The sequence below is a fragment of the Gambusia affinis genome, linkage group LG12 (genome assembly GCF_019740435.1).
Source record: "Gambusia affinis linkage group LG12, SWU_Gaff_1.0, whole genome shotgun sequence".
Lineage (NCBI taxonomy): Eukaryota > Metazoa > Chordata > Actinopteri > Cyprinodontiformes > Poeciliidae > Gambusia > Gambusia affinis.
Window position 1 is genome coordinate 17,877,326 of NC_057879.1, and position 144,179 is coordinate 18,021,504.

A 144,179-nucleotide genomic window follows, 5' to 3' on the forward strand; every position below is an offset into this window, starting at 1 on the left:
ACAAAAGGCTCGAGGAGCCAGCTCGTTATCCTCTTAGCAGCTCTGATCCTGGGAAATACTATGTGCTCTTTATGAGACTGAGGAGATTACTGACCACAAAAGCATGCAGTGCTGATGTAATAGATGGTAGACATGACAGTTTGTGTATTAATCAACTGTCATAGTTGATGTCAGAGCGTTAAGTCAAAACTATGACTTTTTAACAAAGATCTCTCTCTACTAATATAGAAAACAATTAAAGGCAAATAGCCTGGTTAAAGTTCTACCTGAAACTGATCATGAATTCAGTAATATGGACTTTGCTTTGTTTTTAGTTTAATTTTTTACAATATGTCTAAATGTAACTTTTATCTAAACATCCGTTTTGCTGTCATTTCATATTTACTATCATTTGGTAATAATTGGCTTGTCTTTCTTTAATGCAGAAACTTGATGCTTAGATTCTGTCAACAAAAATGCTTCTGCTCATAAAGACTGATGGAGAAAATATTGTAATTTATTAAATGTATGTTTTCAGATGTCCCCATGTTTTGGTTTTTGTTGGAAAAATGAAAAGAAATGTAAAGACTCATATCTGAGTTTGAGATGCATGATATATAATATGCAATTATTTGGTGAATGTTATGTAAACAACATAACTTTAATTAATAAACAAATATTTGAACATTGTGACAGTTTTTCTTCTTTGGTTTCAGAGCACACATAGGTCCCAGATTGTGAGTTGAAAATCTAGCTACTGAAAAATAAAAGTATTATTTCTAGCTCAACAAGGTTTTCTTGAAAAGGTTGCTACTTGCCGACAACTGATGTTTTGGGAATGTTTGTGTTTACTGCTCCTTACTGCTTCTTTAGCTTCTAAAACATTTTATGGTGCATTTGACATTGTTTGACCTTCAGTTAAGTTTCTTTGCTGTGTCATATTTGTAGTCATTTTGCTGGAACTATTCCACAAAATAAAATTTTATTCTGTTAATGCGATGGGGGAAATTTAATTCACATCCTCTTAAGTTTAAGGTTGCGTTCTTCTGCCTGTTTTCACAGGAGGAGACTCATCTCTCAGCGCTCTTCACTAGAAACTCTAGAAGACATTGAGGAAAATGCTCCTTTACGCAGGTACAAGCAAAAATTCCCCACATTAACTGGAGGAATGTCTTCTGCTTTTTCTTTTCCTTTCCGACTGCTATGTTTGTTTTGTATTTTAGATGTCGAACCCTATCGGGTTCACCCCGACCAAAGAGCTTCAAGAAGATCCACTTCATAAAGAACATGCGGCAACACGATATGCACAATGGAAGGTATGAAGTCAAACAGAGCCGTCCTCCAGTCAAAGCAGAGTTCTCACTGAATGATGGCAGGCTGCCCCAGTCAATGAAGTGCAGCTTGGTTTTTATTCTCACATTACAGGCCCGGTCCATTCACAGCATAGTGCTCTGACTCTTAAACAAACAAAACTGGAAATCCCATCTGGTTGTTCATTTATGTAATCCAATGAACTTTCTTTTTTTTTTTTTATCTTTTTTCGATCACTGTTGAGTTTTCTTTTAAATCACACAATCTGTCTCACTGCTGAATGCTGAATCTCATATTGGCATCACATGTTCTCTTAAGCATGTTTGCAGCACAGAAATCATTCACGTCAAACAAATTCTGCTGATCTTCAAACGATTATTGAACACACACTCAGTCATACTTTTTCAGAGACTCAGTATTTTATTGCTGGTCAGGTCGTCTCATGAAGATTTGAGATCTAGTTGAATGCTGGTCTTTCATCTAAATAGGTATAAGTTTATGTTCTATTTTAGAGCATTATTGAACATTTGGCTTATACAAAGGAAGCAATTTTGTCCACAGCTTGTTAGAAAAGATGGTGACTGATCGTATTTTTAAAGAGGAACTCATTCTTGCCCTCATATGCTTAGTATTAATTAATGTGCTAAAGAAGTTGGCAACTTGGTACTGGTGTTGTTTACGAACTGGATTTTATTTGATAGAGTGACCTTATGTCTATGAGAAGTAATTCTTGAAGTAAGTATTTAACATGTTTTTAAAATTTTTGGTCAGCTTTAATGGGAACAATAAGTCATTGGAAAAATGCATCATGTTTCTTTCTAATTACTGACTTACTATATAAAGTCTTTAAGCAACAATTTTGCTTTTCGGAAGATTTTTTCTCATTTATTTTTGTTACAGTCCTGATGTCTGACAATTTTCAGGGGAAATGCTGTTTGTTTAAACCATCTAATACTTGCATACAAAATAGTTAAAAAGCATTTTCTTCCATTTATAGGTGTTTGCTTTTACTTTTTTCTCACTTATATGTTTCGGTTTTTAATATCAGAAGAAGATAACTTGAGTAAACATAAAGCTGTTTTAAAACATTGATTTTATTTACTTATTTATATAAAAAGTTGTCCAATTCGGCTTGGATCGGGACATTTGGAAATGTCCAGATCTGAACACTGTTTCAATACTTAGGATTGGATTGAACCAATAGGCATCAAATTCTTCATGACGGCGCTTAAAGACACCCATTGTATAAAGTATATTTTGGAAGAGATTTCCAGAGATTTTCATGCTGTTAAAAGCCCAGTGTTGGAGTAGGAATAGTGTTATTTATTCCAAAATAGCATCATCTTTGTTTTTGATTCTCTAGCATTTTCAGGTATAGTCATAAAAGAGCTAGGTAAAAAAATGTCTTTGACATTTTCTAGAGTGCATACACTCAGCAGCAGCTTACTTTTTCATTTTATGAACCTTTTGTTCTTAAATTATGTTTCAAGAAACCTAGTAACAGCATTTCTCTGACTATGTCAGGTATGGGGACTTACTTTCAACAAACCATTTTTTTTGCATCTGGCTCACTGGGTCTGAAGATTTGTTGATTACTGTAAAACAGTAAAGTATTCTGTATTATTTCTCATTAGAAGTGAAATATTGAGAACTAGTAGTGATGCAAAGCTTTTGCACACACCACATATCAAAGTTTCACAGTGAAGGTTTTCAGTCTTCTCTTTACTCTGATGTTTTACCTGCCATCTTTCTCCAACTTCAACCAGTGGATCTTCACCAGATAGATGCTCATTAGCTTGTTCACCATTTTCTTTTTCATAGGATAGTCCTTATCAGTGGCAGAAGATCCTTCTATAGTGTATTTTCTATCCTGCCCTATCAAGATTGTAGCCAAGCAGGGTATGTATCAGACGGCATGCCGTACTTTTATGACTCCGCCCATCCTGTACTCCCTCTGTCCTTTATTCCGCCCATATTTCTCCTTTGTCGACGCGCTCTCCCTTCAAAGCTTGATTTTGGCTGATGCATTTTTTTATTATGATGGTATCATAAATACAAAGTGGGCTGAAAAATGGCTTCAAGGGCTTAATTGTGTGCATACATGTGTAAGTATTAATAGACTAGATAGCTTTTCTGCTTGTTGCCTCTATTGCTTTTTGTCATAATTGCTCTGGTGGCTTGTGGGCTCTCATCCTTCCCCCCCCCCACACATTAATTTTGACCATAGCTGGCTTTGCTGTCCATCCTGTTTACCATTCCTGGGGTTATTGCTCTTCTTAGATGTAGTCTTTTAAAGCCTGAAACTATAATACTGCATTATTATTTGGCTTAATTCTAAGCCATGCTTTTTTTGTTTCTTCTCTACCACTCTTACAGTTCTCCACTGTATAGAAGAGCTGATTTCCAGCTAACACATTTCTGTTTTTAGAATTCAATATAAAAGGGTTCTACCTGGTTTGCATATAGATGAGCTGTATTGAAAACTGGTTCTGACCCCTAACTGATGACACAGTTTAGAGGAAGCGGAAAGGGAAACAGGCCAGGTAAACAACTGAGAATACAATGCACAGAAAGAAAAGCTTCATGTTGAGGTTTAGTGCAGAGCACAGCAGGCTCAGAGTATTTGTGGAATGCCCTAAGCCAACCAGTCAGTGCAGGGTCAAAGGTTAATAAGCCCCTTCTGCTCTGTCAGTGTACACATTTGCCTGCTTTTTGAGGCATATTGGCAGTTTTCAGTTAGATGTCTGCTGCTTGTTTTATGCTGAACAGAATTGCACCAGACGACTCAGTTGAAACTGTTGATTGATATTTAACACTAACACATCTTTTCTGAATAGTTGCTTACATGTTGCAGTATAAGTGAACTCCAAAAAGAGCTCTACTGAAGATCAGCATGTCCTTCTCACATTTTGTAATTAAGTTCTTACCCTAAATTGGATTATTTTATTCACCATTTCCGTTTAAGCTTCTATCTATGTGTCATAGAAAATCATTGATTTATGCACTAAGTTTAGGGGTTTGAAAAGTCTGTTGTACTGTACTTGTTTTTGCTAGTTTAGAAAAATATTTATGCTAACTGGACTTGTATCTTCCTCCCTGCCTGAGTCAAAAAAAAATAATATTTTAGCTATTAAACAGTTTAAATTATTGGCTCTTAAAAGGATATCTTTAAATATAGTTATTTAGGCTTTCACAGGTAAACTTCATCATGGTACATTAGAGTTCTAAAGTTCTGGTTACAAAAATCTATTGTTCTTGTGGTCGAAAGGCAGACGGTGTTGGAAGAACAAGAACTTTCTCTGGCTGCATGTGCATAGTAACATGAACTGCCCCTCCCAACACTTTGCTGCACACTGTTGATCAGCTGGCTATTAAAGAGCTTCTAAACTTCTTCTCTTACACCAACAAAGCCGTTTCAAAATCAACTGTTTACATGAACAGTCAATTAAATTAATATAGATATAATTACATCAGTAAGACTACTTTGCTATATAATTTTAGTATTGTCTTTCTGCTAGTAGATCATGTTATACATTTTGATTACATTTTTTATGTCAATTCTATGAAAGGTAGTTTTAAAAAAATTTCTTTCTATCTAAGGAAGTCCAGACTATTTCACCAAGTCATTGACTTGGCCACAACCCCATACTGACAGAATTTACAAGTCCCTGCTTAGATGAGATAGGTTGCTTGTAACCGTCTGCATTTGGGGGAAATGATGGCAGAGCGACAAACAAAACTGAACAGAGCACCTTAGATCAGGAGTCCATCTGTTATAAGAAAATGACAAGTAAATAAACATCAAGTTTCAGGTTGAGCTGAGGGAAATCAAATATTTATGTTTAACAGCAGTATGAAACCACATATTCTGCTCTGGGTCGTTGGGCTGTACTGTTGGTTGTGGGCTGTGGTGGAAATGTAATCCTATGTAAAAGCCTTAAACCTTTTCAGATGTTGGCAATAAATGCTCTTACACGTAAAGTTGAAGAAGCTCAAACCTCCTGTACTTGGCGTTGAGACTCTATATGATAGTTTATAAAGTGTTTATTGAAATATCTAATAGCTTGAGATTTTTATTACCTTTCTTGTGATTTCACTTATTTTAAAGCTTGCTTTGACATGATAAGAACCGAAACACTAACAAACAGATTACATAAAACCTGAGATTCATGCATGTTGCTGAATAACTTTTCCTTCTCATTAATTCATTGTTCATTTTCAGGATAACAAAGGAGAAACTTTTCTATGTTTTGTCTTTGTCCTTTAAATGTTCTTGCTTGAATCCATTCATCTTTTTCCACTTTTTTTTTCCATTATTTGGTTAAAGCTGCCATGCTGCATTGGGGTCTCTTTTCCTGCGACGTGTCAACACCGTGCCTTGCACTGCTTGTCTGTCTGATAACACAGTTTTTATTGCAACTGATTAGATGCCATGTGTCGCCAAACCACAGGATTTATGTGTGTGCATATGGATACAGAGTTAAACAGAAAGCAAGACTGTAACAGGGACGATAAGGGGTCAGAAGACAAACAGTTACGGTGTTAGCACATGTCTCTGGCTGTCAGAGTGCATTTGTGCTTAATATTAGAGAAAAAATAATTTGGCTATAGGCATGGGTTGTTTGTTTGCTTTGGATACTAAAAGTAAGAATGATTCATTACCTAGTTACGGAGCTGTTTATTATTAGTATGTAATCGAACAACTTACTTGGAAATAACAAAAAATATATTCATTGAAAAAACTGCAGTTGCTTTTCTATATATAGTTAGTCATTTTTAGCCCAGCAAAAAATATGTTTGTTCCATTGGTGTGTGGCTGGAAAACGAGTATTTTCAGACATCAGTATGGGTATTGTGTGTTGTGCACAATCTTTTCACAGAAATATTTAGCTTATTCAGCATGTGTATAGTCTCAACCTGCCCACACGTTGCCCCACTGACACACATTTGGCTCTGCAGCCATCTGTTGTAGGACACACTCCCACATCAGTATGGCATCTCGGGCTTGGGTGAGGCAGCAGCTGACAGAGTTTGGCTCAGTTTTCTCCTCCATCCTGCCTCCCCAGGGCACAATTTATTTAAGAGTGCTCCGAGAAGCTCCTGAAAACACGAGCCGTTAACAGAAACCAGGCCAGCCGATGAGCACAGATCGATACTGGGTCTGTATGTGTAAAGTAGAGCATGAGTGTGTAAGGAAGATGAGATGGAGCAGGGCTAAAACAAGAGGGAGGGAGTGTGGGGGTTGGACGAGTTGCAGCATGATTTGTTTGGTGGGAGCTCTAAAACTCTTGTGCTCACTAGGGACATAAGGGCGGAAGGGCGTCAGCGTCACCCGTCAGGAGGCGTAAGTGCCAAGGAAATGGTGATTGGACTGGAGGGAGTGGAGTTGGGAGCAGATGGAAAGGTGAGAAGCCATCAAAGATCTGCGAAGATCAAACTTGTCTTCTTGACTTGGATTAGAAAGTATGCAATATTTTGAAGTATGTGCAAAAGCTTTCATACACCTTACATTTTTTTTTTACATTTTGTCACCTTAAAACCATAAACCTTAATAATTTCAGTGGGATCCTGGGTTACAGACCAACACAAAGTATTTTAAAATTGTGAAGAGGAAGGAAAATGATTCATGGTTTTTAAAAAAATGTTCACTGTAGCTTGCATCTATATTCAGCCTTCTCCTAATAAAATCTACCTGACAGGACAACATTAGCCGCTCACTCCACAAACATGACTTTCAGGACAAAGCTGTTGTTAAAAGATAGACTTATTGGCAGGAACTGGCACAAACCATATAGAAGACACAATGAAAATGTGGAAGAAAGTGCTTTGGTCTGCCTAGACCAGAGTTAAATCTTTTGAGATACATTCCATAAACTATTTGTTGGGAAACTTAAAACTACTCATCACCACCATGTTTCTCTAGAGGGTGGCTGCATTATGGGGTGAAACTTTTCTTCAGAAGGGTGAGGTAAGCTTCTCTGAATTTTTGGGATGATGAGTGGAAGAAAACGTGTCTGAAGCTGTTAAAGACTTGAGACCGAGACAAAAGTTAAACTTTTAGGAAAACTTTGACAGCTGAGGTTTAGATCAAGGACTTCAAAGGGACACCGGTCCTCAAGGACCTTCATGTCCTGCAGGCATTAGATACAACTCAGAATCTATGGCACCACTTAAAAAAATGCTTTTAAGACGATTTCCATTGAATCTGACTGAGCTTGTGCTATTTTACTCAGAAAAATGAGCAGAAATCTTCTTTATCTAGATGAGCAAAAGCCCAGAGCACTTAGAGTTGCAACTGCTGCTCAAGTTAGTTCTTTGAAGTATTGTCTCAGCAGAGCTTATCACAAATAAATGAAATACTTCTTCAGATGTATATTTTACTTAGTTAAAAAAATATTCAAATATAAATCATGTATCCTTCTCTTTGGTCTATCAAGAGTACAAAATAAAAAAGTTATTTCTGTTTGTGGTTGTAAATAAACAAAATGTGAAAAAGTTTAGGTGGTATGGATGCACTTGTGGGATGTTTCATATAGATATTTTAAATGAATAAACTAGCTACCCAGACATACTGACGTAAAGCCAGTTGTAAATGGGATGGATACATTTCAGGACAAACTGTAAATAAACCTGTTATTCTTTTTGATACTGTATCATGTTGCATCATATGCATATGAATGTAAATAACACATTTGTGCACTGTATATCAAAAAGCGATGTGCAAAATATTGCTGAAATATTTTGCATATGTAAGCGATATGCATGTTCAAAAATCCACTGGATTGGATTGTGGGTCATAAATATCTACTGTAGAAATCATTAAATCAGATTTTATCAGGCAGAGCATTTCAGGCACACTGCTGTTAGTCTGAAGAAGGCTTATGGGACCAAAACATTATGCTTAAAGTATCAATATGGGAGCTTAATCTGCTGTGCCTATCGATTTTAATTATCTCTATGTTTATTTATTTTTTCTCTACTGCATTGAAAACAAATTTCTCTGGTATAGAAATAGGCTGGGATGTCTGGAGTTTAGCATTCCACCTCGGAAATCTTTTGGTATTTTAATATTCAGATAAACATTCTTTTGTTTTCAGACTGTTTCGTACACCCAGTTCTTGTATCCCACCAACGCTCTGGGCGGTCGAAGGAACACCATTGACTCTACCTCGTCCTTCTCTCAGTCTCGAAACGCGAGCTACCGCAGCCTCAGTCTGGGCAGAGCCAACAGCAACCAGAGCAGCTTGGACACAGGCGAGTGAACTTAGACTCTTCTTAAAGGAAGCCGTTCACACGCAAACTCCAGGTTTAAGCTCATGTTGTTTTGTTTGTTGGTCCACTCTGCAGGGAACGACTTTGGAGATTTTCGCGAGTATGACCCAAACCTGCTGGATGACCCACAGTGGCCCTGTGGAAAGCACAAGAGAGTGCTCATCTTTCCCTCTTACATGGTGAGACGATACTGCGTCTAACACGGCACTACAAGCAGCAGCAACAACAGCCTCTGAGCGGGTTGGGAAGGTTGTTTTCATTCAAAACAAATAGGAAGAGGCTCTTCTCCGCTTCGACACGTAGCCTCAGTATTCCACTGCAGTTATTTTTTGACCTTTTGTGCTCAGCATCCCCCGTCTTCACCAGGAAGAATAACACCGGAAAGATTTGTCTGCAGTTTATTCCTAAAAAACAGTTTAAAGTATCAGCTTTTTTTGGAATATTTTCAGACAATTTCTAATCATCAAGGCCAGTGATTCTGTTTCTCATCCAATGGAATGCAGTAAATAGAACATTTTATCTCTGCTATTGTTTAGCAGCTTTAAAAACTAGATCATTTTTGTTTTTCCTCATAAAAGAGCGGATGTTTTATTGTGGAAAAGGGATTACAGGACTAAACTCCCTCCTTATATTTTCCTGCTTTGCTTAATTTTTTCCTCTGACTTGCTGAATGAACATCAAGGACGGATATAATTATAATGTTAGTCAAGGACACTCTCTCTTCCTTCAATAGCAAAAGCCAGCATCCAACAACAATGGCTATTGTGTTTACTACTGGAATGGAACAAGAGTGTTCTCTGTGTTTCAAGAACATGGGGTACTTGGTAGACAGCAGAAAGCATGGTTGTGGTTCTTAATAGATGTACAATAAAAAAAAAAAAAGAAGATTAGAGGAAGATGGAATTGTGTGTAAACTAAATGAATGCTGAAGAATTTGTAGTGGTTTATCAATTTTAGGCAACACAAGCTATAGGAACCCAAAATCCTTATTTGTAAAAAAGATATATATATATATATATATATATATATATATATATATATATATATATATATATATATATATATATATATATAAAATGCATATTTTCCATTAACTATATAATTCTGCATTTAATTGTGCTGGTCTGCAACAAAAATTCCCAATACCTAAGTTTGTGACTGTAATGTGACAAAAAGTACAAATAAAAAAAAGGATGGAGGTATTGATACTTTTGCACAGCACTGTTCATTATAACAGAGAATTAGCAGCCATTGTAACCTGTTGTTTCATTGACAAGACTTAGGAAAATCCTGAAAATAAAACAATGTTCTTATCAACAAGCTAAAACAATCAACTGCTCATTGGTTCTCTCACATTACTAAAACATCAGTGTCCCAGATTGTCCTTTAAGTGTCCTGGATAAAGCCAGTGTCCAGATTCTTCATCAGACCTTGAAATCCAACACTCACACGTGAGGATATTAAGTTATCCGCAAAGATCACTGGGTGACACTGTCTCTGTTTCTTTTCTTTGGCCTTCCAGACCACGGTCATCGAATACGTCAAGCCCTTTGACCTGAAAAAGGACATGAATGAGACCTTCAAGGAGAAATTCCCCCACATTCGTCTCACTCTAAGCAAGATACGGAGGTAAACCATCCAGAATGTCAAGAATTAAAATTTTCTTTTCTTTTTGCATTTGAAATTAAATTAGCATGAGCATAGGATGTGTTACTTCTAGTTTGTCTTAGTCAGTATTGGCTATTTTTTTTTTATCCCCTTCTCTTCTTCAAACTTAAACTTTTTCACAGCTTGAAAAGAGAGATAAAAAAACTGGCCCAGGATGAATGCGGGTACGAGGAGCCGACTGTGGCCATGGCTTTCGTCTACTTCGAAAAACTCGTTTTTCAAGGCAAGCTGAACAAACAAAACCGCAAACTCTGCGCTGGAGCCTGCGTCCTCCTGGCAGCCAAGATTGGCGGTGATCTTAAGAAACACGAGGTCAAGCTTCTTATCGATGTAGGTCTTCTCGTCCACACAACCAGAAAACAAATGTTTGCAGTTTGTCATGTAGAGGTCCTTTAATAGGGGACAGGTTCAGTCTTCTCATAATAATCATAGAGTCCGCTGAGGTGGCTTTTTAGTGCATTCAGTTGCATCACCAGTTGTAGGCTGGTTAATGAGAGAAAGCAAGCTAAAGCAGGAGCTAACATGTACGGGCAGATACACCGTACACGTGTATCTGCCTATGTAGAGGAAAGAGCAAAAATTACTCTGATTTATTTGGTGAAATAAGTCTAAAGAGGTAAGTGTAAGGATTTTCCTATGTTTGCTCATAGAGCTCAAGCAAAAAGGGACAGAAAATCTGGTTTTAAAAATACTGGAAGAATACTGACGGATGTATGTCAGCCAAGGTGTTTCTGAACATTCTCCAGCTTAGCAGAAATGACCAGTTTGCCACAAGACGTGCATTTGCAATTTATATCTAGCTAAGTAGTGCATAAACAGAGAGAATTAAAAGTAGAAGTTTTAAGGATGAGTTTTGCATGTGAACATTACATTTTGCCGCCATTACACACCATACATTCATTGGTTAATGTTTCATTGATCGTGTTTCAAAAGCAACTCTAAACAGCTAGGTTTTTAATCTAGATTTAATCTAAGACAGTATATAGGTCCATAATAAAGTTGGAAAAAGCACAGTTGCAAACCTCCCACCTAACCTGACAGACTGGGAAGGACAACAATAATGAGAGAAGCTGCCATAACTGCCATGGTAACGCTGGAGGAGCTGCAGAGATCCACAACTTGAGTGTCCTCTCGTGAATTCTCTCTACAGAAACTGGAGGAGCGATTCCGGGTGAACCGCAGAGAGCTGATAGCGTTCGAGTTTCCCGTTTTGGTAGCACTGGAGTTCAACCTGCACCTGCCCGAACACGAGGTTATGCCTCACTACAGACGCCTGCTGCAAACCTCTTAGCATTGGTAAACCATCAGGAGGACAGCAGCTGGGTTCTCCTGATCCTCCCCCCACAACCCTTTAGGATTCATCCTCCTCCTCCTTGTGACCACTACAGATGAAACCCTTCTATTCTCTCATTTCACTATGATTTGCCAAAAAGACTCTTATTTTTATTTTTTCATATTTACTCTCACTACATGGACTTCTTACCAATTTGTATCTCATCTGCTTTACTTCAAGTAAATTTTCTCTTGTTGATTAGAGAACATTTTTTTATATATACATATATATATATTGTTTTGCTTCTTCATAAATCTTGTCTTACCTCTTCAGCAGCATTAAAATATTTTAAGAAAGCCTTTTTTAAAGCTGCTGTTTCTAGCAGGACTGTTATTCCTCGGGAGTGACTCATCTTTTTGCAAGTGTTTGTAATGAAAGTGCACTTTTTGGCATATCACAAGATTTTTTACCCATCTCGGGAACTAACCCAGAAGAACAATAAGCTAAACGTGTAATTTAATTGGACCTTTGATCCTGTCAGAACACTTTCTAGCCAGAGAAATCTGCATGGACATTTCTTAGTATTTGTACACGGGCAAAGAAGATGCAGCCTCTTTTTTGTTCAGATCGTTTTCTACCACTTAAATGTTTGCTACGGACTCCCTGAGGCCAGACACGCTTTTATCAGTGTCAGATTTCCTGTGCTCTATGTTAGAGTGTATTGCTGGCACATTTATGGTGCTTTGTTGCGGGAGCTGTTAACGCGTGCTAGAAATGCCATTAACCAGCAGACAGGGCTGGCAGTGGTGTGCTCGGACGTCTGGGGGGTGGAGGGAGCGTTACGATGCAAATATATCTTCTCTGCTGAAGTGTCCTTGAACAAGACACCGGGGTTCCTACAGGCAAAAGGAGCTGTTTGTTTTTAGCCCACTGTTGACCTCTGTGAGGAATCCGTTTAAAACGAGGGCCCAGGCAGGGAGCGCGGAAAAATCGGATCAAATATTTGCTTTAACTTGAATGTGTTGCTTTAATCATTTTGTAATCAACTTCAGCTGCTTAACAATTACATTTACTGGTCTGTTCTTAATAAGTCTTTGAAATGTCTCACACACTACCAGAGAGGTCACTGCATTAGAAGTGTAAACTAAAACATGCTATTTGGTGCTGCTATACACATAGATGGTGTCTTACAGTGTAGTGATCATAAAAGCAATTTTCATCAGAGAAAGATTGATTGTGTTGTTTTTAAAGTAAAAGAAAAATGCTTCTTTCTGTCTGCAAGCCCAAAGAAACTGTTGTAAGATGCACTCAGTACTCTGTGAGTAAGGACTCATGGGTGACATGCTTAGCCTGTTTATGTTTGTAAATAAAAACTTCTTTGCTTGTTCAATCTGAACTAGACTTTTTTTTGTGCTCATCACTGAAAAAAACTGAATAAGTTTTAGGATTTTTTTTTTTTTTTGTCAAGAATTATATATCATTGAAACACTGAAATGCTGTCAGAAGCAAGTTGACCATCACTGGCAAGTTGTCAAACTATTTTAGAAATGATGAGATGTTCCATTCATTTCAATATGGCCCAAGATTATTACAAAAAGCTTGATATTTGATGAACTACACCAACTGACCATAGTCAAAATGTCCTGAATGAACAGAATACAAGAAAAGCTGAATGCTTGGAATGGCACAAAGTATGCAGAAATAGATAAGTTGTGAAAAACGCAGAGGAACAGCATTCACACTAGTTATCTTCATTAGTTCCCCATATGAATAAATAGAATATACACTATACACTAATATACACTAAAATTTTGTGTGGCAAAATTTTGTAAGTAGAATCTTTTCAAGTAGTAGAATCTTTTCAAAATAAATTTTGAAAAGATTGCAGAGAGATGACAGTCAGGTTTTCAAAAAGTGTTGGGAGGTGTTGGACATAAGAAACTCATCAATGTTGAAGGCCAGCCAATTTAAAGTTTAGGTAAAGCTTTAGCAAATGCTCAATTCCTTCTTTACAGTTTAATCTTTTCCTTCCAACATCCAGGAGCATCTGCTCCCCCACCCTCAGTGATTTTTTAATAATGTGAAGAGTTCAAATGTGAGGGAGTTAGGAATGTGCTAATCTAATTAGTGAATCAAAAAAAAAAACTTGAAAGATTATATAATTTTATCTGAAATTAGTGGGTAAGACAGTAGAGGGGACTCAGCCTCACTAACGTATCTGTCGAGGTTCGTTGAAGGTGGAAAACAAAGGTTTTGCATAAATACAGGGAGAGAAAAGATTGCAGTGGACAAGTAAAACAAAAAGAACATTACCTGGAAATGAAAACAAAAGAAAAATGCATTCTCCTAGGAGAGAAAGCATTGGGGGAAATTATTTGACCACAAAACTTAACAAATCTCCTGCAGCCAAAGACACGGAAAACAAAACTAAACAAATATATATATTTCATCCCCGCCAGGAGGTATTTTGTGGGCTCTAGTGTCCCTTATATGACAGCAGGCTGACAGGAAAGGAGAGGGGGTAAGACATGTGGCAAACGTCGGCTGGGTCCGGGAATTGAACTCGCGACCGCCATGTTGAGGACTGAAGGCCTCCAAATGTGGGTCGCGCTATCCCCTATGCCACCACAGCACGCCCAACAAAAATATTTTTCAGAACAAAATAAAAAACAATTCTATGTGCCAAAATGTGGATTAACTATTGTTGTAAAACTACATGTACTACAAGTAAAGATGTGGTTTTGCCTTCAGGCAAAACCACATCTTTACTTGTAGTTGCATCCAGGAACCCAGTCAGGGCCATTCACACCCAGAGGCCACTGAGACACACAACCTGAACTTTGTTCATTTAAAGCCTTGAGAGGTGAAGATTCAAAGGAGTTTATCATATGTCTCAAATATTATAAAATAGACACATACATTCATGTTTATCACATCAGTGTAACATCTGACTGGATGTTTCTTCCAAGGAGACTAAGTAACCCAGTCAAACCAGCTTCTGATCAGGTCAGTTTTCAGCTACAATGTTACCTAACTTCAGGCTGAACCGGTCCTAGAAGTCTGTCTGTTTTTCCCACATCTTTCTTATGGTAATCATACCTGTTCCAATGTGGCTCTGAATGAATACTTATCAATCCTATGACAGTGGCATTATTTCTTTTACATGAGCTCCTATTACTTATTAAAAGTCTTGTGAACTGCATTTGACTTTACGCACTACTATGCATTGGTCTATTATCTAATTTTCCAATATAATACATTGAAGTTTGTGGCTGTACAGGTAATGTAACAAATTAGAGGGGAAAAAAACGCTTCAAGGACTACTAATATTAGTATAAGTTTTCAGTATTTTTCTTATACAAATCAAATCAGAAAATTAAACTTGTAGAAAAAAACCATAATTGGAATTTTGGTTTCAAATATTTTCTCAGAAGCTTCTGTGTTCTTGTGAACAGCTGGACACTTGGAACTCATTGCAAAAGAAAACGATGGGATCAGGTGAGAGATCAGGAAGAAAGTGAATAAACAAATGTCAAAATGAGTCTACTGTTTTTATTTAAACAACGAAAGCTTTTTTGTACTTCATGGTCAACTAGCCAATTACAGATTTTTATTTATAGTTCTTCAGAGTTTGCAGGAGTTTTACCATTCACTATTTAGAAAATCTTTAGACATGAATTGGTTTCATCAGACATATTCGTTTGGATTTTACTGGAAATGATTGCACCTGTTGTTCTGATGCAATCTGAGAGGTCAGTTTCTCACCAGGTGGGAGCTGTCCTCAACCTCACACATCCAACGTAAACACCGTAGTCACACCAGTCCCGTGCTGCCTTCAAAACAAACAAGCCTGGCCCAATAGTGGACCAACACCATGCATGGCTTAGTCCCACTCTATTGAGGGCCTAATTCCCTCTCACTATCTCATAAAGGAGGCTATTGACAGCCCTTCCTGAGTCCAGCTCACACATAAGTGACCCTCATTGTGAAAATATTTGCTCCAGGGTTGCGAGAAGTCCATCGCTCTTCATGTTAAATTAACAACACTCAGCTGAAATGGCATTTTTGAACTGTTCTTGTCACAATACAGTGACTCAGGAGGTTTTTTTTTTTTTTTTTTATCTTCAACAGTTTGTAAACATTGCTGCTGTGTCTATTTAGCTGCTGTTCATTTAAAAAACAAAAAACAATTAGTTGATTTCTGGTTAAAATCCACTGCTATCATGCAGAAACTGAATCGATTTTCTGAAGCTGGTCTGAGTTCAGCATAGGGTTAAGCACTGCAGGTGGACCTAAAAATCTGATCCACTCACAAGGCGGCTACCTAATCCCTTTTGTTCCAAACCAAGGTTCAACTGAGCCCAGCGTAACTGAAAACCACTGACGCAAAGCAGTCATTAAACACTTCGAATGCTTATTTATTGATGGATCTTGGAACTTAATAACAAAAATCTGTCTGCCTCCTGTGAAGGTGGAAGTAAAAACAACCCATATGTGAGCCTAGAGCAGATGCTCTATAATGTATTAGAGGGTAAAATATAAAACTAGGGAAAAACCCCCATAAAATCATAAAACTGTGTTTGCTTGTTTTCATTGTGTCTGGGATGTACAGTAATTGTTCAGTGCTTCCTGTATATTGAGCAGATGTCAGTTTTATCAGTCAAACCTCATTAGTTAGGGTTACTATAAAGGTCCATCAGATGTCAACCTCATACTTTTAGCAGCCATCAACAAGCTTAACATCATTCTGTTTGGTTAATTGACCACTAGTATTGGTACAACTAAGTTAAATTGGTCGGTCTCCTGGAAAAGCCCAGCTTTTTAACACAGTCCTCCACCAAAACTGTAGGGACCATAACCCGCTGGACACAGAGACATTTCTTAACAAGGTGTCAAAGTCAAACACTAAAATAAACAAAAAGCTTTTTGATTAAAAAACCAAACAATTTTTGTTTTTATATATTGTTACAATCTTCCAAAAACACAAGTAAAAAACATGTTTGTTTGTGAAATCAGATTCTTCAATTAGCAGACCTCTGTTAACTTTGAGGTTTATGAGGAAACAGGAACTGAAAGTGAATTATTGTGATAGAATAAACCTCATCCCTTGAGATCTGACTTTAGGCACTTCATGCAAATTTCCTCTGGGGGGCGTTATATTCTGCATTTGTCTTCTGGTTTTGCTTTCTAGTCACACAAACGTTTCAGAAGATCAGACAAAGATAATTTAAATACAAATATTGAATATAGACAGAGGAAGACGGAGCACCTTAAGAGCTCACCTATGCACAACATGCCAACTCCATACAGGGACGCCCCCAGGCCAGGGTTCAAACCCACAACCTTCTTACAGCAATGCAACAGTGCTGTTTGTGTCCAAGCAGCACACTGATGTTTCAGTGTCTCCCATTTCTCTGCAAACTTTGGTTGCTACTGGTGTCTTCCTGAATTTCTAAACCAATTTGAACAGATTGTCATAGCTAGTTAAAATGTCGTTGCTCCATTACGACAATAACTGAACTCATATATCAAAACAGGCTTGGAGATTGTCTTCTGTGAGTCCTGATCACTTTAATAACCCATATTACATTGAGCTGCTATTCTTTGCCCTGTAGACTTTACTATTCCTTTTTTGCCTTCATGTCTTGAATTTTATTTTTGTGACTTATTGTTTAAAAATCCTCTATGTATTCATGCAAGTACATAAGTTTAACCAAAAGTGGCACTTTCAAATACTTTCATTTCTCACATCTGCAAAGACTGCACTCCACATGCTGTGTGTTTCTCATAGTGTTTTTCATGCCTCACTGAACTAGAATACCCTCCTCTGTTCAGTGTGTCTGAGCCTTGATGGAAGACAGGGAACAGGTCAGAGTCAAGAGAGAGTGGGGAGCCTCTCCCTTCTTACATAATAGCACTCTGGCAACCTGCACATTTTCTCCTGTAGACAGCACCGCAGACCTGCAGAGGAAATTAATATTTTAATCTCTCAGTCACACTGAAAGGACAGTCCCGCTCCCACGGGGGAGGAGGATAAATAAGTCATGAGTTTGCGGGGTTGTGTGACAACAGGGCTGAGCAGACAGTCACAACAACAAATGGTGAGAGGAAGTGGACAGGTCTCAACTTGGCAGCAACTTTCGGATGGGATGCGAGCGACTCGACGGCCTCTCAAGATTTGGGGAAGCAATAACCGGGGGTGACCAGTTATTATGGAGAACAATGGGATTGCTGTAACTGGTTTATAGAAACATATTTCTGCAGATGAGTGATCTAAAAACACTTGTTGCCCTGCAGAAAATTAAAGCAAAAGCACTGCCAACCTCTCTTACAGTGAGAAAAATGAGGTCACTCCCACTAGCATTACTGGGAGATCATGCAGGCTCTCCTGAGTGAATGGGGTCAGGCGCCACACTGTGGTTAGACTCAACTATGTCAGTCAATTTGTGAAAATGAGCTCCCAACAGGTCAACGTTTGCCAAACTAAAACATTTTAGTGGGGCTATGCATGTAAACCTTTAAAAAACCCAAAGTAATACAAACATAGAAAATATCAGAACAAAAGAGTCCAAAAAAAAAAAAAAAAAACACAAAACAAGCTTTGTTGAGTAGTTTAATAAATGTTAAAATGGTTAAAAACTAAAGTATCCCATGTTTCACTTCATTTGTTTGTTTTTTTCCAATGTCAGGATTCAACAACGCACAACCATACCAAAACTGTTTGTTATTTTTTTGTCTTTTGCACATTCAGATGCAGCCTTTTCTCTTATGCAAATTATTACTCCATCAATACTATGTAGAAAAACAAGGAATGGTTTACTGTTCTAGCTACAATGTCAAGACATGTTGAGGTAAAGGTGGGAAATATAAACAATGTAAAGCTCTGATTGGTCACATTGTGCTTAAATTATCTGAAAACACTCAGTTTAAAGGGACCTCTAACCGTATGCTAGAAGAAGTTCAAAATAATATACAGAAAAGCAACGCTAATAGTTAAGACAATCGTTTAAAAGCAAATCTCGAAACTGCAGTAACTGCAATGACCATAGAACAAATTTTAGTTAGTCCTGTTAGCTTTCTGCAGTTACATATGTATATTTTTATCCTCTTTCATTTATAATGCTACAAATGTTTTGTTCAGTAACCACAAAGCAAATCAGATACACGCCAATCAGAACCGTTCAGTCCTACATAGTCTTCAGAAAAAAAAAAGAAAAAAAGGACACTTCTATGTCGGTACAATTCAAAGTGAAATTTGTTGTTGGATATTGTAAACGCCAGACCATGTTTGAAATAAATAAAAACCGAGGAACACGTGGGAAGGAAGACGTGACGCAGCATGTACGGAACTAGCTGCTTGTACCTGGAAACTGTTTTGGGTTTTTTGTCATCCCGATTTTCTGATTTTTAAATAAATAAAAAAAAAAAAAATCAAGTATGCATTTAAAAGAATTTATCTTCATCAGTGGAGGTATTTTGTGCATCACCAATCTGACATAGATGTCGATGTGTCTAAAAGCGTCACTCTTTGATTGCTACTAGCTGCTGAGGAAAAAGCTGACCTGCGTCACGACAAAGCAAGGAGACAAGTTTTCCAGGTATTGCAGGGAGAGTCACCACTGTAACTAGTTCCATTTGATAAATGTCTTAGAATATCAATCAGTTGTACAAATACTCAACTTTTTTATGGCAAAAAAGAAACATTTCACATATTAATCTGGTTTGAACATCTTTACAAAAACTGACCAGTTTTTCCCCTTTTGTATCTTCTCAAAACAAATCGCTCATCTCAATGTCAGGTCCTCCTGCTCCTCTCCATCAAAGTGTCTGTTCCTTGGTGTTTTGTTCCATCTGCAGATGCTAAAGCCTTAGCCTGTAGTGTGAGAAGGTCGACGATGATGATGACGACGACGACGACAAAGCAGAAGAGGAGGGCAGCTGTTTTTATGTCTTATGTCCTCTAGGTAGAAATCTACTTATCCTACAGCATTCCTCATTTCTGATATCATTCCTGAGTTAGATCCACGCATAGTAGCTGGGATGATGAAGAGTGCGTCAGTGGTTGCAGAAGCAGCTCAAGCTCACACCCTCGAAGAAGTCCCTCACAGGTAGTTAGTTAATTAGTTTGTTGTTCGCCGTCTCAACAAGCCGGCTAATGTTTGATGAGGGGCTCCCTTTCTGTGCTGGCGAAGCGCTGGTTCGCGGCAAACACCTTCGCTTTGTTCGCCGATGGACCTTTAGAGAGGTTCAAAATGATAAATCACCCAGGTCAATACTGCCTAGGTAGGAAATGTACGTAAACCATTCATAATCATTAATGAGTTATTAAATTGGAGCTTTCGATCGTTTTAAGCTGCTCTTTGTAGAGGGTGGAATGATCACTTGATGTACAAATTCAATGAGTTTGGTGCTGATGTTTCTGTATAAAGGGGATTTACTCCAATTCACGCAGGTGGTCAAAATTACACATCAACCCCTCCACTGTTTTTTGGGATTGCTCCTTGACCAAATGCGTTTTTTAATGAACAAACTTCTGAAACACTTTTGTCTACATATTATATAACATTTTCTAGATCCCAATCAGCCGAATAAAATTACAAATTTCAAAAATCTACATAGCATTCACACTAGTGATAAGTGTATGAACACAACACAAAAAAAAATCTTAGCAAGTATCTTTTGTCTAGTTTCTACTAGTGTAAACATCAAAAAAGACAAAGCTAACTCACACCTAACTTTTCAGTAAAATATAAGAGCTTGTTATAGGTTAATAATTTCTTAATATTGATAAAAAAGTATTAATTTCACTGGCAAATTATTTCACTTTTAACATGAGAAAATGTCTTGTTTTTAGAATTAGCACTTTATCAGTATTAAGGAATTGTTTATTTAAAATAAACTGCTACATCTTGCTGAAAAGTTACTTTTAAGTTAATTATTGACTTATTTAAAATATATTAAGATATTTGCACTATAAACTACACTAAAAATACTTGATATAATCTTGTGTTTTTGTTGTGAAGTATATTATATATTGCTTGTTGTGTAACATTACTGACCTATATAGCTTAGAAGAACTGGGAGGAAGATGAGGCCGTGCGTTGCCCCGAGCAACACGATGGCCAAGTACATCCTGAAGTAGAAGACCTGGAAGATCTGCGACTTTGACAACGCCAGGATTAAAATACCTCCAAACTTTGTTAATGTGATCCCACTGAACACCTGTTGAGATTTAATAAAAATACAAAAATAGAATAAATTTAAGATAACACTAAAACACAAGACAAAGACATTTTGACAAAATTAACCTCCTGTTGTGCATTTAAAATGGCGGCGGCGTCAACTTACAGAGCTGCCCATATGAGCCAAGGCTTCCTCCGCCCGCTCCACTCTGTTCGTCTTCATGCTGACGGAAAACGCTCGCACAATGTGACTGCAGAACTCCACAGAGATTCCACAGCTCTGTAAGTCCAGGAAAAAAAAACATACTGTTTAGAACAGAAGAAAGTCACACATCTGCTTTTTACCCCTTTCAAACTGGTTATTGGAGGCGTCAGAAGGTCATCTGTGAACTCTAGTTTCCTTTCAGTCATTCTGACACGACATGGCATCATAATAGTTCATGTGACATTTTCAGAACAAAGTGCATCAAATTAGAGGGTTTCAACTTTATACACATTTACTGTACTGTACTTTTCACAGATTTCCTCTGTTTGTTTTGTCACAGATCAGATGAAACAAATCTTCATATAGGAAAGAAAAAAACTGGCAAAAAACTACAACTTTTGTTCTCCCATTGACGCCCCTTAGAAAGATTGCTGAATTTTTGTTTTCTCTCACCATAACCAGGTTCACTAGAGACACCGCGTTGAGGCTGATGTCCCACAGCCACATGACGCCAAACATGTTGACCAGAATCATGGCGATGGTGATGCTGACCATCAGCGCCGAACACATCTCGAAGCCCAGCAGCACTGTAGTGACCACAAATATGGCCCCCAGCGACACGCACAAATTCAGAGCCGTGTCGTAGGCAATGGTGAGGTACTGCTCATAAAACACGTAGAAGACGCTGTATAGAAGGAAAACATTGATAAGTGAGCACATAGTGATTAAAACAAAAAGATATATTGTAGGATTCATACCGGTCAAGGCACAATTCAGTAGAAAGTTAGTTATATTTTACCACACAACTAAAACATTGTTTCTACATCAGTTTTTTAACTAAACTGATGTAGATGGGGCATTGTGGTAATGTAAATGAACTCCAATGCAGAAGTCCTGGTCAAATATTGGCTTTATCTGGGTTTATCTGTAACCTAAATGTTCTCACTGACTGTCAGAGTTTTCGCTGCCACCATAAACCAGCAAAAACTCTGTCAATATCTAATGTCACTGCAAGAAAAAACATTTCCAAAAGACACTTATGAAACATACAAGCCAGAATTATTGACACCCTCTGAAAATAACCTTGCATTTTATTTCTGTTACAAAGACAAACAAACAAACACAAAAGATGGACATGTAGTTAAGTATGACAGACAAAAACATATTATCCATAAACAGAGCAGCTTGTCAGCAGAACGTACCTGTAGGCAAAGACTTTGTGATGCATGGACTGACTAATATTGTTGGCGAGTATTCGGGCCATTTTCAAAGCATTTATGAAGTCTGGAGACTCCTTTAGGATGGTGTGGTATGTCATGAAGTAAGTTGCTCCGACGCCCGTGTTATTGGGATACCGATCGACTGCTGTGGCATAAGCAGCATGTCCGCTGGAGAAGATTAATGGAGACGGTAAAGAAAAAGTTAAAGTCAAAGGATTTAAGGACACAAGAAGTGTTTTTTTTACAAATACATGTGATCAATTACCCTTTTCCACACTTGGGGTTAGGATTGTCAGACAGGAACATGGGCAGAAAGTGCATGAAGTCTTCGCCTTCAGGTCTCTGCTTTCCACTCTGAGTCATGGGCCGACAGGATACACAGGACGAGTTCACAACTAGTGAATAGATTTAGAAACACGTTAATCTGTATTCAAAGGATTTGAGAAAATATATGACTGGCCTAAAATGAACTCAAGACCAGATATTTCTATTTATACTTAAATGTGGAACCTGGAAAAAACAGAGACAAGAAAGAAGGGAAAGAAGAAGAGATAAAAAGAAAACAACAATAGAAGAAGAACAGAAAAAAATTAAGAAAACAAAGAGTCAAAGAAAAAGCAAAGAAAGGACCGAAAAGTTCGAAATGTATTTTACTGCTTCAAGATATCTGACAAAAAGAATTTTTCCACATAAAAAAACTTGCTAAAATGTTGCATGGTTTTTACATTCTGATCTCTGAATCCACCAGACATTAGTTTGGTGCACGGGCGCCGGACAAAAATGTACCTGAGGCATTGCAGAAAGCTCCAGTGTTGTTGTAGAAGCGGCAGCAGGTCGATTGAGGCTTCACCCAATCAAAGTAATCATCCAGCCAAGACGATGGTGTGTAGGCAATGGTTGTGCTGGGAGTAAATAAAAAGTGAAATTGGTTAGACTACGCAACAATAGGATGAGATAAGCAGCTTGTGAAGTTCTTTAAAGATCAACAGCTGACCTAATTAATCTTACATACAGTATTTAAAGTTTTTACAATCTTGACTTACTAATTGCTGATAAGTGAGGCTGAATAGATCTGCTGCACCAAAGAGTTATTGTTACATCCCACTCCTCCACACACAGAATTTTGGCCCTCTGGGCTACTGTAGTTGAGTCCATCCTCCACTACAAAGTAAACCGGCGCTCCGGTGTGGAGGTACTCGCTCAGGTTTTTGAAGTAATCCAGAACATACGAGTCCTAAATGAAGAGATGAGCTGTCAGAATAAACTGCTTATTTAATAATTAAAGCAGATGAGAGGAAATGGATTTAGACTTGAGGACACTGTAAAATCAATGCAGCTTTAAAACAATATCCCAAGCTTTAAACATCTCACAAAGTTCAGCAAAAACTATAGTGACAGATAAATGATAGTCTGGAGGAGCTGCAGATCCATGGCTTAGGTTAAGATCTTTTGTAAAGAAGATAGTGCAAAATGTTTGGTCTCTAGATGTACACTACAAAACACTTCCAGCTGTAAATGTTCTGCAAAAAATGGTCTCAGCAAGGCACAATGCAAATGGATGAAGATTTTCATTTGATTTTCATTTTGAAAGGCATATTTCATTTTCATTCCACTTTACAATTATGAACTTCTTTGAGATGAAAAATTTAGTTTGCAACGTGACAAGATATTAAGTTCCATGGTTGTGAATATGTTAAATAAAGAGCAAGGCAATATAGCTTTGGCTTAATTGCATAAACTAAAAGTCTGCACTCAGAAATGGTCAGAAAGAAAAATATGACAAAAACTAAAAACTTACATCAGGCATAGATAACTTCTGGTCTAGTCCAATTTCCACTTTATTGACAACTGCAATACTGAAGGACAGCATCCCCACAAACACTGCCACCTGTTGACAGGTACAAGACGGTCACATCCACTCAAAAACAACAAAGTTCCACTTGAACTCATTGGTGGATTAAAAACAGGAAGCCAGGCATGGTTACTGAAGTGTGACTCACAATGATCGGTCGAACCCACTCTTTAAGGATGAAGGGAGCATAGACTTTCTTGAAAAAGCGGAAGAGGAAGCCTTCTGTCTTGGTTTCCGGACGTTCGGGCAGTTTCACGCAGCAGCAGATGTCAAGTCGATTCCCCTTTTTAAACATGACAGACACACTTCAGTGTTTAAAAAGTGTAGTGTAATGAAGACCCTGTTGATAAGTTAAATTATTACTGCACACGCTGAACAGGCCGGGAGATCTGGAATAAGAAAATGTGAAGTCTTTGCAGTTAAATCTGTTCAAATTTAGTGTGATTTGTAGATTATAAAGTTTCAGATAATAAATATATTTGCACATTGCTTCTTCATAGAAAATTTCATAAAAGGAATCACTAAAAAGTACTTTCAAAAAGTAGAATAAAAAATAAAATTTCCTCCTAGTACAAAATTTGTTCCAAATGTGATTAAAAAAATAAAACTATTAAATCACTCATAAAGCCCAAGATGGTTTCTAACTTTATGGTGCATAGTAATATACCATCATTGTTTACTGCTAAAATTGTCTAAAAGGAAAAGAGAAACATGACTCCACAGTTTGGTTATGGAGAACAATTCTTGATAATTGACCTGATAAGAAACACAGTGAGGAAGTAGAGAAAAATCCCACTAAAACCATCAGAGTTTGTGCTTAAACAGTCTTCTGAGTTCTACTCAAATCTAACTGCAAATGTCAAATGAAAAAAAAAAAAAAGAACATGTTATGCTCAGAAGAAATATGGTGACAATCAAAAACAAAAAAAAAGTATTTACAAACCAAAGAATTTGTTCTATTTTTCAAGGAGTTTTAGTCAACTTCATGATTTTGCACAGGTATAATTTACATGACTTCTTCAATATACAGGCCATACAGTAATCAACTCTATGGCTACTAACAGCAAAACACAAATAGAGTTTACTTACAGTTGAAATGGGGATAATTACATTTTCACACACAATCAGGTTGTTTTTAAAGCTTTTGTCCTCATCATTTGAAATATGTTTTTTGTATTATCTTTAAAATTTTCCAAATCAAATACAAAAATGTGATTTCTTTTACAGCAACACAAACTATGGAGGGTATGATTACTTCCTTGGCAGTGTAAATCATTTGGTAGTTAAGTTATTTTTCTTCTAGCAATCTAGTTTTTAACACCAATTAATGTCTTTTTTTTGCATCTAGATTAAAAAGACAACAACAAAAAAATGTTTCCTCTATGCTTACCTCCTGTCTTTTGGCATCCAAGCCAAGCAAGCTGACAAAGCAACTGATCTGCAACAGGAAATCGATGAAAACAGCCAAGCCAGCAAACAAAGAGAAAGTCCTAACAGCCGGCATGTTGGACAGGCCACCTGGAAGATAACCAAAGGAAATAAAAAAAATAAAAAATAGGTCAGTTTGAGGCTCAGCAGAAAAATGAAGCAATCCATCTGTTAAACGTGTCATTCTGGGTCTTAAAATCCAACTTTGTTAGTTTAAGCTTAAATATTTACAGTTTAGTCTTTAAGGATCTTTGCTTAGACAAATAGTTAGAACATGTTTTGTCAAAAATGCGTGGACAGGTTCACCATAGATGGGTTTTTATGTTTATGTTTAAATAGACACATTATAATCCGAATATTGGATCCAACAATCCATAAATCCATCTGCAATGTCACCAAATGCAGCGATAGAACAGTGTAATATGATATAGACACTGATTCACATCAATTTCTTCTGACAAGATCATACAGCCACAATTTTTGACACATCTGGCAAAAATGTGTAAAAAGCCATAAAGCAGTAGCTGATTTTCACTGTGAAAATTTTAGAGATAATTCACATTTAAATTTTTGTTAACAACTCATTTAAAATAAAAATGTTTTGTTTTATTTATGCTTTCTTTTTTATGCTAATTTTTTCTTTTTCTAGGTATTTCCAATTAGTAGCTCTTGGCGATCCAATTTCATTGGAGAGCTGCAGCAACGAAGGAAAATCATAAAATCTCCATAGCAACCACAGCATACTATCTATATGCCAACTGGTTGGAAGTGGTTCCTATGCAAACCTTAACATGGAGATTAGTAAACTCTACTGGAAGTTTAAAATGAAACCATTTGCTTTGGTCAGATGGAACAATGACTGACCTTTTTGCAAAACAAAACCTGAAGTTGGGTTTTGTTTGAAACACTGAATGGATAAGTGGAAAAGCAGTGCATGCTGAATGTTAATTATGGTGGAGGATCTGTAATACTATGGGCTCTCCAGTGAAAGCCCCAACAGTTTAATGAGTGTAACACTCATTAAACAGGAGATTCATCTTACCCAGGAAGAAGGCCACAGTCTCTGAGAAGGAAGAGAGAAACATGCTGGGAGCTATTTCTCCAAGAATACGGCCGATCTGATGGTGAAGCTCTTCCTGTGGCATCCGCTCATCTCTCTGTTCACAAATGCAAACATTTTCAAATTTAACATCTCTTCTTTCAGAAGAAGCCACACACAAACATTATTTCTCAGAAATAAAAGTTACAGATCAAAAGATAACGTTTACCTGGTAAGTCTGCACGATGATGAAGATGTTGTCGACCCCAACAGCCAGAACAAGGAAGGGAATGACCTCGATCACGATGAGTGTAAGTGGGACACCCGCATAGCTGAAGATCCCCAGAGAGGAAGACACAGAGCTGAGCACAATCAGGATGCCAGCTATACCTAGAGATATCTTCGAGTCCACCTGCACCAATAAAAAAAAAACAAGATGAATCATCTCCATCTTTTCAATACATCAGTTTCATGCATGAGTAACAAGAGACGTCACCGTGACTTGTGCTAGTTTCATAGTGAACAGGAAGGACAAACTAAGATGTGTAATGTCTGAAACTATTTTAGCTATGTGTGGCAGCAAGCGGCATGAAAAGCTCTGATTAAAATGTTGACATCATGGTTGGGTTTCTCCTATTACCAGCAGCCTTCTGAAACTGTGGATGTGGCCCAAAGCCAGAGAGATGTAGATGAACATGATGGCGTAGCTGATCACTATGGTGCTGATGTCACTGTTGCTCTCTCTGTCGATCTCGTCTTCAATGCTCCTCTCTGCACTGAAGGCTATGGTCAGATTGGGATTGTTGAAGTTCTTCATAAACTTGATGAACCTGAAAGGCACACACACAGAATAAACAGTTTTTATAAACAACACTATATGGAGAAATATGGTGTTGTTTATGTAGCAACACTATATTTGCACCTAAAGGCAAAAAGGTTTGTTGGATGGATTGTCATCTTACTCTTTTTCCCAGGCAAGAGCTTGGCCCATCTTGACCGAGTCGTTCAGGTAGTTGTTGAGCGGGAAGGTGATCACAAGAGCTGTGGCATTGTTGTAGTTTGTCTCTGTAATTTGAAGAAATACAACCTATATTTACTGTCAAATTAAATTTTTTGACTTCTTTACCATCCATTCAAATAAGCCTCTTTGAAGTCTTTTATTTCAAAAAAAAAATATTATAGAGCTCCTAAAGTGTTACAGTAAAAGAAATACAAAAAATAAATCATGATAAAAAAAAAAGTTTTAAACAAATAAACATTTTATGAAACAAACACAGACTGAAACATACATTTATTTACATAATACACATATATCTCTTTTGGGCTGCACAGTGGCTCAATTGGTAGCACTGTTGCCTTGCAGCCAGAAGGTCCTGGGTTCGATTCCCGGCCCGGGGTCTTTCTGCATGGAGTTTGCATGTTCTCCCTGTGCATGCGTGGGTTCTTTCCGGGTTCTCCGGCCTCCTCCCACAGTCCAAAAACATGACTCTCAAGTTAATTATTGCTCTAGGTGTGTAGGTGTGTGTGTGTGTGCGTGTGCACGCGCATGGTTGTTTGTCCTGTCTGTTTCTGTGTTTCCCTGCGACAGACTGGCGACCTGTCCAGGGTGTACCCCTCCTCTTGCCTGGAACGTTAGCTGGAGATAGGCACCAGCAACCCTCCCGAAAAAATTAAATAAACTTGTTGTTCAGGTCAATCAATCAGCTGATGAGCCCTTTATGTACACCCACATACACATCACAAGAAACAAAACAGGAAATGGACGATTGTGTCTTGACTTTGTTCATTGACAGTTGAGGGGACAGAACTTTACTTACAATGGGCTTTTTTTCCACCAAGCCTAAAGTTTTGCATCTGTGGCCAGAAGGGAGTAAAGTGAAGAACTGGTTCTTCACAGAATGGTTTGTTGGCTACAGTGTATATGAGTCATTTGTTGTAATAAATGGGTTTTTTTTCCATTTCCTGCCAAATGTTTCACATTTTTGAGCATCTTACTCAGGCCATTGATTCTACACGCATCCAATGAAATGCTTTCTAAACAGTTATGGGCGGTGCCTGTTGATCAGCCCACAGAAAGCTGGCCAATCAGAGCAGATCAGGCTTTTACGGTGGAGTCTCCCTCACCTTTGTTTTTATTGGAAAGGTGTGACACAGTGAGCTGTAGCATAGCAGGTAACAGCTGCTCGACAGTTCCATACTTTTTAATCTGGGAAAGAGGTACGATTTGGTTTATAGTGACACAACTATAGGCAAACACTGCAACAAAGTTATGGAAAATGTGTTGAAGGTGAATGACCAGAGGGGCGCTGAAGTTTCCTTTGTTTGTTCTTTCTAAACAAGTACCAACTACAGTTTGTCACAGTTCCTTGTAAAATTACTCCTGAACTTTTCACATTCTGTCACACCTCAACTACACACTGCAGTGTGTGTTATTGGGATTTTGAGTCACTGAGCCAAAATATGCATACCGGTAGTTGTGAAGTAGAAGGAAATGTTCACAAGCAGAAATTAAATCTTAATTTTCTTCAACAGCTTCTTTCTGTCATTATACCATCTGCACTGCATAGGAGGTGTGGGCTGGGTGAAGTGCTAATTTTCCTCCAATACACCCAAGATTGTGGTTGCAGTATGACACAATATGACAAAGAATACTTTTACTGGAGTTAGTCACCCTCTCCTGTATGCAGTTGTTCTGAAAACCGCCTACAAATGTCTGATTTCCATAGGATCCAGTGAGTCCTATTGCCTCAGGTGAATAACTGTGCAAAACAGACTTAAAAAATCCCCAACTTACCATCATAACCTCCGAGTGCCAGCCAAGGGAAGACTGGGCCACCAAAGGTTCCTAAGCAGGGATCATGAAGGACAGTGGTGTCGTTGAGTGATGCTGGAGCACTGCAAGAGGGAAACATGTAGTTCAGTTTAGGAGAAAAAACCTAAACACAACAACAACAACGACAAACTCTGAAGCCCTAATTGCAGAACTGAAAAAAATAAACCCACATGATTGCTAAGGAGGAAGTCTGCAAACACTATTCTAAACAGGAGTAATGTTTAGAATACATTATCTGAAAATGTAACACAGGGTAATACCCTTGAAGGAGCAAGTGGTTCATAAACTTTATCAAGTTAGAGAGCATTAGAGAAGAAACAAAATCATGAAGCACTGGCTCATAAGAAACAAGGATATTTGGGACATGCTCCTTTTTTTAAATCAAATTTTCACTTTCCACACAGAACTTTTTTTTTCTTATTGTCAGCACCAAACACCTAGACAGATGAGGAGTCTTCTCAGTTTGCTGCTCTCTGATCTGATCTGAAACTGAAGGAGCCAGTGTGATTAATGTCTGATATTAGGAGGAAGAATTTTGCATGATCAATATACTGATGATAAGTCAAAGATAAGCTTTAATTTTTAACCTCTGATGTTCAAGTGAACTAACATGTAGACTTTGATTAAGTTGTTATACTCTGTTTTCTAACTCTGCATCAATACCAGTCTTGGCCAGGATGGCCTTTTAACAAATTCTGCTGGTAAAGGAACAGTGAAATATTCTTTAATCCTAAAAATTAAAGGAACAAGAACACAGCAGAAAATCAAGGATAAAATATTGAAAACGCAGTTAAGTTATGAAACAATGTCTAGATTGTTAACATCTCCTGGATAACTGTTCCAACTGTATACCACACTTTTCTGATTTTTATTTGTAATTTCCTTTGAAAATTGAGTAATATTTATAGGTTAATAAAAAAAAAAAAAAAAATCCAATGAGGCAGACTTCTATTGCTGTAACTTGAAAACATACTTCTGTGTATTCTACTTGCAAAACACCAAAATGTGAACTGGAAAATTGCGAAACCAAACTGGATCAGCGGCAGTCTGCAGATTATTTTTTATGTTCGAAGCGTTCCTCTACAATTCTATGAAAAGGTAATGAGGAACAGGTGTTTTTAAAAGACCGCTTCTCCAAAATAAGGACAGTAAAATAAGAGAAGATCACAATAAAAGAGTAAACATAATATAAATTGCCAACTTATATGTATACATATAAAAATAAACAAAAGAAAAAATACCTGACACAGTAGAGGAAGTGGCTGTGATAGTCAGCGTACACAAAAAACTCATCTCCTATGCTGTGGTCCAGAACCGCGTGGCTGTTCTGAAAGTAGTTGAGAACACTCAGGATGGTGCAGTTGTTGTTGTACGGCGCCAGAGGAGCCAAGCAGATGTCCTTCAACGTGACGTTTTTGCCGTCGTATTCAGCTACCAGGTTTTCGATTTCAAGTTGCAGGTCTAGCACCTGGAAAAGTGAGGTTAGAAAAGAAACATGAGCGCAGAAATAGAAAGAAAAGAAGAACTTGAAACCGCAGTTCCAAAACCTTAGTTGCATTTAATCGAAAAAGAAAATAGAAATGCAATTTTAGCTGTTCAAGGTGCAAAATATTAAAACTACCTCTTTGCAAGAGTTGATTTGAGCTGTAGGAATAATTATAGACGCATAGGTGCTTTAATGCTTAGAAATTGCAATTTGACTCTAAACCTGATTTTAAAAAGTTTATTGAAGCTGCCTTAGGTAACTTTTATAAAAACAGATTTTTTTTTTTTTACATAGTTTTTAAAACTGTCATTACGTCCAGACACTCTAATATAAGAAAAATAATTTGTCTCATATTAGACAAATTATTTTGTGTAATATTTTTTTTCTCAAAATATTTGAGAAAAAAATATTTTAAGAAAAAAAAAAAAAAGATTTTCTTCCTCTTAACAGTGGTCCTATTGCTATCTGCAGAAATACACCACTCCCAGTCAAAAACAACCAATCAGAACAGGGGGGACGATGTTAGTTTCAGTCACGCTTTGTATAAACAGCAGAGCAAAGGGGACAAGGATAAAGCTGTGGTTGTTCAAATTTTAAGACTAAGGCCATAGTTTAAGTTTATCTAAAGATTTTAGGTTTTGCTTTGTTTTTTTCTTTGAAAGTTATCTGCTTCATTTTGATGGAAAGGTAGCAGAGAGTCTGACAGTTTAGTTTTCATTTACAGAAAAAAACCCCAGATGTTTTCTCCAAACATCAGAAAGATGTTTCAGTGAATTAGTGTTGCTCACTGTTTCCTAAACCACCAACCTGGTGCAGGATGTCTTTGAACAGGATGGCTTTAAATGGGACATCTGACCCTCCAAAATACGGGGAGTAGATATAAGTATCATTGATGGGAGTAGTTATAATGAGCTGCGCTGTTCTGAAGAATGGTCCAAAGTGCTCATCGAAATAGTTCTTGTCTTGGCGAGCCTGGCTGGCGGGTGATGACCAAAGCTCAACGGGGTCGGTGGTGATGCGCATGTAGACCAAGCCTCCACTGCAAGCGGTCACTAATATGAAGCTTCCCAGCAGGACCACGGATGGATGACGGACACAGAAAGAACCCCAGCAGCTGAAGAAAGTTCGCAAGAGATTCTCAAAGCGTTCGCCCAGCGTTTCACAGCACGATGCATTTTCTGAGAGGAGAAAAACAAAAGTAAGAAGAATAAATCTTGTTATATGTATAACATTTAAAGAATAAGAACGTTATGGGTGCAGGGCCCTCTAATTTGGTTCATTCCATAAAACCACAATAAAGTATTAAGATCTGTGACTGTAACGTGGGAAAATAAAAGAAAGGTTCAAACAGTATAGATAACGTGAAAATAAGGAGACTTTGAGTGTCTTAAAAAATACCTATAAATAAAATGAATAATTATTATTATTAACTTGACCTTACCTTGGTGATGATCATCACTATTGAGGGAAAGCGGGTTGTTGCTGTCCAAAATGGGGCCGTACTCTGATGTGATGGCCCTTTTCCTGCACATCAGTTAGCAACCAGTTCAGAACAAACATATGCATCAAATAATATTCATCACACACAACGCTCCAATGCGCATTACCTGAAATACCAAGCCCCGACTAAAACTCCGGCAAAGATGAGCAGGAAGGCCATGTAGGCGAGCCACATGATGACCGACATGGCATCCATGCCGAGGATGGTCCAGGGAGGGGGCAGTGGAGGGGGGACGGGTTTGGGGCCGCAGGCTGCTGCGCAGTCCTGACAGGAGCATGGACCTGAACCATCCTCTAAGCCTTCTGTACAGGCATACGTTTTGTTGTTCATGGGCTTGTAACCGGAAACTTCCACATCTGGAATAGTAACAGAAGATTTCCCTTAGGAAACAAACCCATGTAATGGTTCTGAATAATGTAAAGACAATCAGTGGTATGAAGAGGAACTTACCAGAGAACACAGGGATGATAGGAAATGGAGCCTGGCCATTGTCCGTACTGAACATGTATTGGATCCAGTTGGTTGCATTGCATTCTTGAGCATCCTTGCCACATAGCAGTGATAAGGCTTTCACATTGCTAGAAGGTGCCTGCACATCCTGACAAGCATTGTACATAGCTGGAAGAAATCATATAGAGAAACCTATTATATAATTCATAAGTTCCCTTCGGTCTTCTCTAGTTTGCCACAAAGCAGAAAGTTATGGCAGGAAGTTTCCAAAGGCATGACTGAGAGCTCAACTTCAGGAAATAATTATGTTAACTCAGCAGATTTCTTATGCAAGCCAAATGCTTCATGTCAACAGTTGAATAACTCACCATTAGCAAATGTCTTTCCGATATAGTACTCCACTTCTACTACATTCTTCCCCTTAAACTTGGTGGCATTCATAAACTGACTCTGATGTGGACTGCATGTCAGCTCACAGAACAGATTCATCAGATTGTAGAAACATGAAGGACACCTGCATGCAGATGGAGAAATCAGAGTAACCAGAGTTCTTTTGGGACCACCTGGATGAGTCATTGCTCATGATCTCCTGGTGCAATTTGGGGAGGCTAGCAACTCCTTGGAGGATTTGCCATTGTTCCATGTTTTCTTCATTTGTAAGTAATGGTTCTTAGTGACTCCCAAAGCCGTAAAAATTGTTTTGTAACTCATTCCAGACTGGATGTTAATGGCTGATCTTTTGTTGAATTTCTTTAGATTGCGCCATGATGTGTTACTTTTTAGGGTCTTTTATCCACTTCATGTAGCCAAACTGCTTGATTTATTTTTTTTTTAAATTCTATAAGTGTAACCTTGAGCAAGTACGGGAGGTGAAACTAATTGAAAATAGGAATTATTTACGCTTAATTCATGATGTAACAAAGTCGGAAAATTGTTTTACACAAGGCCATGTTATTCTGGTTTGTTTAGTTTCAGCTTGTCTTTTTTACCTGATATTAAAATTAGTTTGATGATTTGAAACAATTAAGTCTGATAAAAAAAAAAAGCAACGACTGAATAAATCTCTAAAGTAGTAAACACTTTTTCATAATTTTGTACATAGAAAAGCAGTAAAATGTAAAAAAAAAAAGAAAAAAAAAAAAGAAAATCTGAGGTGAAGCAAACAAGTGGCAAACGACAGAATATGCTAACGTTAGCAGATAACCACGACCCTATCTGAGGAGCCTTGCATACTTAAAAAAACAACATATTGTATTTTTACCAGCAAATACAGTACATTGATGGATTTATCGACAGCATTTCAGGAGGGCAAAGATAATGCTGTAAGAATGTCATGTGCTTCATCAGCTAATCTTCTAACATACCGAGACAAGAACTGAAGGGGCAGCTGGAGACTCTCTTTGAGCGTGTGCAGCTGGTCCTCATTGCAGCAGAGATTTCGCTCTCCATAGTCATACCCAGGACAGAGCTCCTGCACATATAAAACATGGGCTGTGAAAAACACTTTTATACAACACTTTGCAAAGGTATTTGTAACCCTTGAGAACTTTTTATGTTTTGTCACATTACAGCCATTGGGATTTTATGTGATGAACCAACACAAGGCACTGCATGATTGTACAGGGGAAGAAAAATTATACATAATATGGATACATGGTTTCCAACATTAAAAGAACTATATATCTAATCATACTCTGCAAGCCTTTCTGGAAGGATGGCAAGAACAAAGTTGAAGTCTTTTGGAGGGACAGCAAAACATGTGGAAGTAGCTTTTCTGGTCAAATATAACAAGAATGTTATGTTTTGATCTGCATGTAAAACTGAAACATGATGGAGGCCGCATCATGGTATGGGAATGTTTTTTCCTGAGCCTGGACAGGGGAGCAGAGCAAAGTTGATTGGAAGATGGAAGGAGGGCAATGGAAAGGAAATTTATTGGAGTCTGCAAAAGACTTGAGGCTCAAGTGAAGGTTTATGCTCCAGTGGGATGTTGTTGACCCTAAACATGGAGTCAGAGCTACAGCAGCATGGTTTAGCTCAAACCTTCTTCACGTGTCAGAACGGCCCAGTCAAAGTCCAGACCGAAATCCAACAAAGAATCTGTAGCAAAACTAAGAAAAGTGATGATCATGGATGCTCTCTCTCCAGACTAAATGAGGCTGAGAAATTTTGCAAAGAAGAATGGGTAAACATCTTCCTAGATGTACAAAACTGGCAGAGTGAAACTTTAAAAACTAAAGCTTCTCATAAAATCCCAATAAATTGAGGTTGAAATGTAACAAAATGTGAAAAGTAGAAGATGTATGAACACTTACGCCACAGACCATCACCAACAAATGCAAAGCATTACAGTAGTGAACGTACCGTTAGAAGCTCGTAGCCCTCAGGCTTTAATGGACGTGGGGCACCAGTGTAGTTACAGTTGTATTTTTTGCCAGGAACCTTTTCAGACTTGTCACACTCACCATACCAAACACAGTGCTGGGCCTCAACCTGACAGCGAGACAACAAAACAAATAAATTTATGAGGAATGTTGAACAGGATGTTGGCTGGTGGATGAGAAATAACTTTTAATTTAATTTATAAAACTTCATCTATTTTTATCAATGCCATTTTTACTAAGGCTAAAATTAGTCATGTGCCTTAGTTTATTAGGCTTTAAAACTTCTTCAAAGATATAGGTGAAGAAGACCTTAACCTTTCTTATTTTTAACAATTTGTTTCCTGTCTTTCAAATATCATATGCTCTGTATACTTAAAAATAACATTTTCACTTCTGCAAAATATATTTGCAATACAGGACTTAGAAAAAAACTGATGACACCCACCACAGAACATGTTAGACATCGATTTAAAATGTGACATGTGATGACCTACTGTCAACAACAGGGGTTAGAATAAAGCTAAACATGTTCTTTAATATGCCTGTTCAGCTCCAGAGCCATCACGTGCATTTTGTTGCGAAGGTCATCTTGGGGAAGTTAATTCACTTACTCCACAAACTATTTTATGACAAGACTTGGAGTTAAACTTTGTCCTATTTTTGTGGGATTTATCCACAAGCAGATGATATTCAGGTGACATTATTTCTGGAAAACAAACTGTATGAAGCTGTAGACTGCTCCTGTTTCCTGGACTGTGGAACCATTTGCTAAGTCATGTTTATCTAGGTTACCAAACAGGTCTCCATAGTGATCTTTGGGCAGAAATGGAATTTTTGCCTAAATACTCATGCGTTTTCTTCAACTTTTCTGCTTACCCACAGCAGCTTTCAGGTAGTCAATATTTGCGCTGATTCTAGCATTCTTTTCAGTTTTTTTTTTTTTTTTTACCTTATCTTAAAACAGTAATGATTAATGACATTTCAGATGTTTTAGCTCAGTTTCAAAGCAGGTCTGTGTGTTGCAGAGGATTCAACTAACTGCATCATGTAAAGAAGTGCAAATAATATAGTGAGAGGAACGAAGAGGTCACTGAGAACGAGTGAGTATTACCTACAACTGATTAAATTAAAGCGAAGGGATAGAGTTGCCTTCTCTTTAGCAATACCCCTGAACTGGACAGATGTGTTAAAGTTAGTGAAACATGACTGCCAAACAAAGTTGTGCAAAATCTGGCTTTTGCATTTAATTTAATTTTTGTTTATTCTTTTGTGTAACTCTTAGGTGCAGTTGTCGTCTGTAGAATTTAAACTACAAGGATGACCATCCTTGATGTAGTTTCTATTAGAGATGAACCAATTAATATTCCATTGATTTTATCTGCATTTCATATACTGAAAAAATAATAATAATAATAAAAAAAAACATCTGATGCTCATCCGTTAATGTATATAAACAAAGAACTCCCAACATCTTTACTCTATAAATCATTGTATACTTTAAAAAACAGAGAGATGTGTTGCTTTTCACGATGGATTTAATGAATAGATCAAATGTGATTAATGGAATATCTGGCCAATTCCGATCACTGGATCACCAATCGGTGCCTTTTAAATTCACTGAAATAATTTGTTAATTCGGCTTCCAACAAAGACAGGCGATAAGCATTTTATTTGCTTTTTGTTACCAAAAAGTGCTCAGTCTCCAGAAATATACAGGTTATACAACATGGTGTTTTAATATTCGCCTGGTTATTCTATATTTAGCAGTGAACTTGAGCACTGTTCTGTTTCACTCAGCTAGCAGTTAAACTCGTGTTTTGAGGTTTTAATAACTAATTTCTTCTTCCTAAAAAGCAGTTTTGCTTTTCTGATGATTATAGGTTTCGACAGCCGCGAACGACCAGTACAACCAGTCTTCTAAAAAGTAAAACCTGTCTCCCTGAAACGATTAATATCAATCAGCTTTCAATAACGAAAACGCGGCTTGTCTTATACCATTAAAATCCTATTTTCAAACTAGCATAAATCCAGTAAGTTGAAAAAGCTATCTCCAGTCTAGCATTGTTATATGTTCTTTATCCAGTTTCGTTCTCCTCCTCGGATAAACATCACAACAACAGCTGTAGCCAAGGCTGAGTCACGGAAGAGTCACGAGTCCGGGAACGTTCAGTCACACTCACCCATCGATAGCATCCTGACAGCAGTATAATGAAGAAGAGAACAGTGAAACTCAGCCTCCCTGCTGTGGGCCCCATCTCTCTCTCTGAAATCATCGAATGGAACTGACCGTACGGCTAAACTTTTGCATATCTTGTTGATGGTTTCTTCTTCCTCTGACGTTTTCTTTAGGGGCGGAGGCAAGTGCTGCCACCAAGCGGCAGAGAATGTTCAGCACTCACAATCAGTGTTTGATGCGAAGCATGGGATTCTGCAAAGGAAAATATAAAACGACATCTGCCTTTATTTTGGTTGTATAGCCAATATTTCTCTCTTTTAAAAACTTTTGTAGAAAAAATACACCAACAAGCCCATTTTATTTATTCAAACTAAAATTTACAGCATAGAATCAATCTGCAAATTTGAACCCAAGATAATGTAAAGTAATAATACAAAAAACTTTTCAAACTTTATACTTAAGCAGTTGTCTGGGGATAATCCATAGGATTAACATTCAATATTTCTTTCATTTTAATAATTAATTATGCAATTAATTTAGATTAATTAGATTTAAATTTTAACCTATAATTTCCATTTACAGAATATGTTCAAGTGTGTTTGAGCTGACATAGGCAGTATTGTAAATTCCATAGACAATACTGCTTATAGAATTTTTAAGATTTTATGTCCATTTGACAGTAAAACCACTTAAACTCACTTTACATAACTTCACTGAAAACATCATAAAAGGAGTAAATGTATAATCAATTTCGAACCACACATATACAGTCTGTCCTTTTCAAGCTACTGTTCAATTCTGCATTTTGAAAACAGTATTAACTCACTGATTACTGATTAATTTATTGCTCCACAAACACAGATCAGTTTGGTCTGATAGTGAATTGCATTCACTGTATTGAAATAAGACTTGTCCTTAGATAGGAGATGTTTAGTCGATCAGCACCAGAGTCCAACTTTAGATTCTATCAGCTTGTAAAGCATTCCCTGTTGTTATCAGTTTTTCATTGAGAAAAAGGGTCACAGAGGTCTTTACTGACATTTTGAGTGTTTCATACAAACCTTGTTATGCCTCAAGATGATAGTACAAGATGATAGTACATCTACCTACTCATATAAAGTCACATATTGACTAGTTCCTATTCAGTAAATATTTGGTAAGATATTTAATTTTCAGCATTGAGACTTTTTAAAAACAAAATCTTATGTCTTATGAGTCTTATGAGACTTAATAATTTTTGTTATAAATTTATCTTAAGGACCTTCAGGAAGACAGAGACATGTTAATTTCTGTTCAGTTTTTGTTCAATAAGAAAACCTTGACCTTGATTCTTTTACAAATAAGGATAAAACCACCCAACTAAACCATTTTAGTTTAGTGCTATATCCCTTCCAGCCCTTCATTATGAGAAAGACAAAGGGTTGATGTTGTGACATTGATCTTCTAGGAAAAAAGCTGATGTTTGTTTTGAATAAGTCGGTGTGTTGTTATGCATCACAACATGTTATTCTGTTTTCTAGTGTACATCCCCTTATGATATATTGTAACATTTATTTAAGGTTTATTATGAAGAGAAGTAAAAATAAATTTCCCATTATAAAGGAGTGTTTTATACTCTATCTAAATCTAAATCATGTGTCATATGACAATAAAACTATTACTGAGGGTTTCAGGAAGTGTGCACACCCTAGGTGGGTGAATACTCTCAATGTGAAACAAGATTTTCTTCTTCCTAACAATGATTAACTGCGCTTTTGTAACTTCCAAAGATTGTTGCAAAATTTCAGAACGCAACCAGCCATCCAGAAAATTTATTGCTTTTGTGGCATGAGCAGTACAACAGCTGGTATGTTCTGGCATTTATAGAAATATTATGTTTGGCTATCTTACTGATAGTTTTTCTAGACTGTTAAACACAGCAATAAACGCAATACCTTTAAACAAAAATAAACAGGAAAAATGCCATGCCAAGAAGCCATGTGAACTCACTGGAACAGCTTCATTTAGTCACATTCTTCCTTGTTTTGATTCTAGTTTTAGAAATTCAAAAAAATACTTGAAATCATGTATGCATGATAAGAATTTATATTTTACTTTGTAAAAGCTCCTATGTTTCAATCAATATTATTTTTTATTTGTACTATATTAACACAACTAAGGGCTAGTAGTATTTCTGGCCACCACCATGTCCAAAAATCTAAATGTAAGAAAAACAAAAACAAAAACATTTTGTTAACATTTAGTTGCTGCAGCAAGCCTAATTAGCATTTTCAACATAAATAAAAACAATAGCTAAGCATAAATTAAAAATCATCATTACCTTTGATATTGCTATAAGTTTTTATTTTATGGATATTCTTAGTTGCCTTGTAGCCCAAATTTAAAACAGCAAGAAAATGAATAAGGATTTTGAAGCTGACCATAAGATGATTAAAGACCTAAATAGTTGACTGAACATTCTGACATTACCATAAATAACAGGTTCAGTGGATGAGTGAATCAGGTCCTGTGTTCTTGCATTTCAACATTCACATGCAAAGCTGCGAAACAAAAAGCATACCTTTCTTTAGAAAGAAAATTTATTCACGTACTTTGTTGAATTACATGGTCACAATCAGAAACAAGTGCATATTCACATAGATGTATGACAAAAGTGTATGGAGTATTCATGACAGCTAAATTTGAGTATATTTAAGGATATTAAACATTGGCTGTACATGTACCTGTGTAAATTATTTTTAAAAAGATGCTACATTAGTATATTCCTTTAAAACTAGGAACACCATTTGCAGAGGACTGACTATAAAGCAAAGAGGCGGTCTCTCACATATGACGTCAACACCATATGAAACATCTATCTTATAAAACAAATAAAAAACAGACTTTTGTAATCTTTTTTTTTACAGTCACATTATTTAAAATACCGCACAATGAAACCTTACAGCTAAAGATTACACACGCATGGCCTCAGACAGTTCACCCAGCTTTTTATAAACACTATTCAGACAGAAAACAAAATGCCTCTGGGATAAAAAAACAGATGTTTTTGTGCTTGTGTTTGGCAAGCATAAAAATAAAGACGGGCTCTGATTTTAGATAATTGTTGTAGGGAAGCCCACTGTCAAATCTGAAAATAAGAAATATATATATATGTATATATATACTTTTATGTTACAAAGTGCTGTAACAATTATGAGCCACAAACCATCAGTGTGAAAACCACCAAAGTTCCATCAGTTGTATTTGCTCACATATTCAGTGTTTAATGGACGCCAAACTGTTTCAGAACAGAAGCTTTACACTGATTCCACATTTTACACGTAAGGTTTTATTTCTCACTGAATTGGACTTCCATAAGCCTAAAAGTAGTGCTTGCTTCAAAACAAACTCGCTCTCACCTGGTTGAATTCCTCACTGAGAAATTTTTGAGTCCAAATCAAGTCTATAGCAATATGTGTATCACTCATCATTTCAGGTCGAGCTGTTGAGTTTCAAGCAACAAAGGTTCCAATCCATTCTGCAGCTGTCCTTCACAGTTAGAAGCAGCAGTTCAAAGGTTGACTGAGACACATTTAATCCATTTGCTATCCTGTTTTCAGTTGAGAAAAGTCACTTAAGCTTGGTGCTTAGAAAAAAACTCTTGCATATGTTTTCACTGATGGTACAACATATTGAGTTCCCAGCCACATAGAATAACTTTCCCAAAGGAAGAAAAAAACAGACTCTCATTCACAGATTTATTCCATTTTCTCCCTCAGTCTGGACCAAGGTATTCTACGTTCTCTGCTGCTGGTATGTGTCCATTTGTGTGTGTCTTGAAAGTGGGAGTGAAATCCTGTTGGTAGTCTGGATTGTCCATGCTGTTCTGAGGCCGGTAGTTTTGACCGCTGATGGCCGTGTTGTTGGAGTTTAGGGGTAGGAAGGTGGAGGGTGGGAGCTCATTGAGATATTCAGGTCCATTGGCTCCATTCTTAAAGTAGTTCAGGTATTCTGACTCTGTATCGTCTGAAGAGATGGTTGGAAGAAAGGTGCGAGGTGCACCTGAATGTTGGTAGATGGGATTTATCACATTGGAGACTCCGTTCTGGTTCATGTAGTCTGCAGAAAAACAACAACAAAAAAACCTGATTTATAACATTTTATAGTTTTATAGCCTTTTTCAGCTGAAAAGACAATCAGTGGAAAGATATTTTTTGTGACAAACAAAGGGATCTTATTAGATAAAGCATTAAGATGATGCTGTTTGTTGTCAGGGTACTGCACAGGCATGCTATTCAACTTTTGTCTTGTTAAAACAACAAACTTTAAAGTAACATATTTTCTTGAACTATAATGTGATAGATTAACATAAAGTAGTCCATAATTGTGTGCAACTATGGACCCTTTTTCTTTTATTACAAGCACATATCTTTTAGAGTACACCTCTATTGGTACATATCACATACAAATCATACACAAAAGATAATTTTTTTTGCCTATACTTCATTCCATAATATATCGAGTTCACTCAGATTGGATGAAGAGTGAATCTGAACAGCAGTTTTTAAGTCTTGTAAGAGATTCTCCATTGGATTGAGGTTTGAACTTTGAGCCATTCAAAGATGTTCCTTTCTAATCATAAAAATAAAACTGCTAGATTTATTGAAAAATTATTTGCACATTGGTTTGTATTTTTCAATGTCTCTTCAATCAAAGTAAATGCAAAAAACAAAAGAGAGTAAGCATATCATGAAATACATTTTCAGTCCTTTTTCCTCACCACTAGATGTCTCAGTTTTTTACTGTGTCAAACTGAAGGACATGGAGAAAACTCTGGAGAGAATCTACAAACAGGAGGTTCACATTTAAAAGGCAAATACTCGCCTGGAGCTGGCTGGAAGGCCTCGTCCAGGAATTTGTCTGTGGGGTCAGGCATATATCGGAGAACTATACTTCCGTCTCTGCTTGGGATTCCGTTCTGAAACAAAAGACATAGATTTTCAGTAATCTGACACAATTCCAATTGGAAATTAATGCAAAAAGGTTACACAAGGAAGTAAGTACAATTCTAAGGAATTTGAGTTCAGTTTTTGCTTACCATTAAGCCATTTCTGTTTTTGCTCGTCCCTATGCTGCTATTAATGCTCTGAAACAGAAAATAACAAAATATCCAATTAATTTTTCATATAATGTATTCTATGCTTTTTCTTTCACTTTTGAACCCAACAATTTTTTTTATTTTGTATTTTATGTCTCCACTGTATACCATCACTTTGCTGTGAATTGTTTTAAAGTCTCTCAGGGGACAGAAAGGTTAATGACAATTATGTGTCTTTACTGAAATTATAAAAAGGCAAACTAGCATTTTCAGGAGAACACAAAGATCAAACTAAAAATCCACAAAGGAGATTTACATAACTTCATCCGCCAAGCCTTGTTGTATCTGTCTGGACTGTAAACGCTTAAAAGGAAGCAAGAATGAAGACGGGAATGACAGGTGTGACAATGCAATTACTTTCAACAAGAAAAGGAAATTAAACACAGTGAAGCAGAAAAACATTTCTGCCTAACAGTGAGTGACGCAGCAAAAGAAGGCTCACACTGAGGTTTTACTACAGTCCTCCTGACTGTCTGCAAAGGTAATAGAGCTTGAAAGCTCACTTGAACCGACTGGTGGCTGACAACAGTTCCAGGTAGAAGAGTCTGGCCCACTGATGGCCTACACAGAAGGTCCTTCTCAATCAAAAAGCCTTCTGGGAGGAAACGTGGGTGTGGGGCAGCTGGAGGACGCCGCGTGGGTGAGATTCAGGCCAGGACAGCTGTCATGTGAGGGCGGCTGCTGCCAATTTGGGTCAATCCAGGTAACGCTGGGCCACTTTTCCAATTTTACTGGCTCCAGTTCCATGATTAGTTTAGATGCTGATGTGGGTTTTTTTTATTTTTATTATTGCTGACTTGCGGTAAGTAGAAGATATTTTTATGCCCTTGAGATGAAAGATGACTTTTTCATTCTGACTTACAGAGTAATGATTTCTGCAGAAATCCGATTTTTCCAAAAACGGTGAAAATAGCTCTGTTAACTTTTCAATTTTAAACACTTGACCGCATCAAGCCACTACAAGATCATCCTAAACGAACATGTCTCAAGTGTTCATCTACTCTTTATTAAATGTAACAAAAGAAGATCAAAGCTGATAATGTTAGTTGATATGTTTATAGATCAAAAATGTTTTTGTTTTTTTTACTTTTGAAGCATAAACTGAACAGGACAGAAAAAGAGTAAATATTAGACTTCTTAGTGTTGGAACTGTACATCGCCAACCTGAGATGTTAAATAATTGCCCAGTATAAATCTCTGGCTGATTGATTTGCTCATGTCTTATTTTGATTAATCATGCAGATCAAATTAATAAAAAGCTCATTTGAATTACTAACATCCAAATAAATGATCACAAATCATAGCAAATATGCTGACTGAGATGCACCAATCATGCTGGCGATGGAAAACATCTACTTCATGTTTTTCATGGCTGGTACGGAATACTAGTTTTCTTTCTTTGAACCGCACATTCAGATTTCTGCTTATATGCTATTTTTTCTTTCGAGATTTTAAAATATAAGAAAGGAAATGTGTGCTACTTAGGACTTAAGACATTGTAGTTTTGAATCAAAAAAAGAAATGAGGAAAAAAACTAATAATTATAATTATTCCAGGCCCCAGTGTTCATTTGAGTGGTTAATTATGATGAACCAGCTCATTAGACTTCTATTATTTAAATGTATTTAAAGGAAGAGCAGTATTAATGAATATCAGGTACAGAATTGTGCATCAAAATGCACATAAATACGCAGTATATTATGGTCAGATTTTGTATAAAACAGTGCCATCTTGTGGAAGGCAAAGAATATTAAATTGATGTGTAGTGTTTTTTCAAGATCATTTACATTTCTTTAAAAAGTTTCCAGATTGACTTGATGTCCATTTATCATTAGCAGTTAGCTTAAAGAGGCTAAAAATTAACTTTGTACAAAAAATATATATTTTTATTGCATTTTTGCTCTCAAACAAAATAAATATGCCAATTTGTATTTTTTATTTTTATTAAAGCCACATTTAGAACTATTAAAGGGTCCATCAATCTCATCAGGAGACCAATTTATATAAACAATATTTAAATGTGCTTGATTTTATTACCCTTTTATATTAACAGTTGTGTCCAAAAAAGCATGTTCCCAACTTTACTATGCATCAAGAGGGACCCATGTACAAAAAAAAATAAAAAATAAAAAAAATATTTAAAAACGCTGCAACGAAAAGTAAACGTTAAGGAACACCTTCAATTTTATTCACTATCACAAAGTTGAAGGTGAGATCTTCAAAGGAGCTGACCTAACCTATTTCTGAAAGATCTGCCACCAGTGCAGAGCTTGCGCAACATTTGGAGCGGTTTGGTGAATCTGCTTGTAGAATCTGGAAAAGACTTTTGGACCAAAGAGAGCCTGCAAAGAAAACATTTCTGTCCAAAAATAAATATCAAGCACAGCCTGAAACTGTGCAGGAATTACGAGTATGGACATTTGAGAATCTGCAGGGAGTTTGTTCATTTGATGGATCTTACTTCTGATTATTTTTGACACTTGGAAAAACATTTGTAGATAAAACTTCCATGAATGTTGTGTGGTGCCAACAGTAAAAAAAAAATCCATGTGTGCAGCTGATTCTCATCTAATAGACTGGACTTATTCATAATTCAGTTTAAGAGCTCTGCCACAAATAAGTCAGTCTTCTCTTCTCTTTTCTTCGTCTTCTAAGAAACCTAAAACAATGTAACAGTTATCAGGGTATTTTCCAGCACAATGGAGCAAAATTCATAAAAGTGTTGAAGGACTTGTTTGAAGATAAGAACTTTGATATTTTGAACCTGAGAACAGAAAGGCCCCAGTTCTTAATGGTACTAGGAATCAGTTGTCTGTTTTCTAAGAACTTGGAGCTACAATACAGAATTTATGGCACTACTAAATCTTTCATCCATGTCAGTAATTGCTTTGCTTCATATAAGACTAGATGTGCAATAGCATGTTCTTTTTAAAGTAAAAAATAATTGCAAAATTAAGCAGTAATGTGGCCACATATTTCTCAAATATCAGAGCAAATTTGGGAGAAATATTTCAATTGGATTTGCTTTTGAGAAAGTATATCCTTTTAGTAAAATGAATGTTACTTTTATGAAAGAGAAATAGCTTCACAACTTGTCACTGCATTTTGCACATGGAGGAACATACTGTGGAGTGAAGCAGTGGGGTGTAGGAGGTGCTAGGGCTGCTGAAGAAGCTGTGCTGTGGCACCAAGTATTCATCTGCATCTACACCATCATCCAGGTCCCCCCCACTGATCAGGCTGCGGTAAAATTTGGTGTCTGTTGGACTCGGCAGATGCATGCGGTCATCGCCCTGAAAAAGAAACATGCCTTAGTCGCTCTAACAAACCAGTAAAGTCCTTCAGTGGACTTACAGCAAATCTGAGAGGTGAGGTACATTTTTACCTGAATGACAAGATAGCGGGGTGGATCTCGAGCCATCTTTGTGAACTCGGCTATTAGTTCTCGAAAATGAGGCCGGCTGTCTGCATCAATCATCCAACCTGTGCAGACACATTCATAAAGATAATTAATGTTATACTTTTAAGCATAAAGGTTTGAAGTTGGAAAAATTCAAACTTACTGATTACCAGGGTCAACAAAAACGCAAGTATGTAACTGCAATGTTGTAATGTTTCCTTTTTCACTTTACAAACACGAGAATCGATATATTTTAACAGCACCTAACCCCCGTTTCTGATTTTTATTTGTAAAAATATTAGAAAACAATGTGTCATTTTTCATCCTCTTCAAATGTATGCACTATTTGGTGTTGATTCATCATATAGATAAAATGTATGTATTCTTCTACTTGCAATGTAAAAAAGATTACTTTTTTAAAGTTGCGTAAATAAAACCTCAAGAAGAAGTGCTTACATTTCACCATAATCATGTAGACATCTATGGTACAGATTGGTGGTTGAGGGAGGCGCTCTCCTTTCTCCAGGATTCCGGCTATTTCACTGGCTGGAATCCCATCGTATGGTTTGGTCCCGAACGTCATCAGTTCCCAGATGGTTACACCTACGACACAGACGCGAGAAGCAGTTGGTAAATGTTAGAGCAATGAGCTGTCATTCACTTTTGTTTTTGCCCCCAATAAAGGAGAAGAAACAGAAGTTGACAGGATGTACGCTCTTCAAATATCACATGCTATCAAAACATGGACAAATTGGCTCCACATGCAGGAGTGGGAGTTGACAGGATGCATCGCAGGGCTGGAGGAACCAAAAGGGGGAAGAAAGGAGGAAAGGAAGTCGATCACTTCTGCCAGGGTCTGCTGATGTTTTTGCCAGATTGAGCGGGAGGTGCGATCAAACCCTCGGGAAAGGAATTGTTGGAAGCAGGCCTGCTCTAAAAAAAAACATTGCTGTGTTTGGTTTCACTGTGTGTGTGTGGAGGCATTTCTCCATATGTTAAGTCCTGAAGTGAAGGAATGATCTGAGTGGGATGAGATAACGATTTCCTCTGACGTAAAATCATCCATCTGAACCTGCTGCTGTGTGTGCAATACCCGTTTCAGATGCTCGAGATAAATATTCCCTTTATATTGTGTTCTAAAATGTTTAACAGCTTCAAAAGCTCAAAAGTCAACATCCAGTATGAAACAGAATCTGCTTTATGCTTTCCTTGCTGCTAAAACACTTTATTCAACAATGTTTTTCAGTGAGTCTGTCATTAATACTCAGGAGAAGCACACAGGCTCAGCTGTTTTAGCTATTCAAAGCTCAATCTGGGGCACTTGAAGTGTTTGCTTTAAATACAGAGCATTAGTCTTACCGTAGCTCCAGACATCGCTCTGATGAGTGTAAGTTCTGTTCAGGATTGATTCAAGAGCCATCCATTTTATCGGTACCTAAAGAACAAAAATGGGTAAAAAGCATAAGATTATCTAAAAAGCTCTTGAACCTGTTTTATGAGTTAAATCATGAATGCCATGAAATGGGGCTTCATCCAGTAAATTATTACTTAACCAATCGTGTAGCACAAAACTGTGCACAGCATTGAACTTTCAATCAAAGCCGGTCAGTTGATAACTGGGTACACTTCAGTCACTTATCAAACCAATACAAACAAGAACTATAATATGGGAGCATTTGAAATGACACATATTTTGAAGATGTGACAAGATTGGATGTTTGGATTGATTTATTTTCAAAACTAAACCCAAATAAAAAGATTTTCTTAAATATGGCAGGATATCTAGCAAACAAGAAATTAAAGAAAGTAACTAACTTATAAACAGTTTCCACTGTAAGAAAGCTTTTAGAGCCAGTTTGCCAGATATTTAACAATGAATGAAGTGAATGAGGTTATTTATAAGTTTCAGTAAACCTAACTCTGCTCTAGAGGTCAAAAGTCTCAAAAGAAGTTCAACATAGGACAAGTATTGGGCGCAACTTTAACTTTTTGCTTCTCTTAAAAAACCCTAAATGAATTTCACAGATTTTAGGAGATATCATCTGGATAATCGGATTTTGCTTTCAATAATTTACAGGGTTTTTTTTATTTATCTGAAAGTATAATGATGCTACTAGATCTTTTAAAAATACATTTTATAAAAGAAAAATGTGCCAAAAAGATTTTCCCGAGGGACAACTAAAGTGCAAAAGTATGCAGAAAATTACAGTTTTCATTTTAATATGAATGCCATGATGTTCTTCAAGTCAGAGGAGGTTATTAAAAAAGTACAGACAAGAAAAAGAGTCCTTGAAAATGTTAAAAATTGTTCTGAAAACACATTCTAGATTGATAGAATAATCATGTTGATCTTGTTGCAAAATATGCAAATGAATCAATCCTAATTTTGTATTAAATATAATCATGTTTCAAAACTTTTAGTCTGTAGTGTATGAGTTTTTGAAAGTCCTTTGTATTTCTGCATTCCTAATATTGTGAAGATATCTTTTATTATTATTTTTTTTGCATTATCATTTAAATTTTCTCAAAAACATGAACATGAAAAGGTTTAATAACTTTGATCAAATTAAAATGATTAATGTGGTGCCATCGATGGCCCAATCCCATCATAATAAAAAACAACACATTGCGCCTTTAAGACCTAACCGACCTTTCCTCCATCTGCATGGTATTCTTTCTCATCTGCGTTGAGGAGTTTGGCCAGCCCAAAGTCAGTGATCTTGACATGATGAGGAGTCTTGACCAGGACGTTTCTGGCTGCTAAGTCACGGTGCACTAGGTGGCGCTCCTCCAGGTAGTTCATACCCTTTAATAAAACAAGGCGTGAACTAAGGCATGGGAGCAGATCTTTTAACAAAAGTTCAATGTGGTGGGGTGAAGCATTGTTTTATATAAATAGCAGAAAGTAAAATAAAAAGTGGTTCGCTCACCTTGGCTATCTGAACACACCAGTTGAGCAGGTGCTGGGAGCCAATATTGTCCTTTTTTTCTTTGACGTAGTCCAGCAGGCAGCCGTACGGCATCAGCTGGGTTATGAGCTGAACCGTCGAGGTGAGGCAGATACCCAGCAGACGGCACACATGCGGGTGTTCCACACTGGCCATCACATAAGCTTCCTATAATGCACATGAACATATTCCATGTTGTATCTGCTTTTTAGGATTGAAACAACACTGTAAAAACACAGCAAAAAGAATTATGGGTCTTGAAGGCCACTTCGCAGAACCCCTGGTAGAAATGTACATGTTTATCCAAGCAACTGATAGCTTGAGAAACATCTGTGGGATACAGAGTGTTGGGGAATAAGTCTCTTAGCAGCGGTCACACACAGCCTGCTCTATTTTATTGCCTGAGAGTGGAAACTCTCAGTCATCATACCAGAAAAGCTGCTTTAGAAAAAAAATGGATAGCCACCACAAAAAAGAAAAAAATGGCTTCTGCTTCTCGCATGGAGAAGTGAGCAAACAGTACTTTAAACCAAGCTTTACTTGATATGTTCCCTGTCACTGCTGAAATAATTGCAGGCCAAATATTTTCTTCATGCTTATTACTGCGTGTCAGTGCTCTTCAGTAAATAAACCCCTTGCAGGGAGCTTTGTTATTTTGACAGCAAGATAAAAAAGGAGGCTTCAAAGATCTTAATCGTTTTTTTTCTCCATGCCCCAGAGTTAGACTTTGATGTTAATTCATGTACATGGCAGGATTTATGCACAAGGAAAACCCAGCAGCATGACCACACAACACAAGATTTGAGACACTGGTTTTTTCTGGTTGTAAAGGTGAACTAGAACAGCCTGCGGCTTCGAAGCTGCATTTCATTTCCGAGCACCTTGTCTTCTTAATTACACACCAACGCCTACATGTTGCCCTCAAATGAATGAATCCTATTTCACAAAACTCCACAAGAGACTCTGTGTGTAATGTGACACACTTTATTGCAAAGAAAACAAGACCTTGTTAGCTTAAAAAGATCCTCTGGGTTTGCTATTAACTCCCAGATAAATTGAAGTTCTTCTGGCAATCAGCTGACAGCGGCTCACAGCAATAAATAAAAGCCTAACCTCATCCTTTAGTTTTACATGACACAAAAACATTTTGATATTTCCTTTCACTTTCATTTTCAATTAAAAACTCAGGGACAACCAAAGTAGATGAGGAAAATACCACATTTAGTGAATGTCTCTTATCCCAAGCACCTCCTTCAACATGAAAACCACAACCCCCCACCCCTGCAGAACAAATGAGAGAACCTACATCCAAGATTTCTTGATTGGCTTTTGGTGATGTGGCCTCTCTCAGAACCTTGATAGCCACTGGGATCTTCACATCCTCTCCTTCTGGGACCCAAAGACCCTGCAAGAACACAGTGTTTCTGTTGTATCATGTTCAATGGTTGAAATGTCAAGAGACACAGGAATATTATACAATGTACAAAGTGATTATAAAGATTTGTATACACACGTATTTAATAGCTTTCTCATCGACAGTTTTCAGTTTTATTAGCAATATTTTGGAAATTTTAACTTACTTATTTACTTTTTAATCACAACAACCCACAAGCTGTTTAGCAAGACTCATATTATAGAGTCATAACATGCAAACTGATATATACAACCAACAGAAATATTTTGTCATGCCCCACACAATTATGGGAAGACTCTTTTAATGGTTGTCCAGTGGACCATCACTGCAAACTATTAGGAGAGGAGGCCACAAAAGCTCATTGACAAAGAATCAGGCTATACACATAGGGTTGAATTTAGAAAGCTGACTGAAAGAATAAATTGTGGCAGGAAGAAGGTGCTCATTTTGTGATGTTTTAGGGAACTGAGCCACTTGTTGTTGTAGATCCAATGTGTTTTATTAAACAGCACAGCCAATCACTTGAAGCTTTCCTCAACTCTCTTTATAAAAATATCTTCATTGGTCTCTTCAGAAATATTCTAAAATTTTGAATTTTGAATCTTCAGTAGCTGTAGGCCATAATCATCAAAACAATCTGAAATAAAAGCTTGAAATATCCCTTTGTAGATATAAAACACAGATTCTTTCCCAGTTTCCCATTTACAGAGGCATTACGGAAATAAATTAACTCTTCATTGGATATTCTAATCAGTCCTACAAACACCAAAATACACACTGTATTTGACATATCTGTCCTCTGTTAGAAGATTTACCTCTTAATTAAGGATGGAAATAAACAGACAGTCCAAAGCGCAGATTTTTGTGTCTTAAATACAAATCCCCAAATGTGATTAGAGCAACAGCTCTGACAGAAACAATGAAGCCAGTCATGCATGATGTAGCAAGTTAAAAATGTGTTGTAATTGAAAAATTGAAAACACATGTAGATCTGTGAAAAGTCAGCATGACGGAGCAGCAGAGTTTCAAAACTGCTCAGCACTTGAGTTTCTATTTTACAATAAGCCATTATGCAAGCCAAACCTGTAATTACCTTGTAAACTGTACCGAAGGCTCCTGATCCCAGCACTTTAATTTTCTTAAACTCTGGTTCTTTCAGTATCCGCAGCAGAGCTTGGTTTGGTGCCTGTCCACTTGGAGTGAGAGGTTCAACTAGCTGCATGAAGGGAGTGGGACCATAAAAACATGATCAGAACAAAAACTAAAAACTGTGAATTTGTGCTTTGAGCTTAAGCTGTCATTCCTTACCTCTCTCTCCTGGAGCAGTCTGCGCATGGTCCTCTTTCTCTTGATGTGGCGGCGGCGTAGGAGCACAAAGACAAAAAGGCCTGCGATCAGAACTGCCAGCAGCCCGCCAACAACCCCAGCTGCAATTATGGAGAGACCTGAAGGCCTTCCAGAAATATATATAAAAATAGGTAAGTATATAAACATAAAGAATGCTAACATACATGAAGACACAAGAGAGAAGAAAAAGTAGATAAACTGAACCAGAAAAACTGATATAAATATATTTTATACAGATGGGAATAAATTTGTTGGCCTGCTGAAAAAAACAACATTAAAATGAACTATTCTTTTATTACGGTACAATAATTTCATATTGACTTCGTTTGAAAATTTTTTCCAAGCGTATAATTACTAAAGCTCAGCTGAAAATGTGTTTCCAAAAGAACTTTTTCCAAAAAAAAGGAATAGATTAGCTCCAAAAGAAAACACTAAATAAACATTAAAATAATAACCAGACACAAAATCACCCTTCTTCCATAGTTCAGAGGCCTAAATCTAATTGAAAACCTTTGTGGTGAGATGAAGAGACCATTTCAATACCTATTCTTTTGACTCCGGATTGGAAAGAATCCGAACAGACAAAGAAATTGGTCTGTTCTTGTCTCTTTGCAATATTTCTTTTGGCTTGAAATTATAGCATTGACTCAGTCACCACAAAAGCTTAGTTTGTCTTCTATTGCACGAATTCTGTGCTTCTGGTTTTCCTGCTGCTTCTCAAAAGTAGTTCAGTTTAATGTCCAACACTCTGAACACAGTTCCTGTGACAATCTGCACACAGGTAGCAAGGCTTGTATTTTTGGCAGACAACAACTTTTTCCATGCAGCTTCTCCAGGAACACCATTGTTGCTCAGTATTCACAAGATGACGCCCTTAAATCTTAGCCAATGTGGGAAAGGACAGCTCAGTTTCTTAGAAGTTAGACTGGGTTTTTTCATGACGTGACCGATAGTCGTTGGTCAACCAGTTCTGGTCAGAGTAACAATGATCTCGAGTTTCCCCACATTTGTACACAACCTGTCTGACTGCGGATTGTTAGAATCCAAACAGACCCCAGAGATAAATTAGTAAAATTTTCCAGCCTGATGAGGATTGACTACTTCTTTTTTGGTGGTCTTCAGAGATCTGCTTTGTTTGAGTCATAGTACAAAATCAATCAAATTCTTTGTGGAAGTTGAATGTGGTGGATACAATTTTTTTTGTCATTCTATCAAGGTTCCTGAACAAACGTTATATAAAAATTTAATACACTTTACTCAATTTAACTCAGTTCTTTGGAGTTAAACATCCTTTAAGTTAATTTCAAATTATAAAATAATTAAGCTTCCTTCATCATTGCAGATAGGAAGGAAGGAATGAAAGGAGACAGAAATGAAAGAAGGTACAAAGGACAGAAAGAAGGAAAGAAGGTACAAAGGAACACACGAAATGAAATAAGGATAAAAAGAAGAAAGGAAGAAAAGAAGGAAAAAACATCAGAATGTAACAAAGGAACATGAGGAAAAATTAAAATGTGTTGAGAAAGGATAGAAATATATGGGGAAGGTAAATGGAATAAACATTTTGCTACTGGAAAAAAAAGTATTCAGATTGCAGAGTTCTTCCTACTTTTACAGTTTGTTCAAGAATCTTTTCCTATTGATTGAAAACACCTAACTAATCCTGACTAACAGGGTTCAAATTAATCAAGTTATTTTTTTTAAAATGAGTTCATTGCATTTCCATTTGTCGTATGCCACACTTACACAGTAACATTCCAACTGTGAATAGCTCAGACGAGTTCAGTCAAATGTAAGCTCACCTTTCACCTTGGCAACCTTCAAGACCTGGTCCCACACACCTGAAGACACAATAAATCTATTGAAAACATAGTCCATAAACACAACAACATGAAGTAAAACCAGGCTCCGCAGGCGGTAACCATCAAAAACGTATGACTGTTGCTACACGTCCTAGTCTTCTTTACGTCTGCCAGCAAAAATATTTAACACAGACTAAATATTCTGAATGGATTCATAAATCACTAACTTCAGCTGGGAACCATTTATTTCCAAATTTCCAAGCTATTGAAATGTTTTAGAAAAATGTATCAGTTTCCTTAAAAGACACACACAAAAGACCCAGTAACATGACTGCTCTCAGTGGTCTGAAGGTATGTCAGACCCATTTTCCTTCTCACTCATCCATATACCACCAAGGCTCAATGTTGATTGTATATCACAGGGAACATTTGGCTCGCTTTCATTTCAGATTTCTATGGGTATGGTTTTGCTCCACAAAGGACTACAGACCACTAAAATTAAACACTGCAGCTAGAGAATAAATAAATACAATAGAAAAGGGAAACCAATGCAGACTTCATAAGAAGAGGGCAACAATATCTGGAAAAACATACCAACATACTCGTCTGTTTTTTTTATTTAGTCTCCAATAAAATCTGCTGACTTCTGTAAACTTAGCTTAACCCTTTCAGATTCATGTCATTGTTCCACCAAACAAACATTTTCAGAAACTCAGAAACGTAATGTTCAGCTCTCTGGTATCAATCGCGTTTACCCCTTGGTGCAGTTCTTGTGGCACAGCTGGCACACTCGTTTCTCATCTACGTATTTCCACACCAAGGTGTCACCCTCTCCCGGCACGCCTTGGGGACAACGGGGCACGCAGTACAGTCCATCCTGAAAGTTGGCACACTTTGTACAGTTTCCAGGACCCTGGAAGAGAAAACCCCCCAAACAACTTACTTTTCATGTTTACAACTCAAATGACAATTGCTGCAAATATTATACTGTCAAATATCACAATAAAAATTCTTCAAAGGAAGTTGCATTCATCATCCTAATAAATGTGGAAAATGTTTGCAAAATCCATTCCCCTTGGAGAAAAATAAAAAATGGTTTAGAGTGTTTTTTTTATTATTATTTTTTATATCTGATAACCTTATAAAATTAAGCATGCAACATGGTGTTGGCAGGATCATGGTGCAGGTAGGCTTTTTATTATATATTGGCCTGAGTTCATAAGAAGAAGGCTCAAATTAAACACAGAGCAGTCCTGGAGGAAAGTATTGCAGGTGTAGCAAGTAGACACCAGACAGAGACAGTGCTATAAAGGAATAGATTAGATCAAAACAGATTCATATGTTAGAATGGCCCAGTAATGAGGTACTGGGCCAAATAAAAATACATTTGGGTTGTAGTTTATGTTATGGATATATTTACATTAACAAATTGCTTTTTTTGTGTTAAATTAACTTAAAAGTTATATATTTTTAATTTCAAGGAACTTTTTATTTAGATTTTATTTGAAACAATTAAGTTCAATGTCATGTTCGTATCCTACGTCTGACGTCATGACACAAGCTTCACCAGGGACAGATACTGTCCCCACCAGAGTGCTGTGGCGGTGCAGGACAGAGCACAATCCACATAAGGAGACCTTAATCCTCGACATGAGTGTCACAGGTTCGATTCCAGTACTGATGACCTTTTCTGCGTGCCTTCCCGCTCTGTCATTACCCACTTTTCTGTCTAACTACTGTCAAATTAAGGCAACCTAAGCCAAAATACCTTAAAAAAGATCCTTTATTAGTTTACTTATTTATATGAAGTAAACTAAATGATTTGAGTATGACTGACTTAAATTTGTCAAATTAAACCAACTTAATAAATTAAGTTGGATAAACTTAATTTAATTAATTGTTACCAATTGAAGAAATTCGATTAAGTTGGCTGAACTAGTTTCTTTTTTGAAGTATAGAGAAAAAGCCCTCCAAAAAAAAAAAAAAAACAATGTTCACTGATGCTCTCAATACAGACAGAGAGACTGAGAGGAGAAATGAACTTAGGAAAAAAGAAATGGCCAAAAGATCAAGTTTCTCAATGTTCAAAACTAGGAACTTACAGTACTTCAAAAGACTTGCAGCTGGAATTGTAGCAAAATTTCGTTCCACAAGCTACCGGCTCAAATGGATGCCAGTGCCACGTATAATCTTTTTTTCCACTTCACAGTTATATCATACTTTGCTCTGTCAAATAAAATCCAAATAAAACATACTGAAGACTGTGGCTATAATGTGAAAACCTTGAAAAACTTCCAGAGGTGTGGATAATTTTCCAAGGTGCTGTGTTTATCTTCTGCACAGGATTGCAGTATCTTAACATTTTAATACCACAGGTGAGCATCTTTACTCAGTCAGCATTTCTGTTGCTGACAATTATAGCATACATTCCCCCTGTTATATTTTTAAAAAAGTAGAGGCCTAAACTTGTTTTAATCAAAATAGAGGATTATGCGCATAAAAAAGCAAACAGTTAGCCAACTTCATTTCACAGTCACACCCCTCCTTCAAACACAACATGTCTTGCGGCTGCCCTGAAGGATGATCCGCTAAAGCTGCCGCTGATGGAGAAATCGCTGACACTTCTGGAAAGGATTTCATGCAGCATTAATGTTAAGATGTTCATCAATTATGTTCACAAATGTGCTAAGCGTGAGAGTCCTTTCTTTAACTGCACAAAATATATGTACCGGCGCCTGACAGGTTGCTGTCCCGTTCATGCGTAGACACTCAGGGTCACACTCCATGCAGGTTTTATTCATGACCGCCTCCCTTGGCTCGCTGCAAAAAAAGGTAACAAAATTAAGAGAGCTGACAGACTGCTGCTGCAGGGCAGCTTCAATTCAAACAGCTTCATTTGATCGGCTTTTTGGAGGGCCAAGTTAAACTGTAAGCATGTCAAGATTCAATGTTTGACAAATATCTCCAAAGATAAACAGATGTGAGTGCTATGTGCCATTTTTCCAACAATGTTTGTTTTACATCTTCTGGAGATTTAACTTCAGAAATACCCTGGATCTTCAGCTTTCTTTCAATAATCCTCTAATTTATCTAATGACATAGTCTGGAAATACTCATGGCATGACAGCAGACTTTGAAGAAATGAACTATCTCGCACTGAGATCTGATGTTTCAAACTGTTTGTTTTTCTGGAATAGAGGACAGCAGATTTCAATGCTTAAAAAGGAATCAAGGCCAGATTCTTCCCTTACCCCTCCAGGATGTTGCAGAAGTCAACACAACTCCCGCCGCGGCTGTAGTCACGGCAGGCGAAACACATGTCCGGGCCTGGGCCCCAGCAGCCGTCTGCTGTGCACTTTCTGTCACAGGTCTTATTCCTCAGGGCTAAAACCAGATGTAAAATTTTAAACAAAGTTCTTTATAATTGTCTAAGTTTTTAAATTTGTTGGTTCATTGCAAAATAAAATGCCTGAAAAGCAATGGAAATCTCACCACAAATGGTAGCATTTGCATTTTCATTGACTGTTGCAGTTTGGCCTTCTGATTTGAAGAACCTTTTCCAGTGGCTGTCATCGATGTAGCAAAGGTTGTGATTTTTGATAATGACCACGTCTCCGTCGCTGATCTCCTTTAGTGACCGAAAGCCAATGTAGTCGATATCGAGCAGTGTCACAACCAAGCTGCGGCTACCACTACCCAAAATATAAGTGCAAAAAAAAGAGGATGAAATAAAATCCTCTGATAATTTCTTATAGTACAAGAAATTTCATGTGCTAGTTCTTTAAGGTTTTTGTAGAGATGAAGAGTCCACTGGGATAAGAAATTAAATAAAATTTAGCACATAGGAAAGGAGGCAAGGTCTCATAATTCTCCAAATGACTGATAATCTAAAACAACGGCTGTAAGAAACAAATTTCACCATCTTGATAATGTAGCAGGGGATTCATGGGGGTCTTTACAACAAACATACCGCTTTGTTCTTCCTCGAATAATTTCTAGATTTTCAAAAGGCGAGAGTGAGCTCATGCTCTGCGGCCACTGTTGAATCCACAAGAGCCCTGAAGGGACAGATGATTTGTTAATTATGAAGGCGTCCAAGATTCATCAAGTATGTCATGCATTAGTCACATCTTATATAATCTTACCTGTAATTTCCTTAACCGTTTTAAACACATCCAGCTGAGCTGGCTCCATCTTTGGCGTTTTGGTATAGGGATCACTTAAAAAAAAACAACAACACATTAAAATGGTCAGGAGAACAAATGTTGACATCAAATTTCAGAGCAGGGTCAGATCTTACCCATCAATTGATGTTTTAAGAATAGTAATGTCACCAGTGATTTTAGTGCAGTTTTTAAAGGAGCCGATGTTGGTGGCATTGACAGATAGTGCGTGAGTCAGGTCTCCATACCCAAGTCCATTACACACTGTGGAACAATTAAAAAAGTAAATAATGTGCTGAAATTACCATTATTTCCATAAAGAAAAACTAGCAGAGATATTTAAAAGCCCCAAAACACAAATCACATAAGACATTATTTTCCAGCATTTGTTATAACAACTGGATATGAATCTGGTAAACTGAGATGTCAGTTGATGGAGATTCATGTCAGAATGACATTGATGTATGCTCCAGACATATAAAACTTGAAACATGGTCACTTTTGTCATTATTTTCTGTTTTAATAATAACAATAATAATAGATCAAATTTATGTAGTGCTTTGAAGGACACTCAAAGTATTTTGACCATCTATCTAATATAAGAGTATTAAACTTAGTTATACTTAGTCATAAATTACATTATTATACAAGTCAGCTTTAGCTAAAAAAATGAAAATACTAAAGCTATAAAATGTTTAGTAATACATGCAAATATATGTTTTTTAGAAGCATTAGTCACTACACCATAGTCATTGCTGCATTTTTGTCAGAAACATTTCTTCATTTGGATAGTAAAAGCTCACCTTTTGGACACAGTCCGTTACACTTGGCACACTTCCTGATACCTCCTTCTTCCACTTCATATGTGTTACCGCTGCATGTCCGCACACACGCACCATGATCGGTCACAACATAATTATCTGGAACAATTGAAAAATAGAGCTATTCAGGCCAACACTATTTATCAAACACAGTCAGACTACATGTATATATAAAAAAAGACAGAAAATATACAAATTCTGTAGATGATTTTAAGGAGCAGCAATCGCATAGCTGGAGGTACATCTAGTAGGTCACATGGACTGAATCATGCATTAAGTTAAACTTCTAAAAGATGGGATGTTGCATTAACACACTCTGAAGCACAATAGTTTTCTTTCCTTGTTTCTATAGTTCATTATTAAACTTGAACAAACTCATCTTTTAATGTCTAACAAGGACAACCTGAGCAAATGTTTAGTATTGCACAACATGCAAAATATTTCTTATCACATATGATGTGTATTACACATGCAACCCGATAATTCTATTTGCAGTATGTATCCATGTCAGTGGAGATGCAAACTTTTTTGTTAGGGTAAACAGGTGCAAGACTTTATTTCTATTATTTCTTAAGACTGTGGTTTGCTACATTTTTTTTTTCAACTCTGGTCCACAAGGTGCATCACCCTCGCTGTTATAGGGTGTTTTCACATCTGATAGTCCAGTATATGTGGTTTGATTAGGGACCAAAATTCTAAAATGTTACATACTCAGCTGCTGTGGTTCACTTTCACACTGCGCTGTGTCAAATGACCCAAACTAGTTGAAAAACCTGTTGCCACCCTCACCTGTGGGGGCGCTTAACAGAGAACTACTGAAGCAAAAGACAAAAACTTAATTCTTCACAAAATTCTTCACAAAAATGGAGTGCCCTTAGAAATAGATTTTAAAACAAAGATGCTATGATGTGACTTTGCTAAGGCCTGCACAATAATAGGGATTTACTGCTGATTTCACCAGTTGTCCAGCAGACAGTACCGGACACCCTCCACAAGGACAGTAAGCCAGAAAAGGTTGTTGTTAAAGAATATGCTTGTTTACATAGAGTTTTGTCTAAGAAAATTTATGCAAAGTGAAGTGGAAGGAGACAGTGTGGCAAAATAAAATGCAACATCGATAACCACAGCAGCCGTGAACTGGTCCAGGAATCAATAACTTTTGTTGGACTTGTGTAATTTATTAGTCTGGTAAAAGCCATGCCCTTGTTCTATGATTTGCTTCATACAGATAGTCTGCTGAACAACCATTTTCCACTACGAAGAGAGATATCCCAAGCTGAATGAGGCAACACTTAATATTAATTCAATATCTGGAAACATGGCCAACACGGACTTTGTTCACTTGCTCTGCTGCCATTGCGAATAGACTATAATTCTAAAACAGCAGTCATTGTTCACAACTTCTCCTACTTTTGGCCCAGTTGAAATTCCACCAGAGAATCAAGCTCAATGGGAGAAAGTGAAGGTAGATGAAAATTGAGCAGAATTGCAATGGAAGCCAGTGGCCAGCTAGTAATATACACATTTTCTGAAAAAGTTAATTTTGGGTTGCTAAGTGATAATTATCCCCTTTAAACATTTTAATGATACTTTATAGACATGGATGAATGTATTGATGGATGGATGGATGGATGGATGGATGGATGGATGGATGGATGGATGGATGGATGGATGGATTTGCAACAAGAAAACAAACTGAAAACTATATTCTTACGTGGGCAGTTTTTCACACAAGTGGCTCCAAAGTTGTACTTTCCTTGGGGGTTAGGGACCAGCTGGTGTAGGTTGGGATCATAGCGCATAAGGCCTGGGCAGGAGTCCTTACAAACCCCATCATCCTGGAAGTCCCGACAGGCCTGCAGCACAAACAACAGTCATCTAGTGCAGCGGGACCAAAACAGAGCCCCTTCCTAATGATAACACTGCATTCCTCTATCATAGCCTTGGCTTAATTCTCAAAGCTGTACAGAGCGAGTGTGCAGACACTGCTACTCAAGGCCCTGCCAAATAAAAGATTTAATCAGCAGTTATGCGTCTCTCTGGTATTAAAACAAAAACATCATTTCCAATCATAAAAGCAGAGGTTGCTAAGACAGGACTAAGTTTTAAATAGAGTTCTCAGCCAGATTGAATAGAACTTTATGAAATATTGAGTGTATTCATTAGTTGTGTTCTTTATCTCACCAGGCAGTCAGCGGCTGTGGGCCCTGTGCATCCTGCTGCACAATGCTCATTGCAACAGTCGCTTGGTGAAGGTCCTTTGCACCTCTTTGAGCACTGCTGTGCACAGTTCAGTTTGGTCACTGGAGATGACACAGGTACAAACAACAGTGGGTTTATGCTTTATAAGAGGTCCTTTTCTTATTCTGATAAAGAAATATTTCAAAAACACCAAATCCTACAATGCTTAAGATATTTGAAATACTAAAATGATGATGGACTGTGTGTAAACATGAATAATAAAACAATAAATAGACAATTTTACTATTTAGTGGATAGAATAGTTTGGATTCTGACGTGACCAATATTTATTTTTTTTAAATCAACAAGAGCTTACGGGTCTGACAGTTTTCTGCACCAGGCGCCCAACATGAGCCATTGTAACAGCTTGAGTGGCATTTGTTACCTGTAAGAAGAAAAGTAAGTCACATCCCACCTTAAAAAATATCACAAATTAACGGAAAAAAAGGTTTTGCTTGTTTTTCCTTGTGCTATGAATGGAAGCACTTACAGAGTGGGTTGTTTCCGGCCACTGGAAGTTCCATGCTGGGTTTAGTGTTGGCATTGACAATATCAAACCACTGAATTGTTTCTACATTACAAAGCTTGTTGTTCAAAAACTTTACACCTCCTTTGAGAATTTCTGCAAACAAACACGAAAGGCAGTACCAAACTATGATGCTTAACTGTTCAGTGTCAAACATAACGTCATGAAATATATGATCCTTGTAGGGCTTCATCTACCTGTCAGGCTGGTCAGAAGAAGCTCGGTGGTTCCCTGACCTGTATTTTTATCAATATTGGCAAGCACAGAAAGTGCAAACTTTTCCTCATAGAGGGAGTGACCCCGAATGATGCGCAGATTCTCCAGGGGAATCCTAGAAGCTGTGTTGAGGGCAATCAGGACGTAGCCATTCACTTCTTCAATAGACTGTGGAGAGGGGAAAGAAAAAAAGACTCCTAGTTGTTAGCCTCATACAGGTTCTGACAATTCAGGATTTTTTTTTAGCTACGTCAATAAAACTGAAGACATGGTGAGTAATAATATAATTGCAGCTTTTATGGACTTATGATATTTTTATACAGGCACAAATTAGGGCTGCAGCTAATAACTATTTTAGTAGTTGATCGTTGTATCATTTATTTTGATGATTAATCGAAATCTGATTTTTCAGTTAACCACTTACGCTTATGTTATACAATATTCGAAATATATTAAAAACTACAAATAAAGAAATAATTACATTTGTTTTTAAGTAAGAAAATAAGAAAATACTTTTTACAGAATTTGAACCTGGTGAAACTAAAACTATGCCACTTGAGTTTTGTCTCAAAAGGTATAGTTGTTTTTTTATGATAAATATAAGTTGTATATGTATTTTTGAACAATTCCTTTCTGCTCTGAGAATTCTTTCAGCAAATGGCCTTTTTTGAATTTGTACACACCCGTTATCGATTACTAAATTAGTTAACGATTACTTCAAGAATGATTCATCAAGACTATGACCTTTGAGCAGAATTTGCCTCAATTAAATTTCTTCAGTTTTTGATTTTTTTGTTACATTATATGTTTTTGATCATTAAACAATTGTAATTAAGACCCAGAATTACAATTATGAGTCCACAGAATACTTCCAGAAAACAAGCAAGGGGTTTTAGTTGGCAGGACAGTTTGTTTAATGATCTCAAACTTTCAAGAATAACAAAAAAGCAAAAGACGAAGAAATCTTCAAAGGGGTTTTCACAGCAACATATAAGGGTCAATGTATATTTTTTTTTGTTTACCAATTTTAACATTTCAAGAAAAGTTTCAGTAGGAAAATGTTTTGTTTGTCCCATTTAAGCATCTCATAAATGCACATCCTTTTTCATGCTCCCAGAACAAAGCAAAAAAAAACTCAGGAAACCTGTTAAACATGAGTTCAAGGTTTTATATTGTTTGGAAAGAAGGAGAGCATTTCTTATGTTTGACATTTTAAAAATAAATTCCAATTAACATAATATTTCCAATAACTGTTCCTTTCAAAAACATTATTTGTTTTGTGGCTCTGTTATAATAGGCAGATCTTTCTCACTGTCAGCACAAAGTTAAAAGTTAGGTCAACAAGTATGTTAATCCAGGGTTAAAATACCGCTAAGAGAGATATCCATTAACTCTTATGTTTTACTCGGGTTCACACACATTTCGTTTTTGACATCTGCACAGAGAAAAGAGAACAAGGTGCAAATGGGACATTAAAAAGATTCCCCTTAAAACTGCTGTATTGTATCTGGTGACTATTTTACTCTGCGCTTGTGTGGGCTAGCCTGAAGCCCATGAGTGTGTGTGGTCCTAGAACACATCTCCCCAGTGCTCAAAATCTTGCAGTTACAGTTCATCTTTGAACAAAGTTTTAACCAGAGCTGTACAAACACAATGAATCATTATAAGCACTTGTTCTGCGCAGATTTTAGCCAACTACAACTGTGAAGAGTCTGCAAAAATCAGTCTAAACACTGTAAAATATACACTCACATTCAATAAATGAGAAAATGTGTTTGGATGAAGGTAATTTGAAAGATTCAAAGTACCTTTTGAAAGCAACCCTAAGGCAGGTAAAAAAAACACATTTCATTAACCTCTCATTCTGGTTTTCAAAATGTCTTTTGTATTGGTCTGATGTAATATTTTAGTCTTATATGTTGTGATTTTATTAGGTGTAAAACAAAGGAAAAATTGTCATAATTAAGAAATAAAGACTTGAAAACATCAGTCCATATTTTATCAATCATGTGTTTTACTGAGTGAATTTAACTATTAACATAAACAAAATGTTACATAATCTAAAAAATATTTGTATATGACATTTTGTGGATAAAATGCTTTCCAAAGTGGACAGGTTAATTTAAAATGCGCTTTTGTTAAACATAACGAGCTGTTGTTCATAACCACTGAACTGGGGAAGCACTGTCATATATGATCTATGAAGTTGTATCTGTACTGGCAACCACTTATAGCTGGTCACTCTCTAATGCTTCTGGCAGATATTCTTGAAGAAAAAAGTGCATTTTATCTGGAATATGTCCTGTTGAGGAAACGCTGACGTTGAGGGTGGATTTTCTTGTGTGAGAAACACTTTTTGCCTAAGGGTCAGGGGACAACTATCATGTATTTAAGGGAAGGAATAACCAAAAACAGAGAAGAAATTTATTATTTTGGCAGTTTGCAAAATTAATACGGTAATACTTGACCTAAAGCTGGAAACCTTTATTCATTTTTAAGTTATCCATTTTATAGAGCATAGAAACGATTACATCTTGTTTCAAATGTAATAGTAACATAGTGTAGGCTTTTACCTTGAGGAAGGACAGGTCACGGTGCTCATCTATGTGAGTGACCTCCAAGTTTTCCAGGACAATAGTACAGTTGCTGTATGTCTTCACCATGTTCAGGTAGTGGTCCTCTTTATTGTCCATAAGATTGACGCGATTGGTGAAGCCCTGGCAAACTGGAAAGAAATCAAAAATAAATTATTTGATTCTGTGAACACCACAAAAGCACTGTGGTTTTCATAATTACAAACATATTCTTATCATGCAGCAATCTGGCTCAGTTATGACTCTTTGTGTTTATATCATTATTGGTAAAATTCTGTCTGCACAGAAACAACTGTGGGGAATTTGACTCGAAACTGCTAATTGGGGGTTCATCTACAAAAGACTTCAAATCTCAGTGATGCAGCAGGTTCTGGCTCTGGCTTTGTGTTCTCTGGTGCAGATCTGAATATTTCCTGAGAATAGTTGGGGAAAAAACAGAACAAGTGTTTCCAGGCATTTCAATCAACTTTGACTTTCATAAGTATCACTAACAGTATTGCAGTATTACAACTATGGGCAGATAATGTAGGCTTGTTTGCTGATAAACATTACAATATTAAAAAGAAGGCAATAATATTGATAACCACAATAGTCTTGTTCTGAACAAAGCTTTCTAACGTCATTTTCTGAAACTTGTTTCCAGTCATTTTATCAGTCATGAACAGTCACTGTCTGTGATGTTGGAGTTATCTATCCTAAATACTGACATGCAAAACATGCACAGCCATAAGGATAAAAAATATTCTTCCTCGTGCTTAAGTTGTGTCTAAGCAGCTCATTTTTTGGTTCATGTTCTAAGGAGGATGAAAAGAGAAATGGGTTAAAATAGAAAAACAGATGACTTTGTCTTGTTTATTAAAAATGCAGGGGCCACTGTAGTGTCCCAGACACATTCCTCAACATGTCTGCTCTTGAAAGTTAAGAAAGTCTAAGCATGCAATCTGAATACTGGGGCACACCTCACTTCTCATACAAACATGGAGCTCAAGCAATTGTACTGAGATCAAGTCACAAAGAAAGAGATACACTCTCTTCCAGTTAAATTATTTCATAGTACATTGTATCATCATATACTTTCTTTTCCCACACAAACAAAAAACAGTACTGACCAGATCAGTAAGAATTAGGCTGAAACATCTGTCTACTGCCCTCCTTTTTCTTAATCCTCATTAGTTCATCCCCCAGGAATCTCGGTGGCATGAAGTTCAGACCCTAGCAACAAAAGCAGATGAGCCAAGGCAAGCTGACTGCTTTAATTAGGGTAGTCATGTGAGATGTAATTATCCCCATAATTATTAGTCAAACTAGAAACACTAATAAGCGCACGGTTTTTCTGATTATTCAGCTGTGAATATCTGAGCGCCCAAAATGCAAATTTGCAAATACAACTCATCACAATTACTTGTAAACATATTCACATTGCCACATAAAAAAATTTACCATTTTAACAAACTCACAGACTTCCTTAAACAGTCTTTTATTGTGACCGAATTTGAGGTTTGCATAACAATTCTCTAGGTTTTAATTGTTGACTTAAAGGAGCCAACAGATTCTCTGTGCCTCAGTTTATTCCAGAAGTGAGGAGCATAAAAAAAACTAAATGCTGCCTCACGTTGTTTAGTTCTGGTCTTGGGACACTGAGTAAGCACATCTCTGATGACCTGACAGGTCCAGTTATTTCAAGAGTTATAGACGCCTTTGTATCAGCTACAATGAGTTTTAACGGCCAGCTGAAACAGGTGACGTAAGGTGCAGCAAACTTCCTCTTACTGAAGCTCACACTTTGAGCCCAAATCCAGGAAGGAAAGAAGAAAAACTGTTTATTGCTTAAGCTTGCAGGCGTATATCCACAGTAAACATGCAGCTTGCCCAGTTGTTCATTTCATAACCGTGTTGCAGGTGGCGAATAATCTGATGTTCCACAACCATTAACGCACTTTGCCGTTCGACTACAGCACTTTAAACAGAAGTAGGATATTTTTTTTAGATTTGGTGAAATTTCTTCTTGAACAACACAACCTGTACCTTTCTCTAAAGGGAAATGACTCTGATTTTTATGAGATGAATGGACAACAGAAGCTTGTGAAATATGCAAAATACCCTTATAAAAGCCAAGATAAATGAATAAAACAATGTTTACTCTCTTAGAACTATTTTTTCATATAACCTGACTCATCTGTAATAAAATCTTGTGAGCTAAAAGGTGTACGATCCAGGGAAGGGAGGCTTTTCAGTGACGCAACAGATACTGTGACAGCAACTAATTACAGATTGCTTCACTCACTTCCAGCTGTACTGTCGTCACTAAATGTCCAGAATGTAAAAACTGAAGCAAGGAGTGGCAGGTCTGGTGTATCTCTGCCTCAGGGCTTCATGCATGAGTGTGTGCAAGGGTGTGTTTGTGTGCATATCAGTGTGTGCAGCATAAAACGCTCCCTGGACTGAGCTGCACTGATCAGCACTCAGTCAGGGCTCAACAATAGACTCAATAAACCCTGTCATTAGTCATCTAAGCTTCCTGAAATGTGTGGCTGCACATCACGCTTTTGATGTTTACTTGGGGACTAATGCTGGAAGTCAAGGGTGTGGGTAGATATTTGTTTCTTGAGGCTATAAAGTCTGGACAGCTATAGAAACAGAAACTGCTTGTGATTATTACTTAGAATAATTAGTTACTTTTTAAGTCAGTCTGATCCCACACATGTGCTTTTAGCCAGACATATATTGAAGTTCAAGGTATGAACAAGGCCTCAGGCTCACCATGACATAATTAAAAACTTGGAAAGATGAAGTCATGAAAACAGTCAGACATGTAGTTCAGATCAAAATAAAGAATTCATGTGAAGAAATGCATTTTCTGACTCACGGTTTCGAAGTAACTTGTGATTAAAGAAAGGTGTTTTGGTTTCCCACTCTATCCAACTGTTTAATGGTTGTGCAATACTTGCAACAACCTAGAGGTATCTGGATCTATAAACAGTTTACAATGTGAGTGGTCAGGTCTGGGGTAAATTAAAGTTGCACATTATCCAGGAAAATCACAATAGTGTAGGAAAATGTGTAGGAAAACGATTGAAAATAATTTGGATATTTGAGTTGGAACTATTTTGTTCCTTTGCAGTTTGGGTTTTTTGGGGGTATGTTGTGGTTCTTTTCTGGTGCATAGGATAGATATGAAAGTCAAGAGTAATTTAAAATGCTACCACAAGTCCTGATCACAATTTGTAATGTACCATTCAGAGGTTTTACATAGACACATCTGCGAGATTGATAAAAATGATTAAATAACAAAGTACTCTATACTAGCTCACAAAAAGGGCAAGATCTCTTTTCCATATGCTTTAAAAACAGATGTGTGGTGGGAACCCAACAAATTCAATGCTCCAGCATTTCCAACAAGAAGAGAGAGCCAATATCCAGAATTTAGGATTGGCTTGTACTGGGCAATTGGTAATCTATTCCAGAGACAGGAGAAATCATCCTGTCACTTTCACTTCCTCTGATTCACCAAGTCCAATTCAATTAGGCCATTTCCAGAACCAGGTGATTGCTTTACATAAAAGCACACACAGGAAGAAAGAGAGGTAACTATGCTGCTAAATGCTAGCTGATAGGACTTGTTTATTTTTCTCCCCACATCAACAGCACCAAAGAATCTTACATAACCCACTCTGCAGCGATCTTCTGCTGTTAAGAGATTGATGCCAAGATGAATTCCAGTGTTAATTTTAAATTATGGGTAACTCCCTTCTCTATCTTGGAAGTGTAGGCTGAAGTGGAGATGAGCAGAGAAAATAACAAGAGCAATCTGCTTTTATTGATTTAAAGTTTAGGCACCTGTGGGTTGTCTCCTGTTTCCAAATCTCTAGACTTTATGTAGATGTAAATCTTCCAAAGCCAATTTCCTTGATTCTCAGTGCATTCAGCTCAAACTTCCTACTAAAATGTTTTTATATATTAAAGAGGACATGAGAGATTTTATGTCACATAAAGCTAAAACCAGCTGGAAAAACCCCCACTAAGTTTTGAAGTTTAAATGTCCTGATGTTCTGCTCTCTGACCAGTGGAAATGCAGACTTCCTTTGTGTGGGAGATGAAATATTCCCTTAGAAAAAAACGTCCTGTGGCCTTTGAAAAAAAAGACAGATTCCTTCCTAAAGGCTTTAGGATACCTCCTCTCTACCCCATTCTCTGAACGCAACAACAGTAGCCATTCTGGCATCTCAGGAAGTTGGTCTTTGCACAGGGGTCAGTTGAGAAAGTCACCCTACAACACTAAAGGAGAGGTAGCTGATTGTTTTCTCTGTGGGGGCAAGGCAAAAGCATGATCTAAATCATGCTCAGAGAATGACTCGTGAAGCAAAACTTACGGAAAGGAAACGAGAAAAAAAAACCCTTCAACTGGTATTTTAAAAAATAGTCTGCTGTGGTATGTGGTTCGGTTAAGAGTTGTAGATGTGGGAAACAGACAGTGGCTGTGGGTTCAAACAGTGGAGAATGGGATGTAAAGCATCACACTTGACGCATGAAAGTAGATGACCCTTCCTTTAAGGCCAGCAGTGATGCAAACGAAGCGTTATTACGTCACGTGTCTTCTAAACATCTCAAACCTCTGAGATGACACTTGCAGGCTCTGCCTCAGCTTAAGTTCAGTGAAGTTTAGTCTATGGGAAGCTCAGCAAAGTGACCAAATAAAGACCAAAAAGGCTTGTGTTTACTTTCCGCTTGCGATGAGTGCTCTTCACAGTCAGTGAGACACTCCAGATACCTGGAGTTGCAGCCCTCATGGTGTTTACTCTCAGCCACAGAGTGAGCAAACCATGGATTTAGGTTCAGCACAAACACAGGAAAAAACAGAATGTATACTCACTCAAACTCCATATTCCCTGCTGCAGTTTTTAAACACCTGGTGAGATACTCTTTTCAATAGTTATAGAGCTGGTTAGTAGTCAGTAACTAGAGTGGCTTTCAAGTGGATTCATACCCCTTAGATTTTTACCTATGAACAGAAATTGGAATTAGGTTTGGACTTTGACTGGACCATTACGTTACACAGACAAGCACTGAGTTAAAGAGTCCATTGTAGATCTGGCTGCTTGTTTCTGCAATGCCCTTCAATTTTTTTCTTCAAAAGCTTGAGATAATGTTTTAATCCTGATCCAAACTTCTTCACAAATTCAATTGTCTCATGTGTTTTCATGGTCTTCATGAGGTTGTTTATTCCCAACTACCTACACATTGAAGATTTTAGTTGCAACAAGACAAGTTCTTCTTTGCACTGGGGTCAGTTGAGAAAGTTACCCTGCAACACCTGAGTAGAGATACCATAGTTGATTATTTTCTCTGTGAGGGGAAGGCAAAAGAATGATCTAAATGAAGCTCAGAGAATGATTTGTAAAGTAAAACTCATGGAAAGGAAGAGAAAGGATGAAACAAACCCAACACAGGAAACGGTGTGTATGAACAACAGAGCCATTTAGAACACGCACACAAGAAAAATTTAACATTGGGCAACTTCACTGACAGCATCCAGGGTCGCCAAAGATTTGAGAGAAACCCTAAGTGTTGAATATTCATCTTCTTGGGCTACTATTTTCTTGGAAAGTCAGCAAAGCAAAATAGTGACCTTTAATTGTCTAAGCAGTTTCTATGACATCCATATAAAGTGAATCTAGAAGGAATTTACAAAATAGAGCAGACTTTTTTCCCAAGGAAAAAAGTGGACTGGACCTACTTTTCAAAGTTTAACTTGCTCTCACAATAATCCACAAGTGACACATTGTTAAAACACAACTGATCCTACTTTTTACAACTGGAGTAAGGAATACACTGACCAACAGCAACAGGTTTTCTACACTTAGTTTCACAACAAGGTTTTTATGTGAGGTCAGTTGTAAGAAGTGTCACAGATCAAAGATCAACCACTGGGGTTGACCATAATGTGGACTTTACATGTTCAACAACGCCATTCAGAGAAAGTTAAGGAAAGAATGACTAAAACCCAGAGAGACTTTGGAAAATGATATATTAAACAGTGTTTTCAGCAGGATTTAGTTAAGATTTTAAGTGTCCTTCTACATGAATTGCCCGTGTCAAATTTGTATTACACATGAATTGTGCTTGTGGGTTACACATAATCTTTCAGTGTGATGTGAAAGGATCCATGGCCTAAATAATTGAGTTTAAATTGAACAACTCTCCTTCATTCTTTGCTGGAAAGTCCATTATAGTTGTATAAAAATCACCATACAATCTGCCTGCTGGTTCTCTTAACTTACATTGAAAGTACAATAAAGCAGCCACCAACATTCAACCACTTCCTCTTCAACGTCCAGGCATTCTTCTATTTGAAGTCCATCCTAGCCAAGATGCCACACCCCTTCACCAAACACTTGCATTTTTTTTTTCTTTTACTCCTTCCTCTGTTAAAACTTTACTCCTCTTTACTCCCACAGGAAGACTGAAGGGAAGGCTACAAAAGTAGTAGGCGTGCTGCCCCTAACTCAACACTAAGTCTATACACCCCCTCCTTAAAACTCTCATTCCAACAACCACCAGTGAGCCATGCCTGGAAAAGAAGAGCAGAGGAAAGAAACAGAAAAAAAATCCCACCAACCACAAGAGTGCACAGACCCACACATTTCACACATTATTCTGGAAGGAGAATGTAGCTGTAGTTTGGGAATTCCCTGTTGGTTCAAGCATTCCCAGAGTGAACCAATGGGGTGAAGTTGGAGCACTCGAACAAGGAGGAAAGATAACTCTCACTTCAGCTATGAGATAGACACTCTCTGAGGCAGCCTTTCTACTCAAGAGCTTCTTATTTTTAGCCCAATAAGTGACTAGTCCCTTTCTGTGTAGATCTAACCAATGTTTCAGATTGTTGCCTGCCAACCAAACTGCTAATTTATAACTTAGTCATGTTTAAAGCAAGCCAGAGTGATCCCATAAAATGAATATAGGAATATAGATGACGCTTTGGTCTATTAAACCTCACTGCTGGTCAGACGTTACTCACCTCTTAAAGAAAAAACTTTGCACATCATTGGGCAGCAAATCCACTGCTGAGTAAATTCTTCCTCCTTGATCCTGGCAGAGGCCAAGAGTCAGAAACTGATAGAGTTTTATATGGAGAGGGGAACATTACATAATTTCTAATGTCTTAGAACTGTTTTGTGTTAGATGTGCTGTTGTTCTCATCTAAAACATGACCAATTTAATATGAACAGGAAAAGCTTGGAAACAGAATGATGACAAATACAACAAAAATGTCTCAAATGCTACAGAGTACCACTGCCAAGCATGCCTGCCCCTGTGGAGTTCTAGTAAAATTTACAAGTACCTCTAAAACAAACAAACAAACAAAAAATACACACATGCACACATTTGGCTGTAGTGTGAATAGAAAAGAAGGACATAAGGTTGTACTGGCTTTGCAGCTAGCACCTCACCCCTAAGCCGACGGCTCAAATTGCATCCATTGTTAATGTGCGAGTTGATATGCTGTTGACCAAAAGGAGAAAACAAAAGGACACATCACGCATGTTTAGCGCATCCTCACAATGATGTCTAATGCTTGTTTAAGATAATTATGACTGAGGAGGGTTGTTGTTTCAAGGCCACCCTCTTAACTAGAAACACACTCAGGCATTTAACTCAGGCAAAGGCTGGGCTGCTTTTCGTCAGTCATCAAAGAGACTTGGCAGACAAAACTCCTTTTCTCACTATCAGCTACACTGCTGAACACAAGGACCCTGGCCTGGATGAAGTGTCTATGAAATACACAGTGAATCCTTGACAGTCAAAGTACAAGCAAGGATTCGTAACCTCTGCAACACTAAATTTCGGTTAAAGGTTAAACTTCACCAATCTGTCTTAGTTGAGGAAAAACTTTCGGTCTTTTGCCATTTTAATGTGAACAGATTGAATCTCTCATCAGATATGTTACAATACTGTCAAAATTAAAATGATTAGATTGTCATTGTGACTGGCACATCAAATACTATTTCCATTGTCAGGAGTATAACTAAATATTCAGTTTCTCAGGCAAAACATGTCAAAAGTATTTGAAAATAGAAAAAAAAATGTCTCAAATGCAAAGCCTGCTTCCAGAGAAGATGTTTTTATATAACTGGAGCCCTTATGTGAGACTACCCTTACTTTTGTATCAACAGGAAGGAGATGTCAGGGTAAACAGATCCCATCCAACATTTTCAGGTAATCTCTACCTATAAAGTATGATGGTGTGATAAAACCAGCTGTATATTATATCATTAGATCACCCCACCCAAAAAACAAAAAAAGATGGACTGCTCCCTTCAGTGAAAATGCTCACACATTGATTAGTACCTCAGTAAGCTACTTGGCATCAAGAGCCTTGCCAAATGGCACTGTAATGTGGTTATTGAAGTTGGATTTAAATCCTCAACCTGATGAATCTCGGCATTGTCTGCAGGAATGTGTCTGTCTGTTGTTGAGATGAAGGAGCAAGCCAAAAGGCAAAGCTCTTGATTTACAAGCTTATCTATAAACAAGATCTTGGATACAAGCAGCCTCTTTGCTCAGCCTTGGAGATACGGTGAGAAGCTCACTCTTTATAGCAGACCACTGAGGTAAAAGTTACCCTGCTTTATAGCAGATCATTGGTTGTGAAAGCAGGTTTAAAATGTTCTCAAGCCTGGTAAGAAATATGCCACAAAATTCTACTATGTGGGGAGATATGTGGCTTCCCTTATAATTAATCTTTAAAGTACAATAATGACACAAAACCTTCGTTGATATGCTGGTCACTTCAATCCTTTTATTTATTTATTCTCCTCTGAGTACACAATTAACCAAAGCTATAAACCAGTTCACTATCACTTCTCCACTAAAATGTACTTTTCTGAGTACAATGTAGGAGGAATGAAAGTCATTGAAGTACAAAGGATGTAGAGACCTTCAGTCATTCCACATAACTAATAATCTTCTTAAACATCGCTCTAGAGGAGGCCACCTTCGTCATTCTAAAATTGCTTCCTTTTTTTAATCATAGGATTAGGTTGACTGTTAAGAACAACTGGGGCCTTTACTTTAGAGTAAATTACTTTCTAGTGACCTCTCACCCTGGAAAAGGGCATTAGGCAGAACAAAAAACCCCTACAACTTTTCATCATTTAATTTGTCTCCCACCTGTACCTGAACTTTAAAAGCCCAGCCTCAATGGTTAAATCCAATTCACTTAGCTGGTGACGTCTCCATTGACCTGAAAATCCAATATGGTTTTCAGAGTTTTTAATCTTTTGCAAATCTTCTTGGCACCTGCTTATTGCAATAATGTTCAGATATAAATAAATCCAGTGGATACATATTAAAAAATAAAACATCAGGTTGCCAGTTAATCAGCTCTGGAGGAGGTTGTTGATGTAGTGGATATATTGTGGGTCCAAAGGGCTAATCCTCACTTCCTGGCTCAACTCCAAGAATACACTCTAGAGCATTTCAACCCTTCCAGTTTTCCCACTAGTCACGCAGCCATTAAGCTTCAAGTGATTTGTTATGAAATTAAAGTACAGTTGCAGACAATGGCCATCTAATGATGCTTTAAGTGGCACAGAGCTGTAATATGATGAAGTACTTGGTTACACACTAAAAATGTGTGGTCTCAACTAACAACTCAGGCTGCTGCAATAACAGGTTTATTGGTTATGACCCTGCAAATGAGAAAAGGAGAGTACAGTTCTCTGTAGTGTTGTTATTTTGATCATGACTAAAGTTTTATTTGTTTATTTTATGTGTGTCTGGCTTCACTTATGAAAAAAACACAGTGTAATAAAGATGTTCTGCTCAAAGTCCCACTAGGAAATGAATTCAGAGCTCAGTGGAGTTGTTGAAATTCACAGAGCAATTTCAAAAATGTTCAGCCATGGGGATCTGGAGCTTTTTATACGCAAACTATGTGAGTTTAACTAAAAACAGAAACAAAATTAGTTTTGGCAGGTTAAAGGTTCATCGTGGTAAATAGGCTACCAAACTCTGACCGTTGCAAATTCAGTTTACACATTAGGATTTACTAGTCAGAGTGGATAAAGTTTTTTGATACCAATTTAGCACTTCTACAAAAGGAACCCTAATGACTTTAATAAATCCGGGATGTTCCTAGAACTTTAAACTTGAATTTTGAAAAGGGCAGAAACTGTGGTATAAACGTTGAGAACACAATTTAGTATGGTTACAACTCCGTAAGTTATATTACATGCGACAAAATTTAAGATCTTGATTTTAATAGCGGGCTATGAACAAAATAAATAGGGGAATACCAAAATCACCACACAAACTGAGTGTGATTTTAAATATTTGAAAAAATTCCCACAAACAGGTGAAGATTATATGGTTGGTTTAATCCAGCAACCATATAAACCCAAGCATTTATGCTCATTAGCCAAACTAATTAATTTGTTACAAGCAGGTATAAATAATAGTTGTCACTAGCTTTTGTCAACCATTCTTGGTCTTGTTTCTTTGGTGATATATCAACCATCTAAATGTCTTTTTGCCTTCTAACCATTGTAACTTTCAACTAACAGGATTTTTTTCTCCTCTTTGTTTACATGGGGCTGTAAAGTCATGTCTACAAGGCAAGTTAAGGTCAAGGAAGACAGATAAGCTAGTGTCAAAGGAGACAACAAAGACCTAAATAAAAAGCCTTTTGTCCAAAGATTTGGGCTTCTGCAGTCATGTGTGAAACAGATTTTTTTATTTTACTTTTCTTTCTCTTTGACAGATTGTCTGTCTTGCTAGCATGTCATTTTCCAATCTGGAAGTGAGTTTGAAAGCCTGCATTTATGCTGCTTAGTTTTCAGTCTTAGAATTTTATGTAAAAGACACTTCTATTGGAGAAGCTCAACACAATAGCCAGTGTAAGCTGAGAACTTGTTTTGGAGTCTGACTCGAACCATTTAGAGATGGAACAGGGTCTCTGATCTAAAATCCAGAGAGGTACTACAGGCTTTTGATTAACATCTGGGTTTTTGTACAGTATTTGAAAGTTGTCATATTTGTAAAAGCTCATTGCAAAATATTGTCTTATTTTATCTGTTCTCCTGGTATATACCAAAAACCTCCAAGACGTAATGAAGCAAGACATTTCCCTTTTTTTGTATTTGCCTCATTAACTCTCTGATGGGCATCTGGGTGTTAAATGTGATGGGTAGACAAGTCTGATCAGGATTCATTTAAAAGGTACACAAAGTTAAGTGTTTTTATTTTGTTTTTAAATCAAACAGATCTCTGCACTCAGGTTTACAAAATCATGTACTGCCTGAAGAAATTGCAAGTTGAGTCAAGCCATTTCAGCTCAGTGGCAATAACAGTTAAATCTTCATGTTTGTCTTTGATCTTAGGCGTAAGAGAAGAAGTGTTGAAACTTCTTTACAACAGACTATAATTTTGTCACCCTCATGAGTCAAAACCTCCTAAAACTGCTAAACGGGGCTTCTTTATCTGAAGTAGGAAAGTCCTCCAAGCTAATGAGAAGAGCATGCAAATCCCATTTATTTAAAGTCAACTGGAAAAATTAAGTTTAAAATATCCATGGACAAAAATTTAATAGCTAATAAGAAGTAATCAGAAAATATGCTAATCCGCATTAGGCAAGCCAGTTTCAATAATCAGGCACCACCCTTTAAACAATGGTGTCTTCTGAAATACTTTAGGATGGAGGTTTGTTTGTGAATCCATTGTTTTCCTCCCTGCAGGGGATTTCTTCTGCGGGCGGGCGCACATTGTAGCTCTACCCCTCAGAGCGACCTGTGGGTCACAATAGGAGATGACAGACCGACAGGAGGTCCGCGAGATAATGGGGAGAGTCTCTCACCTGCAGTTTGGATGCTTCCATTGAAGCAGCGGTAGCTAAAAGCAGCAGGATATAGGCTCTCTTTGATGGACATTTAAACAATCAAAAATATGAAAAAACTGAAACATTCTGACTGATGTTTTGTGTTTTCATCCCTGCCCCAATTTTCCGGGTTTTCTTCACTTTAATTAGCTCACCACCACTTAATGCAAATAAAACATATTTGTTCATTGGAAAGAAATATGATTCTTTAATTGCCACAAATAATAGAAAATGTGTGTAGTGATTGCAGATTAACATTAAACATTAGAACCCATAAGAACTAGCATGAATCGACTGCAAAGCTTTGTTCTAAATTAAAATATTCCAACATTTATAGCAGTGCAGAGCTCTAAATATCAAGACTTGTCTTTATCTTCTGTTTAGAACTACAACCCATTTCATTTTTATGACTTAATCTCAAAGTAGTAGTTAATTGCATAATATTTAAAAATAGTTTGAAATCAAAATACCAAAAACAGGATGGAATAGTTTTTGGTAAGAAAGTATACTCAAATTTTAAAAGTTATAGCTTCCATGACAACCTTCCTACAGAGGAAAGTGAAGTTCAGTGACCAAGTGCATAAAGTATAGAATAATGCAGTTCCTCCCTTCTTCCACCCGCTACTACATACAAGTTTGAGAAAATCATGTGTTTTCATTTACAATTAGTAGTAAAAGATATTCATAGCTTAGTGGATCTATTTTAATGGTTATTTTGCTGCTGCAAGTCTTAGTCTTTTCATCCCACAGTAAAATAAGTGAAAATGGCTTTTTTTTTTTTGCCTCAAAATTCTGTCCTAATGTAACCTAAATAAGAAATATTTGCATAACAAAATGTTACTTTGGGAACAGACAGAGAGCAATGATGTGGATACAAAAAGATAGCCAAGAGTCATGACTATAACAGTAATGCTATTTTAAAGCCACAATTAGCAAAATGTGTAGAAGATATACTGACAATTTAATATGACACTGCAATGTTGTTCTTGCTATTGTTATTTTATGGATAAAGGCTTTAGACAAGCTTTTTGATTTCATTGATCTCTTCCTGATGAGCTAAATATTTCTTCTTTAATCTTTCAATCTGTGGCAAATAAACAATCATATAATTACCTCATTTAGTAAAGCATTGCTTAAAATCAAAAGCAGTAGATTTTGTATCAGCTTTTCATCAGGAGTTATTCCTACAGTAAAAAGGGAACTTATGTTTTAAAAATATAATTATCTTAACATTACAATGGCATGCAATAAAAATATGACCACAAGTAAAAGAATTTCTTTCTCTAAAGCAAAAACATCCCCCTACACAGAGGGTTATTAATTGAATTAGATGTAGGATGCTTTTCCTGTTAACACAACACTAAAGCTGATGAGAAGATAGCACAGGGCCTTTTTCCAGCCTAGACGGCTGGGTTTCTTTCCACTTGACACAACCAGACGATCATGGAAAGGCCATAAATGCTGTGGATGACTTTGTTACCATGAACAAACAAAGGGAGCAAATCTGTTCAATGAGTAACTACATATTAACTCACTTATTCCATGCTGGAGGTATACAAACTACTGAAGTGCAACAAGATACATAATTAACCGGTGAATAAGAGCAGTGTCACTTGATTTACACTAGACTCACTGTTTTTCAAAATCTCCTAACAGTGAAAAGGAAGCTAAATAATAAAACTGTTGATGCAGAAGACCTGCATACCTGCTTTCAGGTGTGTCTGCATCAGGTTGCGGATCTGTGCTGCTCTGCAAAGTATCACTGATGCCAGATGACCTACTCTCTACAAAGCCACTATTGTCTTGAAATCCTGCACCTTGCCAGCAGTTCTATAAAATTACTACCACTCAGACGTGATACAGGTTCTCAAAGCCATGCTGAAGATGACCAGAAATTACACTCCATCCCCCACAGTTTTAACAAAAAAATCCTTTCTTCCCCAACAATGGCTGCAGCAGATGTAAGTCTGGTTTGTTCGTCAGAGGGACAGGAAACTGAAGTTGCAGTAGCATCAGCAGCAGCAGGACCTCTTGTGGGTCTAAGATTACACTGGATCACAAGCTGCACTTCACTATCGCTCTTAGGAGATTGGCTTTAATGAATGGAAAAAGGCATGGTTTATAGGGAAGAAGGGAAAAAAACAGATGGACCGATGAAAGAAGCTGGTTTCTTAAGACTCTGAACACACCAGGAAAAACACTTAGCTGAAATTTTGAATTGTCCTTCAAGCTGGAAAATTTTGCCATGAATCAGCTCAACATTTAACAAAAGAGAATACATAAAGCTTAATAGAACCTATACCATCTTTAAATTTCATTGTGTCAAGAATCGGAATGAACTAACTAATTTAGACAAAACATACTGGCATCAGCAGGTGATTTTTAGCCAAATCATGCTTCAAGCATTAGGGATTACTGATTTATCTTAGACAAGCTCATATGATTAGTCTGATCTTTCACAGGTAAACTTTTTGGCAGAGGCAGGATAATCACCACTTTAGCAGCTTACTACTGGTAAAACACTTCTTATAGGAACAAAATGCAGCAATCACATCCAGTTCCACTCCAGTCACAAATAGACTAATCAAATAACCTCAATGGACCTCACCACATTTTATAAATTTAATATACCGGAGCCCGAGGTAAGGATTGTTTCTACAAAAAGGCTGAAAACAAAAATACATTGAGCTAATTTCAACTGCTACAATTTTTAATGCACACCAATATTTCTTTGGTTCTCTGTTATGTAACCATACCAAGATTTACAACATGCAACATGAAGAAGGTTTCATATTAAACTGGACAGTGAGGATAGTTGCTACATGGAAACATCTGTCCTGCCCCAGAACAGCAATAAACCAAATAGTACAACATGTCTGTCAGTACAGCTGCTCATTATTCACCTCATCTGGTCTTAATAAAATTCCTAATTTATTATTTGTGGTGGAAGACATGTTACTGCTTGAGATATAAGCTGACTTCTTTTGGGTCACAAATATGCTTACAATGGTTATAGTTAACAAGTATATAAATAAATATGTAAAACATACATTGATTGGAGCAAAGATGCTCATGTGGGCTGCTGGAACTGAAACATGTGGTCATCTACTCATTGGGACAAACAGCACAGACAAGATATGAGTGTTGAACCATTATGATTCATGAGAATAGGAAGTTACAGTCATTAGGGAGTAAAGTGATACAACTGGTCACTTTCTCCCCTCACATCTGGCCTTCATGAACTTTGATTCACTTAGACCAACTAAAATTATATAAAAGATATTTAAAGACAAAACATAAGAAATAGTTAAGTAATAGACAAAACCCTGCTGCTTCAGGGCCACCATAGAACATAACTTCAAGTAAACATGTAAATCAAATTTAACTATTTGGTAGCTATTTGCATGCATTTTATCTAATCAATGTTTCTGAAGAGAAGTTATGTAAGTATAGCAGTTATAATAATTTTTCTCATCTGGTTTGACCTAAATGTTAAGAAGAAATAAAAAGTTAGAATCCATTTGTGATTAAGGCATAAAAGAAGGAGAAGCTAAACATTTAAAAAAATCTATATATTCTAAGCACGTCGTCATGTAAACCATAACTAATAACTAAAGCTAACATGTGGAGTTCTCTTCAACTGAAGGCATCAAGAGTAAAGAATGAAAAGTTTGACTTTAGCAGTTGCAAAGTTGATGACCTTAACTTTCCCTTAAAACCTCTATTTCACCAGGTAAGTTATTTGAGGTTTGTACTGTAGCATAAGAGAATATCACTCTTTAAAAGATGTGGCCTTTTTATTTATTTCAAAACTGGATGAAGTATTTTAAAAAAAATGTATATAGTGCAGTCAACTTTTAAAATATCCGTTTCCTTGTTTATATATATAAAAAAAAATATATATATATATATATATATATATATGTGTGTGTGTGTGTGTGTGTGTGTGTGTGTGTGTGTGTGTGTGTGTGTGTGGGCGTGTGCGTGCGTGTGTGTGTACTTATTCACGATTATCTTCTATGCAACTAATTGTTCAAAATTGTAACTTTTAATCTAGAAAATATGATTTTCTTTAAAACAATATCATACAGAGTGGAAAGAATCCAAAATATTGCTCAACCAACATCATTTCCCATCTTCATCACCACCACCGTCGTCTTCATCAGTCTGGTTCAAAATTTCACACTTGGATCCTAACAGATGTTTACTTCCTCAATCATTCAATTAACCAACTAATTATAACCTCTGGTAATCACACTTTCAATTGTCGTGGCAGTTACTATGTTGTACTCAAATCTAGCTTTACAACAGGTCACAGGGCGAACAGCGGGACTGTGAGAAACTTTTCTCCCATGTAGGATCAAGTTTCCGCGCAGCTCCGTCTCCGTCTCTCTCACATTTAAGAAAAAGCAGGACAGGCAAATAGGGAAACGAAAGCCCCGCTGGCGTTTTGCTTTTTGAGACACATTTCCCAAGCATACCTTTCTTTTCCGCCAGAACACAGGAGCCAACGCAGAACAGAGAGGTGAGACTGATCCACCGCAGAAAAAGGGCTGCCATGGTGTTTTCGAAGCTCCTGTATGGAGAGCGCGGTGTCATTCCATGTCAACAGGACGCGATATCCCGACTGGATATAAACAAACACCTTAATTTAATCTAATTCCCGAGTCGATGTGTGGAATAGTTTTCCTTCTCCGAGAAAGTCAAACTTTGACAGCTCCTCCTCCTCCTTTTCAGATATCTCCAGCAGTCTGACTTCAGCCTACGAGGGAAAACCTCCGACTGCTGCGACGTCAGCAGCAGGAGGAAGGACAGATGCGCCTCTCAGGTACACACTCACACAGAGGAGAAATCCAGGACAAAAATCTGTTCACTGCACTGACGCTGCACGTTTTGCACACCGCAAAGACACTGATAATCGAATGTACATGTATATTTAAGGTGAAAACTTTACGTTTTTTAAATTTAAAAAAACTTCTTGCAATGCACTCAGTACGTTTTTATGACTGATTTTCTCTGGTGGATGAAGGAAAAAGCATAGCAAAGAGAAACAAACTCATTTAACAGTCTTTCAACAAATTTTATAATATTCATTTTAGCTTATGTTGTTAAAAGCAGATGGAAAGACAAAAAACTTTTTTTACTACAGAACTTAAAAAGACATGTTTTATTTTTGAAAATATAAAATTTAATTTGTATCTGTATGTTTAGGGGTTAAAACGTCTTTGTGCAGCGTACTATGTTTGCATACATATTGATCTGAAACATGAAATATAACTTATTTATCAGTAAAAAATTTATTATTTTGGTTGAGCATAGCAAAATTTTGTGCTCAAACACTAAAAGAAAATAAGTCAGACTATCTTCCACATGGGCTGACACTGTGGTCTATCACTTTATACTTTTGTGTTTTTGTAAAGCACTTTAAAATGCGTTGTTGATGAAAGGTGCTATACAAATAAAATTTTATTAATTGATTGGGCTCAATGTGACTGACAGCAAACAGAACTTCTATTCTCATTTGCAAGCAGGGAAATATGGGTGTTTGTCCTCTTATTTATACTGTATAAAAATAACAAAACTGATCAAAAGTAAAAGCCATACACACTAGTACTGAAATTATTAAAAACAGAAACAACAGGGAAGCATTAAAATGTCTACCAAAAGTCAATTTATCAAGAATTCTTAAAAGTGCTGAATACAAATAAAAATGGATTAAATTATTCCTCTAAATTATAAAAACATTTAGGGAAAAAATTCAGACAAAGAGGAAAAATTTGTTTTTTGATGAACTGTCAAGAATTTCTGCTGATTCAGTGCTAAAGAGGAAGAGGAGCTACTGTGATTGCTCTGTCACCTGTTTCTTTAGAGTACTTCTGGGAAGCTTTGGGTCAAACTGGGCTGGTAAAAACTGAACTGATCTGCTAAATGTATAAGCAATATTTCTCCACATAGATGCTCCTGATTGCTGTGACCTCTTTCGGGAGGATAATACATCTTGCTTCAAAGCAAAACAGGACTCAGGTAGGGGTTGAGCAGCACTGAAGTAAAACAAAATTAACCCAATCTCAGTCCAGTTGAGCATCTGTGAGTTGTACTGGACAACTAGGGATCTTCCTGGCAGACACCACAACTTTTTAAGTTAAATGGAGTCCACACATTGATAGGTCAAGACTTTTATGGCTGAAAATGGGGAAACAGCATGATATTAGGCATATTTTATGAGTAATCTGTGTAAATCTTTAAAAAGAATATTTTTTCTAAGAACATAAGATGTGACTTACTTAATGATAAAATAATTTTTTTTAACAAGCCCCTTTATCAAGATTCAATAATGCTCAAAAATGTTTTCCATCCAATCTATTGTTCACATTGTGTTGTTATATCACTGAAATCCAAATAAAATATAACCCAAAGTTTGTAGTTATACATCTGAAAAGGTTCACTGACGTTCTTCAGTGTCTTGGTAATCTTACATTTCATTTTATTTGACAGATGCAATTTATAGCTGATTTCAGTATAAATATCATAGTACGTGTCTTAAAAAAATTGGCATTATTATGGCTGCATGGTCACTACGGTTGTATTGAGTCATTTTAAATAAATAAACACTGATATCCCTGCAGCTTTTTTTTGTTTTTTGGTGAACGTCTATGAAAAGTGTCCCTAGTGATGACACTGGACATCAAAGGATGTCATACTTCACATTGAAGGTTTTGTGAAAACCATCAAAGTGACGGTTTTCATAAAAGGAGACAATGTTTAGGTTCTAACATCATTTTATTGGTAAATATATATCTATATTAAATATGTGTGTAAGCTGAATGAAAGTCATAAATAGCAGGAGCGAACAGGGGTGGAACACAAAATATCTAAATTGCTGACAAATCTTCGATCTTACCGGATCTGAATCTAATTTTACATCAAGCTCCTAAAATGTGTTTGTTTGTCGTAACCATATTGGGCTCTATGGGGACAGCAGGGATGGAAATCATTTTTCACTGTGGTGTTTATTTCATTATTGAAGCCTAATGCTTCTGCAAACTGTCCTTGGTTGTGCTGCTGGAGGAAGAGGTTATAGTGTTGAGTGAAATTATGGCCATTCTGCTCCAGAAGAAATTGCCTAATGTGAGGCTAACGTTTCACATGTGGCAGCGCCATAAGATTTGTGTCTACACTGTGGATGTGATGCAACCATCAGTTTGAGGGCTTAACTGCTAAACAGACAAATGCTGATGTGATTAGTGAAACTGAGAAGTGAAGTATTTACTGAGGGAACCAAATAGAGTTACTTTCCACAGAAATCGACATCAGGTTGTTGTATCTTTCTGTAGAAAGGATTTTCTGAACACATCCTTTGGTTTTATAGATACCTTGGGGAAAACAAGTTTGTTACATACTCTGCCTTGTGTGTTCATGCCATAAGAACATTTTCAGCTGTTATTGTTATTCTTTTAAAAGTCATGTTCTGTTTTGAGAACAGAGGTACTCAATTAAGACTAGCACTACTTCAACATATCTGATTTAATACTCAAAACAATGATCTCAAACAGATACACAATACAAAGTTTTGTGCAAATTCTGGTGTTTTAAAAATTATTTGCTACCCACCTCTGCTTGGGGCTATATGATGCAGTTTAATAGGAAGTCATCGTGAAGCAGAAGCAAAAGTATACATCACGATTTTTCTTTTTTCTGTTTTTTTTTTTTTACAGTTAGAATATTGTCCATTTCCAAATATAGCTGAAGACCAGCCAAACTAGAAAGACAGGAATAGTGAAAATAATTGTTTTTAAAATATTTTCCATTTTCCATTGGATGTATGTCTAGACTCTGACTGGGACATTCTAACATGGATATTTACACACATAGGTCACTGTGGGACTGACCACCTGTCTGAGCTCGGGGAGGTGGGAGTTCTGGCACTTTTTAGAGAACTGGGCTCTTTTGGCTTGGATCACTAAAAAGTGTCGGCTCCAAAGTGGTTCTTCAGATTTTTTTTTGCTCCTTAATTTATTATCCAACAGAAAAATGTGGCAAAATGAATAAGATCAGCTCATTGTCGGAAATTGTTATATTCAACAGCTCTTCTTCTGGGTCAGCGTAAAGTGAAATGTGCATTTTGAGTTTTAAAATATCTTGCGAGTTTGTCCAGCCACTGTCATCCATCCATCCATGCAACCTTTCTAATATTTTTTGCAGTTTTCTCGTGTATATAAATTATTCCAATGATAACTCCTAAGCTTCGACCTTGTCACTCAAAGAATAGTATCCAATGATAATATTTAATATTAACATAACCTGCTATAGTTTTCGGTTTGTAAGCATGATGGTAGAAGTTTTAGACTGGGAGCACCGACATATAGACATAGATATCTATCTGTGCTACGGTAGGAAAATCTGATGAGGTAGCACAGGTTGTCAGAACACAGTGCACACAGATTTGCTCACCTGTGCTGTAGATCTCTGCAGCTCCTTCACTATTTCTATGATGAAAACTCTGTTCCTGATCTGTCTGCTGTGTTCCTTGATCTTCATGTCGCTGTTTGTTTATTAATTCAAATGTTTGGGGACTTTATGGAGCATTTATATTTATACTGAGATCATATTATGCACAGGTGGGCTGTAGTTATAAAGCGGGTGGCTTCTGGAGACAGTTCATTGTAGAAGATTTAATTTAGAATAGAATACAAAAGCATGCCACACTTCTCCATTTTTTATTTGTGAAAAGACTTAAAAACAGTGAAATGTTCCTCTAACTTACATCTATGCACGATCTGCGATCTGTATTATCTGGTAAAACAGTATGTTGTAAACTCATCATGGAATGTATTAAAAATGTGTGCGTGAATAAACTAGAAGTTTTCTTGAACTTTAACATAATATATTAAATTTAAAGTAGAAGTATGTGGTGGTAGTAAAATGTAAGTGTGCAGTGTGGTAAAATGTAGAAAGTTCAAGGCACAGAGAAGACTCATTAAAGCAGCAAGGGGATGAGAAAGGGGTGAGACTTAGCATCTCACTAGTGAAAAATTTCCAAACCTCTGGCAAAGGCCTTCTTATGAAATGGTTTACACCAATTAAGAAAGAAGTTGCTGTTATTTCAATGTTTTTGTCAGTTCCTGCTGCAAGAAACTGAGATTTCTGCAATACTGACATGAGCAAAACACCAAACAATCAGAGTAATGGTCAGACCATTCAAGAAACACAATACAGTAAAATCATTTAAAGAGGGATGAAAATATTAGGAAACAATACAAGAAATATCATCTTTTGGAAAAATAAATACATATCCCATCTCATAATACTCACACATTTCCCATCTTTTTATACCTTATAAGCACTGTGTGGATGATCCTGGAACATTATAAATTAGCTGCATGAGGTGAATAGCTCCTATTATATATGATGTTCCCCTAAGAATGACCATTAGAGCCAAACTGTAAATGGTGCCCGTCCCTGTTAACACTTTGAGGAATAATATTTAGACAAGGCCTGCTATTAAATGCTTGAATGTGACAGAATAGCGGTGCAGCTGAAGGATATGGGATGATGGCTGGTCAACCTGAAGGTATGCTGTCAGAATGTCATGATAAAACCAAGGAGACCTGACAACATCCCAGAATATATGAAAACACTTAGCAATTTAGCAACATCCATCATCTATAACAGTCATTTGTATTTTCTTACGCTCTTTCACATGCAGTAGTTGGTCGAGAAGAGAATACGCTGGGGAAGCAAAAGAAAAAGAAAAAAACATCTAGGATCATATCAGATTGTAAATGCCACTGCTCATTTCTGATTGCTGCTTCAGGTCTGCTCATAAACATCTCTCGAGATGTGTTTTAAACAACAACCAAAATGTTAAACACCAAGCAATTAAAAGAAAAAAAAAAGCATGAGGTGACTGAAGCCTGCAGATCTTTAGATTTTGTCTTTGTTTCTTTTATTACCTTCTTTGGAGTACTCTTCAAATAATTGTGGTAGGCCAGCAGCTCTGGGGACCCTTACAAAAAAAGGGTCTTTATGGAGCATTTATATTTATACTGAGATCATATTATGCACAGGTGGACTGTAGTTATAAAGCGGGTGGCTTCTGGAGACAGTTCGTTGTAGAAGATTTAATTTAGAATAAAAACACTGTTCCATGTTTTGTGAATGATAGCCCTCACTGTCATTTGCAGGAGTGAGCCCAAAAAAACTTGATAAATGGCTGTGACACCTTTCCAGAGTAATAGATGTCATCCTGTTCCTTCATTTCTTAACCCTGATTTTCATTTTATATATTTTAGCCTACTTCACACTGTCAGAGAGGTTCTGTAAATGTTACTTCTTCACTCTTCCGATCTGAGAGTAATAAAATATCTACATTTTTGACTGTAAAGGTCAAAAAATACCTGACTGAAACAAAATGAATGGATGTTCTATGTTTTTTTTCTCAACAAGCCACAATAATTATAAAAAGCTAAATTAGATTAAATTAGCTAAATTAGATTAAATTAGCTACACCATCCCATGTTTTTGATCTCTTACTGTCAAAATCCACCACATGTCTAATAAAAACATTCTAGGTCTTGTTTCCAACACTAGGTGAGGTGAAAAGCCTCAAGCATTCGTTAGAAACTGTCTGGCACCCATTAATTAGTTTTAATTACAGACGTCAGTGACGTTATCTTGCGTTTCACCATCTGGCTGCCCAAAGGCAAGCCTAAAGCTGCTAAACCTAAACAAAATCTTAACTGATTACACTATACCACACATGTCCATTGTTTTTGATCTCTTATGTGCAACAATATAATTTATACTCAGGTTGGATCATTCAGCTTTTTTCTTTCCTCTTTAGCTTTACCATCCAGGCCCTCTGCTCTTTGGCTCTGAGCCATCTTCACTTGCCAAAGCATGCAGTTTCCATGGCATCCCGATGGGTTACGCAGTAAACACCTAAAAAGTAAATGAATGAACTGTCTTTAATCCAATAGGCAACCCTTTCTCAACCTGTCACATCCTGTTTCACAACCGAACGCCTTGTTCTCAGCTTTGAGCAAGGTGAATGGTATCCTAACAGATCAGTGTGTTCAGGATTTACAGGTTGAGAGTGGCATGATGGGAATGTAATTACAAAATGCACAATGCTCCTAAATGCAAAATCACTTCTTATTTGAAGCTGCAGAATGTAACTTTTACAAAAATATGTTTTTCCAACATTTATTAAAATTGCCATCATGTCATTGGCATGAGACAGGTAATTTGTAAAAAAAAAAATTGAGCTCCTCGACTTCCTCCCAGTGCTACTATTGCTGCCTGTAAAAATATACCGCTCCCAGAAACAACCTATCGGAGCCAGGAGGAGCCAATCAGTCCCCTGTAAGCATTGTTTAATGTGCGAATGGTCGAGAAACAACTTACCATTTCAGGAAAACATTATCAATTATCATCATGACCATGCTAATTAGCTGTGGGATTGGTGGCAAGCTATGTCGTGGTGAACCAACTGTACCTTAGCAAAGAGCAAGCGGGAGTGGGAGAGCATGAGAGTGATTGACAGCACTAAGATCCTCCTTCTGACTTTGATTGATTGTTTCTTTGGTAAAAATAGTATTGTTTTCTTATTGAATAAAAGCACAAATGTTTTTTCTTTCTTTTTTTTTTACTACAACATTTTTTTACAGCAAAAGAGGTATGGATTTATTTTTAAGCTTTTTATGAATTTTAACCAGAGCTGTCAGTAAGTGTACAGGCTTTTGAATTTGATTGTTGGAGAAGACTGCTTTATATTTCAGTAAGCAGCTGTCCTCTCTCTCTTCCACATCCATTCAAGTTTTTGTTGGATGATGTGGGTGCCACTACTGGAAGATCTGAGTCATTCGCATTGTTGAATGAAGGCGACCAGAAGATTTATTAAACTGGTTGAAGAAGCTCATATTTCCCGCATGACTCTGAAAGACAGGGAATATAACAGTTTGCCAGATAAAAACAAACAAAGAAAAATAAATAAATAAACAAATTGAGCTACTTTCTGTTTTTGAAAAGCTTGCCACATCAGCATGAATGACTGAAGAATATGCTCAAGATATGCGGATAGGTTTTTCTTATCGATCATTCATGATGGTTCATGATTTTTGCCGCACACAAGCACACTAACTTCTATACTTGTTTCACTACATTTTAGCAATGATTAAAAAAGCAAACTTCCCTCCTTTTCACTGTTCTCCATGACTGTCATATCAAGTTAAAGTCCTACTTTCTCAGCTTATTTGTTCATGGGATGGACTGTGGCTGTAAACTTAACTTCCACAGTAAGTCACCTTCAGAGCTCCATACACTGAGGGCTGAATCTGACAGGTCACAAAAAACTGCAGCATTTGACCATGAACTAATTATTAAATATATTTATTAATTGTTAATTTGTTGGCTAAGTTTGTTGAGTTACATATTTGATGTAGATTTTTATGTATTTCCTCCTTGTTGTTTTTTATTATTGTTTTATTGGCTAAGAATCAATATACTGACAAAGATCTTTTTATTCATTTACATGTGTATTATGTTCCGATATATTGTATGTAATGCTATCTATGTAGTATTTTTTTTATTGAAATATGACACCACAGAAACAGAATAGCTGTTTTTAAAATTTCACGATGAAACGCCGCCACCTTGTGGTTGCTGTTGCTTAGAGCAGGCCGTTCAACGTCTATGAAGAATTATCTGTTTCAAAGAAATAGAAACACATGACAGTCCTTTTTTTAACTTCTGCATTTCTCCAAATGTCTGTATTAACATATAAGTCTGTTAGCCTTCAACAACTCATATTCTTTTTAATTTCACATTGTAATACAAAGAATGTGACTGTAGTGATCATTCTTGAAACTTTCTTTCAAATTCTTTGTTATAATTGTTTGCTTTAAGACTTCTTAAAAGTGCCTGTTGTTCGTGGACCTTTTTTACCCACCTTTTTTTTCCCCTTTCAATTAAATTTCCATTTATATGCAGCAGTCTGATCTCCCAAATTCTTTACCAATGACGTTTGCACCTTACACTTCTTGAGAAGGGTGTCGTTGATGGTCTGCTGGACCAGTCAACTGTCTTCTATGATTTTGTAGGCCATAAAATAACATTCTTGTTTTAGAAATAGTCTTTGTTCCTATTATGTTGTATTCCAATTTTATGATGAGCTGAAAAACTTATTTTCATTTATTTTTAGCTGAGTTTCACTTTGATGTCACTATTTCAGGAGTACATTGAATGCGACAGCTCTAGTCCATGTCCTGGAAAGGGTTAAGGTTTTATTTCAGCTACAGTCCACAACTTGTGAATTTCCTCCAATATCTTGAATTGGCTTTGTCTCACAATCTTCTCAGAACTGCAGGTATCCTTGTTAATCATGTACTTATTTCAGCCACTTGTTTCCTTCCACTTAATTTTCCATTAACACACAACATTGTGAACTTTCAGCTTATTTTAAATGACATTTTGCCCTTTGTCATCATTCCACATAGATGATGAATAAAATGTCTTCCCAGCACAGAAAAGTCAGAAATGGTCAAATTTGCTCAGAGTCTGACTCTATTTACACAAGTTTCATACAGTGACGGTGTTGGATAAAATAACTTGTCGATGAAATTGTGATTTCCGATTGAGCTGCAGCTGTACAGAGCGTCCTGAAGGGTTTTCTCTCATGCAGTCTGCAGCCTATAGGGCAGCTCTTGTGATGCTGCGCTGTGTGAGGAATCAAAGCGCAGGCGTAGAGTCGGGAGGGAGCCTATCTTGCGCAGACTGTGTAGCTTTACTGTACATGGCCATTGATACTGCTGTGGATGGATGTAGCCGCTGTTGTAAATCAGAATGGCGAGGACAGCAAATATAACGCGCCGAGTTATCTCTGCTTGACATCAGAGCACGTTTCTTCAACCATCATCGGGTGTTTTATTTTTATTTTTAAATTAAAAGACGCTTCTTGAATTCAGCCGAATCTCGCCTTGACAGCCCGCACCGATGGTTTTCATTTGACACAAAGCAGACAGGCGGCTTCTCCTAATAAACAGTCGGGAAGAAAAGCGGGTCATTATGACCTTAGTATCCGTCAGTAAAAGAAAACCACCGGATTGCTTTTACGCGGCAGCGCTCTGCTTGCATCTCTTGCTTTGGATTTCACGATCCGTGTCCGGAGAGGAGCAGCATCAGTTCAGCGTTGAGGTAAGATATTTTTTTCCCTCTCATTGCACGGCCTTCCCTCCTCCTCTCCTCCACATCATCTGCCTCTGCGTGAAAAACAACATATATGCAGGCTGGATCTGCGCGCTGTGGTTCTGCATGATCATGATGGAGACATTATGAGATGCAAATAAAAATATTTTCCTCCTTGGATCTTTCATTTATAGTGAAACAGCTCATATAAGGACGTTACATTGCGGTGTTTGAACTAGATTTGATGCTTGTTTTCCCATTGAAGGTGTTTTCGTGGCAGGTCATTGTGAGGTGAGGCTGGGAGATGTTTTGACAGCTTCACATGTTGTTAAAGAAGATTAAACATTTACAAGTTGCATAATAGGATTTGCTAGTTTGTACCTGATTAATTGATGTAATTTCCATCCTCACCACAGGCTGCAACTCCCCCCCTCCCCCCTTTCATCCCCCATCTCCCTCCTCCTTCCACACTGGAGAAATTAAACGCTAAAACTGACAGTAACACACACTCATCATTATTCAATTTAATGGCTCACTTCAGTCTATCCAGGATCTGTCTAAAAATCACTGTCTATAGACAAAACACAAGCCATAGAGACAAGACAAGGAGAAACCAGAGATTTAGATGAGTAGAGAAGGAAAGATTGGGGAGGGATGAACAGAGGAAGCAGATCAGCTGCAGATGATGTGAATACACCTGGACCTGATATCTTTAGGTTTGAGTCTGGTGATGCTTTTTATATGCATTAACTTCCAGTCTGGTTTAGTAGAGGATGAAAAGAGGACTGGGCCGCAGTCTTTCACATGCACACACACCAACCGGAAGCTGCAAAGACACAAACACTTGACTGCTGTCACCATCAGTGCTTTCTCAGCTTCTGGTGAATACATTTAAATCTAAAGCCCTGCCGAGTGGACCGTTCCTAACAATGCACATTTTCAATTCTGCTGACTAGCTCCTATAAGCATTCCAGGCTCACTGTAGAGGCTTGACCATAAAAGAGTAACATGATAAATAACAGTCAGTGCAGGGCATTGGGTGGGATGAGATGCTCACTGCATAATAATGCTAAATAAAAATATTTGTACAAAAATGTAAAATAAAAATATCTAACAGCCTTTTTTCCCCAAAATATGAGCAACAATCATTCCTTTTGCTGTTCAAATAACAAAAAAGTGCCAACAGAAAGTATTCACTCCCTGTCAGTTTTTGCACTTTTTTTTCTTACTCCACAGTCTTATTCTAAAACCAGTTTGAGTGAATTTCAAATTATTTTAAATACAGTTTATATTTATACCATTAATTCATGACAACTGTCCTCTGAAGACCATTTTACAAGACAAACACTTGTAAAAGGGTACACTCGGTTAACATTCAGAAATGTTTTATGAAAACATCCCAATCATATAAACAGATTATAATTCTTACATTCCAATTAAATCCCAGTTATAATACAATGCAGTAAAAATTTAGTTTATATTGTATGGTAGTCCATACAATGTAAAATTGTGTTTTCAGAGTTTGATTTGTAAGTTTATATAAAAAAATCCATTTAACCAAGATAAATATGCTGACTTTGGTATATAGGGCTTAAATTAAGCTCAAGTGCCCCTGATTTCCATTGACATGCTTCTGTAACCTGATCCAATATGCTTAGTTGACTGAACTTGAATTAGAATGGAAAACAGTGGACTGTATAAAGTCTTACACTTAATGGTGCATATTACAGTGGAAACCAAGCAATGAAGTTTCAAGGGAATTTTTTTTTTCTAAGATCAGAACATTCTGAAAATAACAGCGTAGTCTATTATTTACAAGAAATGCAAAACCTCCAGGAACCTCTCTAGATTAAACTGAGTTATTATGGAACAAGACCCTTTGCCAGAAGAACTCAAAATTCACTAAAGTGAAGATTCAGTGTTTGTCTGTGGAAATAGAAGAACCATTTAGAAGTTCAATTACTGCTAACACGCTCCATTTATCAGGCTTTGTGGTAGACTGACCTGATGGAAGCCAACACTCACTGAAAGGCTCATGACAGCTTATTTAAGTTCTACCCTAAAAGCACCTTAGAGACTGTCAAACCATGATCATCATCACTGGCCACTGAAGCATAATGGTGGCAGCATTATGATCTGGTGATGTTGCAGCAGAAGATGTGCAACAATTCTGCAAAGATGGTTAGATGACTTAACCCTGTATTAAAATCTTTCAAGAATACCATAATTCTCTGAACCTCAGATTAATGTGACAGATTATCCTTCAACACGACAATAGACTGAAGCACACACTCAGGAAAACAGTGTGGCTGCAGGGGCAGTTTATAAATGTTTGGGAGACTAGTTCAACATGTTTGGAGAGAAATAAGATGGACTTGGATGGACATGAATGAGTAGATATGCTTAGAAGAATGACAAAAAATATTCCCTAAATTTTTAGTTACTGTAGAGCTTTGGGCAAAAAAAAATTGTGTCAGTCAACTGTATAAACAAGGTGATTTCACCTGGTTGGACTACCTGTTTGGGGGCTGCATGGTGGAGTGGTTGTTAGTGCTGTTGCCTTGCAACAAGAAGGTCCTGGGTATCATTTCCTGCCTGCAGTCTCTCTGTATGGAGTTTACATGTCATTCCAATGCATGCATAAACTCTCTTGAGTACTGCAGCATCCATGGTTCAAAATATGCATGTTATGTTGATTGGTCTTATTAAATTACCCTTAGGAGTGTGTGCATGGTTGTTTGTTTCTGTGGTGTCCTGGCAGTCTGTTCAGGTTGAACTCTGCCTCTTGCTTAGTGATAGCTGGAAGTATGTGCTCTCCCCTTTGCAACTCCTTACACATAAGCAGGTGCAGACAATGGTAGGAAATCAGCTTGGGAACTCAGTCAACATTTACACGTGGTACTCAAATGGGCTGGAAATGGGTGGGAAACTGGGCCACATAAGAGATTGTTCCTGGATTACATAATGTCCCCATGTAAACTGCCTGTACACATTTGATGCAAGAGAAGTTTCTTAAAAAGATGGAGTCTGATTACGTTACTCGATTTAATAGATTTTCTCTAAAATCCATTTAAGATCCGCATAAAACTTGCACAACTTTTCTTACTAATATGAGTTTTATTTGGTGAACCAAAGTGGGTTCTAAGAAGCTCATTGCGATTCCAACCTTGTACTCACTAAGAAAGAAAAAATATGTATGGGGTTCATGCATTTGGATAGGCATATGGGCTAAAAACTGTCTAATTTTAGAGTGTTTTTCTGGGTTAAATAATGAGGAAACCCCAATCTGAAACATATAAAAATCAGCCCATTGACCTTTGGAGGAAGGTGGTCACTGCTTCAAGACACACATCTTCATATATAGTGTTTTGATCTCCACCTTGGCCAAGATCTATCTTCATTAATGTTTGTCTGTTAGCAGGTTTATGCCAATTCTGTCAACATGGATTTAATCAGTCTTGGTAGAGAGCTGAAGTGCAGACAAAGGCTGTACCCATTATATTTTGGAGCAGATCCAGATCACTTACACTTGTAAGACTTTGTCATTGGACTTCTCTTCCTCCACCTCTAAGTGCTCTACTAATCTTCTGAGAGACTGGAGAAGGAGAGTGGAACTTAAAGAACATAAATTTACTTTGACTTTTTTCAAAGTAAAGTTGAATTTTTCAGAAAAGGTTTGTATGAGGCAACTTTTGCATTAGGGCATTGTTTCCAAAACTCCTCAGCTTATCACCAACATAACACTGAAAAGACTTATGACCCAGATTAGTACCTAACTTTACAAGAATTTACTTGCAGGTAAAAAAAAAACATCATAAAACCAAATATGAAATTAATCTGTTTGCAAATACTGTCTTTATTTCTTGAAGGAATTTATAGCAAAATCTACTTTTTTAAATAGCAGATTTAAAAACGGTTAGTAATCGTTTTCTAAAGTGAAGCCTAAGTCCGTTATTGGCAGTTTGTGACCCAAGTTTGGGAACCAGTTGTCTTGTTTCAGCTGAGGCTGCAGCCTCTCCACTTTGTTGCCTAAAGGTGATGCAGTGTTTTGTGGCTTAAATCATTAAAGTCAAGCCTGCAAAATCAGATGTAAGACCTTTTGTTATGCAAATCTGTCCTGATACTGCAAGGTAATAAAACCCACTTTATTGTATTATACCCAAGTAGGCTTCCATGTGATATCATTCTTTTAAAATCCTTTGGGAACGACCTTTTGCGTCATTAGAATGAACATTTATTTACTTAAAGTTATTTCAACAAAGTAATTTTTTTCTCATTTGATTGCAGTGGTATTTGAAACTTTAAGCAAAGCAATATTGGAGTGGAGGAATGTTTGTGGTCTGTATTTATGCTGCATAGACAACATGAATAGAGTGTCTGAAATGAGCATTCCTCTAACAAAGATTTCTTTCACTTTTATATTTAAAGTAGCTTTTTCTCTCTGCATTTTTAAATTTCATGTCTGATTAAACCTGTGTAAATTGCAATATTCTGGGATGGGATGGGTTAGGATTATGTTTTTTGTTTTTTTTATGTTACCCCTTACAGGGATGGCTACAGAGGTATGGATACCTTCCCCACACAGAACCGGGAATGTCTGTCCTGCGCTCAGCCAAAACCATGCAGTCAGCCATTGCTGCTATGCAGCGCATCTACGGTCTCAATGTCACAGGGACGCTGGATGAGACAACCAAGGAGTAAGTGGACACATGACATGTGTTGCAGATGCACAAACATAACCCGTGCAACACAAACACCTTAATAAGACACATGATGCCGCTTGTCATCCATGTATGCTTGAACAGTAGGTAAAAATTTTATTGAGAATTCTGAAAATTTGAGTCTGAAAAACCTTTTTTTAGAAATACCAGTAGGAACTATGATTATCTTAATGGACTGCTGAAGGACAGATAAAGATTTTTTTTCTCCTCCCACCCCCCTTCACCTCACCTGAAACAACACCGGGTGAAGGTTTTAACACTTTTCCCTCTTCTCGTTTTGCATGATCATGCAGTGATATCACTCTAAGGTGAGAACTAATGTTTTTGCCATTATTTTGTGTTTGTTCAATAGTTGTGATAAATTATGTTGTACGAATGAGAGCTGTAGTCTTAGAAGTAGTTTAGCAGTGTTTTTGCATCCATTTTTTTCTTTGGCCGTTGTGGTTCAGTGCCCGAGAAGAGAACTGACGAGTTCACTTCTGCGCTTTGTGTCATCATAGAGTGTAGACTGTGATGCAAAAATGCTGAATGGAAAATTAACTTTTATTTTTTTCCTTACTTTTTAGATGGATGCAGAGGCCACGCTGTGGAGTGCCAGATAAAATCAAAAGTGCCACAAGGTCAAGAAGGAGGAGATATGCGCTGACAGGGCAGAAGTGGCAGCGTACACACATAACCTACAGGTGAGAGACAGAAACATCAGCTGTGATGGCCGGCAAGTTTCCTCAGATTTCTTACTTTCCCCATATAACATTTTATTTCAATAGTGTTTCAATCTAGCATAATTTTTTTGTTGGTGTTTACTTTGTATTTTATTTTACTTTTATTTTTATTAACTTGTGTATTAAAAATACATATTTCTTATTTTGTTTTTAAAACATTTTCAAAATTTGGTTTGTTCTTTTCATTTTATTTACTTTTACACTATTTATTCTTATATTTTTACTGCCTTTAACCACCCGGGGTTGTATGCTACATGTTGTTATAGAGACTGAACAAATATGTTGCTTGTGTGGGGGGTATTCACACATGCACATACCAACAGATTAACACCTAAATTGTGTATTGCGTATGTGCTGTTAATTGTATAAATAGTATGTAGCACAGTTAAAAACAAATTAGGATGTGTTTTGAACCATTACACAATCTCTTTCCCGCTCATTAAGCTAAACAAACTGCCCTCACCCTGATATATAAAACTGGGAGAATAAACTATTCACATTCTCAGCAGAAATAGTGAAACTCATCTTATCTGCTATAATTAAGCTTTGGGTTTTAATGGGCCTGAGGAGGACTGATAAACGGGTCTGCAGCACAACCGCAAATTGACAGGTTACAGCAGTAAGAGATGATAACACTGCCAATTTATTTAAATCCTTCCTTGCTTGCTCACTGAATTTGAATTGATGAGCCACCTCGCCTAATGGAATGTCAATCAGTGCTGAGCTGGTGCTGCCGCCGCCGCGGCCCGAGCTTTATTCACGAAAATCAGTGGATAGAGAGAGAGGAGAAGATGATTTCCCCGTTCCTCTCTGCCTGCCAGGGACTGATAACGACTGCTGTGTTAAAAGTTCAGTGAAAGCTAGTGAAAGCTGTTGGTCTTTAAATAGTTGTGTCAAGTGTTACTTTTTTACCCAGTGTTCTTCATTCTAAAAACTGGAAATATTCACTCCAAATTAATGAGCTAAAAACTCAAGGGGGAGAAGTGTGGAGGATTTTACTTCCATATTTTCCCAGCCTCCACCCCTCTGAAGCCCCTCAAGCGGTTTCTTGTTTATCTTCCTGCAGCATAAAAAATATCACACCAAAGGTGGGTGCCCGGGAGACTCATGATGCCATCCGGAGGGCTTTTGATGTGTGGCAGGGTGTGACTCCCCTGCGCTTCGAGGCCGTTCCATACAGTGCCCTGGAGACTGGCAGGCGTGATGTGGACATCACCATCATCTTCGCTTCTGGCTTTCACGGTGACAGCTCGCCTTTCGATGGGGAGGGCGGATTCCTCGCCCATGCCTATTTCCCAGGGCCTGGCATAGGAGGAGACACACACTTTGATTCAGATGAGCCCTGGACCCTTGGAAACCCCAACCATGACGGTGAGAAGGGAATGTAAACCAAAATTCAGAAAACTCTGCTATATGTTCCCAGCACCCTTTACTATGATACACCTAAATAAAATCCAGTGCAATCAATGTTCTTCAGAAGTCAAAAAATTGTTAAATGTTAATTTAATTTAGTGCTTAAAGAAGAGTGGGGAAAAATATCTATCTGTGAAAAGCCGATGTAGATAGACCAAAGGACTTGCAGGTGGTTGTATAATTGATTTGACTCGGGGAGGGCTGAATACCAATACATGCCACACTTTTCAGATTATGTTTGCAAAAATATGTTGAATGTTTCTATGACAGTAAAGCACAATAAACTATAGTAAGGTTTGTGGTTGCAACATGAACAAATTATTTAAAAAAATAATATGCATCAATACTAGATATAATGGAAAAGGAGAGAAGAGACAACAGCAGAGAGACAGATGACAAAGATGATGGGGCAATAAATAACTCTGAGAGGAAGAGGTGAGGAAAGCAAACAGTAAAAAGTGCAGTCTTGTGGAGAGATGGATAAGAAGTGATGGATGCCAGATCAGGGAAGTACAGATGGCCTGGCTGGAGGGTGTTATGAGAACGACGGTATCGCAGGGCAGTGTGTTAGGGACGCTCAGCCAAAAACAAAGAGTGCTAAGATGTGTTTGATGCCGCGCTGCTCTATAAAGATGCATCCCCCCATCTGTCAGGACTTTGGTTTCTGTCTGTATAATAAGCTCTTCAGATGACAGGATAGAGAGCGCTGCTATTTTAGGACTTTTGCTTTTGCTGGCACATGATTATGGTTATCCACATTTATTGAATTTGATGTAGCTGAGTGGTTGCAGTGGCACAACTCAGAGAGGAAAATAGGATACCTTTTTGAGGCATTCAACCAAACACTCCCTAATTATTCTACCTACAGGGTAGAAGTCTTGTGAAAGCACCACCGGGTGGTTTCGCTATTATCCAACTGCTGTGCACAAGCTTTCTCCCCTTCCATTAGAGGGGGAGGAGGGCTGTGGCTTGCATTGTGTTTGTGCAGGGATACCACTTGCCACCCATCAGCTCCTTTCCTTCGCTCTCTTTTTGTTCTCTAATGATAATAGTCTTAGACTCCCAAGTCAGATGCATACTCGCCCCTGAGCAGCATGCCATTGTCATCCATTTAGAGAGCTGATGCTAAAGGAGGAAAAAAAAAGCTCCTGTCTCAGCATGTGTACCAAGGAAGCTGCACCATCTTTAATGGGTTTTCACAGCAGTGGATCTGTAAATGCTACATGTTGACATGTGTGCTAATGGCAGCTCCAGTCTTATCTCCAGGGAATCCTTGTAGGGTGTTTTCGCATATCGGTTGCAGAGGTTGGTTGGATGAGGTGAAAGTGGGAGAGGGGAAAGTGTAACCTTTTTGCTGCTGGCTGAGGGTCAGTGGTGGTTTTATGCAGCGCTCCTGGCATGAGTGCACATCATCCTTGCAAAGGGCAACCATCTCTTCGGGACAGGTTCAGTCACTGTTTGTACATGAGAGTTGTAATTCCTCCTAAATCAGACTGACACTCTGAGCTGACTCCATCCACTGGTTGTGACATTTTTACTTTTGCATCTGTCTTCGTGTGTGTGTTTCGGTAACACACAGCAGTTCTTGGCCAACATTTTTTAATGCTTAGGTGCATTACATACATGTCCTTGGCAAAAACGTAAATGTGTGTCCTCCTGCTTTATTCGACCTGAGGAGAAAGTCTTGCTGCTTCATGATTCATTTCCAGTAATCTTAACTCATAATGGTTTGTACAATTTTTACTAAAACTGTGGAGCAGGGAAGGCAAGTAATTATTTTCATTTTGTGGCTTACATATTTTTATCATTTGTGTGGAAAAACTATAAAAATACAACAAAATCAGTTCAAACAAGCAGGTAAAAACCACAACATTTTCAAAATGTGTGGGGAAAAAAATTAAAAGCACTGATAAATATTGATTCAGTCATGCATTTGCATTAAAATGGTTGATATGTTGTCTGTCGGTGAATGCTTAGTTCTCAAGTGGACACACTTTTCACAGCATATGTGCAAAATAGTATGAATCAATATGTGTTAAAAAAAGATGTAGAAGTAACCAGCTCTGGTAGACATCAGTAATAAAAAAATACAAAGTATAAAAATAAATCCAAATGCAAACACAGTGTCTCATTGCCTGAAGCTGAGAGATATAGTGCCTTATAAAAGTATTCATGTCCCTTGAGCTTTTCCTGAATACATGACCTTACAGCAACAAACTTCAGTGCATTTTATGAGGGCTATTTTTGATGCACCATTGCAAATGATCATATAAGTGTGGAATTGGAAAGAAAGGGAACCACTGTTTTAAAATATTTTAACATATACAATCAGAAATATGTAAATTGTACTTTCTTCCACCCCCCTTTATACTGATATCCCTAAATAATATTCAGTTAAACCCTCTTCCTTTGTCCATCATACAGACATTTAAGACCTGGCCATTTATCTAAGCTAAAAAGAATGAAGAAGGAGTGCAAAAATTAGAGAAGAAGTCAAGATACATGGTAGCTTATGCAAGGAGCATAAACACACAGGGACAGGGATACTGGTCAGAGTTGATGAGAAAAATCATGGATCTGAATAAAGTGCAATCCTGGAAGAAAAAAATCTTTTGGACACACTCTACGAACATATGTTGGATAAAGAAAACAACAATCAAGAAATGGTTTTGGAGACTTTTTGAATGTTGAAAATTGTTTTTATCTAATTTTTTAAGCCTAATTATTATTTACGGATATTGCATCTTTTTTTTTTCTCTTAGAGAAATGCACAAAGCCAGGTGTTTTATGTGTTTTACATTTCTGAAATCTACTTAGACAGCCTCTTGTTATATATTTCAATTATTTGATGTGGGGAATACACAAGAGTCAATTTCTAACTTTTAGACTTTTGTAAAGTCTGTTTATGTTGTCCTGGATATAATCAAGGATTTAGATTCTTACTGCACATCTTTTCTTCCCCTTTCTAGGAAATGATCTGTTCTTGGTTGCAGTCCATGAGCTGGGCCACGCCCTTGGCCTTGAGCACTCAAATGACCCCACTGCTATCATGGCTCCTTTCTACCAGTACATGGACACAGAGAATTTCAAACTACCTCAAGATGACTTGCAGGGAATCCAGAAAATCTATGGTAATGTACCACAAAACAATCTCCTTTTAAATGATAAATCATTAAGTAACAGTTTGTATGAGTTAAACTGTTCCAACACTTTATTAAAGATGCACCACATCACAAAACATCAAATTGCAAATTGCAAAGCTCTGAAACTTCGTCAACATTGCAAATGCTGCTGCGTCAGTCATGCTGGGTTGAATGCCAGTAAACAGCATTTGTCAGCTGCTAAAGAGGTCAGCCAATCTGTGTTTTTCAAAGCAACATGAGTCAACTAACAGATTGCAAAAGAGAAAAAATAATCAGCGCCAAATGAAATGGTTGCATTGGTTAAAATATCTCTCAGCGGGGCCAGTCTTTGAAATGGCTAAATATCATAAAACCACAGCAGTGAAGTTCTGATTCACAGGAACAAGTTGTAACACTGCAGTTTGTATTTCTAGGACCACCAGATAAAGCTCCACAGCCCACCAGTCCGCCGCCTACAGTTCCACCTCCTCGTTTCCATCCGCCCTCAGACCCCCGGAAACACGACCGCCACGCAAGACCCCATCGTCCTCCGCAGGGGTCCAAGCCGTCTAACCCCAACTCCAAACCAAACATTTGCGACGGAGGCTTCAACACTCTGGCTATCCTACGCCAGGAGCTGTTTGTCTTCAAGGTAAAGCAGGTTATCACCATGAGGAAAGCATTCCTGCTGATGTTTCAGCCATGTCAGGTAATAAAAATTTTGCATGATTTGTTTCTGCAGGACCAATGGTTCTGGAGGGTACGGGATAATTCAGTGGTCCCGGGTTACCCCATGCCGATCAATCACTTCTGGCAAGGCTTGCCACCCAAAATTGATGCAGTGTATGAAAACAGTGAAGGGAAGTTTGTCTTTTTTAAAGGTAATATAAAGTATATATTTAGAAATTGAATTGCAGGGAATTGAAGCAAGATGATTGACATTTTTTTTTTTGGTTGCAAACAAAAATCTAAACACTTTGTTGTGGATTTGTAGTAAGCCCTTCAATTCAAATGTCAATGTCAACTAATTAATAAAGTCCACAACAGCATAATTTAATCTCAGCATTTATGCAGCTGTTCTGTAAAGGCCCCAGGCTTACTATAAGCTATGCACTTCTCACGGAACACTGCTCAATCCACAGAATAAAGTGTAAATAGTCTGGAACCTGTCTAGATTTTACTGTCCACCTACACTAACAGGCTAAGCAAGGAGTATCGAAAATTGATCAGAGAAGCAGCCAAGTGGCCTATGGTAACTCTGGAGGAGCTGTAGAGATGCAAAGGTCAGATGGGAGAATCTTTTAACAGGACATTAATAGTTATAACCTCCATCAGTCCTTCAGATGAAGCCCACAAGACGTCACAATATATGTAGCGGATACAGTAAACTGCAGCTGCAGAAATACAGAGGTCAGATTAGGCCAGCTTTTCAGCTGGTACAGACAACCCAAACGATTTGTAGCCATACTTTCAGCAAAAGTTGGTTCCACAAAGTTTGAGAATTCTTGTTTGGAGATATGTACTAAATACGTTGCAGATTTTTATTATTTTTCCCAATTGTGCATCTTATGAAATCCCAGGGCAATACATTTAAAAAAAAAACATTAAAGTGTATAGTTGTAATGTGACAGTTGTGGTATTGGTGCATTAATAAAATATCAATCTGAAAACCTCTTGACTGATATAACTTGAACTGTCAGCTCTTGAACACACAATATCTTCTTTGATACTTGAAACCAGAGTGGTTCACCGTAGGCTTTCATAGACGTCTGCATGGTTGGAGAATGGGTGTAGGTCCCAGAGAGACATCCGTCCATCAGACAGATTAACATGACATCTGTCACCCAGTGGGATCAGAGGGCCTCATGCTTTATTTATTCACTCTGAAGGACTTAAACATGTGTGTACTCATGGGTGTGTGCACGTGAGCGTCTAGCCGCCTAGCACTCACACAAGCACACCCAAACACTGCACCACAACAGCTTTCTTCCCTTTGCCCGAGGCACTTATGATCAAATTGAATTAAACGCAACAATAACTTCAATAAGACTCAAAACAACAAGACTCAGCAGAGTTGCCTTCAGAGCACCATCAAGCTTACATTTTGTGCTGCGAAGATAATCTTTAAACAAGCTTATGAAACATCTGGTCTGTGAAATCTCATGAAGAAAAATAACCCACAAAAAGGGGCATGAACAAGCAGGAGTAGTGCCGTTTCTTTTTTTGGTGTGATTCCAGGTTGTTGCACATACTAACCTTATTTCTGTGTTTCAGGAAACCGTTTCTGGGTGTTCAAGGATCGGCATCTTCAGCCTTCCTACCCTCAGGACATTTCTCTGTTCGGTAGCGGCATGCCCACACAGAGTATTGAGACAGCCGTCTGGTGGGAAGATGCCGCTAAGACCTACTTCTTCAAAGGAGACAGGTTTGTTTGGATTATTAGTTCCAGTGCCAGTTTTTCACTTCACTTCAGTTCATCTTTGTCCCCACAAGGGAAAATTTGGAGCACAGCGGCAGTCAAAGATAGTCGAGGCATAATCCACATGTCAACAAGTAATAAAACCTTCTAAAAGTTTCAATGGTGCTTGGGACAAAAAGTATTTGTACTAATTGCACCTCATTGTTTGTTTGTGTTTGACTTAAGGGAAGGGAAACAATCTTCTAAATGTGGGAGGTCTCTGCCGGCTAAGATGGTTTTGGTCTTTTTAACAACTTGTATGTTTCAGTCATCAGATAGGGGCACAATTCAACGCCAATTGTAGCTGCTTTAGCCAATATAACGTAATATCAAAATAAATTAATAAAAAAGGAAAAGAGAAATCTTTTTTTCAATATTTGTAATTAAACTTATGAATTACAAACATGAGACGAGAGGAGACTTATACTTACTTTGAAGACAAGACAAGCAAATAAAGCCCAAACTGTGTTTTAAATAATCACTATGTGGAATATTTTATTTTATTTTCGGTGCTCAGTTGAGTATCATTTTAATAGAACAGCAAAATATACAGAATCATAATTATTATTGCAGTTTTGAATATGTGTATTGTATGCACACTGGGAGGTGACTTGAAGTTAAGTCCCTTAAAAGCAAAGTTTTTAAGGGACTTCTAAGTTATATTTAACTTATTTCCATCAGTTAAATCTAAATGGTAAATCTGTAACTAAATCAAATCAAAGAGTCAAATAATTCCAGAGTTATTTAATTTAATAATCAATATTGTGTGGTACCTTTTTACTTCAAGCCCATAAAAACTATTATGCTTTTTTTACATTTCCACTACCTAAGAGGGACACGTTCTCAAAACTTGAGTGCATTTTTTTATAGCTACAAAAGTGATACTCAAGTTTAACTTTAACAACTTTGATGAAGTTTTTTTTATGGGGCTAGGTGTTAGCTTAGTTCAAAGGAAATTCAAAATTATTTTTGTTGTCTCTCCAGAACGCCTAAAGCACAAAATCTGTTGTTTATTTATGTGCGTCAGAGCCGTTGTACAGTATGAGAATATGCCCGTCTGACTCACATGTTCAGCTGTTGAGATAAATCATATCCTGAAAGGTCAGAGGACCCTGTGGATGGAGCTGACAAAACACTTTGTCAGCTCCATCCACAGATTCTTCCATTTAATCAAAGGGGGATGTTGTGCAGATAATTTTAAAGTTGATTTTACTTCTCAGCGGGGATGTGTGACAGGGGGCTGATGGTGCTCTAATTCAAATGGCTTTTTTATCTATAGTTTTACGGGTTTGCGCATCAGCGTGTGAGGAGTTCGTCACTAACAAAAACGTCTGAGACTAATCTGCAATGCAGATAGACACGCCATGGAAGATTGACTGATTGGATCTTCCTGTCATGTGAAATGAGTCAGCTAATGGTCTTTTTTTCTGAAAACCATCATAACAGTTGGAGTAATTCTATCTAACTACAGATAAAGTAAACTATTTTGGGGGGGGGGATAAGAAGAATGACTTCACTGAGAATCAGGTTTCTTAAATCCTGTATATTTACACATTTAAAATTTTATATATATGTATAAGAAGTAACATCCACTCAGCTCTCATTAATAACTATAGTAAGCACAAATTTTCATGTTTACTTTGCAAACTCAGAGCTTAAATTAGCTCTCATCTCTTCATTAAGCAAGAGCTGAACATGAGTCCATTAGAAATATAAAAGAAAGTTTTAATAAAACATGCCGAAGCATTCAGATCAAACCTTTAAAAACACATCTTATGAAATTGCAGCATTCAGTTTATTGCCTTTGCAAACTAAAACACAGGGGGATATGGTTGATAAAAGTAAGTTGTGGTGGAAAATCTAATAATTTAGTAGGCATAGAGCTGGAGAAATGCTTGAATTAAATTTTATTTGTTAACTCTTCACATCATCACTAGCTGCTATCGGCACATTCACATTCACTGCAACCCTAAAGAATCCCCAAAACAGCAACATGAACAACTACAAAATATGACTCTGCAGATAAATTCCTTACATATTTTTATCTGGCTACAAAAAAAAAACAACGATTCAGCAAATTTACCTTGTTCTTTTTTGGGGGATATTCTGCTTTGTGTGCATCTTAAGAACAGAGAAAGTGCAATACCTACACACTTTATACTTTTGTTCTAATTATACAGTATATGTTTTAAATAGTAGCAGAGAAAACTGTTCTCTGTCTTTGTGAGAACAGAGTCTTTGTCCATATTCGATCAATTATGAAGTAGCAAACTCCAAATCCTCTGTTTAACTGTTGGTATTTATCACTGTCTTTCTTTTTTTTAGATACTGGAGGTATAATGAGGACATGAGGACGATGGACCCAGGTTACCCTAAACCCATCACTATCTGGAAGGGCATCCCTGACTCTCCACAGGGCGCTTTTGTGGACAAGGCAAATGGTATATGGATTGCAAAAATTATAGGAATCTCTAAAGATCCTCATAAAATAAATGCTGGAGTGGGATCAATATTTATCTTTCCATCATGGAGGGTGAGGAGATTTGTAAGGGATGTTAAATAACTTCCAGACCTCGCTGTTGGAGAACTGCATCAAAGTTGTTTTGAAAATTCTGCATAAAAATCATTAGACCCAATCCACACCCAAACTGGTTGTTAGGGGGAGAAAATGGAGGAAAAATTTATTTTCTATCTTCATGTCACATGTAAAGTTTGTGGTGTTTGCTAACCTCGAGTACCTTTTTGAAAATGGCTGAAAATTTTGTTTTAAAATCTGCTGGTTTTTGTCAGAAAAATTCAAATTTACCATCACTGACTCCTAAAAGAAGCAGAAAGTCTACACACCAATAGTTGACCAGACATGAAAGCAACCTTCTTCCAAGGCCATCACAGTTCCCAAAAATTTATCCAGCTGATAAATATCTGCAGGATAAATGATCCTTTCTTATCTGTAGGCTCTTATAAGACAAAATACTGTCCTATATGCAAAAGAGGGTTGTAAAGACAAAGTATAAACAGTAGTGGAGCCAGTAGGGGGTAAATGGTGACTTTGTTGATGTTATTGTTTTCTCATATAGGATTTTTTTCACAAATGAATAAGAAAACTCAAATTAGAGCTTAAACCTTTTTAAAATGATCATCAATCGATCGTAATAGTTATTTTATATTTGCACATTTGATGTGTAAATAAATGTGGACATGAAGTAGTCTCTTGATTTTAATAACAGTTTATCTTTATGTTTCTTCTCTCTGGAATCAATAAGAGTTGGAGCTCCAAACTAAGGATACATAATCAAAAATACCAGAGGAAATATTAAAAACGTTGGACAGCAATATGAAGTATTAAGTAAGGATATAAATAGTTTTTCACATGTCATTTCTGATTAAATTTAATTCATTATTTTTATTTGAATTGATACTGCTTTTACATGTTTTGATCTTTTAAGAGATTTAGTTAATTGGGGATTAAATATATATTAGCATATTGTACTGAAAAATGTGTTTTTCAATCTCACTGTATTGTCCTTTACTCCAAAAACAATTGTGCCATATATTAATATAGCCTTCATTGTTTTCACGTTATTTCAATCTGTGATGACAGAACTAAACTTCATACCCTGAAATGTAATAACTTCTTCGTATTTTTATTTGAAAAGTTTAATTTGTTTCTGCCTTTTTTTAGATGACATTTGGATTGTTGTAGTCAAATTTATATGATAATTTTATGCTTGTTTAAAAAATTTGTGGTTCATTTTTCATTGATGGATTTTATAGTAATAGTTCAATAGATATGTTTTCCATCTTTAGAATGACTTCATGCCTAAAATCTCAGCATGAAAGCATATTATCAGACAAAAGACAATCAGTAAGCCAGATAAAGTTTTGTAGTTCAAAATAATGACATCCCACTTGCAGTGCTTCACTTCACAGCAAAATAACTGACCAGGTCACCATTAAGTCTACCATAACAAGACCAATATTTAAACAATTTTTTTCCTCTTTATTTTCATATCTTTGTTGCAGGTTTTACCTACTTCTACAAGGGAAAAGAGTACTGGAAGTTCAACAACCAGATGCTTCGCGTGGAGCCCGGCTACCCCAGGTCTATTCTGAGGGACTTCATGGGCTGCGACGGCCTCCCCGCTGACCCCGACTGGGGCTGGAATCCCCCGGCGGCAGACGAAAGGCACTGTGACAACAACGACGTGGATGTCGTCATCAAACTGGACAGCGTTGGGGGTACGGAGAAGGCTGTGGCCATTGCCATTCCCTGCATCCTGGCACTGTGCATGATGGTCCTCCTCTACACGGTTTTCCAGTTCAGGAGGAAGAGCACGCAGCGGCACATACTGTACTGCAAGCGCTCCATGCAGGAGTGGGTCTAAAGGGATTGTTACAGTATCGAGAGCTCTGAGAAAGTTGCTACTTAAAGCCCTATAACTTGAAGGACTGTAAAGAAGTACAGTACACAAGGTTTGCCATTTGGGCAGATCTCAGGACAGCTGGAACATGTGAACTGTGAGCTACAAGGAAGGGAAACTATCAGCTGACCTCAGTAGATGACAGTGGCAGAGCTTCATCTTCTTTGTCCTACTAATGTGTATGTATCTGCTTTGATTTTTCTTTGGATCTCGAAATGAACTCAGTTAAGTGAGTCAGAAATAATCTACTGTAAGCGGGATCTTTGTCTATCCCCTTCTCTGCACGCCGCTGAAAAAGCCCCTAGCACTAACTTCAGAGGACAAATTAGTTCTAGGCTTCTACTTTACTTAATCCAATCTCCCTGGGTTGTGCTTTTTATAGTCTAGGACCCCTGTAAAGCATAATTCACCGTGAGGAGATACGAATATCATACATAAACCAAATATGATGTTTTCTTCCAAAGAGGATTACAGCTTGATGATGTTTTCGATTGGATATTCTTCCTCCGTGGATCTAACGTTTTGGATCACACTCTGATTTTCTTTCACCGCTACTGTTCACACCTACTCATCTTCTCTGTAAGGACAAAAAAGAAGGAGCAAAAGAAACTCATGACTGTTGTGGCAGTCTGTCTGCACAACAGGGGCCAAAATAATAAAAAAAAAAACAGAAAACCACTCTGCAATACTAATGAGACTGCCTTAATCACAGATTGCTTCAATCCTTTCTCCTTCTGTTCCACTGGTGTGGAGGATGGATACTGAGTGACACAGCGGGAAGACAGAAAATGTGTGTGAAGTCATTACTACTGCCCAAAATGCAATGCTAAACCAGTAGTTGAGGACATTTTGGTCCACAGAGGAGATCTCGATAATGTCAGCTGCCAAAGATCAGCTTTCATTTGCAGCCTCACAAGAGAGAAAGAGAGAGAAGATTTGTTGTGAATTTGTCTGTGTGTACGTGTGAAAGAATGAATAATCACCCTTGTTATGTAAGTACCTAGCTCTGCTATAATTTATCATTATCTATGTTGTTTCAAATACTTTAAACAAGTTTAGCAACGTTTTAAGTGTGCCAAGTGTTTGTGTCAGAAGAAGGCATGGGCCGGTTCCAATGTGTACTGAGGTTTTAAACTCCTTAAACTTTCCATCAAACCAGCTCTACTTTTAAAAGACCTTTTAATGAGACACTTGAGAATATGCCCATGTGACCAGACTCACTTTTTAACTACGGCTAATCCATTATTTTCTCTCTTAGAAAATACATTAATTTGGCTGCTCTGAAATATTTCTAGTTGCAAAAACACAAACATTTGCACCCATAGCATGGAAACTACAATAGTGCCACTCATCACTATTATCTGTTTGATGCTATTCTGAAAATCCAGATAGCAAACTTGGAGCAACATGCATGGCAAGCTATCACATGTAGAGCCTACCGTGTCTTTTTAAGCCACTCACTTCAAAGAAAACATTTCCCGTGTTCTACTTAGATTACTGGTATCTAAACTTTTTGCCCCATTGTACTAAATGATCAAGTAGAAAGTACTCATGAGATGCAAATGTTTTATTTTTTTAATTAAAAACTAAAAATAATTTTCTATTTTCTTTCTTATTTTTAACTGCTCAAAAATATAACTGAAGTCCCACCACCTAATGTTCATCTGTGGTGTTAAATTTGTGCCATTTTTTGCATTGGCGTTAATGGCAACACAAATTAAGACAAGTCAGATGAGATCATGGGAGGTCTGCAGACCAAATAAACACTGCACGTTTTCCCTGCTGTGCTCCTGCCCTGGCACATGCTTACCATCTCACCTAGTGGAGTAAAAGGTAGATGAGAAATATCTGTGCCTCTGTGGAACTAAGTTTCCTTTCTTTCTCTGGAAAGTCAGTCCGTAAATTTGGTTTGTTCGTATTGTTACATTTCCAGTGCTTCTCTATAAAGGGCAGAATGGAAAAAAGGTATAATCTTTGCACAAAAGTATGTCTAATAAAACCTTTGATTAAATTTAGGAGATGTTTATTTTATTTTATTTTTTATTCTATGTATTAAAATAAAAACAATGTGATAAAAGCAGCTCTGGAAAACATTTAAGAAACCAGCGCAAAGTTTTGAATTAGCATCTCTATGTAAGGCGGCCATTCCATCTTATTTGCCATTTTTTTTATTTTTATGCAAATACATGTATTCAAAATAATAAATTTTATTTTATCATTGAACAATTTTACTCAAAATTGTAAATTTTGGAATGATCTCGTTTTTCTCTAGAGTTGTTTATAGATGTAAAGATATAGACATAAATACAGAAAACAATGACATAAATGTAATAGAGCTTTATATCATTGTCAGATCCGTAGAAACAAGTTTACTTTTTGTTCAAAATAAAAGAAATCGGATCAGATTTGCCATATTTGTTTTAAGTATATGTGTCACTATGGTGAAAACTTGGTGTTTTACAGAGTGCAATACAGACTGAGTCTCACCCCGGCCCATGCCCAACAGAGGAAATGGAACAAAGGAAAAAAAATCTGCTTCTTTTAACTTAAACTTTGTTAGCTATCTATCTTCTTATAAAACTTTGAAACCTTTGTTTATTTATTTTTTTGGCAGAATTCAACCACTTTTGTGTAGAAAGCCTTTCTAAGCTTCACCAGGATATAGTTTGTTGTTTTGAACTTATAGTTTGCTGAACCTTTGTGTTAGGCGAAAATTTTAAACCAATATTGCCTATGTCTTCTGTTTTCTACACTGTAACCTCAATTAGACATTATACAAAAAAATACACATGGTTGGTTAGACTAACAAATTAACATGTTACTAATGAATGTTTAGAACTATTTAAATATTATTGGATTCCAATTGCGTATTGGAAAGTCAAAGCGAGTGAAGTTAAATCTGATGAACGCAATTCTTAATATATACTATGAACCATGACATTTCATATATTCTGTACACACGTATATACAACTCATCTGTATATGTAAATCTTATATTGTTTCAGATAACTTAATCAGTCAAACTAATCGCTGTAATGAAAGATAAACTCTCTGTTGTAAAATGGAGTTAAAATAATCAGGAAGGAGAGTTTTTAGACAATTTTTTTACATATATGTACAGATGCAAATGATAACACTCATAAATGCTAGTTTAATGTCTTTATTTTATTGGAATATATTGGAGTTGTCTTTGGAATACCATAAATGCAAAAGTATTGTGGAGGTTGCAAAGAGTCACTTGGCAAAACAAAAGCAGAAGTGCTAGAAATTTGCTCCCTCGGTTTAAAAAAACTGGATTCGTAAACATTTGTGTTCATTCATGTGTTTGAAGCAGGAATGGACTGAAAAAATGTATTAAGATGTCTTGTGCAATATAAAGTGAACACTGTAGTGAAATAGTGATGTACTGTTTCCTGATGCAGCAGAACACTCGACTCCAAGACACCTGCACCATCCAAAATGGATGTAGCAGGAATTAACTTTCTACAAAATCTCCTTTTCAACATGCACAGCATTTACTACAGTAAGGACATTGATTGCAGATCCTTGGAGAGAATTTCTTAAACCGAGGGAACCAATTGTTTGCTTTATTGTTTTTGTTTGAAGCCCTGAGGTTCTCCATTTATTACAGTTGTATGATATTTTTGGTAGATGATTTGTGATTTCTTAAACATTTGTGTTCATTGATTTCTGTTTCTATTAAAACAGCCTTGAGCTGCAAAGTATTCAGTGAAAATGGAAAATGCTATCTTTCACTGACGTTAAGGCGTATTGAAGCAGATCAGAAACTGAAGATGTTCTCCTATATCAGTTATCTAGAGGAGCTCTGGGTGAACTGTGGCTGATGACTTGGACATTTAGCATTATCATTTGTAATAGATACAATTTACATACAGCAAAAGCTAATGCATGCAGATTTGAATTGAGATAACATTTGTCAACCTTGAATTGCTCTTCTACCTGTCTTTATCTGAGGGGTTGAATGACAGCACTGTATTAGCAAGTTTCTCTTGGGTGTTTGAAAGGATTTGAAATAGTCATTATTTGACTTTTGTAAAAATTCTCCTCATTGCTATTCTAGTTTTCATCATTAAATCTATAAACAATACGTGGAACCAGTAGAAACAGTGTTTAGATCTACAGTTTAGATCTACCCACATTGACCAGTGTAACTTGGAGATGGGGCAAAGCCTTTACTAGGTGTTGTGCTTGATGTCGTGTGAGTTTATTTACTAATGGTGAAGGCTCATGAGAGTGTGAGTTACACACGACCAACAAGGAGACTTTGTACTGTATATCTTTGCAATTATTCTTCCTCATCAAGGGCAAGGAGCTGATAATGGAATTCAGTTTGAAACATTTTATTTTAGTTCGACAGACTAAGTAATTGTCCATAAAGTTATACCATAGTCTGCAATTATTTTTATTTTCTTGTAGCTCTAACTCACTTAGGGGTTAGACAGTTTTCTTGCTTTAATTGGAAGTCTGACTAATTCCTGTCTTGATGTATCAATCTTAGCTGACTCGTTAGTGCTCTTTCTTTATTCAAGTCTGTCTTGACACTTGCTGCTAAGCATTAGGGCTAATTTGGAGTGACATTAAAGGAAGTAGAGGGAACTGATCGGACAGCAGTCAATACACCAGAGAGGGTAAAGAAGAAAAGACAAGGAGCAATCTCTGCACTCTAGATGCTTTATGCAGAAATGTGAAGTTTATTCTCACAGACAAACTATATAAGATGTTAACATCATTGCATTATATGTATATAGTGTACAAGCCAGGCTATTTGCTGTCTGTTTTGGACATTTTCTTTCTTTTTTTTGATCAACTCCATGGATAAAGAAGATGATTTGTGTTGTAAATAAAAGAGGTGCATAATAAATCTGACTGGATGTGAGGCTCTCACACAAACATACAAGTTCAACTCTTTTTTTTTTTTAGTTGGGCTGAACAGTGAGTTGGTCCAAACCCTCTCCACAGTGTGGAGTAAATTATGATATAACAAAGCATTTTATTTAGAAAGCAGAGAAACAGCTCTGAGTTTTGTGCACACATAGTGAATTGAAAAGAAAACTTGCTATAAGGCTAAAGAATTTGTAATTTTACCAACACATAGGTCTACAGAGAACTTCAAATTGAGCTTCTATTGGATATTTCGTTCTGGATCTAAACAACTTTTGTGTGTTTACTTTAGATTTAATCAAATATCAAATATTTGGATCTTATGTTTTCACTTCACTTTGTGTTTAGAACTTCTTTTCCTATCTTAATCTTATAAAATAATTTCATTCAACTTTTATTTTGGATACTTTTGGTGTTTTTATTGTCTGTCAGTATCATTTAATTTGTTTGAAAACGCTTTATGAATGAAGTTTGACGGATCGAGCCAAGCTTCAAAAATGTTGAACTATTCTTTAATGCATAGGTTATTTGCACAAACTGAGATGAAGAAAAAGGAAAAACAAATTAACAGTAATCACCATAAAATTAAATCTGTACAATAATTTCTCAACAAGAAGAGAGAGACAGTACAAAAAGAATAATTGTACTGCCTCTACCTTGATGCAGTAGAGGCAGAAAATTTTAAAAGCAACCAAAAAAATTTGCCTTTAGGGAAATCATTCACACATTAAAGTCTTTATCTTTGTCACAGTCTGCTGATGACATCGAGGGACACTTCTTCTTATTGCAGATTTCTTTGTAGCCTTCTGCCTGGGTCAGCCCGCTTGCTTTTTTAGGTAAAAACAGCAACAACAAAAATAAATGAAATCAGATTTTCATAATGCAGGAAATATTTACTAAGTAAACATGAGTAAAGAGTTTACCATCAATTAGATTGTAGAGGAGGCAATAGTCATTAGGATCGGTTCCATTCTTTGATTTTGTGGTAGAAATAGCCTGTGGATGGACACCGTATATATGTTTTAAAACAAACATCCTGTAATTTTTTTTATGTATTTTAATTTGTAATGCAGTATCACAAACCAACTTTGATTTTGCAGAAGGACTTTGCAGCAAGTGGGCCAAAGACGAAGTCAATTTTTGTAATTTTGCCTGACTTAGGGGAGATGTGCTCTACTTCAAGCCCTTCTGGGAACTCGCTCATTATCTAAGGAACAAAAACGAGAACAAAACATACCAAAGTTTAATATCAAGAAAAAACTGTGCTGTTACATATATAAAAAACACTACAACTATATGCTCAGTTTTTGCTCAGTATTTCATCACCTTATACATGCACTTCTCCGATCCGTCTCGACACTTCTTTGTGCTCCAAGCCTTCAGCTGGTTCACCAGATCACTCACAGGTTCAGAGCAGGCCAGCCTAAAAGTCCTGCAAGAAAGATTCCTCTCATTTCTTAGAACAGACAGACAGACAGACAATGAAAGTAGCAACCAGTACAAAAAACAGACATCTCAACAATTGTGAATATTTTCATTTCCTACCATATTGTTATGCATTTAGATGGATCTACAGCTGATGAGGCGGGTAAAACAAACTGCAGGAATAAAGCAAAGACCAACAGAGATCTGAGAGTCATGGTGGCAGCAGCTGGAGAGCTGTGTTGTGAAAAGTGTGAGGAGTTACTTATATCTTCTGTGATGATATAATGTGCCTCTAATACATGTGACATTAGTGAGACAGACACAAAGCAGAACAAGCCAGGCAATAAAGCAAATGTCCTTATGATGGATGATGACTTTTTTTTTTCATTGTCTGGAAAACTGATTATTTACACAGATGCTTAATTTTCTTACAGATACGTTTTAAATCACGCTTAAGAAATGTACATGTATATAACAAAGAAGAGCACATAAAATCTGACCTGTTTTGCACATCAAAATATATCTTGATAGTTTCCTTGTATATGTAGAAGTTTGTCAGAAAAACATAACCATTTTTCTGACCGAAGGAAAACAATCTCCCTCTTAATCTAAAAATGAAATAAAAGAAACACGTATTTGCGCTAGAACTCTGGAATAAATTTGGCTGCTTAATAGTTTTAAATTATCTTACAACTGAACTCTGTCAATTTAAGTTTTTTTTATATTTCTACTAAAAGGTCAAAGAAATATAATGTAATCAAATGTATGAAACAACTTGTTATATAACAATACAATTATAACACAATTTAATTTTTTTCCTCACAGTTTAGACGAAATATTAACACCCCTATATAAAGGGATGAAAATGTAAAAAATATGCTAATATTTTCCTCACTTTGACATTAGTCTCAGCTTTCACGTTTAGGTCAGTTGGGATAGCGCAGATTATTTTAAGGCAGAAGACATAATGGCTGTCCTCCCAGCCTTTTGATTCACTAGAATATCTTAATTAGCCTTGAAAGATGACAAACATGCTGCCTGGGTCATGCTCACCATCATCCAAATTGCATTTCCATGCCTCCACATGACAATCCAAGCGCCTTTCAGGTGCTGCCTTGAGGGCAATCCTCCATATAAACCCCAAAGGAAGAAATAATTAGTCAGTCCTGCATTCGGAACCAGAAGAAAGTCCCTCATCATGGCTGCAAGGACTGTTTTTGTGGCATTTCTTCTCTTTTTAGGAATGTGCATCATCATTACAAGCGGAAGACCAGCTCCATCTTCAAATGCTTTCTGCAAAATTATCTGGTAAGGGAGTGTTTGTCTGTGTGTATATTGCTTAGCACAGTGTTGTGCATGGAGTCAATCTTCTAACTGTGATCTGATCCAGGTTGTTTGGAGTTCCATGTGATCAGGTTAACATGGCCATTGTGACTGGCATAAAAGACAACAAGAAGTCATACAAGGTATAAAAAAATGTACAGTACTGCTTTCAGAGTTGTACAGATTCATAGAGGCTAAAAACATTTCTGTCTTCCACCCCAGCTTGGCCCGGTAACACCAGATCAAATTCTAGCCAATCACACTGCTAAAGATGGTGAAATTGCCAACCTTAATTTCACAATGGACTCTACAACCCTGAGTATGGGCTGTCATGTACAGGTGAGGCAAATGTCTCTTGAGTTCAAGCCATTTTTAACTCTGTTCTATACTTTTTAATGTTGAAACAAGAGCAAAGAAAATGTCTAAGCTAAATGTTTTTCCTTCATGTAAATTATTCTGGATTCATATCTGTTCAGGGTTCGTCCGTGTCTCCATTTTGGTTCAGCCCATTTGATAACGGAACAAATTACTGCAACCTCTACATAGTTATAAAAGGTTGGTTTTTGCACTTGGATAAATAATGATCAGCATGACAAATTTTATGTTGAAGAATCATTCCAATCATGACATTTTTCATCATTTGCCCACTTATCATTTTTACTTGTTTTGTCTTTTCTTTGTTCAGGAAGTGGACTCAACAAAACCCCAGGCTTCATTGAATTTACCAATGAGTGGCTTTGTCTTGGTTTTGGCGTTTCCGTCTGCAAATGAGAAGGAAAACAAAAAATGTGTGATTGTGTCCCGTTAAAAACAATGGAGCAAACTTCCGGTTATGGCGCTGAGGTGAGCGGACGCGTTGAACCAGAGCTCCCAACTCGGTCGTCCAATTCCCCTTTGCCAGAGCTGAATTAACCCTCTAAAAACGGATATTTTATGATGAAAAGGGGAAAGCCATCAAAAGGTAACGGTAAATCAAAACAAATACAAGAAACGGACGAGAGAACTTTTAAAACACTATTCGACGAAGGCGTAAGTGACGAGCACATGGCTATGGAAGGGCTTCAAGCTAGCATCGGAGCTATCCACAAAGAGATCGTAGCTATCCGTGCAGACGTGAAAGAAGAGCTTCGCTGCTTTCGTGACGACTTCTCTGCTGACATGAAGAGAGATTTTAGACGTTTTCAAGAGGAGATTAATGGAAGACTAAATGAAATCGTGTCGGACATAAAAGAGAACCAAGAGAGAACGGAGGAGTCGTTAAAACGTGTGGCAGAAACGGAGGAGTGGACCGCAGCGGTGAAAGAGGTGCTGTCTCAAACCATAAGCAATCAAGATAAAATTCAAGCCAAACTGACTGATTTAGAAGCACGCTCACGTAGAAACAACATCCGTGTGTATGGGATTCCGGAGGACACAGAGGGAGACAATTTACTGGAGTTTATGGTCGGTTTCATTAAGGCTGAGCTGTCACTCCAGGATATTGACCTAGCTATACAACGCTGCCACCGGGCTCTGGGTCCCAAACCACCGCCGAATGCGAACCCCCGCTCCGTGGTGGTCTCCTTTCTGGCATTCAGAACCAGGGATTTGGTGCTTCGCGCCGCGTGGAAGAAAAGAGAGATACACCTCAACCAGCAGCGGGTTTATTTTGACCAGGACTATCCGACAGAGACCCAAAAGAAGAGGAAAGCTTATGCCCCTATCAGAAAACTTCTGAAAGAAAAAGGTCTCCGCTTCCAAACCCCGCAACCAGCGAAGCTTCGTGTGTTTTTTGACGGTGGCCCGGTCACATATAACAGCGCGGCGGACGCCTTTGAGAGACCTACAGAAGAGAGGTTTCGCTCCCGACTGCAATAGCAACGATGGTTCCCCCCCGGCGGCGCCGATGGAGATAATGGACAGACTGTCCTGGGTGATGGCGGAGGCCAAAAGACGGAACCCCGATGCACACGGAGAGAGGGCACGGAAAAAACTCAGCGGATTTCGTCATGAATCGGGAGTTGATGCCGCTTCTCCAAGTTAAGCGCCGTTAAAAAATCATGCAGTAAGATAATGCAATCACACTGAAAAAATCCAGCGTCGGACTAAGAATTGAATATCTTTGTCTAGAGACACTGTCAGACATAATTATAATAACTCTTTATCGCTAATGTTAAAGAGAAATACGTTACAGATTAAATAATAGACAACACATGACCGTAGTTATGGGAGCCGGTTCAAGGGCTCTGATTGTGCACTGAGCTTAAACTCATACCGAGCGATGTCAGTTTGCACTGAGAGACCCCCATGGACAGAGTCTCATGGGGATTTCTCTTCACCGGGACTCTGTAATGAGTCATTTTGTTTTGGAAGTCGTTCCTTTAGTATGCCTTCAAGTTCCAGGTTCTTTGTTTATGATTTTTACAAATGTTTCATTGTTGAGGTCACCTTGGATGTGCAAGTTAGAGGGTTTTATCCACTTTATGATTTATGCTCCAACAGCAATATAAATTTATAACTATTAATGTTCACGGGTTACAGAATCCAATTAAAGAGGAAAACTCATAGCTAAGATGAAGAGAGAACAACAACAAATTATCTTCTGGCAAGAAACCCATTTAACAAAAGCAGATCACGAAAAGTTTAAAAAAATGGGGTTTAGAAAGACATTTTATTCCTCCCACTCAAGTGGAAACACCAGGGGCGTGGCAATATTAATTGCAAATAATGTGGACTTCCAGGTTTCCAAACAAATTACAGACAAAGAAGGCCGTTTTATTTTGGTGAGGGGAACATTAGACTCAAATGAAGTAACTTTACTTAACGTATATAGACCTCCAGGACATGACAAAACATTTATTGATAAAATATTTGATCTTATATTGACTGAAACATCTGGCGTTTTGATATGTGGAGGGGACTGGAATGCACAACTGCATCCTTCCCTGGATTCCTCAAACCCTTCAAAGAAAATCAACTCAGAATCCCTGTATATAAACAAAATGATTAAAAGGATTGGCTTATTGGATGTCTGGAGGGAATGCCACCCGTTGGCTAAGAAGTTCACCTTTTTCTCCCACCCTCATGGCGTTTACTCAAGAATTGATTACTTTTTCCTATTTAGAGCAGACAGATATAGGGTCCTAGACTGTACTATTGGTACTAGGGATGTGTCAGATCACTCTGGTGTATATTTGAAACTATATTTAGATACTCACCCTAAAACAACAATATGGAGACTTAATACAGCTCTGTTGAATGATAACAAATTTGAGGAATTCGTTAACAAAGAATTTACAGAATATGTAGAATTCAATAACAGCGAAGAATTGTCTCCAAGTATATTATGGGATGCGGCAAAAGCAGTACTGCGTGGAAAAATAATAATGTGGGCATCAAGGAAGAAGAAAGAAAAATCTGAGCAATTCAGTGACCTGACTAAACAACTAAACATTTTAGAGCAGAAACATATTGAAACCAAAGACCCTGCTCTACTACAGCAAATAGCTGCATTAAAAGTCGACCTAAATCAGAAGCTCAATGACAAAGTGACACTTAATCTCAAATATATTAAACAAACGTATTACGAAAATGGACCTCGAGCGAAAAAAATATTAGCCTGGCGACTAAAACAACAACAATTAGACAGATCCATCTTTAAAATTAAAAACCCTACTTCCAACCAGATGTGTTTCTCCCCGGACGAAATACATAATTCATTTGAAATATACTACAGGAACTTATATAGTCAACCTGAATTAACTGAGCTTTCCTCAGTAAAACAGTTTCTAGACTCCTTGGATCTCCCCTCAATTGGCATTGAGCAAAATAAGTGGATTTCAGCAGATATCACGCCAGAAGAAGTTGATAAAGCCATCTCAAAATTGAAAGCAAGTAAGTCACCTGGAGACGGATTACCAGCTGAATGGTATAAAATATTTAGGAGATCTATAAAACCTCTGCTGTTAAAGTGTTTTAATCATGTGCTTAAAGGAGGGGAAACTCCACCATCCTGGAAACAAGCAATAATATCCATTATACCAAAACCAGGAAAGGATAAAAGTGAGTGTAGCTCATACCGCCCCATTTCGATCTTGAACATTGATTACAAAATATTCACTTCAATAATTGTCAGTAGACTAGAAAATATTATTCCCGAACTGATTGATACAGACCAGACAGGTTTTATCAAAAATAGACGTACTCAGGATAATGTGAGGCGAGCGTTACACCTGTTCGACTTTATGAGCAGAAATAATTTGAAATCTTTAGCAATCAGTTTTGATGCTGAAAAAGCCTTTGATTCTGTACGATGGGATTACTTATATTTGGTTCTGCAGCGATTTGGTTTTAATAATACAATTATAAATTGTTTAAAATCACTATATAGTTCACCAGAAGCCCGGATCAAAATAAATGGAGGCCTTTCAGGTACAATTCCTCTGGAACGAGGCTGCAGGCAAGGATGTCCTCTGAGCCCAATCCTCTTTGCACTTTTTATAGAACCACTTGCTCAAAAGATTAGGGAAGACCCAGAAATTAAGGGAATCATATTTAAGGGAAGAGAATACAAATTATGTCTATATGCTGATGATGTCCTGGTGACCTTATCAGATCCAGATGCCAGTCTATCCAACCTCATGTCCTGCCTCCACCAGTTTGGACTTCATTCAGGTTATAAATTAAATATTGGAAAAACTCAGACCCTGTGCTTTAACTACTCACCCCGAGAGGAAATAAGTAACCAGTTCAAATTTAATTGGAAAACAAGAACCATGAAATATTTAGGTGTAAATATTACTAGAAACATAAACAAAATATACAAAGCTAATTATGGTGCTATGACTAATAAAGTTAAAAATAATCTGGACAAATGGGCTCCCCTGATGCTCGATTTGTACAACCGAATAGAAACCATAAAAATGATAATTTTACCTCAACTGTTGTTCCTTTTTCAATCTTTACCAATAGAAATTCCCCCCAAGCAGTTTAACGAGTGGAACCGGATCATTTCCAGGTTTATATGGCAGAATAAGAAACCAAGGGTACGCTATAAAACGTTACAGTTACCAAGAGATAAAGGAGGAATGTCACTCCCATGTTTGGAAAATTATTACAGAGCAGCACAACTTCAATTTGCAGTTTACTGGTGTGAAGAGGGGTATGAAGCAAAATGGAAAGAACTAGAATTAAGTCAAATTGACATCCCCCTGCAGGCCCTGCTGGGGGATAAACACCTCAAGACTAAATATGCAGATGAGTTGTGTGTTGCCACAAAAGTCCCTCTCAGTATTTGGTTTAGAGAGTTCCAAAACCCACTTTTGGAAAGGAAAACTAGGATATTAAGATGGATCGAGCACGATAGGGACTTTGTACCAGCACAACTTGACTCAAAATTCAATCAACTAACCAGAAAAGGCTTGACTTCATACTGCATGATTTCTTCTGGTACTGATCTGGAAAGTTTCCAACAACTGCAGGAAAAATTTGACCTTGACAAACGAGACTTTTTCAGATACTTGCAGCTCAGGCATCACTTTAATAAGAACATTAAATGGTTGGAAAAAAATGATCAGGACCTCATTAATATCTTTATCGATGCTTATAAAGGTAAATCTTATAAGAAGAGGCTGTCCAGACTATATGTGCTTAGAAAATAATAAAAAAACATCTACATTATATATTAAAAATACATGGGAAAGAGAGGCTAAAATAACGCTGACGGAGGATGAGTGGCTCAACATTTGCCAAACAAACTCAACCACCACTAACTCAGGTCACTGGAGGGAATTCTCGTGGAAGAATATTGTTAGGTTTTTTATAACCCCCAAAAGGACATTTTCTCAGACTGGCAGATCTGAATCTGGGCATTGTTGGAGACAATGTAACAGTGTAATGGCTGACCACTTTCATATTTTCTGGGGCTGCCCATTGATTCATTCCTTCTGGCTGAAGGTAGCCAAAGAGATAAGAGCAATTCTTGGTTTCGAAATTGAGTGCGAATTTAAAACTATATACCTAAGTAATTTACCAAATGAACTCAACACTCAAGATAAGTACCTTCTGAAAATAATACTGATAGCAGGAAAGAAATCAATAACAAGAAGGTGGCTCAGTGGGAGCCCACCGTTGTGTGACTGGTCAGCCATTGTTGAAGAAATACGTGAAATGGAAATGCTTACCTTCTCTATTAGACTCCAGGAAAACAAATTCCAAAAATGTTGGTCGAAATGGTTAATGTATAGGAATTCGAAAGTAAATTGAGTTATTGTTAACTTCATTATTCTGGGTACTGTAAGGACTTGGTAAGTCTGCAAATAAACTCTCACCTGTTTGACTCTTCATGGAACTCTACAAGCACTGTAATCTGTACACCTAAAATCTCTGTTTTAAGTTAATTTTTTTGTGATGTATTGCTGTCTTCACCCCCCCTTGGTGACCTCTCTGTTCAGATTGCTGTTCACTGTACTTGTGATTTTTTTTTTTTTTTTTTTTTATTTCATTTTATTTGATTTTTGTGTGTATGTGTTGTTTTGCTATGTATAAAAACTTTACCAAAAATAAAGTATAAAAAAAAAAAAAAAAAAAACAATGGAGCAAAAAGAAGAAAACATGTTTATTCTTTTGCAAAAGCTTTGTTTTGCTGGAGGATTGTCTTGTCCTGTGCATGACTAAATGCACATTTGCTGGAGCGACCATGAAAAAGCTGCCATTGTCAAAACTCAAATCTCTCCATATGAACTAAGACTAGTGATTAAAAAGTGTGAATAAATATTTGCTTGATTAAAATACTGTTGTCTTTGTCTGAAAAATCTACAAGACTATTTTCTTGTATTCTTTTTATTTTCCAAAGAATGACAACAAAATCCTGCACTACAGTCATGCTCACCACAAGACTGCAAACAATTATGCACGTGGATTTGACACTGTTTTCCGTTACTAAAGAAAATTGTTGTAGTTGCAGCACCCACAGCCTGCTGACTGTTGTACAGCCTGGAGAAAAATTGCATGGTTTTTATTGCATGTGTTACAATGGCTTAGACCATATAAATATATTTCAGGAGATGGGCAGGAAAGTCAATAGATGAATTGTTCCAAAGAATTCAGAGAAATGATTCTTAGCTCTAGAACAAATTCTTTCTTGATGTGACAAATCCAGCAGAAATAGTTTTTTTTTTGTTTTTTTTTGGTATTTTGCATTTTGTGAACTTACTTGCTTCCATCTTTATTGTTTGAGTTTAATTGATTTTGGCAATAACACTATTGTTGTTTTTTTTTACTTGTTTAAAGCCAAAGTAAACAATTAGAAATTTTCTAAAACATGACCAGGACAGACATATTATTCAGCATTTGTTTTAGATCATGTAAAATGTAAATTGAAGCAATAAAGTTCAATGCAATGGCTAACTTGTGGTTGTCGGATGATTCAGAACGTGACTATCTTGTCTGCATTAACAGCGTGAAGCAACAACATGGAGTAAGAATGACGCGATTAGTTTAATACAGTGGTGTCTTTATGCATCCTGTAGCCTGAACATAAAATCTGAAGGGAAATTATATGAAGTGAGACAGGTGGTTTCAGAGATTGAACTGAAACTATAAAACAAACAACATAGATTCGGCAGCACAGATTTATTAAGTTACATGTTTAAAACAGGACTAGTGGGGGTTTTTTGAGGTTCACTGTATAGTACAGAATAATTTGACCCTCCCTGTACAGAAAGGGTCAAATACTGACCTGGAATCTTTTCTGTATGAAGTTTGCATATTCTCTGTGTATGCATGGAGTCATTGCTAGTATTGTGGTTTCCTCTCACAGACTAAAACATGTCTGTTAGGTCAATTGGTTACTCTAATTGCCTCTAGGAATGAGTTTACGTATGTACGGATGCCTACCCCATGCCTCTCTGTCAGCGGTGTGTTGAGTTGACAAATATTTTATTCAAGTAAGAGCATCCTTCTTCAAAATAATATTACTCAGGTAAGTTATAGACTAAAACTACTTTGAGAAATACTTTATTTAAATCACCCGAGTAAATGTAATTAATTACTACCCTGATCTGGTCTCTGTTTTGTCCTGTGAAGGACAGACAACCAGTTTAAGTCCTACAGCCCTCTCTCTCTCAGTGACTGCTCTAGACAGGAATCATTAAACTGGTATAGATACTAAAAATATATATATATTTGAGAATAATTTTTAACAACACACATTTAATATCCTTTTATTTTATTTCTGAGCATATTTCCGAGATCTTACCTGATAATATAAATACAACCGTGTGAAGAATAAAAAGACAGCAGTGACAAGCAGGGGCAGATTTAAATTCCAGCTTTTTATTTTTATTTATTTTTTATTTTTATTTTGTAAGCATACACATAGAAGTAAATTCCACCACGCAAAAAAAAGATCAATTTTATTTATTTTTGATTCAAAAGGCGATTTGAATGAATTTTTTTATGTGACTTGTACTCTAAAGACTTTCTTTAAGCTTTGCATTTGGCCATCCCGTATCCCAGACAGGCCCATTCGTTTGTCATCTCCATGAAGCCTGGAGCTGAGGTGAGTCCGCTCGCTTGAAGAAAAACATTGAGGAAACAAGCAGCTCCATTATAACAAACACATGTTTTGAAGTAATGCTATCCAGAATAAGGGTTTCTTCCAGTATGTTTGCTTACCTGATAGCAGCTTATACAAATTGCAGTAATTAAGCCCATCATCAAGAAGACTGGTGAATCCAAGAGAGATGGACTGAGCCTACAGAGCAGATTAGGTAGTCAATTAAAAATAATGGTAATGACCAACTGTTTTAAGAGTTTCTGTGCTGGCTGATTTAAGATATATGTGTCATTAGATTTCCATTTTCTTCTTTTAGATTAAAAAAAAAAACGAAGATAATTGTATAACAAAAATCTACTGAAATCAAACTACAAAACAAATGCCAAACATTTTTATAAATCAGCTCCAACATAAATCTTTTACTCACAGAAACACGGCAGCCTCCAGTTAAGATGGTGGGACTGAAGGAGAAGGTGATGTTCTGAGCAGTGATGCCATCAGGGGAAGTGTGGTTTGCTTTGATTTTCAAAGGAGTTGCCAAAGAGAGCTGTAAAACAAGCCAGCCCAGAACATTACACCAGATCCTTTCATTTATTTAAGAAGAATGAGAAACTTGTGCTCTGTTACCATGTACTCAGGGCTGAAGGCTTGGATTTGCTGCACAATTGTGGTGCTGATTTCTGCACAAGGTGTTGCAAAGAGCCTAGGAAAAAGAGAATTTTTTCATTTTTAGCACATACAAAGAAATCATAATTCAGACTTAGTCAAGCAGGGTAGAGGGGGGAAAGAAATGTACTCACCATAACGCTCTGCAGAACGCATGGTAGGGAACAGGAAAGGGGAAAGGATCCAGAGGAGGAACGGCAACCAAGCAGCCGAACAGGCCTAAAAGGAGAGCAGAGGCCAGCAGCACAGTCTTCATGGTGTCTTTCTTCAGAAGTGGGAAAGTATTTTTACAACTTGCTAGCTCGCTCAATAAATTATGAATGAGTAAGAGGGCTGGAGGCCAATTTATATATCAGGCTTGTCATGAGGTGCAACAATGGAGCTTGAAATTGATTTGTGTGACTGAAGTCTTGTGGTTATTGTCTGACCAAGTGTTGAATTCTGCTGATTTCCTTCAATTAAACAGCAAAGTCAATCAGGATGAAACAAATCTGTTCTTAAAGATATTTTTAATTTTGTCATAAAATGTTTCATTGATTTTTTCCTTCTCTTTTGGAAGAAAAAGTCTACTAAAAATGATACATATAAAATAATCCATGTGTAGTATAAAAGAAATCTCAGATCTGATTTTTAATTAGAACTGTACTCCTTTCAGTTCTTCATTTTCTTCTGTTTTAGGATTATTCTTATTCCTTTCTATATTAGACAAAAAATACACTGCATAAATACAACAAAGTTGTTTAAATCATATTTTAATTTATTAAGAGAAAAGATGTATCCAAAAACAAATTTTAGAAAAAAATACAAAGCATACAAAGTCTTACTTCTGTCTCCAAGTTGAAAAAATGATGACATTTCGGAAGGTTTGTTTCCAGTTACATTTGGTAAAATAACCAGAAACCAGATAAATGAGAAAATAACCTCAAATTGACATGGTGGTAGCATGATGATATAGGTATGCTTTACAGCTTCAGAACCCGGACAGCTTGCCGTAATTGATAGAATCATAACTTCGGTTCTTTTGCAGGAAATCCTAATAGAAAATTTTTAACTTTTGGCTGAAGTACACTTGGGTCCTGCAGGGTGATGTTTTTCCAAATCCCACAAAGTAAATGCACCTCTGAATATCTCAAAAGGAAGTTTTGGGTGACCTAGTCAAAGTTCAGACTTGAATCCACCAAAGATGATTTGGTGTGTTGAGTGACTTAACAAAAGTGGGGTTATATTTTCCAGCCATCCAAACCAACACCATCTGATTGTATCAGCACCATCTAATTTTCCTTTGCCTCTTTAACTGTGAGCCATTTTAAATCATTAATATTTATGTCTGTACAACACAAATGGATCAGTTCCTGAAAGAAGAATGTCCAACCTTTTTTTTACAGAATACATTACTCTTCTAACTGGGTTAGAAAATTGGACTCATTGTCCGTTAACAAAGAAGTTTATTTTCATGATTTTCTCATGACTTTTAAATACTTTTAATACTTTTAATTATACTATATATAATTAAATTACAATTGTATAATCACATTTCATAGTCCTTTTTGACAAACCAAACAAAAAAGTATTCAAGTTAAACAAATTTCTGTAAACTGAATATAAGAAAAAAAAGCATCTTTAATAAATGAATTGTTAATGTAATACTATGATTAGAATTTTTTGTGGTTCCATCAAACAATTTGCCCTCATATAGCATGTTCTCTCATAAATAACGTGGTCAGCTCACTGAGTCACTGAAAGCCTTTCATGTATCATTGAATCTCATGATTTCAAAAGAAAGCTTAATCAAGCAAAACACATAAAATGTGACAGTATTTGTTAGATGCCTCCTACTTTCAGAACAACAGATTTATCTCACTTTCTGAATTGATACATTATAATTTGTATGATATAATATGACCTTATTCTGCTGTCTGGTGAATTTTCTGTGCTTGTTTGAAGCAATCGTGTGATGTGCCCAAGGTTGGGAGGAGCCTAAAGAGCAGAACGAGGTATTTCTTCAGGCTTTTAGGCTCAGAAGAGGCTGATCGCTTCACCAAGCGCCATTAAGCACCACAGCGATGAGTTTTAGAGTTTTACTTGGAGCATTTTCTCTCATTCTGCTCCTTCATATTCTACTTTCTTCTGCTGCAGATCCATCAGCATGCAAAGCAGTGTGGTAAGTATAGTAAAAAATGGCATATTCTGCCTGGTATTGTCAGAGATTATTTAAAGGTGAATTGGTTTTCCCTTTCCCAAAGGATTTTTAAGGTGCCCTGCACCAAACCTGAAAGTGCCATGATGGAACGGGTGAAGGCTTTAAGCACTTACAAGTGCTTTGACAGTGAAGAGCAGTGTGCCTATGAGGTGATTACAGCATCCTATTAGGAGATTTAGAAAAATTATGATTTGTAACAAATTGTTTTTTATTTCTCTCACATAATTTTTCTTCTTCCAGATTGTAAAGGAGATGCCTTCTTATCTTGAGATCAAGCATACTTACCTGAGCAGCCAGAAAACATCAAACCTCAACTTTACATTCAAGCCACCTGTATCTCCTTCCTTCTGCTCAATGAGGGTAGGTTTCTGTTTTTTTTTTTGTTTTTTTTAAACATGTGTATTATGTCTTGATTGTGCAATTAATTCATGCACCATGCCAATTTATGATGCCCCGATTTGTCTGTAATAGAGCTGCTTATTAACTCTGCACAGGGACTCGCAACCACCTTGTCTCCTGCAGTGACAAATCCTTACTGCCTCCTCCACAATCTTGTTAATGGTATGCAAATTATATATATTACAAATATTTTGCACAAAACAGTGTTTAACAGTCTGTGTGTGTCTTCTGTCTAACTTTATCTCTATACAACAGGAAGCGGTCTGACCCAGGTCCCAGGCTACATGGAGATCTGCAACAAAGGCTTGTGTCCTTCAATGGATTCAGCAACATGCAACAAAGAACTGTAATTTATAAGATGTCAGTGTTCTTCGTTTCATTGTTTCTTTAAGCTTCATGTGTCTAAATATTCTCTAAAGATAATTTCCTCTTACTGATATAAGTGGAGTTTCATTAAATGTAGCAATTAATTCTTTGGATTCATCAGCATAGCTAACAAACATGTAACATTAAATAATTTTCTTCTGCAAAATAATTTGTTTTTACATTACATCAACAAATGTTAATGATATATGTTGTAAGTCAACACAAAGTGGTGTTTTTGTCCATGATTGTGACATGAAAGAAAAATTTTGCAGGAATGATTTCCAAATAAAAATCTGGAAAGAGCCGCATGCATTTGTGTTTACTTTCTCAATGACAAAAGCAATTGAACAAATCAGGCCTGAATGGCATATGGAGAAACTGTGAATAAAGTCACCTGTGAAATTCAGTTTTTTCTACAGTTATATTAAGGTATTCATACCTGCCAACTGTAAGCAGAGCATCTTGTGGAAAGTAGGACGATTCAAGAAGTCTGCACCCATGGGCCTCAGCCAGAACATGACCATATTAAACTATAATAACACTGTGTCACATTGAAGTAAAGTTCAGGTTTTAGCCTCTTGTGAGGTGGCACAAGTCACAGTGCAATTTTCCTTATTTTATCCATGAGAACCCTAGCATGAAAAATAAATTCTCCATCTTTATTTTGTACATTTCTGATTTGATGTTCACAATAATTATGACAGAGGTATGGTTTGTAACATAATCCATCTATCTATCTATCTATCTATCTATCTATCTATCTATCTATCTATCTATCTATCTATCTATCTATCTATCTATCTATCTATCTATCTATCTATCTATCTATCTATCTATCTATCTATCTATCTATCTATCTATCTATCTATCTATCTATCTATCTATCTATCTATCTATCTATATATATATATATATATATTTATTTATTTATTTTATTATTATTATTATTTATTTATTTTTTTTGCAGGTCATCCTCTTTCAAGAACTTTATGTGTTGGGTCTATTTTAGTTCCCAATCTGCAAGGAATCAACCAGAGACACAAGTTACTCTTCTGCAGAAGAGGGGAGAGAAGCCAAACACGGAGAGCCACAGTCAAACAACCGTCTGGGATCAACTCCACCGGCTCTCACCTCTCAGCTGCTTTTTATTATCATAACAAGGAAAAGAGGGTTGGGTTTCTTCACATAGTCACACAGATAGTTTTGTCAGAGAATTCTGCCACAGGATGTTCTGGGCTGCTCTTACAAGGCACAAAGCCAACTCGTCTATGACAGGCAGTTTGATAAAACCAGAAGCTTGAGTAAGAAATTCTAACCTCCAAGCAAACATTGATATAACAAGAAGAGCATTTTTAAAACATTCAAATAACAGTTAATAATGTACCATAAAAGAAAAGGGGCAAAAGAATAATAATATGAAAGCATATAAACTCATAATTAAATAAACTTGGATAATATTTTTTCCGACATTATGAGTTCCTGAAAAATGAAGTTGAAATTAATAGGACTGAAATATAATAAGAGTGTCCCCAAGAAAATGCTACCCATAGATCTGTTGTAACTATATCAGTAAGAAAAAAATGTACATTGTTGTATAAAAAAGACAGTGTAATATTTCTCTTCTAACCCCTAACCGTAACAGTTTGTATTAGTTTTTTTGTTTTTTGTCCAATGTTTTGTTTTTTGTTTTTGTCATGATGCCAGAAGAATTTAAACTGCTGTGGTTATGTGATGCATGTGACTCTTTGTTTTCACATTGTTGGTCTGAACCATGACTAATCCAGTTGAGCTGTGAACAAGTAGAAGATAGAAACTTTGCTTGAAATTGATTTGATCTGGAATCTGACTTGTGGTTCTTGTGGTTTGTATGTGCACAAGGCATGAGTGCTTTAAAGTGTTTGAACTCTATCAAACATTTCCAGATTGGTAGAAGTTGATATCAGCTAAAATTAATTTTCCAAGTTATTTGGGAAAGTCCAAATGATGATGTTATGGCTACATGTGTACTTTTTGGCTTCGCCTCTGCACTGTTTCCTTGGCTAATTTCATAGAAAAATCCAAAAATATGAAAATACATATATAAAAGTATTTGTGAACCTCCACCAGTCTGGAATGTAAGTCTGTAATAAATTATTATATTTTAAAAGTTGGGATTTGGTTTGCTAAATTTTGGACCTTCCCATTAATTAAGAAATTAAGAGGATGCTGGCGGGTGTAGCGGGCATGTTTTTAGCTTGTCAAATGTGGGGGGTGATGAAAAAGCTTGAAAATAATTTAGTGGTTTAACTGTAAAATTTTCTTAATTTGTTTGTCGTCCCTGTTATAGTTTGTTCAGGAAGTTGTTGGTGGTGGGTGGATTATTACCCAGCTGTCACAGGGAAAGAGGCAAGTGAACTCAGGGCAGATTTATCAGTTAGAGAGCCGATGCTGAGACACACAAGATGGACAACCACGCACAATCCCTCTTGCCCCTTTGGTTGATGAGGAATAGATCACACTTCACAGCTCTTTACATCCATTATCCCGCTGTTATTTCTAGCAACAAACTGGCTCATTAACTCAAAGTGCCAGAAGCCTCCACAAACTAACTGGCTTAAAAATGAGGGAGGGAGCATAAAGGGAAAACCACAATAATCTGCTAACTTTAAATGTCATTCCTCTCATTTGAACTTGCAAAAATAATTACAATTTGGGTATTAACAAAATGTGAATAAAATGTATGTTTCACATCATCGAGCTAATTTTAGCATCAGGCGAATATAACTTGATTAAATAGAAAATGTAGTGCTGACATGATGGCTTCCTCATCAAAATGTTACTGCCAAACTTGCAGAATAAAGAAATCACTTAATAGAATCTGCATCATTACACAAAGTAGAGTAAGAGACCTCAAAAAGCAGCACATTATGCCCCAATTGACAGAAATTTAAGAACAAGAGTTAGTTGCAGAGAACTTTTCATACAGTCAATTGTAAAAATATAAACAGACATTTATTCTCAACAGACAGACACAATAAATGATCAAAATGATTCTACTGAGCAAACAGTCAAAACAAGTGATTATTTGTACGCTAACTGATTAAAATTAAAAGAAATTAACCAGTTATAGAAAATGAGGAAGTGTGAAAATGCAATTAAGTACATTGGATTAGCAACATCGGAAACAATGGAGATATTCCTTGTGTTGGTTCAGTTCTCATTGCTTCTGTTTTGGATTTGTTTTGTTATTTTAGATGTTAGATTATGTTTGTTTGCTGTTCAGTTTTCCTTTCTTCTTTCATTCTCTTTGTTCATGTTTCACTTCGCTTCAGCCTACCATTCTGCTCCCAGTCCCAGCTGATAATCATTTCCTCTTATGACTCCACCTGCTCCTTCTCCAGCTGCATCCATTCACCTGTAATTAGTCCCTCTGGGTCTTGTGTCATTTCCATTCCCTTCCTAGTATGTTTAAGCTCCCTGGTTTGATTATTTTTCATTGGTTCCATTCGTTCCAGCTGGTTTTCCTGTCCTTCTTTGGCACCTAGTGTTGCTGTGGTCCATTGGTTTCCTGAGTGTCCTCCATACTACATTGTTGTGAATTTCTTTTATATTCTTGTCTGTTGATCAAAAGCTTTCATCTTCTCTTGAACTTGGATTCTCCATTCCATACCAAACAAGACACATTGTCCACAGCTACTCAAAGAGTGCATGAGTGACTCATGTAGGAGGTCATTTAACCACTCAGAATATCATTTGAAGCAATATTAAGCTAACAGTGTAAGCATCAGTTGAGTGACATTATTTTAACAATAAAAAGACTCAATGGAAAGTGCCAAAGCCACTGCTGATCAAAAGAACACAAAGACCTGTTTTATATTTCTTAAAAAGTCATGGCTTTTTGTAAAAATAATATTTCGTGGAGTGACAAAACAAAAATACATTTCTTGGAATGTGCATGTTCAGAAAACTTATGCCACAGCTGACAGTAAAACATGATGGTGGTAGTGTGATCTGAGGGTTTGCATTTCTTCTGGCTTTTTTTCTTTTAATTTGCCTGATTTGTTTGAGGACCTGAACCAGACAAAAAGTGGGGGGAAATACTAATTGCCAGCACCCTATGGTGATTATAAGATCTTCCTCTTATTGAATGGTGCATTTAATTTGTCTGCAGAGGGCGCCAGATGCCAACTGTGGATTAATTCCCTTCTTTACATGCTGGTGTGCAGGACAATCAGGACATGACTGTGCAGAAAAAGCCATGGAGCTTCATTTGTTCCTTTTAGCTGCATTTTTAACCTGGTATGTGTCAGAAATAAGATTTAGATGCGGTACCTCTTCAATGAAGACATTTAATTTACTGAATGCTTCTGACACATTTTGAGAGATACTTTGTGTTGTGACCTTGCAAAATGACTTTTTGCCTCAGAGCTTCTGATGAGAGAACAGCTTCATAATAGGCCACTCATTGTGTTATCTTGCAGTGGCATCATGCCAATGTGGTCATAAACGCAGCATGGGCCTCTGTCTCCATCCTGTGATTTTCTCCTGTTTTACATTAAGTGCTCAAAATCAAGCTGAGTTTTCCACTCCTATTCCTTGTTTTCTGACTTACCCAGCTGGCTAAAGAGTTGAAATATTTGAAAACTAAAAACAGCCTCATTCTTGACCAACATTTTTTAGAAATATATATTCTGAAAATCTTCAGCAGAGATCTAGCTTTAATCCTTTAAGCAGTTTTCAAGAAAATTAAAGATAAAAATATGAGTTACATAAAGAACAAGTCTGTTCTTATCTATTCTAACTTTGCATATTAAAAGGGTGGTCTTATATAAAAGAAGAAAATCTCAGAAATTGTTTATGAAGGTGCAAAAAAAAAAGATTTAATTGTAAACAAAGTAAATTAAACTGAACAACAGCATGACGTAACAACTGTATCCAAATGGAATCAGAAAGACCTGACAATAAATCAAAAATGATGATGGGCATAAATATCAAGAGGGTGATTACTAAATGAGGATCCACTGTACAGATGGGTGACAATGGAAATTGAGGGAATCAATATATATGTCCTTATATATATATATATATAGACATATATACTGTTCCAAATATGGAAAACCAAATGAAATTAATCAAAAATTTTATTTATTTATTCAGCATCTATTCTCAGCAAATACCATTCATTAATCATTCATTAATTAACTTGGTTGAATTCAATCATACCATCAGATCAGTTTTAAGCTTTTATTTCTAAATTTTTAGCTCATGAAAAGTGTGTAGCACATCTTAAGTCAAAATCAAAACTGTAGCTTACATTGTGACAGGACGTTAACGCTTTCCACAAGCAAAATGATTTTCCAGCTACAGTCCTGGAAGCATGCATATTTGGTCACAGCAAAGATGTTGCGGCGCTGCATGAAAACACATGATCTTTACAAACATGGCTTTTATTTAACCGATTCACTGTATTGTATTATGAGATGGAAATTTCTGCACACATTTCAGAACTCAGGAACAATCAGCAGGCTGATAATCCACAGCTAAGGCAGAGCCATTCATTAGTGAACTCCAAGAAGCCGGGAGCTTTGTCCAGTGCACTTCCTGCTCAGAAAGAAAAGACCAAAATTAAAACTCTAGAGCACTTAAAAGTGGATCTAGAAATTCTTCCACCATCAAATGAAATAATGCCTTACCTTTGATTACATTGCGAAGGTTACAGTAGTTGGTGCCGTTATCAAACAGGCTGAACCAATTTGCTGACACAGATGTTCCCTAGTTGCAGATTAGGAAAGAGGATTATTTCAGTTTGACGCAAGACTAAGGGAAAAAAAAACAAACTTGTATATAGCTTGCATAGAATATGCAATACCTGCAAAAATATTCACACCCTGTAAATGTTTCCACATTTAATCATATTGCAATCACAAATGTCATTGTATTTTCTTGGGATTTTTTGGTGATAGACCAAGAGAAAGTATTTCATGCTCATGAATTAGAAGAAAAGAAAAATTATGTTTAAAAATTAAGGGTTTTTCAAATAAAATGCTGATCAGTGATTAATGGATTAGTGTAGATTCCTCTTGATTTAATACTCTGCAAAACACCCTTTGTAGCTATTACAGTTGCAAGTTTTGGGAGTATGTCTCCACCAACTGCTTAAATCTAGAGACGGAAAATTTGGGTATCTATGATTAACAGGTTATGCTAAGCTAAAAATATTTACACTTCTTGTTTCTGTCTTCTTCCACTACACAGTTATGCCCTACTCTGTATTTATCAAATAAAACTCCATTACAACACACTTAAGATTTTAGGTTAACAAAATGTGAAAAAGTTAATTGTGTATGGAAACATTTGCCAAGCATTGTTGCTATAGTTGTATCTCTTACTTGTACATGGCAGCCCAGGATCATGGAGGTCGATATCATAGTGAAGTTAACTCTCTCAAGTTGACCAAACCCAGACGTGTGATTGGCCTGAATTAGTTTTGGAGTCACTGAAACAAGCTGGAGCACAAATATAGAAAAATTAAGATGATGCTGTGCTTCAGGCAAATATATTGTGAAAATAGACAATCTTTGCCTTACTTTGTATGATGCCATGGCTTTAATCTGAGAGACAATGGCGACATTAACTTGATCACATGATATTCCAAGTAGCCTGGAAATGAGTGAAATATATCTATATTTCATTATAGATTCATACATTTATGTCATCCAAACTCTAAAAAAGCAGATAGCTGAAGTCTTACCAGACAATCTTGCAGTAGGCGCTTGTTGTTGGGATATTTTCTTCTTTCCCGCTTGTGATCATGTACACTCCCAAAAAGAGAGTGCACACAACTACCACTACCAAGGTCCTCATACCCATGCTGTTGTTTATCTCTCCTTGTTCCAGAAGTATTGAATGGATGTTTTGAATGAAAATGTTTTATATAAGCCAGTCATGTGAAGAAGCACCTGAAAAATTTGAGTTTGTTCCTCAGCAGCTTGTTGCAAGGGCAGTTTATAGTTGCGAAGTTGGTTCGAAAGTTACGGATGGAGTTTTAAATGACGATTAAATATATGCATTTAGTACTTCCAAGGTCCTTCTTTGTGCATGCATTATAACAAGGTTTGTCAATGATTTAACATCATGTCTGCTTACAGACACACAAATAACCCCTTGCTCTGCTATACATGCTAGTCTTGATTTTATTCAGTTGTACAATGAATGACTTGCAAAAGTATTCACGCCCTTTGAACTTTGTCACCACCTGTGACGGTCCAGTCTCTAACTTAATTTTTTTTTTGGGGGGGTTGGGGGGGTTGTGTAATAGAGCCACTCAAAGTTCACGTATATAGTTGTTAATGTGGAAGAAAAAATATGCATTTTTTTTTTAATGTTTTCATAAAACCAAATTAGAATGATTTGGCATACAGTCACACCACCCCAAACTGACTGACCAGGCAAGGATAGAATAAAAGGATAGCATTACACAGAGGAGCAGCCAGAGGCCCATGGTTGCTTTGGAGGAAGAGTAGATCTAAAGTTGATGTGGAAGAAACCATCAACTGCAAAACATATCTGGTCTTTTTGTTAGAAAGAAGGCCTAGTTTAGTTTAAAAAATATACATAGATGGTCTGCATGTATACCATTTGCTTGTAGAAAAATTAACACTACACACAATCCAAATGGCGAAACACAATGGTAGCAGAATGATGCTGCGGTAATGCTTTTCTTTTACTGAAGCAGGGAAGTTGAAAACCAGTTAGAGGCAGTAAAACAGTTGAAACCGGGGCAAAAGTTAGAGGCAGCTAGAAGAGGTTCATATTGACTCATGGTAGTCCACGCAAATCCATGTCAAAGAGAAATTGAACCATGTCACCATAGTATCCACCTCACAGTTACGGGTTACTTTGTATGGGTTTGTCGTGCAAAATCCCAAAACAATTTAAGGGGTGTGAGTATTTTCCAAAATAAACAACTATTTACTTAGGTTTATTTATTTATTTATTTTTTCAAGTAACCTGACCTCGGATTGGAGCATCATGTCAGTATTAAGTGGAAAGGTCCAGACCGTCCTGGGTCTTGTGGATCCAGACCAGTTGGGCCGCACCATGACCCACGAGCACCTGGTCATGAGCTTTGAGTGCAGCTACACCGCACCTCCACCTGGGGACGAGGCCGTGGCAGAAAACCCGTTCCAGATGCAGCACATGCACTGGCTCCGGCAGCACCCCTACAGCTGCAGGGAGAACTTGTTCCTGTCACAGGAGCTAAGTGCTCTGCGGGATGAGTTACTGGACTACAGGAAGGCTGGCGGGGGCACGATAGTGGAGAACACCACGATGGGCATCGACCGGGACCTGCCTGCCCTACGACAGCTGGCCAAAGATACCGGGGTCCACATCATCGCAGGGGCGGGGTACTATATAGACTGCACCCATACTGAGGCCACCAAGAAAATGAGTGTGGAGAAGGTGAATACCATCTCATGCATCCTGATATTATGAGATTTTCACTGTGTCTGTGTGTACAGTTTTTTATAGCAATAAGGCGAATTAGACTGCCTATCAAAAGCATTCATACCCCTTTTACTTTGTCACATTGCAACCAAAAGCTACAACAATATTATATTGGAATTTACACAATGGATCAACACACAGTAGTGCATAATTTCTCTAGGGATTGTTATCTGAAAAGTTGTGAAAAAGTGAACCTGGAAGAACATGATGTGTGTACTTTGTAGAAACAAACCTTTAGGAGTTTTCTCTACATGCTTAGCATGTAACACAGACCTTCTATTCTTGCACTATTCTTCCTTACAGAATAGTTCTGTTAGATTAGATGGGGAAAATCTGTTAAAATAATTGTATGTCTTTCCATAGATTTCTAATTACATTTAGGTCTGGACTTTGGGCCATTCCAGCACACAGAGATGCTTTGCTTTAAACCAGGGCTGCACAATATTAGAGCATAGAAATAGTGTTGTAGAATATTGCAATAATCATTATGATTAACTCGCATCCTCCTGACAACAATCATGATGACAAATCATTCGCCTTGAGCTTTAACGTCTTGGTTACTCAGATCTAGTTCAGGATTGGTCAATGAAAATTCATCCACCTGGCCTAATATACTATAGGTAAGCACATATGAATATTAATGATATATGTAGGATATTGCACACTTAACTTGCAGTAAGAACTGCAGTTTGAGATCTTGTTGCATTATATCTGTAACTATATGCTTTGGGTTGTTTTTCCAGTAGAAAGTGAAGCTCCACCACAGTCGTCAGTCTTCTCCACACCTTTATCTCGGACCTGTCTGATGTTTTCTTTCCTTTTCATAAGGCACTTGTGTTTTTACTAAAATTAGATTACACTCAAATGACTCACTTTGCTTAACAAGTGACTTCTGGAATTTTTACGCATATCAGACTAAAGGATGCTAAATATAAATCCAGGCCCAACTTTAAATTAATTAATCCATTTAACTTTTTGGTTGTAACCTGACAAAATGTGATAAAAAGGGACTGCAATTATAAGTTTGGAGGACCGCTACTTGATATTGCTGTGTTGTTGTTTTCATCCATCACACCTTCACTCAACACTTTGTGTTAATATGCAAAGATTTTCTCTGAAACTTTGGATTGATTTGAATGGATCTCTGGCTGTTCAGTCTTTCTGTATTGACACATTGACAGTGTGCATGCACTCATATTAATATTCAAAACTGCTGCTCGAGTTCACGTCTGTTCATGGAGAGAAGAAGAGAAATCAGAAAATGTCACTAACTTGTCAGTCGCTTGTCTAAAACGGGATGTTTTCCATCTTTCACTCCTCATTTCCGTCAGCTCACGGATAATATCGTCAGTGAGGTGCTCCATGGCGCTGATGGCACAGATGTCCGGTGCGGCGTGATCGGTGAGATCGGCACCGGCTGGCCCATCACGGAGAGCGAGAAGAAGGTGTTGAGAGCCACGGCCCACGCTCAGTCTCAGCTGGGTTGCCCGGTTATCATCCATCCTGGCAGGGACCCGGCCGCTCCAGCTGAGGTCGTCCGCATTCTGCAGGAAGCCGGCGGTGACATTAGCAAAACTGTCATGTCTCACCTGGACAGGTGAGAAGTTCATTAGACCCAGATTCTGAAACGGGGCGCCCCACCGTATCTGCTGTCCAGCTGCCTTACCATATAACCTTCATTGTTCTCATGAAGACTCTTCTAAAATCATATTATACTTTGAACTTTTCTTTTTCCATTGTGAATGTTTGTACCACATACTCAACACATAACAAGAATTTGAATTCACTGATTTGAACCAGTTAGTCTTCAGTTTAAGACCCAGCTTTTAACCAAAACCTATAAATTTTCAAAAAATGTTTTAAGTCAGGCCTTGGGAAATCTATTTAAGAAACATCATGTAGGCCATCAACCATTTCTATGCTTAGTTATGGCAAAAGGTTTCTTATGGCTACACAAAGTATGAGGTTTTTATACAGTCTGCTAAAGGCCAGTTATCCAAATATTAGTGTGAATGTATGTAAATACTTAAATCCAGTGTGAATGAAGAGAAAATTCATACTTTTACATCAAACTCTTTGTTTTTTATAATCACTGTAGTTGTGAATTGCCTAACTGTTCTAATTAATCGTTAAGCATCCAAAACTAATGACAAACATGCTCATCAAAACTATATTTAAAGATTTGACCAGCAAAGCATGCAGTTTTCAGTTGCACATTTCTGAAAGGAAATAAAAAGCTGAACATTTAACTCGGATAATAACGCAAATAAAACATAGTATTACGATGGTTTCTGTGGTACAAATTTCAAATATAAATTTCTAAATAAAGTCTTCTTGGTTACCGCTTAGATCCTTGAAGGAGTTTGGTGTGAAATATGGCAACAATTTTTTTGGGATTCTCATAAAACACACGTCATGATGAAGCTAAATGATTTCTGCTTCTTTCATTCAGGACTATATTTGATGAAGGCGAGCTGCTTGAGTTTGCAAATATGGGGAGTTACCTGGAGTACGACCTGTTCGGAACAGAGATGCTGAATTACCCGTTTAACCTAAAAGTGGACATGCCCAGCGACAGCCAGAGAGTGAGAACGTGAGTGATGCCGCTGCTCTCAATCAAAAGTTTTCTCTCTTTTGTAAGGAATCCAACATTCTTTGTTCAATCACTTCTAATTTAGTGCATTATTCTGCATTATCTGTTTTATGTCATGCTGTTATACTAAAATATGATGTGTATGCCAATGAGCTGATTTATGTAGCGTCCCAATTCCAATGAAGTTGGGACATTTTGTAAAACATTAAAAGAATATATTAAAATTTTCAAACGCTTTTCAACCTTTATTCAATTCAATTCACTAAGATATTTAATGTTCAGATAAACTTTGTCTTGTTTTTGCAAATGTTCGCTTTTGAATTTGATGCCTCCAACACATTACAAAAAGTTGGGATAAGAGCAATAAAATATTGGAAAAGTTGAAAATGCTCAAAATACTCTTATTTGGATTCTTCCTGGGGTGAACAGGTTAATTGGAAACAGGTGAGTGTCATGACATTTCCAAAAGACAGATTCATTCCTAATTAAGGATGGGGTGATATTCCCCACTTTCAGAACATCTGTGTGAGCAAATTGTCCAACAGTTTAGAAACAAACTTTTTCAGCATACTACTGTGAGGACTTTACAAATTTCATCACCTACAGTCGTTCAAAAGCCAATGACTGACAAACGCTGCCAGTTTCCCTGGTCCAAAGCTCATCTGTGATGAACTGATGCAAAGTAGAAAAGTGTTCTGAGGTCTGATGAGTCCACATTTCAGATTGTTTGTGGAAACCATGGACATTGTTTCCTCGAGGCTAAGAAGGAAAAGGACTGATATCAGCTCAAAGTTCAAAAGCCATCATGTGTGATGACATGGTGGTGTGTTGCACATCTGTGAAGGCAACATTAATGCTGAAAGGTATATAAAGTGTTTGGAGCAACATATGCTGCCATCTAAGTAGCATCTTTTTCAGGACACTCCTGTTTATTCCATTGTCAAGCCTGTTATAACAGTGTAGCTTCATAGTAAAAGACTGGCCTTCCTGCAGTTCAGACTGTCTCCCATTGACAATGTGTGCCGTATTATGAATTGCAAAACACTGCAATTGGCAGAGACGCCAGACTGTTGTGTTACAAGTTTTACATCAAGCAAGAATGGGAAAGAAATCCACCTGCAAATCTTCAGCTTCTAGTGTTTTCATTTCCTAAATGCTTTTTGAGTGTTGTTAAGATGAAAGGAGATGTAACAGTGGTAAACATGCCACAGTCCCAACGTTTTTGGAACGTGCTTCAGGTATCAAATGCCAAGTGGAAAAAAAACAATAGTTTATTAATTTGTGAATTACATATTTTGTCTTTTTAAAGATAATTCAATTGAATATATGTTGATTAGGATTTTATAATCATTGCATTCAGTTTTATTTATGTTTTAACAATGTTCCCACTTCATTGGAATTGGAGCTGTCTTTATGTTTGCAATATGCAGACTTTGTTCTTTGGTTTTTCACATGCTTGTTGCTGGTGCGTTTCCAGCTTGGCTTTTCTAGTGAAGGAGGGCTATGAGGACAAAGTACTGATGGCCCACGACATCCACACCAAGAACCGTCTGACCAAGTTTGGCGGCCACGGCTACTCCCATATCCTCAAGAATATCGTGCCAAAGATGCTGACGAGAGGTATCACTCAGCACCAGGTGGACAAAATCCTAATCGACAACCCTAAACGCTGGCTGACCTTCAAATAAAGCAAACAAAAGAATAATGGAAGCTGATTTGACAGAGCTGTGATTTTATTTTTTCAGCATCACACAATGAACATTTTGAGATCATTACGATAATCACAACCATTTGTTTAACCCACAATGGTTTAACATAAATAGTGCTAGTGATTTTTTTCTGTGTTTTGTAAACATAATTTTGTCCTGCAGATTGTTCAGATAAAGAACTTTTATAAATATATATATATATTTTAAATTAGATCTTGAGATCTACCAATGAATGGGCCAATTTTCCCTTGACTGACTCTCATTGGTAGTCAGAAGATTAAATACTGAGGAATGTGACTTTAGTTTTCCTTTTTATTACATGTATCAAAGCTCAGTTGTCTTTAATATTTAATAACCAACAAGATGCACATCTTTATTGATTTTAACCAAAACCAGATACGATTTTTGATGCATGGACATGATCCAAAAAAGTGTAATTGTGGCATCGCTAATTAGTACTGTGGTGTATTATTTACTATTTGCTTTGTGATTTTGATGATGCAGTTTTCACTTTGTTGTCAAGACTCATAATTTCTCCTCTGTTTAATATGCTTTTTCCCCTGTGGCCTCCTCAACTGATTCAAATTAGAAATGCACTGATCTATTAGTCTATTGTAAATGGTAAATAGGCTGCACTTGTATAGCGTTTTATCAAATCCAGAGGACCCCAAGATGCTTCACACTACATTCAACCATTCACACACACGTTCACATGTTAATATATTATGTTAATCAAAATCAGATCAATTTTAGGGACATGGGGTTTTATGCATCAAGAAGAAAATAACACTGTTATTTCCTCCTCCCAGTACAGTGAATAACATTTTATTTTTTTATCTTAATCGGTCAGTTCTGAAATTGCCTGGTCAGACCTCAGAAACTCCCAACTTGGTATTAATCATCAAAAGCCTTATCTACGAGAAAAAAACAACGCTTTTCTTTCCACTTTTGATCATGCATAATTCTCTTTGCAAATGAGCTTTGCTCAATATCTGTGTTTTACATGTGCTTTTTTTCATGGTCTCATTGGTTGGTCAAAATTAGAAATGCACCAACTGATCAGCCAGAGATTGGAATAAACAAAGTTGATTCAAACCTACTGCCGGAGTTGGCTGTAATCGTTCTTAAGATTTTTTTTTTAATCGGCAAATTAGATCTAAATAAAAACACAAATCTACCAACTACAGAAAACTTGATCAGTGCATCTCTAATTAAAGCTATTTGATTTGTATTCGTGATTATTAGTCATTTCATAAAGGAGGAGTTTTTGTTTGTTTTGGCCAGTTTGATTGGTCAAAATGACAAAATATTCTCCCTTCCGATTGTATTCTCTGGAGAGGTGCTCACACATATGGAGCTACAGTAATTACCTTTTTTTTAATTTAAACATCATCGCTCCTCCTCCATTTGAGACATCTCTGTGAACATGCATCCTGGCAGGTGAATAAATGAGTCTGCTCGTAATCAGTATGCTCCTCGGATCTTGTCTCCGTGTGCTCGTGTTAGATGAGATGTCCTGTTGCCCCTTCATTGGGTGTCTCCGTGTGCCTGTGGGAGAATGCTGGCGGGCCAGTCCAGATGAAGGACACGTCCTTCCCTCATCTGGGAACAGGTGGCCTCACAGGGTGACTTCAACACATGATCAATGGCGAGATCGCCACAGCTGACTGCGCACCATGAACAAATACATAAGTTGGATTAATCATGTCAGGGCGATACAAAGGAAGCCAGATGATTTCATTTTACATTTTTACTGTTGTTTCTGATCAGGGAAAGCATAAAGTTCAGTAAGCAGATTGGTGAATGTTTCAGAGTTTTAGAAAAGATATGTCAGTGTCGCTGTCCAGGTTTGGTGACTAAACAGGCTACCCTGCTGCTCAAACCAGATGCCATGTTTGACACACACACATGAAAAATGTCTTGCAGTGATCATTTTGCCAATATACTTGTGCTTCATAAACATCACATCATTAGATGCTGCACAGTGTTAAAATTTCAACGTCTTATAAACATGCATCACAACTGTTAACATCTTTGCCCAAAATGCAGTGACTTGGACTTATTTTTTCTTTTTGGTGAAGAAAGCACAGAAATCGACGAACACTGAAGTGAGTAATAGTTATGTGGGTATATAATAAGCCTCTGTGAGTAAGTGCTAAATGTGGACATTTGAAACTTTCAATTTACCACAGCAGCTACAGTTATTTAATTTGGAAAGCCTATTACAGTTCATTGAGAGCGCACAAGCAACAAAACATCAACCTGACTTTGCTGAACAAAATGAAAAGTGGAGTTATTACACTTTCATCTCCTCACTGCAGCAAAGTGGAGTTTCTTTTTGCATGAGACTTCCTGCAAATCTCTTGGAATGATGTTCAACAGAAACGGTGAGCTCTTTCTGTCTCTGATATCCCGGGTGGACTGAGCAGGAGCTGTGAAAGCAAGCTTATATGTAGAGAGTCGGACCCAATTCCTCCAGCCTGTTTCAGTCAGCATACAGCATGAAGCCGGAGAAGGTGCTGTACTTGTTGTTGTTGCCGCCGTGCGCCTTCCCTCCGTCCAGCTTGATGTAAATCTCATCCCCGGGTTCCAGGTGGAGGACGACGCTGTTGCTGGCATAGTCGTAGTTTTGGTCCGCGTCCTGTGCGATGGCGCTAGCCCTCACCTGAAAATGTAAGATTTCTACTGATTAGATTCAGAATCAGAACCATCAACATTTTTGATGAATACTAAAGTGGTTCATCAATTTATTTGAACATTTATCACCACCTTGATTTTTAAAGCAGGTGATATATTGTGCGTAAAAGCACAAAAGGCATAAATTGTACCGTTTTATGCTGAAGTGAAGTCCTGATGACTCGTAGATTTCACTTAGTAATCAGAACCATGGACAGTTCGATCAACAATGTAATGTTTCTGTTTTACGTCGAGTTGTTTGGGTAGCTCTCGTGCGTAAAACGCAGCGTTTCACTTTAAAGGGTTTTTACGTACAGGATCCATTCAGGTAAAGGAAATCAAACTCTGGTTTCGATCCTACCTGGTTGTTTTTGCAGAGGTCAGCCCACATGCTTGTTCCATCCCCGCCTCGCATCAGCACATGGTAAACGAAGAAGTAAATTCCGGGTATGGAACAGGTGAATTTTCCGGTTGATGGGTCGTAGTGGTTGCCGAGATTTGTGACCACGTCATCAAATTTTAAAACTTCATAACCCTCATGCTGCTTCTTCAGCCCGGCGTAAAACGCTATTTTTGGCACCGTGTTGTATGTGGCTGCGCTGATGGCACCGGTTGGTCCATTCGCTCCTGGTAGCCCAGGTGGACCTGGTGGTCCCGGTGGTCCTCTCTCTCCTGGTGGACCCGTCGGTCCCGGTGGCCCCGGCTCACCAACCGGACCCCTGGGGCCCATCCTCCCGACGCGCCCCGGCTCTCCCTGGGGACCCTGGATGAACGTCGGCAACGACTGCACCAGGCGGTTGTCTTTGTTCGGGTGGGTCGCTTTCGCCGTGGCTGCCGTCGCGGTCCCATGGGAATCGCACACCATCTGACAAGATCCGAGCATCTCATAGCGGGCAGGAGTTCCGGCAGAGTTCACCATGACCGGAATCAGCACCACCAGCACCAGAACCAGCGCCACGCCGCAAACACCAGTTGCGATCATCTGCGCCCTGCGTATTCGCGGCGTTCTTCCAATTTGATGGTCTTCCAGCCTGCTTGCGGGCGATATATTTGCAGAAGAAAGAATCGGACCCGTTCTTCAATTGCACCGCAACCTCTGGAGGTGGAAAAGTCTTTAAACTGCTGCGCAAAAGTAACCATCCAAAACTTTTACGCCTTGGAGGATCGATTCAGCCGGCTCATCTCCACCTTCTTCAGAAGACTCTCATTTGAGACGAGGACATGAAGAGTGCAGCTTTCTGCAAGTTTCAGCCTATAGCGCGGAGCAACACAGAGAAAATGGGCTCAAAATGAAGCGCTACTCCTTTCTGGAATTGAAGAGTGAGGGGAGGGGGGTGGAAGTGATTGATGGGAAAGAGTAGGTGCGTTTCTTCAATCAAATGGGAGAGGATGAACAACATACAAACACTGATGCAACTTCAAAACTTTGAAAATTAAAAAAAGTTGTTTGTTTTGTTTTTTTGTCTGTGGAGTAAAAGGAGAGGTTTATTTTACATGGATCTGTTTTCCAATTGATTATTTCAAAGCTCCATCCTACAATATGTTGTAATGGCTTATTCAAACAACTTCAACTTAATTAGGTCCATTTAAGACAAAAGGTCACACCTCACTGGCTCCCTGTGTCCAATTTATCATTTGGAGAAAATCTATAGAGCCACTGAATGGAGGAGAGGAGTCAGTAGGAGCTGGCGTTGAAGGATGACTGCACAGATATACTGATGAAACCAGTGATGGGCCATTTACAGAAAAAGCTAGCAAAAATAACTTAATTAGCATCAAGCAGTGGCTGTTGGTTAAAAATGGTAGCCCAGATCTGATAAACCACAGGTATTTGGAATGAGATGAGAACAAATCATTTCATAACTTGCTCCAGCTTTTTGTGACCGATAACTTTTTCAGCACAATTTCTCCACACAGATTGCTGGGGGCCTACGATGGGTTATATAAAAAAATGCTCCTGGTTGTAGCTCACATTAAGAGGAATGTGTACATTTTATATATCTGCTTTAAATATAAACATCTCTGAATTTCAAGTAGGAAGTACAGGTGACAGTGATTCACACATTTCTGAAGCGCTGATTGTGGCAGAAATTAAATTCTGTGAACTTTACGG

General features: G+C 37.3%; 6 protein-coding genes and 1 long non-coding RNA gene across 9 annotated transcripts in view; 4 read left to right on the plus strand and 3 right to left on the minus strand.

Annotated features, from left to right (window-relative positions):
• Window positions 1-12,899, plus strand: part of cables1 (Cdk5 and Abl enzyme substrate 1) — a 20,666-nt gene extending 7,767 nt beyond the window's left edge. Inside the window, exons 2-10 of one of the 2 annotated variants that reach the window (XM_044133986.1) lie at window positions 1,042-1,113; window positions 1,203-1,295; window positions 3,112-3,189; window positions 6,592-6,694; window positions 8,388-8,544; window positions 8,638-8,741; window positions 10,085-10,191; window positions 10,353-10,560; window positions 11,381-12,899. In XM_044133986.1, coding sequence (XP_043989921.1) covers window positions 1,042-1,113; window positions 1,203-1,295; window positions 3,112-3,189; window positions 6,592-6,694; window positions 8,388-8,544; window positions 8,638-8,741; window positions 10,085-10,191; window positions 10,353-10,560; window positions 11,381-11,521 — 1,063 coding nt within the window. In that variant the 3' untranslated portion in view covers window positions 11,522-12,899. The remainder of the gene's footprint in view (window positions 1-1,041; window positions 1,114-1,202; window positions 1,296-3,111; window positions 3,190-6,591; window positions 6,695-8,387; window positions 8,545-8,637; window positions 8,742-10,084; window positions 10,192-10,352; window positions 10,561-11,380) is intronic. The other variant, XM_044133987.1, reaches the window with a different exon arrangement.
• A 5,203-nt stretch (window positions 12,900-18,102) lies between these two features.
• npc1 (Niemann-Pick disease, type C1) lies at window positions 18,103-37,441 on the minus strand. The gene is made up of 25 exons (XM_044133988.1): window positions 37,264-37,441; window positions 35,064-35,192; window positions 34,064-34,170; window positions 33,068-33,213; window positions 32,700-32,867; window positions 32,356-32,605; window positions 32,190-32,272; window positions 31,556-31,926; window positions 30,504-30,730; window positions 29,224-29,324; window positions 27,392-27,494; window positions 27,070-27,259; window positions 26,659-26,841; window positions 26,433-26,547; window positions 25,353-25,480; window positions 24,111-24,245; window positions 23,909-23,998; window positions 23,154-23,344; window positions 22,897-23,012; window positions 22,376-22,505; window positions 22,093-22,278; window positions 21,344-21,575; window positions 20,852-20,965; window positions 20,563-20,725; window positions 18,103-19,738 (listed from the first exon to the last, which is right to left on the minus strand). The coding sequence occupies exons 1-25, from the start codon at window positions 37,354-37,356 to the stop codon at window positions 19,656-19,658; spliced, it is 3,834 nt and encodes a 1,277-aa protein (XP_043989923.1). The 5' UTR covers window positions 37,357-37,441; the 3' UTR covers window positions 18,103-19,655.
• LOC122841047 lies at window positions 35,731-37,257 on the plus strand. Its single transcript, XR_006372334.1, has 3 exons — window positions 35,731-35,975; window positions 36,109-36,183; window positions 37,167-37,257. It is a non-coding gene; the product is annotated as an uncharacterized LOC122841047 (long non-coding RNA).
• Window positions 37,442-39,820: 2,379 nt separating the features above from the next.
• egfra (epidermal growth factor receptor a (erythroblastic leukemia viral (v-erb-b) oncogene homolog, avian)) lies at window positions 39,821-80,485 on the minus strand. Its single transcript, XM_044133989.1, has 28 exons — window positions 80,225-80,485; window positions 63,848-63,999; window positions 61,256-61,442; window positions 61,023-61,154; window positions 60,849-60,917; window positions 60,476-60,594; window positions 60,006-60,147; window positions 58,274-58,390; window positions 57,608-57,734; window positions 57,453-57,526; window positions 57,278-57,365; window positions 56,800-56,999; window positions 56,559-56,691; window positions 56,037-56,127; window positions 54,063-54,220; window positions 53,308-53,346; window positions 51,467-51,611; window positions 51,252-51,374; window positions 50,051-50,149; window positions 48,727-48,912; window positions 48,447-48,602; window positions 47,156-47,231; window positions 46,253-46,399; window positions 45,782-45,879; window positions 45,522-45,689; window positions 42,337-42,384; window positions 42,123-42,216; window positions 39,821-41,357 (listed from the first exon to the last, which is right to left on the minus strand). Exons 1-28 carry the CDS (start codon window positions 80,340-80,342, stop codon window positions 41,014-41,016), a joined length of 3,630 nt encoding a protein of 1,209 aa, XP_043989924.1. The 5' UTR covers window positions 80,343-80,485; the 3' UTR covers window positions 39,821-41,013.
• Window positions 80,486-89,488: 9,003 nt separating this feature from the next.
• Window positions 89,489-108,380, plus strand: mmp16b (matrix metallopeptidase 16b (membrane-inserted)). Of its 2 annotated transcripts, XM_044133990.1 has the most exons (11): window positions 89,489-89,936; window positions 94,476-94,624; window positions 94,942-94,956; window positions 95,215-95,331; window positions 96,437-96,741; window positions 99,753-99,914; window positions 100,340-100,557; window positions 100,648-100,786; window positions 102,180-102,330; window positions 104,689-104,804; window positions 106,387-108,380. In XM_044133990.1, the coding sequence occupies exons 1-11, from the start codon at window positions 89,808-89,810 to the stop codon at window positions 106,746-106,748; spliced, it is 1,863 nt and encodes a 620-aa protein (XP_043989925.1). In that variant the 5' UTR covers window positions 89,489-89,807; the 3' UTR covers window positions 106,749-108,380. The 2 variants fall into 2 exon arrangements, with proteins under 2 accessions (XP_043989925.1, XP_043989926.1); XM_044133991.1 differs by lacking the exon at window positions 94,942-94,956.
• Window positions 108,381-134,581: 26,201 nt separating this feature from the next.
• Window positions 134,582-139,386, plus strand: pter (phosphotriesterase related). The gene is made up of 4 exons (XM_044133993.1): window positions 134,582-135,043; window positions 136,420-136,685; window positions 137,541-137,681; window positions 139,159-139,386. The coding sequence occupies exons 1-4, from the start codon at window positions 134,612-134,614 to the stop codon at window positions 139,367-139,369; spliced, it is 1,050 nt and encodes a 349-aa protein (XP_043989928.1). The 5' UTR covers window positions 134,582-134,611; the 3' UTR covers window positions 139,370-139,386.
• A 1,622-nt stretch (window positions 139,387-141,008) lies between these two features.
• Window positions 141,009-143,377, minus strand: c1ql3b (complement component 1, q subcomponent-like 3b). Its single transcript, XM_044133995.1, has 2 exons — window positions 142,428-143,377; window positions 141,009-142,055 (listed from the first exon to the last, which is right to left on the minus strand). The coding sequence occupies exons 1-2, from the start codon at window positions 143,046-143,048 to the stop codon at window positions 141,876-141,878; spliced, it is 801 nt and encodes a 266-aa protein (XP_043989930.1). The 5' UTR covers window positions 143,049-143,377; the 3' UTR covers window positions 141,009-141,875.
• Between the last annotated feature and the right edge of the window lie 802 nt (window positions 143,378-144,179).

Bases quoted from the DNA above. Each gene is read 5' to 3' on its own strand.
- npc1 (XM_044133988.1), bottom strand. From the start codon at position 37,356: ATGATTTCAGAGAGAGAGATGGGGCCCACAGCAGGGAGGCTGAGTTTC. The intron at 32,868-33,067 runs GTGAGTTATTCA...GATTTCTTCCAG, and splicing joins CGGAAAGACATTTGCTAATG to CTATGTACAATGCTTGTCAG. The intron at 29,325-30,503 runs GTATTTTTTCTT...TCCCTCTTGCAG, and splicing joins CACTTCCTCTACTGTGTCAG to TGCTCCAGCATCACTCAACG.
- egfra (XM_044133989.1), bottom strand. From the start codon at position 80,342: ATGACACCGCGCTCTCCATACAGGAGCTTCGAAAACACCATGGCAGCC. The intron at 60,148-60,475 runs GTGAGATAAAGA...TTTGTGCTGCAG, and splicing joins CCACAGCCGCTGACTGCCTG to GCCTGTCGGGACTTCCAGGA. The intron at 56,692-56,799 runs GTGAGATTTCCA...ATCTGGTTTTAG, and splicing joins TGCAAATGCTACCATTTGTG to CCCTGAGGAATAAGACCTGT.
- mmp16b (XM_044133990.1), top strand. From the start codon at position 89,808: ATGACCTTAGTATCCGTCAGTAAAAGAAAACCACCGGATTGCTTTTAC. The intron at 89,937-94,475 runs GTAAGATATTTT...TACCCCTTACAG, and splicing joins AGCATCAGTTCAGCGTTGAG to GGATGGCTACAGAGGTATGG. The intron at 102,331-104,688 runs GTTTGTTTGGAT...TCTTTTTTTTAG, and splicing joins TACTTCTTCAAAGGAGACAG to ATACTGGAGGTATAATGAGG.
- pter (XM_044133993.1), top strand. From the start codon at position 134,612: ATGTCAGTATTAAGTGGAAAGGTCCAGACCGTCCTGGGTCTTGTGGAT. The intron at 135,044-136,419 runs GTGAATACCATC...CATTTCCGTCAG, and splicing joins AGAAAATGAGTGTGGAGAAG to CTCACGGATAATATCGTCAG. The intron at 137,682-139,158 runs GTGAGTGATGCC...GTGCGTTTCCAG, and splicing joins GACAGCCAGAGAGTGAGAAC to CTTGGCTTTTCTAGTGAAGG.
- c1ql3b (XM_044133995.1), bottom strand. From the start codon at position 143,048: ATGATCGCAACTGGTGTTTGCGGCGTGGCGCTGGTTCTGGTGCTGGTG. The intron at 142,056-142,427 runs GTAGGATCGAAA...TTACATTTTCAG, and splicing joins ACCTCTGCAAAAACAACCAG to GTGAGGGCTAGCGCCATCGC.